This window comes from Juglans microcarpa x Juglans regia, chromosome 7S, assembly GCF_004785595.1.
Source record: "Juglans microcarpa x Juglans regia isolate MS1-56 chromosome 7S, Jm3101_v1.0, whole genome shotgun sequence".
Classification (NCBI taxonomy): Eukaryota; Viridiplantae; Streptophyta; class Magnoliopsida; order Fagales; family Juglandaceae; genus Juglans; species Juglans microcarpa x Juglans regia.
In genome coordinates this window covers 9165418-9309596 of record NC_054607.1, presented here as the reverse complement: position 1 = coordinate 9309596, position 144179 = coordinate 9165418, and the positions used below count along the sequence as shown (strand labels likewise).

General features: G+C 35.6%; 8 protein-coding genes and 1 long non-coding RNA gene across 58 annotated transcripts; 6 read left to right on the top strand and 3 right to left on the bottom strand.

Moving 5' to 3' along the window:
• Positions 1-2438: 2438 nt before the first annotated feature.
• Positions 2439-7320, top strand: LOC121241384 (phosphatidylinositol transfer protein 1-like). Of its 6 annotated transcripts, none has more exons than XR_005935713.1 (11): positions 2439-2652; positions 3007-3037; positions 3151-3299; positions 3521-3612; positions 3719-3726; positions 3829-3900; positions 4352-4519; positions 4805-4900; positions 5786-5908; positions 6712-6863; positions 6939-7320. XR_005935713.1 is itself a non-coding variant. In XM_041139130.1 (10 exons), exons 1-10 carry the CDS (start codon positions 2633-2635, stop codon positions 6808-6810), a joined length of 858 nt encoding a protein of 285 aa, XP_040995064.1. In that variant the 5' UTR covers positions 2442-2632; the 3' UTR covers positions 6811-7320. The 6 variants fall into 6 exon arrangements, 2 of the variants coding, with proteins under 2 accessions (XP_040995064.1, XP_040995065.1); XR_005935714.1 differs by having other exon boundaries at positions 2440-2652; positions 6982-7320; XR_005935712.1 differs by having other exon boundaries at positions 2442-2652; positions 6957-7320.
• A 1955-nt stretch (positions 7321-9275) lies between these two features.
• On the top strand, positions 9276-15323 carry LOC121241385 (phosphatidylinositol transfer protein 2-like). 4 transcript variants are annotated; one of them, XM_041139134.1, is made up of 10 exons: positions 9277-9466; positions 10077-10107; positions 10225-10373; positions 10882-10973; positions 11079-11086; positions 11206-11277; positions 12236-12403; positions 12908-13003; positions 14213-14335; positions 14924-15323. In XM_041139134.1, the coding sequence occupies exons 1-10, from the start codon at positions 9447-9449 to the stop codon at positions 14948-14950; spliced, it is 786 nt and encodes a 261-aa protein (XP_040995068.1). In that variant the 5' UTR covers positions 9277-9446; the 3' UTR covers positions 14951-15323. The 4 variants fall into 4 exon arrangements, with proteins under 4 accessions (XP_040995070.1, XP_040995068.1, XP_040995069.1 ...); XM_041139133.1 differs by having other exon boundaries at positions 9278-9466; positions 14929-15323; XM_041139136.1 differs by lacking the exons at positions 14213-14335; positions 14924-15323 and adding an exon at positions 13528-14203 and having other exon boundaries at positions 9276-9466; positions 12908-13088.
• Positions 15324-25139: 9816 nt separating this feature from the next.
• LOC121241004 (tRNA-splicing endonuclease subunit Sen2-1-like) lies at positions 25140-55981 on the top strand. Of its 37 annotated transcripts, XM_041138544.1 has the most exons (10): positions 25204-25429; positions 31667-32073; positions 32198-32336; positions 32501-32612; positions 32774-32792; positions 32919-32969; positions 33069-33122; positions 34571-34765; positions 35486-36233; positions 36351-36688. In XM_041138544.1, the coding sequence occupies exons 9-10, from the start codon at positions 35506-35508 to the stop codon at positions 36523-36525; spliced, it is 903 nt and encodes a 300-aa protein (XP_040994478.1). In that variant the 5' UTR covers positions 25204-25429; positions 31667-32073; positions 32198-32336; positions 32501-32612; positions 32774-32792; positions 32919-32969; positions 33069-33122; positions 34571-34765; positions 35486-35505; the 3' UTR covers positions 36526-36688. The 37 variants fall into 37 exon arrangements, 29 of the variants coding, with proteins under 29 accessions (XP_040994478.1, XP_040994489.1, XP_040994488.1 ...); XM_041138555.1 differs by lacking the exon at positions 31667-32073 and having other exon boundaries at positions 32930-32969; positions 34680-34765; XM_041138554.1 differs by lacking the exon at positions 31667-32073 and having other exon boundaries at positions 32529-32612; positions 32930-33122; positions 34680-34765.
• On the top strand, positions 30513-51565 carry LOC121241008. Its single transcript, XR_005935628.1, has 4 exons — positions 30513-30560; positions 30649-31522; positions 33469-33474; positions 51553-51565. It is a non-coding gene; the product is annotated as an uncharacterized LOC121241008 (long non-coding RNA).
• Positions 37819-40761, bottom strand: LOC121241007 (tetraspanin-3-like). The gene is made up of 2 exons (XM_041138574.1): positions 40106-40761; positions 37819-38334 (listed from the first exon to the last, which is right to left on the bottom strand). Exons 1-2 carry the CDS (start codon positions 40616-40618, stop codon positions 37990-37992), a joined length of 858 nt encoding a protein of 285 aa, XP_040994508.1. The 5' UTR covers positions 40619-40761; the 3' UTR covers positions 37819-37989.
• Positions 55982-67475: 11494 nt separating the features above from the next.
• LOC121241314 (interactor of constitutive active ROPs 3-like) lies at positions 67476-82384 on the top strand. Of its 4 annotated transcripts, none has more exons than XM_041139036.1 (6): positions 67476-67789; positions 69145-69248; positions 71641-71812; positions 72812-74545; positions 81444-81485; positions 81882-82384. In XM_041139036.1, exons 2-4 carry the CDS (start codon positions 69229-69231, stop codon positions 74489-74491), a joined length of 1872 nt encoding a protein of 623 aa, XP_040994970.1. In that variant the 5' UTR covers positions 67476-67789; positions 69145-69228; the 3' UTR covers positions 74492-74545; positions 81444-81485; positions 81882-82384. The 4 variants fall into 4 exon arrangements, with proteins under 4 accessions (XP_040994970.1, XP_040994969.1, XP_040994968.1 ...); XM_041139035.1 differs by lacking the exon at positions 81444-81485 and adding an exon at positions 68198-68248 and having other exon boundaries at positions 72812-74541; XM_041139034.1 differs by lacking the exon at positions 81444-81485 and having other exon boundaries at positions 72812-74541.
• Positions 82385-87690: 5306 nt separating this feature from the next.
• Positions 87691-89986, bottom strand: LOC121240718 (dof zinc finger protein DOF2.1-like). Its single transcript, XM_041138230.1, has 2 exons — positions 89637-89986; positions 87691-88803 (listed from the first exon to the last, which is right to left on the bottom strand). The coding sequence occupies exons 1-2, from the start codon at positions 89853-89855 to the stop codon at positions 87931-87933; spliced, it is 1092 nt and encodes a 363-aa protein (XP_040994164.1). The 5' UTR covers positions 89856-89986; the 3' UTR covers positions 87691-87930.
• Positions 89987-101186: 11200 nt separating this feature from the next.
• LOC121240717 (NEDD8-specific protease 1) lies at positions 101187-104365 on the bottom strand. Its single transcript, XM_041138229.1, has 3 exons — positions 104288-104365; positions 104026-104113; positions 101187-102208 (listed from the first exon to the last, which is right to left on the bottom strand). Exon 3 carries the CDS (start codon positions 102183-102185, stop codon positions 101481-101483), a length of 705 nt encoding a protein of 234 aa, XP_040994163.1. The 5' UTR covers positions 102186-102208; positions 104026-104113; positions 104288-104365; the 3' UTR covers positions 101187-101480.
• Positions 104366-118136: 13771 nt separating this feature from the next.
• On the top strand, positions 118137-135518 carry LOC121240716 (V-type proton ATPase subunit a1). Of its 3 annotated transcripts, XM_041138226.1 has the most exons (18): positions 118137-118486; positions 119149-119193; positions 120133-120255; positions 120449-120556; positions 121089-121199; positions 121292-121465; positions 121667-121804; positions 122162-122269; positions 122775-122882; positions 123030-123178; positions 123295-123448; positions 129087-129247; positions 131004-131210; positions 131288-131471; positions 131553-131636; positions 133057-133250; positions 133336-133395; positions 134817-135518. In XM_041138226.1, exons 1-18 carry the CDS (start codon positions 118343-118345, stop codon positions 135019-135021), a joined length of 2457 nt encoding a protein of 818 aa, XP_040994160.1. In that variant the 5' UTR covers positions 118137-118342; the 3' UTR covers positions 135022-135518. The 3 variants fall into 3 exon arrangements, with proteins under 3 accessions (XP_040994160.1, XP_040994161.1, XP_040994162.1); XM_041138227.1 differs by lacking the exon at positions 133336-133395; XM_041138228.1 differs by lacking the exons at positions 118137-118486; positions 119149-119193 and having other exon boundaries at positions 120348-120556.
• Positions 135519-144179: the final 8661 nt, after the last annotated feature.

Sequence of the window (144179 nt, the reverse complement as noted above, 5' to 3'; positions counted from 1 at the left end):
TCCTCATATGGGCTAATTGGGCAAGGTCCCTAAGAACATTTTCGCGTCGACATAGTCATTAATTGGGCCAAAAATAAAGAGGATGGCCTATAGATTGAGAAACTCTTGACTCCCACCAACATTGACAGATTCCTTGTTGTGCCTGACCGCTCCCATGTTAAGGGGCATAAATTAAAAGTTGTGACGCCTCTTTCAAAGAAGAGACCTGCTTACCCGCCTTCTGAGACTCCTAAAAAAGGTCTTTGTCGCACTAAGGATGAGGCTCCTGCTAATCGCCTTACTGAAAACGTCAAGGGTGTAGCTAATGATGTAGGGCCAGAATTGGCCGTTGATTCTAGTGCCAACCCGACTGCGGGGAGGAAACGCCCTCTGCTTCTCCTATACATGTGTGGCCGCCTACGTCTCCTGGGCTTGACAACCTTGATGGGCTCATGGAACAAGACCTTGTCGACTTGGCCACAACCTTTGACTTTGATCTGCCCCCAAGAGGTCAAACTCAATGGGTACACCCCCTTTCGAGTTCCCTTCTCTCCTCTCATCAGTTTTGACTCCCAGTGGCAGTGAGTTTTTGTTTGACATATATGACACCTTCTCTATGGGCGTTGTTGGGATTATGGCGTCTCAAGCTATGATACCTACTAATGGTGGCGCCCAGAGTTATGCCGTGGACTGGGGCCTTCTCACCTGCGTTCCCCTCCTCAGGATGGAGTAGTGGCGGAGATGTCTGAACCCTTAAAATTATTTTTGTCTTCGATATGACATTGTTGGCTTGTTTGTACTTTTCTTTACATGTATGGCCCATACCTTACTGTGTCCTTGTGCTTTGCGAGGTGTGGATGACTTGGCGGTTTGGATTGTAGATGATCGCGCCAACTTGTAGTTAGAGGTACGACCAGGCGAATGTTTGGGTTCCTTGCTAAAAGGAACTAAGTCGACTACTGGCCAATAAAACTGGGTGGAGTCTTACCTAGAGAAGTCTAATGGCCATAAAGCATCTGAGCTCCGTGGTGAGTTACTCCACACTAAATCCCTCAACACACGTAACAGCTTTGTCTTGCAATTGACGGAGTCTGAACGAGATTCTGCTCGTGCCCAACTATCCCGCTTGAATGGAGAGTTGGACTCCTCTCAACAGTTGTTGGCTACCACCAAACAACGATGCTTGGGTCTACCCATGCGTTGGCTTCTTCTAAGGAAGCCCGCAAGTAACTTGCCCTCAATCTTTCATAATTGAAGGCATCGCATTAGGAAGCTCATAGGCAATTTGGCCTTTAGCTATCAGGAATGGAGGGGTCCTGCGAGGATATACGTGGCAGGTTTACTGCTTACAAGGACACAGAAGAAGTAGATGCCAAGCAGGGCAAAATAAACCAAACCATGCTACACTTAGATACGAAAGTGAAAGAGCAAAAGCAGCGGTTGTTGGAAATGAAATTTGAATTGGCCGCTTCAAGAGGCGAGCTGGCCTGTTTGCTTCCACAACTGGCGACCGCCAAGGCTATTAGGGATTGGACCTTTGGAACTTTACGACCAGGATCTATTAACACAAATAGTGGCTTTTGGAATGAAAATCTTCCCTAGTTTAGACTGTCGACCTTATTTGTTAAAATGATATTTTTACTTTGCTGTCCAGTTATTAATATTGTTACGTAATCTGAATTTTTTAAACATTTAAAAAAATATATAAATTTACTAGCAGTAGTTTTTTTAAATATTTAAAAAAGTAAAAATACAGTAACGCTCAAATCCATGGGCCAAACTAACATTTTTCTTATTGAAAATGTTTGAACAGATGCGAAAAAGGTAATAATAGAGGATATATATTATATATATATATATATATATATATATATATATTCCTCATTCTGTCGATTAATTTGGTATGGAAGAAGAAATATTCCTCCAAGTTGTTCAATCTATACACAGATATTCATACTTTACCAATCATAAAATTTAAAGTAGATCTCTCATATTAGTTTATGATGAGGTGGATCTGTCTAATATCTAGTGTTTGTTTGGATGTTGAGAATTGAAGATAAAATTTCAGATTTTTTTTAATATAAAAATATAAGTAATTATGAGTTTTTATGTATGCTGTGGGTTTCAACTTCCATAATCAATCGAGTAAATAATTTTGATATTAAATAGATAAACATGTGAAAAATAGACGATCTTACAAAAAAATAAATAAATAAATAAACATGCTTAATTCTAGAATTTAAAAAAATAATAAAAAAAAAAGTATATTAACAAGCAGGCGGCAGCGACATCGTTTGATGGTAGCTGGGTTGTCTGGGAAGGAAAAGACCACGTGCAGGCCTAGTACGGTGTACCTACATCGTAGAATTCAAAAAGTCAAAAACAAAGACGTGAAGGAGGGGAATGCGACTCGAACGTCACGCCCACGCACCGTCGTCCGTCCCTCTCAGATTCACGTTCAACCAGCACCGCGCATTTTCTTCTAAAAGCATATTCTTTTCTTCTTTCAACTTCGCTTTTTCAACCATCTCCTCTCTCTCTCTCTCTCTGTGGTTTTGCTTGGCTCTGTCTGCATTTGAAGCTACACCCAACAGTTCCAGTCGAATCTTTCTGGAAACTAGTTAAACTTTTACACTTGAGGAATCTGCTCGACATGGTTCTGATCAAGGAATTGTATCCTTCTTCTTGTTTAATTAACTGTTTTTGCATTGGATGAATGAATCGATGGAAAATATAGAAAGAGAAAAAAAAAAAAAAAAAAAGCTCTTTTTCTTCGGGTGTTTGCTTGCTTCAAATTAATGCGTTGCTGTGTTTTTTTATGTCTCTATAAGGGTTTTTCTTTCTTACCATTTGTGGGTTACTCTGTATGTTCTAATTTCTATAAACCGGCCCTCGGATTACTAATTATTATGAATGATTAACGTTCGTTTATTTGGTGGGAACTAAAAAATATTGCTATAATGATTTCAAACAGTTTTTTATTACGTTTCCTTAGCTGAGAACCTTTCGATGGGTGATGTTCTGAAGTCGGATTGTCATGCCCATTTCGCTGGAAGAGGTAAGTTTCAGTCACAGTGATACCCATCTCATCTCTGACAGGATTGTGATTTCTTTCTGTTTAAAGTTTTAACATTTTTAAAAACAAATTCGTTTGACTTCTTCATATTGCAGTACGGGATAGCACAGATGTACATGGTCACGAAGATGCAGCAAAAGAACACGACTAGTACTGAAGGGATTGAAGTATTAGAGAGCAGACCCTTTGAAGATGATGTGTATGGAATGGGTCAATACACTTCTAAAGTTTATCGTCTGCAAAGGTAAATTTTGAGTGATGAAAAATGTTATATAATGTAGTAGAAAAGAAGTTGTTATCCCATAGGTTGCGTATTGAAGATGCAAATTGTTTTGTTCTATTATTTTATTGAGCCGATCATGTCTAGAAAATTGTTAATTTTATCCTCTGGTTTCTTGGAATAGAATGCCATAACTTATAGACTTACAGATATTATACTCTCTTAATCTCAACATCTTTCTGCAGCAAAGTTCCTTCTTGGCTTACGAAATTTGCACCAGCTCAAGCTCTCGTCATGAGAGAGGAAGCCTGGAACGCATACCCAAGCTGCAAATCAGGTTTGTCATGTCTCTAGACATTACTCATTGGATGTTTCTTTACATACTTTTATTAACATCTTTTTCTTTTGTTTTCTTATCTGCAACTGGATGCCACATTTCCCAGTACTCAAGGTAAAAATTCTCTCTTTCCAATCAAACTTCAATTTCATTAATCTTTCTGGAAATACTATAGTTCGCAGCTTTGATATATTCTTTGGTTTTTCTGTTTTGTAGTGCCCACAGTTTTCGAAGTTTCAGTTAACCATTGAAACTGTTCATAGAGCTGACAATGGGCACTCAGAAAATGTTTGTTTCTTTGAATCTCTCTGTTTCCGTTGTCTACATTTGTAAAACTCAAAGCTTTATCTTTATGTTAATTGTTAGCAATTGCATGTATTTAAGGAGTTCATCACATTCTATTCCTACCTTTCTTTTCTTTCCGGTATCTGTGCCCTCACTTTAGCTTCATTGGATGCTTTGTCTAAAGTAGAGGACAAATACTATTGAAAACTCTCAGTTATGGCGGTGGAATACCATAGTACTAGAATATAGTCTGGGGGTTACAAAAAAATCCCAAAACCAAAAGGCTTAACAGAAAATCAATTACTTACAAGAGTACCATACAAGTCTAAAGCTTCAGCTATATGTTAGCTATCACATGGATTTAAATTCTTCATCTGGTACGAAATCAAATTGTATTCTACCTTCTCTTTTGTGTTGGTTTTTGGCCCTCTCAACTGTGAAGTTGACAAACCAGGTGCATGGTTTGACCAAAGAACAACTAGCAGCCAGGCAAGTGGAATATATCGATATAGCTATTCCAGGAAAGGATTGCTGGAGTTACTTAGTTGGAAATTGCAGCATAGACTTTTCCAAGTTCAAATCAGAAAGAACAGGCCGTGGTCCTCTTACAAAAGGGTGGCAGGTTGGAATTTTCTGTACACATAGTTTAATATTGTTATTTGTATCTCATGGAACTTTGGCTTGCATTTTCCCCCTCTTTAAGCAATCACCAAATTGTTTACCTCATTTTACTAAAGGGCTCAAATTATTTTTCTGAAATGCTCTTAAGTAGTCATTCAAAGCCACATTGCATTTTGCTATTACTCTTTTATAGGTAATTTTCTTTTGTAAAACTGTAAGCTGCTGATTGCATGTTTTGTGAATGCAAGACTAGCTTGTGTTTTAACATTCTTGAATTCATTCACAGGATAGGTGTGATCCGGTTATGACAGCATACAAATTGGTGACAATTGATGCACCCTACTGGGGTTTTGGTCGTCGGCTTGAGCAGACCCTGCTAGCGGTACCATCTCCTTGACTTCAAAAATTTTAACATACTATGACTATAAAGTATAAACTATTTGGTGCGACAATCATTCTAATTTGTTTTCCTTCTTTTCTGTGTTTTGCGGCTTTACCTAATGAAATACATATTTCCATCAGTAGCTAAGACCAATAGGATCTTGACATCAATGATTTGGAGTTTCAATGAAAATATAGATTTTCAACTGGACCATAACTTAAGTCAACATCCTACCATTGATTCTGAATTTTCACTTTTTTCTGCACGATTCGTTCTTTTTTTCAGACATAATTAGTAAAGAAATGATAACTACCCAATGTAATGCTTATGGTACAGTTCATAGCTTTATCAGATTATAATTCTCAATGCTCAACCTGTTTCCATTCTACTTTTCCTCCAGTTATTTACTAGAACTCTCCTAGTTCAGGGAATGAGGTAGACCTGCAAGTATGGAAATATAATGCTCTGTAACTGAGCTTTACTCTCCCTTTTCTTATGTTCTTTTGGTAGTAACTTGGGATAGATATAGGAAAATTTCTTGCAAAATTTGGCTTATGACATGTTTTCAAGGACATACTAAGGTGGAAGAAAATTTGAAAAATCAAAAATCCTCAAGCAAAATGGGGAAAGAAAACAAAGGATTGAGATAGTTTAATGTTATAGACATCTAAAACAATCTAGATCTAAGGAAAAAAAAAAAAACAAAATGAAGTTAGAATACAAAGAATGGATACGGGAAACCTAGAACAATGATTTCATTACTCTAGTGTACTAGTGTCAGATCTTTCCTTAGCCTCCTCTCCCTCCCCCCCAAAAAAAAAGATAAAAAGATGGTTATTCATATGTTTTGTTTATTTCATTTATTTGTTTTTATTATTTGCATAGGGTGAGAGGGCTCTATTTTTGGAAAGTCATCGTCATTGCTTTAGTTGGATTGATGAATGGTATGGGATGAATCTGCAACAAATAGACCACCTTATGGAACAAAACAAGTCTATGTCAGATGAGGTAAGAAGATTCCAAACTTCCCCAAACCCACCGGTAGGGTTTTGCTACAATTGTGAATATATGCACTAGTTGCAGTTCTCCACTTAACCTGTCACATGGTTAGTTTATCACCCTTTTTGGCAAAAATGATTGTGATTCTCTGGCCGAAGAACATATGTACACGTTGCTTATATCACCAGGGGAACTTGAAGGGGGTATGCATCCACAATTGCATGAGCAAGGATGGAATTATACCAGGGAGAGACGGAGAGAGAGAGAGAGAGAGAGAGAGAGAGAGAGAGAGAGAGAGTTATTATTGAGCTATTATTGGTGTCACCTTTGACCAGTTCAATACAGGATGCAAGTATCTACCGCTTGTTACTATCATGCATCTATTGATATCTCATTGAGCTGGGTATGGTTTGGAAAGAGTCCACGTCGGGTTAACACTTTTCCAAACAAATTTCAAATAAAAGTTTCAACTTCAATCTAAACCTCCTTCAATCTTAAAAAAATTCTATTTCAACTTTTGTCCAATGTCTGTTTTAAGTACAGCAAAACACACAAATCAAAACAACTTTTACAAAAACCTAAGCAAAAACTACGCTAAAAAATTATATTCAAACAACTTTTCAACTTTATCCATTCACTTTTACAAACTCCATTATAAAACATATTGAAAAAAAATGTTTCTGCATAGTGTATGTATAAAACATATGTAAAAAAATGTTTGCTGCATAGTGTATGACTGGAGAAGCTGTTGTTGCTCCATTTCTTTTGAAATGCTAGATTATTAGATTTTCATTTGATTTCCTGTGCTAAAGCAGAGACCCCTCAAGCCAGCTCGGGTGACGAGCATCGTACATCTTAATGGGAAAACACCAGATGGTGAAGGCATTCATGTCAAGAAGTATCGACCTTGAATCTCAACAGCATGTGCATGCCATTATTACACAGCGCAAGCTCAATGTTGCCGGTAACAATATTACAAGTAATTGTAGCAAAAAGAGTAGACACACACAAGCAACATATATATCAATTCTCACAATAGATATCTTCTGACACTCAGAATACTATTTTCTGTGAACCTGAAGGGGTAGTGTGCAGCTGCCAGGGACGACTGGATCATTGGATCGACTCTCTGTTTGTGATCACTCTGTTTGTGATCACTCAAAAAGGCAAAGAGAGAGAATTTCATTTTCCTTCTGTCACTGAAGAATGTTGTACATAAAACATACAAAGAATCGTATATGAACCTGTGGCAGCAATTAGGATGCTCACAGTTGTGTCATATGTGCTATTACCATATTATTTTACTGATGTTTTTTTAAATTACTCATTTTTACAGTTTTCATCATTTTTATGCCTAATCATATGTTACCATGACAGTTGATAGGCAGTTATACCTTATAAGCAACTAACTGTTCAAAGTATTCTTTTTTTTTTGGGTGATTTCAGCATTAGTATTATTGTTATTATTATTATTTTGCAATATATTGAACAAGAAGAGTTGAAAACTTTAATCATGACTTCTGTGTACTAAAACAGTACTCGCTAAAAACAATTTAGTTGGTAATCTTTGTGTTGTATATAGTGTAAGATCTCTCACATTTTTTGCTTGAATTTTAAGATTTAGATGAATGGGATGGTATGTAGACCATCTGGCCTCATCTCCACTGCCACTTCCGCTCCCCTCCACCACCTCCCCCCTCTCTTTTGTTTTCCTCTTTTCTTTTTCCGGCCATATTTGTATACCACGTGCCACCAATATTCACTCCCCTCATCCCAATCTGCCACCCTTACCCTTTTAGCCGCCACTCCCAAGCAAGCTTATGCATTGTCCAAACCGTCAGCCTTCTCTATAGATTTGATATTTTCACTTTAAATAATATTGTAAGTCTGCTCATTCCATTTGAAAAAAAGTAGATAAATCGAGATTCACATGAAAATTTATTCTTTTAATAGTAGACCTTATTTTTTTTTTTTAAATGAAGTACGTAAGGTTTATACATTCTAGAATTGTATCTGTTGTGATGATGAGGGATTATCACAAGGTGATTCTAGAGCTACAATCTGAATTTAACAAAGAGTAGTTGAAAGTCATTCGAGACTCGCATAAGAGAAAAACCATTTGATAGGTAATTTAGAAAATTTCTTACATTACGCTAAGGAAAAATCTAATTATAAGTGATTCTGCGCACTAATACGCGCACTCATTCAATATGATTAGTCAGAAAGTAAATTTTATTGAAAACAGTGTTAATTTAAATTTAAAATATGAAGGTAACAATATTAATACGTAGATTAATACGCAAACTTGCTTGTACATCGTAAAACTCATGTTAGACTTTCAGTTATTTTTTCTACCCATCAGCTTAACTACCACACGTCACTTTATTCTTTTTCTTTAAAAAAAAAAAAGGGTAAATTGAGATTCTTAAAAAAAATAGAAAGCAAGTTTTTATTATAAACAATTTGGTTTTTTATTTAGAAACACTAATTTAAATATTAAATAAATAATTAAAAAAAAAAACCTAGAAGGGTCATCCGCGGTGACAGCCACCCGAAGGCCGAAAGGGCAATCATGTGTGGCCCCATTCTGGCCATCCCACGGTGGACACTGTGACCCAGATGCCTTCGAAGGATGGGGGTAGGTGGCATTGGCAATGATTTGGACAATGGGTGATTCGGTCGCGTCCTTTCAAATAAAAAAAAAAAATTGAAAAGGAAAATCTAATTTTGTAAAAAAATTATTTTCTATAGAAAATTAAAAATTGCAACATGTTAATCTGTGATTCGGTCACGTCTTTTCAATTAAGAAAAATTGAAGTCCGTGTATATACCATAAACCAATCGAGGGACAGATATTTCTCCTATCGGGCTAGGCCCGATCCACCTCGCAAGGACCCAAAAGATACCGCTAGGATATTCGAGTCCTATTAAAGATATGCTCGTTGAGGAAATCTCGAACCTACCTTCCTGGTAAGGATGCGTACATGAGATTAGAGTCCGTGGCTACGGACTATGTAATGAACACCATCTATTGAATCTTACGTCTCGTGTTGTAAGAGTAACGTGGGGAATGTATAAGTATGCAGTCATTTTAAAAAAAAAAAAAAAAAATTTATTATTAAAAAATTATTTTTTTAACATAAATTCTACATTTATTTATTTTTTAAATAATTATATAACGATTACACACAGCAACCCATTTCAAATGCGTCGTTTTCTTGAAATAGAAAAAAAACCATCTCCAAACTTTTTGGAAAAAAAAACAAACATACACAGGATCACCAAACTGTTAAACGGTTCGAGCGAGTCCGTCGTGAACGGGTCGACGACTTGACGTCCAGGCTTACACAATAATCGTTTATTAGGCGCGCTTTATAGTACAAAGCCGCCCGTTTCTTCTAAAAAGCATATTCCTCGATCGTATTTCTTCCGTGCTTGCTGGAACATACTTTTTATATTCCTCTCTATTACCTTTCCTCTACTTTGTCACTTTGAACTCTCTGCATTGGAAACCTGACCTCACTATCTCGCCTATTCTACGAGAAAAATGGTTCATATCAAGGAGTTGTATCCTTTTCCGTTTTCTCATTTAGTTCATATTTGACCAAGTTGTTCAGGTGAGAAAAGAACTGCTTTTTTGTGTGTATTATATGTTGAATTATATTGGCATGATGGTGTTTTTTATTTACTAGGTTCGATGTACAGGATTCTTAACTTTAAACGCCTTAGTAGTTCTTTTGCTGTTTTGCCTTACTGAACGTTGAAGATGATACTGTTTTCGATCCATGCAGATAAAATTCTAGACCTGTGGTTTCTGGGATTTCTTAGTATAATTTGTGACTTTCATCCAACTAGCGAGACCCAATACCTCAGAAAGTTTTTTTTTTGGGCTACCGTACAACTTGGGTTATTCCCTAATTATTAGCTCTCAAATCTTAATCTACTTTAACTCCGAGAAGTTCTACAGTGGAGCTTTTGACTATTATATGGATATATTTTCACTCAGTATCTGTTATATGCTAGTTTTAAGCAGTAGGATGTGTTTATGCTTTTTGGGGCTATGAAAAAGTGTTACTTTTAGTTTCTTCGTGCAATTCTTAGTAAAGAAACTAGTTATTCGTTCCATTTGGAGGTTTCCTTAACCTGCTACTTTTCAATTGGGGGAACTTCTATGAAGTCGGATTGTCATGCCCGTGTCGTTGGAAGAGGTATGCTTGATTTTTTCATGATTTACAAAGTGATTCTAATTATTAGGTACCCCATTTAAAATAACCCATTTAAGTCAGATTTTGAGTTTGTCTCTAAATTCCATGTTTGCAATGCAGTATCGTGTGGCACATATGTTCGTTGTGATGAAGATGTCACAACAGCACACGACTGGGGAGGAAGGGATAGAAGTCGTAGAGAACAGACCCTTTGAAGACAATGCCCTTGGGAAGGGTCGATACACAAATAAAATTTATCGCCTTCAAAGGTATTTGGATTGGCGACGGAAATTAAAGCTTGTTAGTATGAAATTATTGTTATTGAGTTGTGAATTGGCATGTGAAAGCTGTAAATCTGTTTGTGTCAGCCCTTTATTATTTAGTTAGTTACCTAATGTTTCCTTAACATTTGAACTGCTTTATTGCCTTGTCAACTGAGAAAGTTGGAATGTTTTGATTGCAATTCATTGGCTGAGAAGTTATGAATGACTTGAAATTTTAGTAGGGCGCTGATGATCTAATCTTTCATTAGGTGTTTGCACTATGTTTATGCGACTAATAAGCTTATGACTGCTGCATAATATATTGAAAACTAACGTGAGCCTGTTGTAAGGACATGCTATCCTTGTATATGTTTGATAACTTTTAATTTCCATCTCAACACTAAAGATCAGCTACATACGCAAATGTTTTGGTAGACTCCCTTTTTGTCTTTATTTTCAATATAATATATGGAAATAGTTTTTAAATTCTCTTCCTTTGCAATGCTTGTTGCAGCAAAATTCCATCTTGGCTTACTACTTTTGCACCAGCAGATGCTCTCATTATGCAAGAGGAAGCGTGGAATGCATTCCCAATATGCAAATCAGGTTTGTCATGTCTCATGAAAATTTTGTGTAACATGCTCCTCTTATAACTTACATTAATGTGTGTTTTTTTGGCTGTCACTTGCAAATGGATGCTACATTACCCAGTAATGAAGGTAAGAACTTCCCCCATTAATTTCTCATTCAGTAAATAATTTCTCATTCAGTAAATGCTTGTGGGCAAATACTTCTATTGATAATGAAGTGTATGCCTATTGGTTTTGCATTTCTGCAGTGCCCATATTTTCCCAGGTTTCAGTTAAGGATTGAAACTGTTCATAGGCCTGACAACGGGCAGTCAGAAAATGTAAGTCTTTGGAAGTCTCTCTTTTTCTTTGACCAAATTTACTCAGCCTTAGAGCTTTGTCCAGACCCCTGCATTTTCTTTTTGGGTCATAGACTCTAGCAGCTGCATCTCATTTATTCTATGATTTGCATTGGATTCTATGTTTTCTTTCTTGTTGGTTTCTTTGGCCACTCCATAACTATATCTTGATGTTATCAATTGTACGGCTCTCACTTTTAGAATTGAACTAATTGTATAATTTTTTTATTGGCACTGGGTGTCCGAGATCAAAGTGCCGACTAGTTCTATGGGTGCATAAGCCCTCGACAAGGAGTTTCCCACATGTGTATCTCAGGCAGTTCATGGGAATATTCCACCAGTCCGATCACCCCTAGAATTATTTGCACCCAAGCATTTGAACCTTAGACCTGGAGGAAGTATACCACCAAGACCAAGGCCCTAAACACTTGAGCCAACCCAAATAATTGTATATTGTAGGGTTAAATTCTATTTGATAGCTTTTATTTTATTTTATTTTATTTTAGTTTACTTGTTTTTGGAAAGCCTATTCTATTTGGAAAGGGTGGTGAAGAAAATAAACACCATTATTTCACATGTTGCCACTTTTCGGTGAGATCCATGTGAATGTGAACTGTAAATTATTTACTTTATGTTTTTACTAAGACTTATTCAATAATTTACTAAATTTTGGATATTGCAAATATATCTTTAACTTGATTTTTTAGATATGTTTCTTTTGTGTTACTCCCTAGGTAATGGTATAACACTAACTGATAATATTCCAAGTTTACAACAAACATTTCTTTGATACCTATTGTGTATGATTTTCCTTTAAGTCTTTTATCTGGTGTTCATGATAAGACAACTGTGGCTCTAACATTTTATCGAATATAATTCGCATGTTTCCCAGTCTCCCTTTGTTAGCTTTTTGTCGCATTTCTTAATTGTGTAGCTGTAGGTGCATGGCCTGAGTGAAGAACAACTGGCAGCTAGGGAGGTGGAATACATTGATATAGCTTCTTCTGAAGGGAACTATTGGAGTTATCTAGTTGGAAATAACAATATGGACTTCTCAATATTCAAATCAGCAAGAACAGGTCGTGGTCCACTTTTGGAGGGATGGCAGGTTGGAATTTCCCTACCATGTCATTTTCTCTGGTAATATGCATTTTATGGATGCCACTACTCAAGGAACTTCACAGGAATTCCTTCTATTGACTTGTCCTTTCCAAGTGTCATATAGGCCCATCATGCTGTTCAATTCTATCCCTTTTGACAACTTTTGGTGATATGAACCCATGGAAATGGAATCCCTTGAACCCACAATCAATTCAAAAACTCATCCAAGAAAGCCAAAATCAAGCTAATGGAAATGCCCATCATTCGGGGAGTTGTGCAGTTGTTTTCTTGTTGCTTTCTCCTTCAAAGAAACTTACCTCATTTTACACATGGCTCATATTAAAGTGATAAAAAACATAGGAAACATTTTTCGATTTTGTATTTCATTTCTAGATCTCTCAAGAAATTATCTATTCTCAAAATTCAAATATTTCTTAAATTTCACTTCACTAAACTAACATTTTGTTTTGAAAACAAAAACAACTTTGATTGAGTCATTAATCATTTGCAGGATAGATGTGATCCTGTTATGACAACGTACAAATTGGTAACAATTGATGCACCATACTGGGGCTTTGGATATCGACTCGAACAAGCTCTAATAGCGGTAACACCTAGTTGGTTACAATCATTCTTGATATATAAACTTTCAATAAAATTTATTTGGTGAAGACAGACGAGTTAAACATTCTGTTTGTTTGCCAAATTAAATGGCATATTTCATCATGAATAAAGCAGGTATCAGTAAAAGAATTAAATTTCAATCTGATCACAACTTTGATGGGAATCTTGTGTCCGTTAACCAATAACTATCTTTCAGTTAGATCCAGGCATGATATATTTTTGTATGGTCTATTTTTTTTTTTTTTTTTTTTTTTATATCTCAAGAGGAAACAAAAAGGAAAGAAATTTCGTTTAATTTTTTAAGTGCATATGTTACCAAATTTCTGGACATCATGAAAGTAAGCTTTTCTTTCTTTCTAAAAATGGGAAAAACTGATGCGTATGTGGCAGTTTCATGCTTCATTCAGTTTTGCCAATGCCCCAGCCCTAGTAGGATATATGCCTGATGTCTTCTATAGGTCTTAAGTTTGGGAGATACCACCAAGTAAAAAAAAAAAAAAAAAACAGTTTCCTATCATCTGAGAAGGAGGCCATACATCTCTAATTTTCACTTGTCCATGGCCTTCCAGTTCTTAAGGATCCTGCTGGGGCAGGGCTTGACGCAACTCTGCATGTATGGAAAACATAGTTCACATCTCCCTCTTCTCTGTTCTTCCAAGATGATCTATTTGCTTATTAAAAAGGAAGATTATAGATTTAAGGGACTTGATAGAGAGGTTATATAATTTTTCTTGGGAAATAGTTTGCAGGACTAAGATGCCGATTTGAAAAGGGCAGATTTTATTAAGTGAAATACTGCATGAAATTATAAAGAGAGAAATTATGGAAAGATTGAGAGTTTTCTGAATGGACAACGGGAGAAAAGAAGAGTTATACATTGAAAGAGATATGGAAAACCTTAGGCTTTTTACTGACTAGCAGCACGATGTTGGACGAACAACAATTAATTATACTGAAGTTAAGAAGCTGAAGATACCAACAGTTATAATTGCTAGAGTATCATTACCTTTATCTCTTCCTGTATATTCTATTCTTCTTAATTTCCTTATATTTTCAATATATTTATTTTGGTTGAGTATACATTATTATGCCCTAGATTTCTTGTTGCATACAAGATAAACAGGATTTGTTAAAGTTTTCCTTACCGCCAAGGAGTGAAAAACCTTACTGATGATTTTTATGTTTTTGGTAGGGTGAAAAGGCTCTCTTTTTGGAAAGTCATCGTAATTGTTTTAGTTGGATTGATGAATGGTATGGGATGACAGTGCAACAAATATGTGAACTTGAACAACAAAGCCATTCTGCATTAAATGAGGTAAGAAGGTCCTACACTTTGACACTCGGTAGAAATTTTGATAGGATCAATGATTATATGGTTGAATTTGCACATATCCATTTGAGGATTATGCGAGGATGCTTATAACCATTAAGGTTGAGGCCTTTTTCCAGTTGGATATTAAGTTATGATATTTCTTTTCTGCTTTAAGGTGAGGGATTGAAATTGCATGGGATGCTGTAGAATTGAGTTCCATTTATTCTTCCATACCAGTATTTCTTGCTCAATTACATCAAGTCATGCTAAGTTTGATATTATACACGCCCGCGCGCGCGTTTCTGTACATTTACCAAATTTCATTCAAATTATAACCAACGATTCTAAAGATCAAAAGAAAATGTAATCATTATCATTCCTTAATGTTTTAAAATGGCAACAAGAAAATTGAACTCATTTTACTTTCAAGTAATGTGAAATAAGAATCCTTGAGTACTGAATCTTAAATGGTATTCGATCTTGTTCAGAAAAGAGTCCATATAAGATATAAAATTTCGATTACATATTTTATAATTTTCTTTCTGTTGCTTATATAATTCAGTTCCTGCTAACTGGCATCTTGTACTCAAAAGCAGAAACTTGGCAAGCAGATGTTGACGACAAGTACGGGAGACTAGCCCCGGGTAACTTCACTTGATAGTGAACATATTTATGGCAGGAGCTGATCACATAGATGTTGGCAGCATGTGGTTGCAGTTGAGATGCAAAAGCATGATCTAAATCCTGGCAGTGATATATTTGCAGTGCAACTGCTACAACATGCATATCATCTGAAATATAAGTGAATGAATGCTACAAAAGAAGGTTGTATAGCAGCTGACATATTCAATCCCCATATTGTATCTTTTCTGGTGCTGTAGTAATGATTCTTACTTGCTTACACACACATTGAAAAAGTATTCTAATCTTTTACAATGTTTGGACCACTTGAGCCTACAAATTTATTGAAGTGACCTCAATATTATTTGCTGATTTTGGGTGGAAATTAGGTTTGTGCAATTTCTATCTATGTATGATCTCTAATTCTATATACCCAAACTGGATGGTATAATTTGCTGGATTGGTCACTGGTGAGATTAAACGATAGAGTTGAACAAAAAGTACAACTAAATAGAGATATCCCTCTCTTTCTCAATTATTTGATTTGATTTTCTAATTGGGATGAAATTAAAAAAAAAAAAAAAATTGTTTGACAATGTTTTGAGAAAGAATAATTCTACTCATCATCCTACACCACACACCACACTTGATTTTTAAATAAAACTAAAAATCAAGTGTGGTGTGTGGTGTAAGGATGATGAGTAAAAGAACTCAATTAATTTAGTAGGAATAAAACAAAAAAAATTAAAACATGTGTGGTGTGTGGTGTATATTGATGTGTAGCAAAGTCCTTTGAGAAAACTGAATTCACGGTTTAATATTTAATTAAGACATGCAAGTCCCAAATTTTGAACCCTAAACGGATTGAATTTAAAAAATAAATGTAATGCTTAATCAATATACGGTAGAGTATGTATCTGGTTTTACTTTTTTTTTTTTTTTTGGTTCCTTTTCCCCTGATGCAATCTTCTTCTTTTTTTTCAAACATTTTTTAAATTCTTTAAATATTTTTTTAAAAAAATACATAAATTTACTAGTAATTACTTTTTTAAATATTTAAAAAATTAAAATACACTAACAGTTAAGCATTAGCATTAGATTGGCTATCTTATTTTTCAAATTTTGACTAATATGTAACTTTTTCACTTTTAACTAATCATTCAAAACTTGAAGTCTACATTGGATTAGTCATTACACTCTCTATAATAATAAAATATTTTTATTTTTTATTTTTATATTTTTTTTAACTAATTTTTATTTTTTAATTACTTGTTTAATTTTTTTTCATAATCTTCAATAACCTCCAACAATCATATTCATTTTCATTTTCACAATCCAATAATATATAATATAATAATCTCATATGTATATAGATGGTAAAATCTCATATGTAAATAAAAATCTCATATTTATAATATAATAATCTCAAAAAATATTTTTAAACTTTCTATAGTTCTTTTCATATTTGAAAAGAATAATGAATTTACTGTAGCTTATATTTTGGATGAAAACAATTTAGCTAATTCAATGTGGAGTAAATATGAATCATATTTGCTAAATTTGAAAATGAAAAGACATTTGGCTAATCCAATGTCAATGTTGTAAGAATACTATTAGTTTAGCCAAATACCAATAAAGCCAAAAATATAACTTTTTTTTTTTAGCTTAGCCAAATACCAATAAAGCCAAAAATATAACTAATTTTTTTTGTTAAATTTGTTGTATTGGATTAACTAAAGCCACTCAAGTTATAGAGAAATCCTACACCCACCGAGTAAATCTCCCGAGGCTCCCATCCCGACTAACGTGGCTACAGCCACGTGGCTCCTTTAATTACGAAAAAATCGGGGGCAGCTGAAATTAAAAACAAAAATGAAATTAAATTTAAATCTCCCTCCCTCCCATCCATGGCTCCGCTCTCTCCCAAATCATAAACCCTAATAGTAATCTCAGATCATCTCCTCCCTCCCTCCTATTCCCTCTTGAAATGAACAAAATTGATAAGAACGGAAATGAAATATGAAGGAAATTATATTGATAAGTGGGTATAGTTCGAGGCACACCCAACCTCCCTAGATGAACAGTAAATTCCTATAACAATCTTCATGATCTTGTCATCTCACGTTCCACCCTATATTCTAGGGTTGAGCTCAGACTCTGACGAAGTTGGAGTTGAGGTTTCCGAACTCCGACTCTGACAGGAGTAGGAGGAAAGCTTTTACTCCGGCTCTGACTCCGAACGAAATCGGAGTCCAACTCCGATTGGAGTTCGGAGCTCCGAACCATCTATTGGGCTAAATGAATGCCCTTTCGACTTTTGGACTCATTAAAGCCCAAATCCAAACCTGTAAAAAAAATACTGAAATGATAAAAAAAAAACTTAAATGCAATAGTTTAAAAACTAAATAACATGTATAATGTAGCCATAAGTTATAATAGTTTCATTTATAACATAATAACAACATTGACTTAGCCTTGAAAGATAACTACATAAATATTAAATACGGATTTCAGTCAAATCTCAATAGTTCATTGGTCATGCCTGAAATGAAGATAGAAAATTACAATCAATAAACGAAAAAAACCGATAATAAAAAATTGAATACGGTAAAAGTAGAATTTAATTCTTACCAAAAAAGGGAGTTCTCCATAGTCCATAGTCTCTCAACTTCATCCCAACTCTCAAGAGGCATCTGTCTCAAACTCTTAGTCACCGGCAATTATGTTAGGGGTTCACACTTAGGTCTATAAAATCATAAAAATTAGAAGTTAGAAACATTAAAAATAATTAAATAATCATTTAAAAGCATATAAAGTTACCCGATTCAAGCGTATAGCTCTCGGCATCAACGCCAGTGGTATCTAGTCCAATGAACGTTTCACTTAGCTAATTTTGTGTGCAAACGAGGGCCTCCACGGTTGACAATGACAATGAACTCCGATAAGCATCCAACACGCGACCTCCAGTGCTAAACGTCGACTATGAGGCAACCGTAGTGATAGAAATGGCTAGCACATATCGTGCTATAGGGGAAATGACTGGATACTTGGCGGAATTAACCTTCCACCAAGTTAATAACTGAAATACACCACTAAGTGTCTCGATAGCTTCCATAAAATATCGTTCAACCTCAAATATACACTGCATAATATTCCTCGTTGCAATAAGTTGATGATATTGTTGCATAATACGATGGCCTGTAACTCCTACGGATGGGTTAGTATCATCTAAGGAAGCTATCGACCCCGTCAGCGTCGAATGTGAGGAGCTACCAGCTGTGGATCAAGGTTAACAACTATTGTTGTAGTGACTATATAGGTCATCAATATCAATTTTTAGCACTCTATTAAACTCTGCAACCTTCACTGCCCCAAGAATGGAATTTACCCAAAATTCTAGAACGGCCAACTTATATAGGGGTCAAGGATCACAACCACAAATAATAATCTATTTATATTCTCAATATTCCCCCAATATTTATCATATTTGTTCTTCATCCTCGTAGGCATAGCAGATAACAATCCCCTAGAGTTAGCACAACTATTTTGCAAGTGAAAGTGATGCTCCGAGAGCTCGTTGAAGTACAAGTTCTCAGTCGTATATTTGAATCCAGATATCCGCATGGTTATGTCATAAAAAATTTTAAAAATTAAACAAAGTACCTCACACTAGTCCAATCATGTGGGTCCAGTGCACTGAGCCTAGGGCTGAGCACCGACAGTTTCGGAGTCGGAGGGCCCAACCTCCGACTCCGACTCCGACTTTGTCGGAGGTCGAATCCGACCTCCGACTCCGACTCCGACATGTAGAGAATCCGACTCCGATCCGACTCCGACTTGTCGGATCGGAGTCGGATTTTTTGACTTTTTTTTTAAATTTTTTTGAACTTCATATTTGACCCACTTTAAAAAAAAATTGTGGTCTTTCAAATTTCAATTTTCTCAAAATTACAATCCAAACTTATTAAACTTTTGATTATAATAAAAAATACAACTAAATAAAACAAGTAACATACTAACATACATTCAAAAAATAAAAAGAAAGTCATATTTTTACATGTACTCCCATTGTCCATGATTCCATATCCACATCCAACTAATCACTACAATAAACAAAGGCACCGTATACGAAATGAAGATTAAAAAAAAAGCACCGTATAGTTACTATAGTATACTATTATAATTACTATGAATCTATTTTTAATTATATTATATATATGATATATATTATTATATATGAATATTAAAAAAAAAAGGCACCGTATATGAAATGAAGATTCAAAATATAGTATTACTATTTTATATATAATATAGTATTAATATATTATACTATTAGTCTATTACTATATCTTATAGTATAATTACTAATACTATAGTATCATACTATTAGTATGTTAGTGATTTAATATTATATATATTAAATCTCTAATCTCTTATACTTGATATATATATTAATATATATAAATATTAGTAATACACTAATAGTATTAGTATATTAATATTAGTATTAGTTATACTAGTAGTGACATTAGTTATACTAATAGTTATATTAGTATTAGTTATTATTAATACTATATATTATACTAATAGTGATATTAATACTATATATAGTTATAATGATTAGTATAACTACATTAGTTTTAGTTATAGTGATTTAACATAACTATATTAGTATAAGTTATAGTGAATCAGTGATTTAGTGTAGGTATAATACTATAAGTTATAACTATAGTCTATAATAGTATTAGTATAAATATTAGTATTAGTTAAAGTGGATTACTAATAGTATTAGTATTAGACCATAAATCTAATTAATATACTAATGTATATCAGTATTACTAATATATTTATCAAAAGGAATATGTTGAGAATTTATTAAGTCAAAAAATATAATTAATACAAGATATTGTTATATAAAATTTATATGAATAATACTTTAGTTATTATTCATTAGTATTATATGTTATTCTAAATTTATAGATTAGTGTTTATCCATTAGTATTACATGTTGATGTTATTATGCATCTTAGTGTTTATAGTATATTATATATACATTAGTATTACATGTTATTATATTTATACATTAGTAATTTAGTGTTACAACTTACATGTAACATGGTAGTAATATTATAAATTTGTAATAGTATGATATTTACATATAGTCATATACTAAACTATTATTATTTATTAGTCAATTTAGTCTATATATTATAGTATAAATATATTATTTAACTAGTATATTATTGAGTTTAACTAACTATATAAGATATAGTTGTATAAAATTTAAATGATTAATATATAGAAAAACACATATATTTTTTATAAAATATGTATAAAATCGGAGGCGGAGTCGGAGAACCAAGTCGGAGGCGGAGGCGGATTGTCGGAGGCGGATCGGAGCGGAGTCAGAGTCGGTTCTTCAATGACTCCGACTCCGACTTCGACTTCCAATAGGGAAAAAACTCCGACTCCGACTCCGACTTGTCGGAGTCGGAGCGGACTCGGAGCGGAGCCGGAGCGGAGTCGGATTCGGAGTCGGATTGTCGGATTTTTGCTCAGCCCTAACTGAGCCCCTGTCTTGCTGGCTCCAACAAAGTATACCTCAGGCCCCCATTCGCTCGAACGCTTTTTGGTGCTTCTGTGCCACATCCAATATCATGTATGTAGAGTTCCATCAAGTCAGAACGTTCAAGCACAACATACTAGAACATCCAATCTGAAGATTTTCTTCTATTGCCTTAAACTTGACAAGCCTTTGGGGGGAATCCCTCACATATCGCACAATGTTGCGAACTCGAGTAATGGAATCATCAACCTCTTTTAACCCCTCAACAACTATAATGTTGATGATATGAGCACATCATCGAACATGAATAAACTCGTGGACCCAAAAGACATCATCTTTCACTGTCGTGTTCCGCTTAAACCAATCAATTGTTTTTTCATAGCATTGGCATTGTCAACTGTAATACACAACACTTTTCAAATTCCTCAGTCCTTTATACAATTATTCATCTTCGCTCTAATGGATGCACCTTTATGATCTACAATTTCTTTGAAACCAATAATTTTTTTATGCAAAATTCACTCACTGTCAATGTAGTGTGCTATGATACACATGTAGTAGACGTTCTGTATAGACGTTCATGTGTCAGTCGTAAATGATACTCTCTGGCCAATGGTAATAAACATATTTCTCATCTCCACCTTGTCCTTCACATGCCTCTTCATACAATCTCGCATCACCATATATCATGATGGAGTGAGAAATCGTGGCTCAACAAAGTTTAGAAACTTTCGAAAACCTCTTTTGTCGACTATGGTAAAAGGCATCTCATCAGTAATTATCATCTCTGCAAGCATGCCCCTCAACATCTTTTCACTGTATTGAGGGATGACCAATTTCTTAGCCTGTGTACCATCAGTAGCCGTAGAAGTTGCATAACTAAGGTTGGTCTGAGCAGTGGCCGCCAATCCCTTCGTGATCTTATATCGTTGGCAACCATTTAGATGTGTCATTAATACACTAGTGCCATGCTTCTTTGAATGACATCCACAAAGTTGCCCACTATGATGGCATCTTGCTAGCGGGTTTGTAATATCACCAGGAATTTTGGTAAAATGCTCTCATGTTCACGACCTATTTTTAGGAAGCCGTGGTGGTTGATCGTGCTCAATAGGCATCTCCTCATCTTCATTGAATATATCATCATCCTCTATATCTACTGGAAGTGGGAGTCGACTACTAATACAAGATGTAGCTACTTTAGATGTGGCTGCCTTAAATGTAGCTCTAGGGATGGGAGTACCTACCGGTGTAGGAGCTGTAGCATTGGCATTTGCCACATATCCCTTTGTAAAAGATCATCTCTATTGGGTCTAGAATCTATATCACAATCAAAGAAGCTGAAAAAATAGATTAGAAGTAAAAAATTAGTTCAAAAAATAACTAGACTATATTAAAAGGCATCAACTTATTTAAGATAGAGAAAAATCCAAAATCCAATTAATATATACAAATAATTATGATGATCATGTACGTAATCAGATATTCCTTGGAAAAGATCACGCATTTGCATTAATATAATTCATGATACATGTCGTTCCAAGAGGCCACGGGTCATTGAATATGACTTATTTTACAGGTTTTAAAACTAAATGATCAATAGTATATATGCTACTACACACACTGACACACGCATAAACGAATATCCCAATATTTTATAATCTTGCTTTAGCTGAACGAATATCGACTGCAAAATATATATTAATTGCCTTGAAACACAAAAACAAATTAGCATAGAAGATTAATACCATTAAACGTATGACTAATTAATTTGGTTCGATTTCTTAAAATAGAATATGGGATTAAATTATTTTATGAATATTTTTCTGGTAGAGTGTGAACACTATTGTTAAGTGATATATTGCTGCAAGACTCTTGATCATGTCCTTATTGGTAAGAATTCAATGGTTCTCATTAGACATCGTACTAGTTCATCACTTCATCAATTCAATGGTTCACTCAGACCTTTTACAATTGTTGCAAGAAAAATTTTCACAACAAAAACAAAAGCATCACCATCAGCACCACCAGCAACATAGAAACAAAGCAATAAAACACAAATCATCCATAAAATTTCATACACATTTTATTAAACACATTGCATGCATACTGGTTTGCACAGTCCGTTGCCATCAACCATATTCAATTTTTGCTATATTTCCTTAGTACAACACAACTTCACAAGAATCACAACAATTAATCCCAAAATAACTAATTCTAGGCAATCCAACAACATGGAAAAAAAACATAAAATTAAATCAATTTTAGGGCTCAAAATCATAAACTTACCAGAATGGAGGCTGGCTTGAGAAGTGAAGGGGAACGGAGTGTTGCGCACTACGAAGGCTTAAAGTGGAACGATAACAACTGAGAGGGAACGAGATGGCGAGATTCGAGAGGTTCACTGGTTCAAAGAAAAGAAAAAGGAGAAGGAAGAAGGGAAGAGGGGTCCTGCATTTTGAACCCCCCGTGTGATGAAACGATGCCTATCCACATTAAGTGAAACGGTATTGTTTAATTTTTTTTTTTTAAATCCAGATGTAAAACGATATTGTTTTATATCTAAATTTTTTTAAAAAAAAATTAGAATTAAAATCGAAGTTCAGAGCTACTTGGAGCTTCTAATTCCAACTCTGGCTCTTTATTTGGAGGTACTGCAATTCCAGCTCAGTCGGGAGCGGAAGTCAGGCGGAGTAGGAATTTTCAGAAGTTTGCATATCACTACTATATTCGCTCAAAAGGTAACAAACCCCACCAATTAAGTCATTACACATGGAAAGCTATAACAGTATTAAAAAGGGTAAAATAGTAAAAGACAAAAGCTATCTTCTAGAACATTGAAATTAAACGCTATGTTTCTTCCTTCGAACTTGATGTCCCTTCAGTAAACTACTTCAAGGCCCATCCCCAGTACTTCATTCATGGCCCAACCAAGACCCTTTTCTGTTGTGGCCCAAATCGCTTGGTTTCATAACACCTCCATTCCTCCCTCCCGTCCACGATTAGTACTGATTAAAAATTTGATAATTCAATTCTGACTTCACTTCAACTTCAAATCCGACAATCCAAGTTAGAGTCAGAGTTAAAGGTTTTTTTTTCTGAGAAGTCAGAGTCGACTCCGCTCCGAACCAACTTTGACTCAACTCCGGTCTAACTACGACTTTGCCATCCGACTTTAATTCCAACTCCAACTCCAACACCGATAATATATATTTTATAATAATTTTTATAAAATAATTACATATTAGTCATAACAATTTTATATAATTATATTTTATATAATTAGTTAAACTCCATACTATAGTAGCATGAGCTCATTATTATTAAATAATATATTTATATTATAATATATATAAACTAAATTGATTAATAATAGATTTCTATATATAAACATCATACTATTATATAAATATAATAACATGTAATACTAATGTATAAGCACTAAAATGCGTAATAATATGTAATACTAATCAATTAAATTACTAATATATAATAACATGTAATACAAATAGATAAACACTAATGATTAATATATAACTTTATAATAACATGTAATACTAATGTATAATAACTAAAGTATAATAACATGTAACAGTAATATATAATAACTAAAGTATAAAAACATATAATAGTAATGTATAATAACCAATGTTCCAATATATACATCATCCCAATTTCCATCATCATTTCATCATCCTATGATGTGGCATTAGGTAATTGAAAATTATTTATTACATTTTACTTGTAATCCTATCATTTAATGTCATTTCATGAGATGAAGGGAGTTGGGATGATGAATAGATTTTTTCTATAATATATAATCACTAGTAACTAGTATAATAAATTAAATATAAAATATATGTCTAGTACATAATTAAGTTAAATACTAATATAATAATATGGAATACTTTAGTAAAACAATATGTAACTAACTAACTACTAATGTATAAACGTGTAATACTATTATGCTAATATATAATTATTATACTTTAGCTATTAATGAGAATAAGTTAGATACTGGTTATAGTAAAAGTATAATGAGTTAATAACATGTAATTAAATACTATTTATAAAAACTATAGTACAAGTCTATAGACTATAACATGTAATACTATAGTATAATAATATGTAATTTTCAATAATCAATCATATAGTACAAGTATAAATACTAACAATAATAACATTATAGATTTATAGTCTACATTTAATACCAATGTATAATAATACTAGTATAATAATTATATTTAAATTTTAGTCAATATAGTACAAATCAATTTAAATAATAATTTTCATTAATTAATACTAACAATTAAATTGAGTGATGGAAAAAATTTTAAAAATCATAAATAAAATGATAAGTCGATATCATATAATTAGATACTATAGTATAATAAGAAGTTAAAAGTATTATATGAATCTATGATAAATGATAACATAATAACATATAATTAATAATAATAATCAATACTAACAATTATAAAAACTATAAATAAAAAAACTTAGGGTTAAAGCCCTAAACAAAGATTAAAATTAAATTTAGTGTATCCATAAAAATCAAAGAAAACGGCGCCGTTTTCGAACGGCTCCAACACCCCCCGGCGGGGTGCGCCCGGCGCGACCTCAGGCCCTCTCCCAGTCACTCTCCTCTCTCTCTCTCTCTCTCTCTCTCTCTCTCCCTTAGTCCCTCCCTCATAATTTCCATTTTCCTTCGGCTTCCTCTCTCTCTCTCTCTCTCTCTCTCTCTCCCTGCGAGTCTCGATCTCAACCTGCGACAGTCCCCCCCGATCTCACCCTGACCCAGTCCCCCTGACCCTGATCCAGTCCCCCCCGACTCTCGTCTCTCTCTCGCCGAGTCACCGCGTGACCTCACCCTGACCCAGTAACCACCCCCGCAGGCAGCGGTCGACACGGTAAGCCTCACTCTCTTCTCCCTTCGTCTTCTCTCTCTGTGTAAAATGTGAATCTGTGTAATTTTGCGTTGTGATGATATGGTTGTGTAAAATCTGTGTAATGTTGTGATGATATAGTTGTGTAAAATCTGTGTAATTTTGTGTTGATGAGTGTGTAAAATCTGTGTAATTTTGTGATGATGAGTTTGTATAAAATATGTGTAACTAAAATAGGATGGATGTTGCAGACTTGCAGTTGATGAGTTTGAGTTAATATTGGGGCTGTTTTTGTTGGGATGTTTTGAAGGAATAAACTGTGATTATACTTGTTTGGATGGATGTTGCAGTTGATGAGCTTGTGTAAAATCTGTGTAACGAAAATAGAATGAGTTTGGGGCTGTTTTTTTGTTGTTGCACTGAATGATTGGATAAAACTGTGATTATACTGGGGCTGTTTTAATTTGAGTTAATATTGGGGCTGTTTTTGTTGGGATGTTTTGAATGAATAAACTATGATTATACTTGTTTTTGGAGCTGTTTTTGTTTGTGTTGTGGTTTATATTAATATGATGCTAAAGTTGGGACTGTTTTAGTGAACATGTTGGCTGTTTTATTTTCTTTCTGTAATTGATGGTGTGGTTGGGCAGTTAATCTGTGTTCCACAAAGTTGAACATTTTTATAAGTACAAAGTTGAAGTTTTATCACCTTTAGGAATTCAGACTTGACGAAATCACCTCTTTTTGATAAACTAATTTAGTGCATATACAACATAAGTTGTCATATTATTTCCTCAAAGTCCTGCTGATGTCTGTTTTGTGGCTGAAAATCTTGAAAATCATGAAAAGAAAAATTGGATAACTTATCTCACGTTCCTTGGTTGAATTGAAAGGACCATCAACAATGCTTGCATTTGATTTTTGGAGTTTGTAAGATCATTGAACTGTTAGTGGTTGGAGTTTGTTAGTCTTGAACTGTTATATAATTCTTGGAGTTCGGGAACTTCTAAATTTCATGGTATTAATGTTATTCTCTGTGAAATTCATGGAGGATAATGGATATTTAGTGCATGGCAAAATTCATAGTTAGCTCTGTTGTCATTATCATTTTCTGGTTGGCATAGCAAAATATTTTCAAACTAAAATCTTTTCATATTTTTTTAAGCTTAACTTAGAAGTTGGAATGGCAGTGTGGCACTTGGAACATTTAATTTGTTGTAATCTGTTTGTTTTTTGTAACATTTAATTTGGTTGGCACTTAGAAAATGTTGGGTTTCTCTTTTTTTCAAAATTAGAACTTAAAAAATGTTTGCTGTAATCGTTGTAAGAACATATTATTATGATTGATGTGGATGATGGGTGCTGATGATTTTGGATGTGGTTGATAGATGATGGGTGTGGATTTTTATTGTAGACTTGAAGTGATTAGTTGGATGTGGATGATTGATGATGCATTGATGGGAGTGGATGTTTATTGCAGTGATTAGTCATCTTTAATTTTTTTTTTTAAATTTTTTGAAGCATGTTAATAACTTAGTATGTTACTTGTTTTTATTTAGTTTTATTTTTTGCTATGTTTTTAGTAAAAAGTAAATTATTTACTTTAGATTGTGATTTTTGAAAAAAATTAAATTTAAAAGCTCACAGAAAAAAACAAAGTCCAAATCCGACTCCGCTCCGACAAGTCAGAGTCGGAGTGGAGGATGAACATGTCAGAGTCGGAGTCGGAGGATGGCCATACCGACTCTGACTTGGTCGGTGCTCAGCCCTATCCATGACTCCACCCTCTCCCAAATAAAAAACACGTCGACTCCCCAAGGCCTGGAGCGTCACCATTGAGCCACCGTCGCCACCTTCACAACCGTTGCCTCCATCCCTCGAATTCGTGGCTGTAACCTCATATTGAGCCACTGTCACTCCATCCCAAAGCTTGAAACCCAAGCCCCTCCGGCGTCCTCTCCCAAATTTGAAATCCTAAGAGCTCTGCCGCCTCCCATCTGTTGGACTCCCCAAAGCCTGAGGTCAGCCCCCTCACCACTGAGCCTACTATCGCCGCTGGTTGTTACCGTAGTGCATATCTCCATTTACGCCATGGTTTGGGTTCCCTCACGTAAAAACTGAGGTTGTTACTTTATATCTATCTATCATGTAATTTCTTCTTTGTTTTAATTTTTCTTGCATGAATTGTCCCTCGAATTACTCTATGGATTTATGTTTGCTAAGATATGTCTCCTGCTCAATGCGATAGCTAAATCGAGCCTAGAAAATCCAGCTGAAATGCAAAGTAGTTTATGAAATTGTCTGCTGAAATGGCCTTTGGATTATAGTAGTTTATAAAATTATAGAATGTATATAAAGAGGAAAAAAACAGTTTAGTTTTCGAAAATTGGATTAAAATTTAGGAAAGTATTCAACTTGTGCCATTGGAAATTTGGCATTTAGGAAATTGTAGAATGCATTTGAAGAGGAGAAAAACAGTTTAGTTTTATAAAATTGGATTAAAATCTAGGAAAGTATTTAACTTGAAATACATTGGCAATTTGGCATTTAGGAAATTATAGAATGTATTTCAAGTGGAGAAAAACAGTTTAATTTAGGAAAGCATGAATCATACTATTCTGTTTAATATATTTTAGATAACAATCTACAAAAATGATTGAGCTTGGTTCTTATAGTCATAGCACAATACAGACAGAGTGGAGGAAGGGCCATAACACGATTCTTTTTAGCACTTCATTTTTATGGGCCTCTGTCATTAATTTCAATAAAAAATTTTATGGGCCTCTGTCAGCAACCAGACCATATTGATCACGTGTGGCAGACTTTAGCTCAAAAATCATGCATGAAATGACTGAAAATAGCAAACAAATTTAGAATAATAGTGGAAGGGACAGAAACTTAGAAGTATATATGTGATTGATTATTGAATGAATACTCTATTAATCTTGAAAACCCACGTTAAATTTTTAGCTTACATATGTATATGGTTTGGGTTGAACGCATTATGAGTCTGGTCTTCACATAAACTAGTAATTTATAATCTTCTAATCACCTCTGAGGTTGTCAAGAAAACCTTACTCAAGTCAAATCGATGGAATGCTCAAAGCTAGCTAACTGTATAGGGTCTAATTTTTGATAGACATAATATGTAGATCCTATAAACAATATAAATAAAATGCTTAATAAATATTGATATAGGTTTTAGAATTCAGAAAAAAGCTTTAGGGAATCTTTACTGTCGCAAACAAAAAGTTGCAGGTTTAAGTGCCCATATATTGTCCAAACTTGACACCAAACTCTAATTTAGGGTACTTTACAATACGAATTGTGTAGTCAAACTGAAATAATCAATAAAGTATATATGGGGAATTGAATATGTTAGCTGCTATATAATCTTGTAAATGAGTGTTGTAGGAGACTAGAAGTTACACTGCAAACGTATAATGGGGATAATTTAGATAATACTTTGCAGATCAGCTGCAAACAAATGTCTATGTGAGCTCCTGCTATAAATGTCTTCAGAATCAAATGAAGGGTTAATCTTCTACACTTGTAATCAATGCCGGCTTGCCAAGTTTCTGCTCTTAAGCACAAGATGCCAGTCAGCAAGAACTGAATTGTATTAATAAACATAAAGCCGATTATGAAATAGCTAACATAAACTTTATATCTTGTATTCATGCCTTTTTTTTTTCTTTTGACAAAATATTGCTGGGGTGTAATTGCTGGGTTGATAGTTCTGAAAATATCATTGGGGGTGAAAGATTTTTGTAGTTCATATTGACACATTGTTTGAGGCACGTAGTAGCATTAGCAATATCTCATGCTCAAGAAACCAACGTGTGTGTAATCCAAGTTTACTTTAGACAGGGTATATCCATCTTCGCTATTCAGTGTAGCATTAATCTTAGCCATCACCATATCTTCTCTGTTTGTGTTGGCTTGAGAAAAGTGGCAGCCTTACTCTTTGATGTGCTTTGTCACGCATACACCAATGTAAACCATTTGACATTCCCATCGTCTCCCTATTTAGAATTCCTTTTACACACCACATACCCCTTCTGCTTACCAATATAGTAAGACAAAACTTCTTCTACCGATGAAATTGTCATTCCAACCTTAGGTTCTGCAATGGTTTCATCACACTCATTATCTGCATGTACCACCTCATCATACTTATCATCTGCATGTCCTACCTCATCACCCTCATTATTTGCTGGTCCTACCTCACCCTCATTTCTGCATGTCCCATGTCAGAATCCATTGCAAGTCCAACCTTTAAATTATCTAAGAAGATACAACCAGATTCAAATAAAGATTAAAAAAAAATTCTAGGTTTGATATTACAAATTCTGGTTGAGAAGCACTTCACAACGGTCGGGCTGCAAATCCCACAAAAACAGCCCTCCATTCATCTCAAGCCACGTAGGAAAAAACACTCTAAAAGAAATACACTCCACCACAGAGAATCAATTCGTATGTGCTAGCCCGTTTCTCATTTGCACCGTCCTCTAAACTTCTCTTCGTCGCTGCTCTCTGTGCATTGCCTCAGTCCGACGCCGACGCCGACGCCGACGCAAGCATCTCAGTCCGACGCCGACGCTGACTCAACCATCTCAGTCCGACACATCTCTGTTGTCGATCTCCCCCATCTCCATCGATCATCTCCATCTGCTCTCCATCAAAACCTAAACAAACCAAAATCAACCCACAATCAAACCATAATCCATTCAAAATCACAGTGAATACCATCTCAAACCCGCAATCTCAGATCATCAAGTACCGCAATCTTAGATCATGAGACCATCGCAAACCCACAATCTCGGGTTGAGCTTAGGCGAAGGGGTTGCAATTGATTTCCTTCGGGTTGAGCTTCGACCTAGGGGGTGCATTCAAGGTTGCGATTTGGTATGGTGTGAGGGACGAAGGCCTGTGCGAGGGACGAGGGATGAGGGGGGGTGCGGGGGACGAAGGGGGATCCGAGGATTTTTTGTTTGAAATCAATTTTCTGATGTTTGCTGGTTTAGGATAGATATGGTGAAAGGCATACGTGTAACTGTATAAGTGGCAGGTTGTTTTTGTGTGAAAACCAGCCGGACCGGCCCTATGGATTTCTCTGTAGTGTTATCCTATTGTCAACAATAAAACTCATAAGGTTTAGAATGTCAACAATAAAACTAGTAGTATATTATCAATTAAACTAGAACCAAATTATCAATAAAGACTCAAGGCAATCCCATAAGGTTTAGAATGTCAACAATAAAACTGAAACCAAATTAATACATCTGAGAGTAGTCAAAATATCTAATGTATAGAGGAGCATTATTAAACCATGCAATCCTACAAAAAATCAATTTAACTAAATCCCAAAGTAACTATAGCTAGTAGTATATATTAAAAATTACAAAGGAAAGTTGAGATTTGAAATAGCTAACATGGAGCAAAGGGCTTTTTGCAATGAATTTAGCCGAATTGGACCAGCTTTTTCAAGGTCTGACAATTGTGTGCATAGACAGAACCAAGCAATCATAACAACTCATTTAACTTTTTACATGGAAGAATTTTCAGTAATGTTAAAAAATATCATGTTTGCTATGAAATAAACATCATGTTGCAATATGTTTTATTGCAATCATAAAAGGTGTGAATCACTTAAGAAATTGTTAATAAGTCACGAAGTTCAAAGTTGTAAATGAGTTCAATCTTACTATCCTCATGACTCAACCATTTATCCGCATGTTTCCTTTTCAACTGCTCTTAGACTTCAGTTCTAATAGAGCTTAATGAAAGAGAAATCCTACCCACATGGAAGTCAAAAGTTCTCTCCACAGGACAATCCAAATTGATATTCTTAGTGGTCCCCCTTTCTTCCCCTCGAAAATTTTAAATGCAAAAGAAAATTGATTGTTGTCCTAAGAGGAACAGAACAATCCAAATTGATATTCTCAGTGGTCCCTATTTCCCAAACGAATTCCACCGGAAAAAAATCTGGCCCCTCAATGGATACCTATTTTCCTGAATCTTCAACCCAAAAACATAATAGAAGAAAACAAAAAACATGGACCAGATACCCCACTCTTTGGATGAACACAAAACAGAGTTGAAGATCCCATAAACGTAAAAGGTGTGGAACGAAAAGAGGAAAAAGAACAAAGAACATCAAGCATTGAAATATCCTTTGTGCAAAAACTAGTTGCACTGAAATACATTGGAGTTGTAAGCATTGAGATACTGACTGATATAAAAAACAAAACGAAGCAGGTGAAGTTTGAGGACAGTGGGGGAGTGAAAATTTACCGTTCGGATTCCTAGGGAAGCGAGGTCGGATGAAGGGGAGCCAAAAGACAGCGCCGGAAATTGAGGGCTCTGCACGGAGTGGAGGCCGGTGCCGAACGGAGGGAGAGGGAGAGGGATTTTGTCAATATGGGTTTCGGGTTAGGTCATCTGTATGGATGGGAGGGAATTTCTATTTCAGATCGATTTTCCTTTTTTTTTTTTAAATAATTACGTGGCATGCCATGTGGCATGACGCGTCAGTCGGGACTGAACGTCAGGACATAACCTCGGTGACTGTAGAAGAACTCCAAGTTATACTATGAGGTGCAGTAAATCAAAAGCAAAAAAGTCATACTCCCACCAAAGGCGTATTTTGCAAAATAATATCAACGGCAAGGAGCTCTTTTTCCCTCGGAATTTCTCTTTCTTGGCCTGAGCTTCCCTGTTTCTCCCCCCTCTTCTCTCTGTCACGCTAAGCTTCCCTCTTCACCATTTTGTCTCCATTCCTATGTCCAGAAATTTGTGCTTCCGTTTCCTTGCTGGTGGGAGTGTTCTGCTGGTTTCCTCTTCTCTCCATGTGCTTCTTGTTTTTCACACTCACCCCTCGAACACATACACAGCACTGACCATACTTTTTGAGGTTAGACTTCTCAAGGTAAGGGCCATTGCTCTCTCTCTCTCTCTCTCTCTCCAATTGGACCATCCTCTTTGGATGGTATACCAACAATCGCATCTCTCTGGATGTGATCCTTCCACCCTTTTCCTTCTTTTATTCACAATGCCCAACGAAATTCATTCTCTACCTTTTATCTATTTCAGGCTTAAAGTCTTGTACCTTGCTGTCCAGACACTCAGGGAGTCCGGCCATGAACACGTTTTCGACGCCGTCCAACACCCGCTTCAGCTCGCTCAAACCTCCGCCCTCTTGGAGGTATGAATATCTCCACCACTTTTTTTCCAGTCTTCTATGGGTAAATGTTTCCTGGGAAATTATTTCTTAAACCCCCAAATCAGATCGAAGTCTCAGATCTGTTTGATTCTAATTTTTTCTGTGTTTCTTTTTCTAATATTTTATTTTCCTTTGTCTAACAGATTATTCATGGTCTAGTAGGTGAGTAATCTTTTTTTGCTCCGTAATTTAGAAAAATAAAAGGTTTTGCTTTGAACCAGAATTCATAACTGTGTTCCTAATTAATACAAAGGCCTGGTGACATATCCGATATCAATACTGCCACAGATTGGTTCCAGGTTGTATTTGACGTGGGGTATCTTGTGGAGTATCCCTCAGGTCTCAACCAAAGCTATTCTTACGTAATACCCAACTATCAAATTATTGTTCACTTGATTTCTAAATCTTTCTGTGACGAATGGGGCTCATGATTGGCAGACTCAGAGTCACATACTTGTGACCTCCCTGGTGATCAGCTGGTCCATCACTGAGGCAAGTATTACATGATTTTCATTTTTACTTGCTATATACATCAACTGCATTTTCGCTTTGTATTTTGTTCTGTATTTATGTTAGATGAGTGGTTATATGGTAAACAGTGAACACTGCATGCACACCATGTGTACGAAAAAATTACTGAACCTAGCCCTGTGAGTGTGTATTTCTAAATTTGGTCATTTGGATTTCTTTATTAGAGTTTGAAGTAACATCTTGAATCCATGGAGAATCAGTTACAATGATTAAGTTTGAATAGAAGTTAAAAATGCAGTTCCTAGCTTAAGATTGAACATGTGAGATGTCAACTCTATTGTGCTTCAAGGTACTCTTTATATACCAGAATAGAGTAGAGAACTGGGAATTTTATTTTCGATCCTCAAAACGTACTGGAGCCTGATATCAGTTATAATCATGTTGATTTATTTTATCTTGCAGAACATAGGGTGGAAAAGAACTCGTCCAAGAAAAAAAATATAGTTTGGAAAAGAATACGAGAAGTCATTTTTGAGCCAATATTTTGTTACTAACGATTATTTGGTATTCTTTATTTGGGATGAAGGCGGCGCTTGGTTTTGCACCTTCATGGCTTTTGTTCTAATTTTTTTAAAAAGTATTATTATTAAAAAAATAATATTATATTATTATTTTGGCTAATATATGGATAATCCAATGTGGGGTTATAGCTTGAATGGCTTTGGCTTTAGGCAAAACATGTAGTTTTAGCCAAATTTTGACTTTTGCTTTTGCTAGACCATTGCCAATGCTCTAAACTCAAGGAACAGACCAGAGGATAAACTAGTATTTTCTTTATTTTTTGCCGAGCACTTGGCACTTAGGAAGTAATGACATGCCACATCAGTTTAAGTCAAGATATTTCTTTTTATCCCCCCCCCCCCCCCCCAAAAAAAAATCCCTCATTCGCGCAGCCCAGTGCCGCCGTTACTTCCCGTTGACACCAACTTCGCCGCCAGCCATCTTCCCCAGCGCCAGATATCTCTCTCTCCACTTTCAATCTTGTTGGTACACACATGAGTGGCATCAATGGATTGAGTTGGTACCCACTGATTTACTGAGTCGTTGATTGTTTCTAATATTTTGTGTCGGCCTCAGACTAAGGCTCCGTTTGGCTCAGAACGCTCTACTACTATTCATTATTTTATCATTATTTTTCACCTACTTTTTATTACTATTCACTATTATTCAATATTTTATCATTATTATTCATAGAATATCTTAGATCACCTCACCACCCAAAAGCAACCTAAGTATTGTATCTCTCCGATTTTGGATCATTGCATATGTCTCTGCAAATTTGAATATCTACCTCAAATAGAGCATGTTTAAGTGAGAAATTTTGTGCTCTTTCAATAGCTTTGCACCCTTGTTTCTGTTTTATTATGCTGATTTTTTCTGCTATTTATGGATTACTTTCTTGGTTGTAGACTCATCTGGTGTAAGATATCCTAATTCTACATTTTCAGAGCCTCAACCAAGAAAAATTGCTTTAGGTCTAATGGCTGCTAAAACTTGCTTTTAAATTCAAGATTGAAGGAATGGAGAAGTTGAAGTGCACATAGAGCAAAGGATTAATATTGATCAACAAAGATTCTCTGGCTGCTACAGTTCACAGCTATCCTGTGAGTTAAACGTAGCTGTTTTATTATGCTGGTTTTTTCTGCTATTTACGGATTAATTTCTTGGTTGTAGACCCTTCTGGTGGAAGATATCCTAATTCTACATCTTCAGAACCTTTTGAAGAAAAAATTGCTTTAGGTCTAATGGCTGCTAAAACTTGCTTCTAAATTCGTAGGAATGGAGAAATTGAAGTACACATAGAGCAAAAGGATTTTTTTTTTTTTTTGGTAAGTAATGTAATCTTATTAGAAAGTGCAAAGGGGCACAAACCTAGTACACGGGACATAAAATAGAACGATGGAATTATTTTTGTGGTTAAAGGTGGGGTAGGATTTAAACACTAAAGAAGGAATATGCTGGTTATATATGCATGATACCCTAAGCTCGTATATAACTCCTTATACAGTCCAATTCCACTTGGTACACACCGAGCCTGAGGTTTTTATCCATGCTACACATTTACCATTGACATTGTTGACTTATGAAACAAGTATTGTTTTTGGCTGGGATGGGACTGTTTAGAAGTACTGAAATTTGTTAGTTTAGCCTGCTAAATGTTTTAGTTTAGCATGTTCATCTATTCTGAAATGTGCCGAAAGATTTTCCTTACATGTAGGTAAAAAGCCTTCTTGTTATGTGGGTGTTGAATGAGTAAAGCTTCAGACTTTTTGCCATTACCTGTAATATAATTTTTGCAAGTTCCTATGAGTTAGTTCTTTTAGACCATCTTTTTGCAGGATAAATGGAGCCTAGATGGAAAGGAAAGGGCTTCAAGGCTAAAGCTCTTGCAGAGCCCATTTCAAAGATTGTATCCCAACTGCGGTCATCTCTAATTCAATCAGATGCTCACGGATTGCTAGTTGGGTGCAGTGTACTAATAGCAGCAGAAGCAGAACAAATTGATCTTCTCGATCGTGCATGCTTTGGTAACCACAATACTACAGCTGAAAAGGACAAGGAGTGGTTTCAGCTGGGTTTGGAAGAAGCTTTTTACCTATGCTATTCATTGAAATGCCTCACAATTGTGAGTGACGATCATTGTCCAAAGAATGATGTAGAGCTATGGCAGTGCATGATATCAAAAAAATCGGCTTTCCCTGATTTCTACAAGGCTTATGCGCATCTTCGAATGAAAAATTGGGTCGTTAAGTCCGGTTCCACTTACGGTGTGGACTTTGTCGCCTATCGGCACCATCCCTCTCTGGTCCATTCTGAATATGCTGTGCTTGTTTTGTCCGAAGGAGAGGATGAGGTAAATGGCCGATTGAGGTTGTGGTCTGATCTTCATTGCACAACTCGACTTAGCGGAAGCGTTGTGAAGACGCTTTTAGTTCTGAAGATCAATAAAAATGGCAATGGTGCTGCCTCTTCATCATCTTTGGAGAAATACACCGTCATAGAGCGCACAATCACAAGGTGGCGTCCTGAACAATGCCGTGAAAATCCTATGATAGACGAAAAGATTACCAAGTGAGTACAGACATAACACGCAACCTGACATAAAAATTTCATACTTTCAACTTATAAAATGGATCTACAGCCTACTTCTTTTACCAAGGGCTCTAATGACTAAATACGTTGATGCAGGCAACGAGAAGCTCTTGGAAAAGCAGCAACTTTGAAGACGAAATTTATCACAAAACAGGATGTAAAATTGAAGAAGGGCGTAGTTGGAATCGCAAGCAGTCTTATTGTAGTTAGTGTTAGTCTTACTTTAGTTCTTATTTCCATTATGGTAAGTCGTCGGTTTTGTTTAAATTAAGTATTCTTGAGTTAGTATTTATTGGATTTATGAGTTGGTGTTTACCATTTACAAGAAAGTGGAGCTATCATACCCCGTAGTCCGCAGCTGCCATTCTTCGTTGTAAGCTTTGGATTGAAAGAGATGGCCAAGCATTCCAGAAAGTGAATTACCTTTCTCTTGACTCGCCGGGTTGTTAAGAGGATGTATGCCATTGGTGTAAGGATAACACAATATGCCAAAAGGAAAAACACTTCCGACTATAAAAAATAAATAAATAAAAATAAAAAAAATGTTTTTTATATAACAAATCAATGCTTCAATTAACGTATTAATCATCTGTAACATGCTTTTTTATTCACCAATCTGATTGATTTTTCTTGTATTTTGATGTGGGAAATCGTGGGCTTGAGTTGTGGAGGCCTTAGAGGCAGAGTTGTATGTACGTATATGCAGCAAGCAGCATCTGAATTATGAGGAGATGTGAGTTTTGCTAGATGACAAAATATAGAGAAATACTCAGTTATAAGAAGATTATATAAAAATAATCTAACAAATTAATGTGATTTGATATGATTCGTCAGATTATAAAGTTATTTTTATTATAAAATAGATCTGATGGATTACATGAAATCACGTCAGTTTGTGAGATTATTTTTGTGTAATTTCTTTGTAGTAAAACCATAATCTAGGAACATGTTAATGGATTTTATAAAGGGTGGAGCACAAGACTACGAAAATCAATTTTCATGTGATCTTGTCCTTGTCCGTCCGTCGGGGAAATTTGTTCCCCCACCCGGACATCATTTACAAAAGCTTGCTATTGCTACTTACCAAACACGTTGTTGATGTGAAAACCTGTCATTATGATTTGCATAAAAAAAGATATTTATATTTTAAATCTTTGTGTAATTATTTTAGGTCACACAATAAGAAATACACAAAATCGGCTTTTGGAGTAATTATTCTAAATTAATTACACAGAATTAGGTGGTTTTGAGCATTATACTCCACTCTACATCCTATTTTAAAAGAGGAATAAATACCAATTGAGACAAACTAAGCTCATTTTCCATTATCAACCAGCTAGCACCACCCCAAAATCACTAGGAAAATAATAAGTGTGTTTAGTGATTTGATGTTGATATTTTGCACTGAAGAGCCAATTTGGAACTGTTTTTCTAGCTGACAAAATGTACACAAAAACATATATATACATTACAATGTCAATCAAATCCTACCCATCCCCAATAACACTAGTAACATCTTTTTTGTCCCTTTTAAAAGTGATAAGATTGATAAACTCATGAAAAAGACCTTAAAATCAAGCATATACAACCAAACTTTAAGTAATACAAATGATCAGTTCACCTGTCCAAGACAAACCAGCCCTTAAAAGTTAAATGAATACCCAAATCTCCATATTACATCATTCTTGAAATAGTAAGCTTCATAAGTATTAGTTGTTCCTCCCCCATCATATAGTTAAAGCTGGATCCTACTAGGTCGTGCCTTGGTCATCCTTGCCTCACCGAAGGGTTCGTCGTTGTCCATCCGGCGGTTGTTCCTAAATGCGGCGTAGCCAATCACATAAAAGATTACCAGGATGATTAACACAACAATGTTAATCACGGAAACCTTCCTCCAACTCTTCTTGAGGCTAGCAAGAACACCAGCTTTGCAGGAGTCACAGGAATAGCAAAGTTGGTCTTGTTCATTGCTCCACTTGGAGCAGTCAAGGTTGCTTCCCACCAGGCCTCCTCCAAGGTTCCAGAATGTCTCGTTTGCATAGACATAGCCACATTCTGTGGGGGGCTTGCAGCAACCAGACTGTAACAAAACCATGCAAACGGTACATTAAATGTAGAATCACCGCTTGTGACAGGCCGAGTCCATGTCATCGAGCACACTTATCAAGAGGGAGTATAGCCCCCACACATGATATAAAGCGAGTCTTACAGTATTATTTGATTATCTCTTTATCTTAAATCCGATAATTCGAATAAAAATTCCTAAAGATGTTGATCATATAGAAAAATAAAACATAAAAGAAAAACATATTCCCCTTAAAAAGTGTCTCTCTCGAATCCAGTTAAAGAGGATAAAACATGGTCCACTTAAAAAAAAAGTAAAGCCATACCAACCCCAACCCAAAACCTACAAAGAGTAGCTAAGGAGAACATTCTTTCTGAAAAATTTGGGGATGGAAAGAGGAATATATATTTTTTTTCTTTCCCTGCCTTTTGGCTAAAAGATAAAGAGTACTGAGGAAAGGGACAGCCTCTCTGGGTCATGCATGTCTATATCTTTGCTTATCTTAAACATGACAAATAATCCTACTTTTTTTACAATTTTTAAATCTTAAGGCCGATACTCAAAATCATTTTATCTTATCTCATCTCATCATTACAAGTTTTCTAAACTCCCACACAAAATATAATAAATAATTCATTTTTTTCAAATCTTAAAATAAAAATTATATTAAAAAAATTATATTCTAATAATATTTTATTAATTTTCAATAAAATATCTTATCTCATATTAACTAAACTGCGTAACTGCTAAGTTATAGACAGCAAGCAAAACCAAAAGATATCGAAAATCATGTCGTTTCAACACGTTCCCATAATGACATAATGGATCTCGTAGATGTTGGGTTCTCATTCATTTGAAAAACAGTATTATGAGGCCTCCTTGATTGAGGGCTGAGTTCAAGTCAAATCCCCCCCCCCCCCCCCCCCCCCCCCCCCGCACATGCCCTTTGCGTTTCTAACGGAGATCTACAACTCAAACCAGATCTAATCTTCTGTCTTCCTTTTTTTCCCTTTGACTTTAAACCTTAAAAAACCTAATATCTTTCTTCCAAGATATCATTACTGAAATGGCAGAAGAGGAACAAGAAAAGAAAAGAAAAAGGGAAACTCCCTTTACTCACAGCTCCAAAAACTAAACCCAAATAAAGACTGTATATAAATTAAGGTCCCTAATCAATGATATTTCTATATGATCTGCCAAAAGACCCATAACTTTAAAATTTTCTGTGCTAGACTTGAGATATATTAACTAAGAAAAAAAACTCTTTTCCGGGTATTACCAGAACGAAGATGAGAGAGAGAGAGAGAGAGAAAAAAAAAAAGAGCAAAAAACGAGAGAGATTTCTTGCTTACAGTTTACTCACAGCTCCAGAAATTGAACCCAAATAAGGCTACAAATTAAGCTCCCTAATCAATGATATTTCTATATCTGCTAAAGACCCATAACTTTGGAATTTTCTGTGTTAGACTTGAGATATATGAACTAGGAAAAGAAACTCTTTTCCGGGTATTACCAGAACGAAGATGAAAGAAGAAAAAATAACAGCAGAAAACGAGATAGACCTTTTACTTACAGTTTGCTCTCACAGCTCAGAAATTAAACCCAAATAAAGGCTGCATATTAAGCTCCCTAATCAATGATATTTCTATGCTGAAGACCCAAAACTTTGCAAGCCAACCACATAGAATTTTCTGAATCAGACGTTAGATATATGAACCAAGAAAAGAAACTCTTTCTGGGTGTTTCCAGATTAACGAATAAAGATGAGAAAAAAACAAAAGCTTACCTCTATGGGGTTGAGCTTTCTGAGATAAAACATATCGGCAGTTTCAGGCACACCTCCAAAAGTCCTCCCCATCTTGCCACAAGCCTTAGAGTCCCTAATGCAGGAGCTGATCTTAGACCAGTAGCTTTCATCCGCAACGCGATCCTTGAGCCAACCCGAGTAGTCCTGCAGATAATACTCGGAGTAAGCCCTGTACAGCACGTGACGGCCGGACCCTTTGTCCGTGACCGCGTAGGCGAAGATGATGAACCCTATCAACGCGGCGATGATGAAGAACATGACGAAGAGGTAGAGGCGCATGAGGAAAGTGTTGCGGTAACAGGCGCCAGCGAAACCTGCGAGGGAGATGGTCATTATGGAGACCCCAATGACTATGAGGGGCCATTGCAGGAACTTGAGGCAGTCAGTGTTGTTGGCCCTGGTGCTCAGCCATATTCCTCCTCCTAGGATTGGGATCGAGAGGAGGAAGGTCGAGAAGTTTAGCAACCCTATCAAATGGTTACTGTTTCTCATCTTTGATTCTCTCTCAATCTTCTGTTATCTCTCTTTCTTTTCTCTGATCTTGATCTTTCTCTTCTTCTACTTGCAGTCCTCGAAGACTAACATGTTAGAGCAATGACATTAAATATGCAGTGCAGCTGTCCATTTTTTACATGGTGTTTGAGTGTGGGGTAATGCCTAATTAGCTTTTGCCTAACAAAAATATAAAAAATAAAACTAACTTTTTTATATAATTTTTAATAAATGTAAAATAAATTAAGAGAAAAGATAATGATAATATTTTATGAATGAGAAAAGATATAGATATGGGTTATGTAAATATGATGCACTCTTTTTAAAAAATAAAGTCTATTATTAAAAAATTATTATTATTATTTTTATATGGGTTATATATTTATTTATTATTTAAAAGAAATGCAATACTTACCTACTATATGATTATAAATATTATTTTTTAATTTATTTTATTGAAGGGTTGTGTAAAATTGGAAAATAATTATGATGGTATATTTTTCTTTGCTTAAAATGAGGGGTATGGCTTACTGTTTGGGCCTCGGGGTTTGTTCTTTTTATTAGATGTAGGTGGGAATGATAATTGAATGAAAGGATGTTTAATAAAGAGGAGTGGGAGTACACTTTAATGGAGAATCTATTAGAGATGTCTGCCCATGTGAGCCCATAACGTTCGTGTATTAGACTAGATTGGAGTAGATTCCAAGATATTTATTTCCTTTGACTTCATTTGAGTATATCTATTAAAGCATGTTTTCAAGATCAGGTTACGTTTATACGTTAAGTTGAGTTGAATTGAATTGATAAAATATTATTATAATATTATTTTTTAATATTATTATTATTTTAAGATTTAAAAAAGTTAAATTATTTATAATATTTTATATTAAAATTTAAAAAAATTATAATGATAATTTGAGATGAGTTGAGGTGAGTTAAATAATCAAACGAAGTCAGTTATGATTCGGTAAAAAAAAATATAGATTGAGTTATGATGTTTACAAACATAAAAAAAAAAAGTACACATAAATAAATTTATAAATTGATATAGTTTTACGTGATTCGTTAAATCTATTCTAGAATAAAAGTAACTCTATAATCTGACGTGTTGCATCAAAACACATCAATTTGTAAATTTATTTTTGTATAATTTTTTTGTGATTAAAATATTTTTCTTACAAATTACAATGTGATGCATAAATATATGACTTTATTGTAGAAATAATGTTCTTCATTCTATTTTTTATCATTCTAAGTTACAAGTGCCGATATAACACAGCTCGAGTGGTTGTTATTTAAGTGGTAAATATACACACCTCTTAAATATGTTATATCAATAGATGTGATTGAAGATTACAAAAAGTAACATTTATTTTATCGATAGAATGGAAAATAACGTTATCCATAATAAATTATCGATTTGGAATTCTTAGCTACATCCTTATCCATTTATCCGTCGTGATCCGATGGTTATGCATGCTTTTCAACAGACTCGTTGGCCCTATTGTAATCACACATATTACTTGAGCCACAAGTCGGAACATGAATGATTAAAAATTTAAAGCAAAAAATGGAATCAGTGGCACAAGACGTACATAAAATTTAAGTGATTCAATAACATATATGTCTATATGCTATATCTATAGATTTTATCTCAAATGATAATCAAAGATATAGCATGATGCATGGCAGTACAAAAGATTAATACATTATTAAAATAAATTCTTATTGAATCGGATCACATCAACCGGAAGGTCACAAACAGAATATCCTACACAAAGAAACCCATGATCATGGTATTATTATCTTTCATTAACTTGAAATCCAATCTTGATTCAGTTGATGAATAAACGTACAAACAATGTTATGATTTAAAAAATAAAAATAAAAACTAGAATTCCAATCAGATTAGATGTAGAGTGGTAGAAAAATATTATCACATTTTGGGACTAATGAGTGTTTTTTCATATAAATTTTTTTTAATAAAAAAATAATATTTACAATTTTAGAATGTGTAAGTTGCTACTTCCTTTCTCATTGGAAAGCTAAACTAGCTAATAAAAGGGTTGTGGTTTGCTTCGGCCTAGTACACCAACCAAGCAATACGATTGAGAAGTGTTAAGAATATTTGTGAATAGTATGAGTAAAGATTGGAGTGGATTTGTGGGTCCCATTGAAAATATTTTGAGTTGTTTGAATGTATGAAATATGTTGAGTTGTTGACTTTTAGGGCTCGTTTGTTTTCAAGAAACATCTCATCTCATCTCACTTCATCATTACAACTTTCTCAAATCCCCACACAAAATAAAATAAACAATTCAACTTTTTCAAATCCCAAAACAAAAATAATATTAAAAAATATATTCTAACAATATTTTATTTAACTTTTTAATTTTAATCTCATCTCATCTCATCTCATCTCTGAAAACAAACGAGCCCTTGAAAAATGTGTAGGTCCCATTAATGATTGATTTTTTTTTTAATGATGATGAAATGATGATTTTATTTATATATAATAGTGATAAATATTTTAGTGATTTTATTTATTTTTTTATATATAATAGTGATAAATATTTTAGTGATTTTTTTTTCTTTCCTCACTTTCTCTCTCTCCTTTGGCCCAATTCTCCTTCAGCCCAACCCGGCCCCGTCGTGCACCGCCCAGCCTCACCGCCACCACCAGCGACTCCCCCTCAAGCCGGCAACCAAGCCAGCCACCACCGATCTCCCCCACGCGCAACTCTCTCTCCGTTGTCCACTTGTGCCGTCGTACGCGATCATCCAGGCCACCGCACCTCAACCACCTCTTGCAGATCCAGCCACTATGAACCTCCCTCTCCCTCTCCGTCGCACACTGGCATTCGCACGCAAGCAGTGAACTCTCAGCTCATAGTGCAACTGGCAAGAGACTTTGTTCAAACTACTTCAAATGTGTTTGGCATGTGAAGTCTTTTCATTCGTACGAAAATATTTAAAAAGTGTTGAGAAGTATTCGTTATCCAAACCAGAGACTCTAGAAAACTCAAGGAAGCATATGTTGTTGTAGAAGGTAAAGATAAGAGGTTGAGGGTAACTTCTCCATATTCGTTAATCATCGTTAGTCCTTAAATTCATAAGATCTCGTTTGGATATAAGAAATATTTCATCTTAATTTATCTAATTTTATCATTATTATTTTTTTAAATTATAAAATAATAATAATATTAAAAATTAATATTTAAATAATATTTTACTCAACCTTAAATTTCATTCGCAAATCTAATCGTTTAAATCGCATCTAAAAGTTCAAAAAGGTAGACTACATGTCGAGAAATTCGAGGAGAACTTTAGCTTTATTGAATTGTGACGCTGCAAACGTACGTGTCTCGAGAATCAGATTCCACTCCACTTCGAAATGCAGCATCCAACAAAATGGGGTCACCGCCAACTTTACTAGAAATTTCAGCTCTCCCACGTACTGACGTGCGCATGTAAATGAACAGAAGCTACTTCTAATTATTTTCACAAAATTCATTTCGACTCGATTTCATTATAAAATAATTAATTTATAAATATCAAATCATGATTAGTTATTATACGATAAAAGTTACAAGAAATCTGACTTGACTCATATAAATTTGTATAAATCCTAATAATTTCATATTTAATATAATTATAGTGTTATTTTTAACATTAATTACAATAAGAATATATTAAAATTTTAAAAAGGTAAGACAATCTAAAATGTAAATAATTTATTTTGATAAAACTAAATAGTTTATAAGAAAATTTGAATTTAATTAAAAAATATATGAGTTATTGGCAGATATAAAATAAAACTTATACTCCCCTACTCTGATATTTGCATATATTTGGTTAACAAAATAGACGAACATGATAAACAAAAGACTAAATATAAAATTGGTAATTGTGGTTTTGATGCTGTCCTTTTTAGCGAAACTTTCCATTCCCCTGGGATATAAGAACCAAGAAATGAAAAGAAAAATGAACATAAATTTAAAAAAAAAAAAATTACATTTATCCAAAAAATCATGACCTTCAAGAAATACCAAAACAATTTAGTTTTATTTCTCTTTTTCAAAATAAGGATAAGTTGGTGCGTGACCATCCTGCAATATTAGGGTTGCTACCCAACCTATACAGCCAAATAGTTGACCCTCTTGGCACCCTCTCCCAATTAGGTAGGGGCCACTTTTTCATCCCCGCTATATGCAGGCAGGTGGCCTCACCCAACCGGACAAGTTGAAGGATTGGCCCATGCTCATTCAACCACCCATGGGCAAACATCGATGACCGACCGTCCGGCCACCCGGATCAATTTGATTGTTTTTACAATTATATATAAGGAATAAAAGATTCCACCAAGAATATATTTCAACTATAAGTCATCGAACTTTGCTTCTCTCATTGATATTTCTCCCTTTATCCCGCCCTCTCTCTCCAATTCCCTTATCTCCTTATTCATTTTTTTTTCTCTTTTCTTTCCAACTTTCTCCCCAACATTTTATTTATTTTTCCTTTTTTGGTCATTAGCTAATAGATTAGCCATTGCAACCCTTGCCCCACCACATAACTCCTCTCGCCTGTTCTGCACACCCTTGCTTGTTCACATTAGAGTGTGAGGCTCACATGCCACCTTTTTATGGTATAGATCAAACCTTTTTCGACTTCTGACCACCTCCTCATCCACTGTATTAGTAAATTGTCCTATTTCTATGCTTTTCTATAGTTGTGATTGTTTTAATGTTCATTTTTTATGAAGTTTTTATAGCTCAGATCTATTGCCACCCACCACCGCCCGCCATAAACACACTATTCTGACAGCCTCATGTTGTCCAAATCCACCACTTTCACCAACCATATCCCATTTTGATTGGTGCTTTCGTTCCACACGTGCCGTAAAGTTCTTTTGTATTTCAAGTCTTGTTTTTCTAGGGTTTCATGCTTTTCCTTCTGACAATGTGAATTTGGTGATCAACTAGAGGTGCTACCTGCATGGATTGGGGTAAGGGGGGACAATTTGGGTCCCCATACCCCAACATCACCCCAGTGGGCAAGTGTCCTTGTCTAAACGTCGAGGGGCGGATTGGCCTCTCCGATTGTCCACCCCACCTCGTCCACAAGCCACCCATAGCAAAAAACAATCGGAAAACATCAATAAAATCCAAAACAATAAATTAAAAAAAAAAACAACAAATCCACATACATCCACAACAAATCGAAAAACAAAAAAAAAAAAATCTAAAACAACCTAAAGAACAACATATCTAAGAAAAGAACCAAGGCCACAAATGGTCGCGGGTCAAATAGACTCACAACCACTCATGGCCACAGTTCCCTTTTCAAACCCACGACCCTTCATGCTTCAAGAAGGAAGAAAAGTAAAACTAGAGGAGAAGCAAAGGATGTGGAGGAGAAAATGGGGAAGAGAAGGAGAAGAGGACGGGGGCGCCGGTGTGCCAGTGAGAGGGAAGGAGAGAAAGATAATGACCGGGGGGTTGGTTTAGGTTTTAAGTTAAACAATCCTGGAACGACATCGTTTACATTGTTTTATTTTTTTATAGAAAAATAAAACCTAAGATAAAACGACATTATTTTAAACGATGCCATTTTATTAAAGAATGTTTTTAATATATATGTGTGTGTAAATATATATATATACATATAAATATATAAGGGTTGGGTTAGGTGGATGAGTTAAACCCCAAGCGGGCTTGGGACTCCCAGCCAAGCCAGGCAGATGTCGAAAGGGATGGGGCGGGGTGGTAGGTGGCAGTGCCTTGCTGCCCAACCCTATGTTCAATTGCATCAATTTTAATTAGAATTTTAAAGAGTTCACCTCATGGCAATCCAATCGAGAAGACATTAAAAATCACCCAAGTGGTGACTTCTTCTTGACTTTGTGTCAAGAAAGATGAGATCGACTTTGTACAGCCATTTTCCGTTTGTTTTGTTTTGTTTTTTTTTTTTTAATTATTTCTAACTTTGTATCAAACTATTTGGAGGCATTTGTTTAGGTCTCGCACTCCTACGGTTTTGTACTATTTTTAAAATTAATGTTTATTCTGCTCATAAAAAAATAGGTAATAAAAAAGCTAATTTATCTTTAAGGTAAAAAAGAGAGATGGGCAAGTATGGCTATAAACGATCATGGAGGCCAATCTTTTGCTTGCATCATGGTGACAGTCATTCTGCCTTCGTCTAGAGGCCAATCTTCTGAACTCTGGTACTTGTTTCCTTGTTTAGCGCACACAAGCTTTACAAAAAAGTGGTTAGGATAAGGCAAACTAATCAAACCGACCATTATCCAGAGGCAACATTGCTTAGGAAACTTACCAAAAAAGGTTGTCGGTGGTACATGACAGTCTTCCATACATTATGGTCAAAAGTAATTGACATTTCGACGTTGACATCGGAGGATTTATTTGGATAATAAAATGAGATATGGTGAAATAATTTTAATAAATTAAATAAAATATTATTTTTTAATAATATTATTATTTTAAGATTTAAAAAAATTAAATTATTTATTATATTTAGTATAAAAATTTAAAAAAATTATAATAATGAAATGAAACTATATGTATATCCAATCTGAGCCTAAATGTCATTTTTTATTTAATCAAACGAATTTTCATCTTAAAAAATTACTTTAAGGAAAAAAAATATGTCTCCCAAAATCACCACCAAAGCAATCAATCTTGAAGTCCAATATTCAAACTACTAAAAAAATTACAATCTATCCCATGTAAAAAGAAAAGGCCATATAAATATCCTTCCTAAAAAAAAAATAATTCAAAAAAATAAAAAGATATTTTATATTTCTTGACAATCAGACCTTATGTGGATAATGAGTTAATTTCAACTCATCTCATCTTATTGAAGTGGTTGAATATTTTTATCTTTTTCTCATTCTCTACAACTAACTTAAGTATCGGAAGTACAACGGCCTCTAAGCTTCCTATTTTATGTCTCAACAGGAGGAACAGGTCTCGATCTCAACAACGTGGAATTGTCTAGACCGCGAAACACGACATCAACATATCTCGTCCTAATACACTAACTAGGCAATACCTTGACCTCAGACCTTACCAGAGACAAGCTGTCACAAACTTTAGAGAACTGGAGGAAGAAATGTTGTTGTAGAAGGTGAAGATAAGAAGGCTAGGGGTAACTTCTCCTTCTTCCTTAGGTTATTTGTCGTTGGTCTTTAATTTCGTAAGGCCTATTTGGATATAAAATATATTTCATCACATTTCACATTTCACATTTTATCTCATTTTATGATTACAATCTTTTTAAATTTTCACTTAAAATATAATAAGGAATTTAATATTTTCAAATTTTAAAATATTAATAATATTAAAAAATAATATTATAATAATATTTCTGATCACAAGTTCATTTTTATCTGAAATTGATCTGATCACAAGTTCATTTTTATCTGAAATTGATCTGATCACAAGTTCAAAAGGTGAAGGACTGTGTCCAGAAATTCGAGGAAAACTTTAGCTTTATTAAATTGCGACGCTGCAAACGTACGTGTCTCAAGAATCAGATTCCACTCCACGTCGAAATTTTTGCGCCATCCAACAAAATGGGGTCACCGACAACTTTACCAGAAATTTCGGTTCTCCCACGTGCACATCTAAATGAACAGAAGCCACTTCTTATTATTTTCACAAAATTCATTTCGACTCGATTTCGTTATAAAATAATTAATTTATAAATATCAAATCATGATTAGTTATTATACGATAAAACTTACAAGAAATCTGACTTGACTCATATAAATTCGTATAAATCCTATTAATTTCATATTTAATATAATTATAGTGTTATTTTTAACATTAATTACAATAAGAATATATTAAAATTTTAAAAAGATAAGAAAATCTAAAATGTAAATAATGTATTTTGTTAAAACTAAATATATAAGCAAATTTGAATTTGCTTAAAAAATAAATGAGTTATTGGTAGATATAAAATAAATCTAGGTACGTTTGGATCTCAAATTCATCTTAACTCATCTTATTTAATCATTACAACTTTTCTAAATTTTAATACAAAATATAATAAATAATTTAACTTTTTGAAATCTCAAAATAATAATAATAATAATAATAAATATTCTAATAATATTTTATTCAATTTTCTATTTTCATCTTAATTTAACTCAACTTAGTTCAACATTCAAACGCAACTATACTCCCTTACTTTGATATTTGCATAGATTTGGATAACAAAATAGACGAACATAATAAACAAAGGACTAAATATAAAATTAGTAATTGTGGTTTTGATGATGTCCTTTTTAGCGAAACTTTCCATTCCCCTCAGTTATAAGAACCAAGAAATGTAAAGAAAAATGAATAGAAATTAAAAAAATTACATTTATCCAAAAAATCTTGACCTTCAAGAAATACCAAAACAATTTAGTTTTATTTTTTTTTTCCAAAACAAGGATAAGTTGGTGCGTGACCACCCTGCAATATTAGGGTTGCTACCCACCCTATACAGGCATATAGCTGACCCTCCCGACCCCCTCTTCCAATTGGTTAGGGGTCACTTTTTCATCCCTACTATATGCAGATAGGTGGCCTCACCTAGCCGAACGAGCGAGAGGATTGGACCATGCCCATTCGACTAGCCATGGGCAAACATCAGTGATCAACCGTTCGGCCACTTGAACCAACCAACAAAGAATAACAACAAAAACTATACAAACTTTAGAGTTTCGAGTTACTTACAATGGAAATGACGATGGAATCTCATAAAGACAATGGTGGCGACTACGAGGGGATTACAACGATGGCGAAATGGGAGACAAAAGATAGAGTGAGATAGAGAGGAGAGACATAGACTAAAAGTGTCAAGTCAAGAGAGATGGAGAGGCGAGAGGGTTTTCAGGAAAAGAAGGGAGGCTGCCAAAAGTTGGGGTCTTTTACCTTAAACAAAATGTGGTTGTTTTAGGGAGTTAAAAAACTCTCCAAACGATGACATTTCGTTTAATTGCTTTTAAAATATATGTAATGTAATATATATTTATATATTATATATATAACACAGGCAGGCGTGCAGGGGTAGCGCCCCACCTAGCACCCACACCTGCTTTTTCTTTAAGGGATGGTGCCAACCTGTCCGCTCGCTCCATGCGGGGCCTAGTTGGGTGTGTTAGGCAAGCCAAGCACAGGTGCCTAGCCCTACCCTTATGTAATATAATGATCCTAAAAGTGAAGGGTCTAATATTTCCTATCAAGAGAGGAGATACCCATTTGCACACTTTTGAGCCATTAAGTGATATGTACTGAATTGTTGTTGATGCTTATGAGACATTTTTCATGCTTTACTATTAAAATTCTATTGGATGGATCAATTTGATTGTTTTTACAATTATAAGGAATAAAAGATTCCACCAAGAAGATATTTCAACGATAAGTCATCGATCTTTGCTTCTCTCGTTGATGCTTCTCCCTTTATCTCGCCCTCTCTCTCCAGACTCAAATTCCCTTGTCTCCTTATCTGCTTCTTCTCTCTTTTCTTTCCAACTTTCTTCCCAACATTTTATTTATTTTTCTTTTTTCGGTTATTGACTCATTAGCAACTAGATCAGCCATTGCAACCCTTGCCCCACTATAAAACTCCTCTTGCCCGTTCTACTCATCCTTGCTTGTTCACACTAGAGTGTGAGGCTCACATGCCACCTTTTTATGGTGTAGATCCAACTTTTTTTTTTTACTTCTGACCACCTCCTCATCCACTGTATTAGTAAATATGTTCTATTTATATGTTTTCCTTTGATTGTGACTTTTTTTAATGTTCGTTTTTTATGAAGTTTTTAGAGCTCAGATCTATTGCCACCCACCACCGCCCACCATAAACACCACTTTGACAGTCTCTTGTTGTCCAAATCCACCACCTCCACCAACCATATCCCATATATTTTTACTAATGGTGCTTCCGTTCCACACAAGCCGTAAAGTTCTTTTGCATTTTGGGTCCTGTTTTTCTAGGGCTTCATGCTTTTCCTTCTGACAATGTAGATTTGGTGTTCAACTAGGGGTGCCACACGCATGGATCGAGGGAGGGGGGGGGGGACAGTTTGGGTCCCCATACCACGACATCACCCTGTTGGATTGTCTTTCCCACACCATCTAGCCACCCACAGCAAAAAATAATTGAAAAATAACAAAAAATTCACATCCATCCACAACATATTGGAAAAAAAAAATAATCTAAAACAACCTAAAGAACTATAGATCTAAGAAAAGAACCAAGGCCACAAATGGTCGTGGGTCTCTTTGCAAACCCACGGCCACTCATGGTCACAATTCCATTTTTAAACTCATGACCATTCATGCTTCAAGAAATAAGAGAAGCAGAACTAGAGGAGGAGCCAAGGATGAGGAGGAGAAAATGGGGAGGAGTAGGAGAAAAGGACGGGGGTGCAGATGTGCTAGCGAGAGGGAAATAGAGATAGATAATGACCGGGGACTCGGTTTAGGTTTTTAGTTAAATCTAACTCTGAAATGACGTCGTTTACATTGTTTTATTAAAGACGTTTTTCTGGGCAAATCTCCTCAAAACGATTTCATTTTATTAAAAAATTATATTTTTAATATATATAGGGGCTGGGCTGGGCGGATGGGGTAAACCCCAAGCGGGATTGGGACTCCCGCCCTACAAGGCAGATGTCAGATGGGGTGGGGCGGGGTGGCAGTGCCTTGCTACCCAACCTTATGTTCAATTGCATCTATTTTAATTAGAATTTTAAAGAGCTCACCTCATGGCAATCCAATCTAGACGAGATTAAAAATACCTTAGTGCTGAGTTCTTCTTGACTTCATGTCAAGAAATATGAGATTGAGAGAAGAAGAGGATAGGGTGCCGCCGTGCCAGTGAGAGGGAGAGAGAGATAGCGACAGGGGGAAGAGAGACTGAGAGAGCCAGAGAGGAAAGAGAGGGGTGAAAGAAAGAGACGAAGAGGGTTAGGTTAAATCTCGTAACAAAGTCGTTTTATTAGAAAATTATTTTTTAATATATATATATATATATATGGGTTGGGTTGGGTGGACGGGATAAACTTTGGGAGGGCTTAGGTACAGCCCAAGTCCCGTTCTTGGCTCCCAGCTAGGCAGATGTTGGACGGGATGGGGCAAAGTGGTGGGTGGTGGGTGGTGGGTGGCGGTTCCCCACCTCCCAACCCTATGTTCAACTGTATCTATTTCAATCTGAATTTTATAGAGCGCACCTCATGACAATCCAAATCTAAATCACCCAAGTGGTGACTTCTTCTTGACTTCATGTCAAGAAATATGAGACTGACTTTGTATACCCATTTTCCGTTTGTTTGTTTGTTTTTTTTTTTTTTAATTATTTCTAACTTTGTATAAAACTATTTGGGGGCATTCGTTTGGGTCTCGCACTCCCACGGTTTTGTACTATTTTTAAATTTAATGTTTATTCTGCTCATAAAAAAATAGGTAATAAAAAATTGAATTAAAAAAAAAAAACTAATTTATCTTTAAGGTAAAAAAGAGAGATGGGCAAGTATGGCTATAAATGATCATGGAGGCCAATCTTCAACTCTGGTACGTGCAACCTTCAACCTTGTACTTGTTTCCTTGTTTAGCGCACACAAGGTTTACAAAAAGTCAATGATAGGGTTATTATTATTTATTTATTTTTTTTTATTTATAATGTATTTATTTTTTATTATTTTTAAGTATTTTTTAACAACTTTAATTATTAAAAAAAATAAAAATATATATAATTTTATTAATAGTTACTTTTTTAATCCCTAAGTAAAATAAAAAAATTAAAACAATAAATAATAAGAGGATAATAACTTATTATTTTACTTAAAAAAAAAAACACGGTGCAAGTGGTTAGGATAAGGCAAATTAATCAAACCGCCCATTGTAACGAAACTTACCAAAAAAGTTTGTGGGCGGTACATCACAGTCTTCCATACTTTACGGTCAAGAGTAATTGACATTTTCAATGTTGACATTTTAGGTTGGTTAAGAGCATTGATATTGAATTTATCAAATGGGTTTAATTTTTAAAGTTTGATGAATTTATGTTTAAAATTATTGTATTAGATTCATCAAATATTAAAATTTGAAATTTTAAAATACAATGTATTTCAATTTATCTTTAAATTTAAAGATTCACTATTCACACTCTATAGCTATTATTTTATTTACTTAAATTATTTCTCAATTTTGAGCCATAATATATTTAAGTTGAAAAATAATAATTTAAGTATCAAATTAAATTATTATTTAACATATAGTTAGTAGAATTGTAAAATATGAAAAAAATAAATTAAAAAATATTATTATTAAAAAAATATTATATTATTATTTTGATGAATCTAATAGTTAATCTAATGTTGGGTTATAGATAGAGAGGTTTTGAATTTATGGAAAACATATATTTTTTATCAAATTTTGAAGATGAAAATGATGAATCCAATGCTAATGCTTAGACAATGAAATGAAATGATTTTAAATGAGTTGAATAAAATTTTATTTTTTAATATTATTATTATTTTCAGATTTGAAAAAATTAAATTATTTATTATATTTTATGTAGAAATTTAAAATTTTTTTAATAATAAGATGAGATAAGATGAAACTATTTATGTATCCAAACAATGCTATTTTTTATTATATAAAACGAATTTTCATCTTAAAAAATTACTTTAAGGGAAAAAAAATATATAAGTCTGCCCCAAAATACCACCAAAACAATCAATCTTGAAGTCCAATATTCCAACTACTGAAAAATTATAATCTATTCCATCAATTAAAAAAAAAAAAACCATTTACGTTTGAATTGAGAAACTATCTCAACTTATCTCATCTCATTTAATCTCATCATTATAACTTTTTTAAATTTACATATAAAATATAATAAATAATTCAACTTTTTTAAATTCCAATTCAATTTTTTCAAATATCAAAACAGTAATAATATTAAAAAAATAATATTTTAACAATATTTAATTCAATTTTTAACTTTTATCTAAAACTATCTCATTTCATTTCACCATCCAAAATATCATTCCTAAAAACAAGAATTCAAAAAAATAAAAAAGCATAAAAAAAGATATTTTATATGTTTTGACAATCTTTAGACCTTATCTGGATAATGAGTTGATTTCATCTGATCTTATTTAATCATTACAATTTTTTCAAACTTTCAAACAAAATATAATAAATAATTCAACTTTTTAAATTTTAAAGTAAAAATAATATTAAAAAATTATATTCTAACAATATTTTATTCTACTTTCAACTCTCATCTTATCTTAACTCAACTCATTATCCAAACCTCTCCGGATAATCTTATATTTTTAAGTGGGCAATGAGGTATATTACAATTTATTGAAGTTTCGAGTAGTTCTAAATTATGTGATAGTTCGAGCCTTGAGGGCTTTGTGTATATTTTCCATTAATATAATCATTAACAAAATGACATGCATTTTTGAGAAAAGTTAAAACAAAATATATAAAAAAATTAAAAAACAATCCACCCTCTATATATTTTTAACATGTAACAACCTCATATATTTTCTTTGAGAAAATAATCTCTCCGCTTTTACAAATAATGCTAAAAAAACACTCACTAACCACTACTATTAAATACAACCGCATCATGATGTTGACTCAGTGATTATTGGAACACTCTCAAGTAGTTTGACATCAATAATTATTGAGTTATTCTACTTTTAAGGCGGTGTATAAAATATATTATTTGTATCATTTAAATAATAAAATTTAATTTGTAAGATTTAAAATTTATCTTTTAAATCAAATTATATTATGAAAATACTTTACTAAGTGCGATTTGCACACCAAAATGAAAATATAATTTTTTATAATTATTATATCTTTAACGCTTTGAATTATTACACTTGCAATATCCGTTCTTTAGAAGAACATTATCTTGTGGTTAATACGTAAATGAGGTAAATATTTTAACTTTTATAATTTTCAATTGAGAAAATCTTCAAATCGGTCGGTTTGTTCTCTCTCAAATAACATCTCTCTATTGGGTGTTTGCCATGTAGGTCTCCCATTTTACATCCCATATGATTGCACAATAGCTAATAACGTACGGAAAAAAAAAAAAAAAAAAAAAAAAAAGCTTCCCTCCCTCTCTGCCCCCTCTCCCGCAACCCTTCCTTATAAGAAAAGCTTCAGAACAAAGGAGGTTAAAAATAAACCTTTTTCTTTCTTGTATTTCATACCAAATACATACTGCTTAAATAGCCTAATGATTACACATGAATTCTAACGGAAATATACATGCAAACTATTGACAGTTGTACAAGATAATATGATAAGAACGTAGGATCATATCTTCCTCAATTTTAGGCTCCATATATGTTGCTGTGAACTGTCATGAAATTCTGTTGCTGCATTCTCGGAGGATCTCAATATCACGATTGCTTGTTATGATCTTTTGAGACTTTAGCTGCTGTATTCACGGGATCTTCATCATTGATTTTAGTAATCAGACCTTGATTCTCTACAGGCCCCCTCAATTTGGAAGGTAGCTCACGGACATTCAGATTGATTTGAACTTGTCTGAATTTGATTGGCAGCAATGGTTTGGTAAGTGCATCGGCCAGTTGATCTTTGCTAGAGATAAATTGAACGACGAGTTCTTTGTTGCAGACTTGATCTCTAACAAAGTGAAAGTCTATTTCGATGTGTTTAGTTCTTGCATTGAATATAGGACTGGACGTGAGGTAAGTAGCGCCAATATTATCACACCATAAAACCGGGCTATGCTTTGGTGGCAAACCAAGTTCATTTAGGATTGATTTGAACCAAGTGAGTTCCGCAGCTGCATTTGCGATTGCTTTATACTCGGCTTCTGTATTGCTTCTAGCGACTGTAGGTTATTGTTCGCAACTCCAAGAAATCAAGTTGGAACCCATGTAAATGCGGTAAGCACCTACTGATCTACGATCATCTTTATCAGCGGCCCAGTCAAAATCGGAGTATGCCTGCAGTTTGAAATCAATATTTTTGGTGATGAGCAATCCTATCGAAACTGAGTGTTTGAGGTAACGCAGTATACGCTTGACTGCAAGCCAATGAATGTCTAGAGGATTGTGCATAAATTTGCTGTTTGTGAACAGCAAATGCCAAATCAGGTCTCGTAAATGTCAGATACTGCATGCTGCCTTCTATACTTCTATAGAGACTGATATCTTCAAAGGGAGTGCCATCCGTAGAAGTAAGATGGCAATTTGAGGCCATTGGATTGGTGCAAGGCTTGGCGTTATCCATCTTGCTTCTCTTAAGCAAATCTACAATATATTTGCGTTGAGTCAAATAAATCCCTTCTGAGCACCGAAGTGCTTCGATGCCAAGAAAGTAACTCAGATTTCCCAAGTCTTTGACAGCAAAGGTGGCTTGTAAAGACTTAATGACGTTGGTGATGGCAGAAGTGCTTGTACCCGTTATCAATATATCATCAACATAGACGATAATGTATATAATAGATTTTACTGTCTTAAAAACAAAGAGAAATGTATCAGCCTTACTTTCATGAAACCCGAGAGTCTTGAGGTTTGCTGAAAGTTTTGAGAACCATGCTCTTGGAGCTTGGCGTAAGCCATAAAGAGATTTGTGTAATTTACACACATGGTTTGGATATTGTGGATGAACATATCCTTGTGGCTGAGTCATAAACACATTTTCCTGTAAATCACCGTACAAAAAAGCATTTTGCACATCCAATTGTTTGATAGGCCAATTATACGAAATTGCAATAGAGATTACTAACCGAATGGTCGCATGTTTGATGACCGGACTAAATGTTTCAGAAAAATCAATTCCTTCTTGCTGGTGAAACCCTTTTGCGACTAATCAAGCTTTGTAACGCTCAATAGTCCTATCGGCCTTTGTTGGAGGTGCGACCAATGACCAAGTTCCATTGTGTAGTAAGGCGGAAAATTCTTGATTCGTGGCTTCTCGCCAATGAAGAGATTTGGATGCCTTGCTGTATGAAGCGGGTTCTGCTTCTATGGGAATAAATTTCTGCAATTAATGCTCGTGGTAATGGATACCGAATAAAATCATCACTAGACTGGCGAGGTCGATGAATATTATTCTTTGATCTTGTGACCATCGAGTGAACATTAGTAGAGGCAGAATTTGTATTAGCCTGTTGTGGTGGATTGGCAGCAGCAGGAGTCGTTATAGATGGAGCCTGATCTGTTCCTGCAGAAAGAGATACAAAGGGTGCAGATTGTGTGCATTCCGAAATGTGGTCAGGTAGCAAAGTGGTAGAACCCGTGGTTGATGGAAGACTTATTTGAAGTGGAAGAGACACGGAAGCGGAAGACAGAGGTAGATGGACAGATGTAGAACCCGTGCTTCAAAAGCTTTAATACACAAAAAGAAAGCTTCATTCCACTCTTCACAAGCTTCAATTCATTCCTCAAAAGTTTCATAATCTACTGCATAATTCACTGTCACATTAAAAAATTTTCTATCACATATTAAATTTAAAAGATCTTGTCTATAATATAAGAAAAAACAAAAGAAAAACACACATACATAAGCAAATCTTCACTAAGAATCCAAGTTTTGATAATCGACCTCAGTTGTATGTCTAATATCCTTACATATACCACAACAAGACACAAGAAAAAAATTAAGTTCTTCATTTAAAAACCAATAAAACATAAAAAATTTATAAGCTACAATATCTCATTGAAGGACAGTTGTTCCTCACATGTTCCTCATTTTTACAAATGCTACAATGCCTATGGTTGAGTCTTTCTGTTGCCTGTGACCCATGTTTTGCAATGTCATAAAATTGCATCATCAACTTACTTTTTCTCATTGTAGGATCATCATGAAGCATTACATGCCCTTTAGGCACATGGTATGTCAAGAATAGCTTGACTCTTAGCATTGACTATTAGTCTTTTTTAGAACATAGTGCTTTGGCAACCATCTAATTTTGATTTCTTGCCAATGACACATGATATGCATACAAATAATTCTCATATACTCAAACATATGACATGCATATGTTGCATTATCTTCTCAACTCTCCAAGGTCACATAATAAAGAGAGATTTATTTTTCATGAGGTGCTACTCGATATGTCTTGCTTTCGGTCTCTTTGAAAATTTTGGTTAATTTGTACCGTTGACTATTGAAAAGTCCATCTTGAAATATCATGAAAGACTATCTTGTGTAAACTATGGTCGTCTCTTCTTCAATTTTGTGATATGTTTTCAATATCACCAGTGTAGATTTTGCTCGCACGCCTTTGTCTTTCTCTTTAAAATAACGTGCATATAAGATTTTTTCATATTGATGTAAAAAGTTACTAACCATAGTGCTTGAATGAACATAATCCTTGAAAAACTTATTCATGCTTTCACTTTTTTGAGTTGTTGACATACCGGCATAAAATGTAGAACGCCAGTAAGTTGGAACCCACTTCTTCTATCGGATTTAAAGATTTTGTAGTCAAATATTATCTCTTAGCCCATGCTTCACTCATATTGAACTACATTCTTGCTCAAACTTATTATTTGTAATTTTCTCATGGATTTAATGACTAAAAAACTTTTGAAAGTTAAAAAATTTATTATATACATGCGACAAATGTTTGGAAAATTTTTGTAAACTGTGCGACAAGCATGACTTATGAATCGTATTTGGGCACAGCTTTACAATGTCCTTCGCCATAGCCTTGTCGTCATCGGTAATTATAGTAGAGAAATGCCCAAGCATTGCTTCTTGCCATATTTTCAATAATCATGTATATGATTCAACTGTTTCATTAACTAACAAAGCACAATCAAACATTATGGTTTGGTGATCATTTTAACTCCAAAAAATGGCACAAATGACATCTTATAAATATTTGTTAGTTACATGACATCAAATGTGACAACCTCTCCAAAATATTGGTATGCATCAATTGATTTTTTATCTGCCTAAAAATAACTTTTCATACACTCATTTTCATCAACTTGTATGGAGTTACAAACCCAAGTATTTTACATTGCCAATCAAGAAAGTAGGCATATAACCTTTATGTATCTCCCTCTTCAAATAATTTTCTCATTTTGTTTCCCAAGTATTTTTTTTACATAATTGCCACTATAATTAATGTTAAAGTCACTGTCTGATTCTTTACTTAATATCGACATTATCTTTCTTGTCGATACACCATACTTATTCAAAGTTATAATAAGTTTTTTTTGGACACGTGTGACTCCCTATGTCCACAGAGCAAGATAATACTTGTCGGTGTAAGTAACACATGGTTGTGTTCAAGCACAAATTTGCATATTGTCCAATTTTCACCATATTTTTTTATTCTTATCATTGTTTTACATCCAATCATTGTTTCAGAAGGTTCATGAATTGTTCGTTCTTTTTGTCTGTAACTTTCCCATCGAAATCCTTCACTTGAGCAAACCATAGTATACTAAAATTAGTTTTCTCTCATCTTTTGACAATTAAATATGGTTGGAAAGAATGACAAAATCTTTTTTTCTTGCATACGTCTTGTAAAATGCCTGGGTTTCTTCTAGATTATCAAATACCAAATGACCACTATTTGAAGTGGAAATAACATTCACTCTATCATCCATGTTGACTCCATTATTCACACTGACTTTATCTTCCACATTCATTCCATTTTCCACATTCACTATATCTTTTCACAATCACATCACATTATTCTTCTACGCTTTCAGCTTGAAGCTCTACATCTTTACCTTCTGGACATGTGTGACTCATTATTATCTCAACTTCATCACTATTAGAATTTGGAATTTGATCATTCATTACAAAATAAGATCATTCAACAATTTGATTCGGCTGATTAAAAAAAACAATCTGAAGCTAGGCACACAATTTGAAATTCATGCAGTCGGCTATTTGCCAAACTAACTAGTAAATTCTAATTTGCCAAGAAAATCCATTCCATATTATGTAATTTATATCAAGAAATTTTCAGATTTATACAAAAGTACTCGAGGATAAAACATATGTGTGAATCAATCGGCTCTATGTGCAAATGATGCTCCAAAATATTATTTGCCCATCTACTAACTAGAAAAATCTAATTTGCCAAAAAAATCCATTCCATATTTTGTCATTTTAGTCAAATTGTTTTTCAGATTTGTACAAATGTACTTGAGCAGATGTGTGATTCAATTGGATCCATGTGCAGATGATGCTCTAAGAAATTATTTGCCCATTTACTAATTAGCAAATTCTAATTTGCCAATAAAATCTTATTTCCCAAAAAATTTCATTACATATTCTATCATTTTAGGCAGAAAATTTTTCAAGTTTGTAATGAGTGCCATTAAAATGTATACATTAGAAATACCCATAAATAATTTTCAAGTTTCTTCTTAAATGACTGACCATATAAGTGGAAAAATCATATATCAGTGCAAAATCAAACCATGAAGTCGCGAAGGAGATGGCAGCGACCTCTGTTGATGATAATAGCCCACTCGAATGCTGTGGTGGGCGAAGGTTGTGATGGGCGACAGAACTTGGTGTGGGTGACAAAGCTTGATAGGGGCGACAATGATGTCTGGTTGTGGTGGCAACGGGCTTGGTGTCATGCTGCGACGGTCTGGATTCTTTCCAAAGTTCATAGTGATTTAGAAGTTCCAAAGATGTGTCGAGGAGACTAAAGCTTTAGTTTTACTTCCGTTGGTTTTATTAGATGAGACCAGATTCATTATATGTAGTGTAGACTTGTACACGTGGCTGATTTTTATTGGGGCTTGTTAAATAACCAGGAACAGACGGACCGTTCCAAGAGGAATTGTTTTCAATTCCCTTCACTCATAAATAGTGCAGCCTGGCAAGGCACAGAGATGTGGCTACGCTTCTTAAATGCTTAGGTTTGCAAATTTCTGCTTGTGAACAATTTTGCAGGTTAGTATTCTAAACAATCCTTTTTTTTTTTTTAGGATTTTACATGCCAATTGGCTTTGGGGCTCATGTATACACCATTGTTAAGTTGAAAATAAGAATGCCCCCTTAAAGAGATTAGTATTGGTTTATGCAAAATTTTAGGCATCATTTGACTAATATATCACTATTTACATTTTGCCTAACTCAGTCAAAACTTAACCTCCCATTGGATCGATCATTTAAGTACTCTCTGTAATAATAATAATAATAAAAATTCTTAAATTTTTTATTTTACGTTTTTAGACATCATATTTTTGTAGATCTAATGATCATATTTTGTTATTTAGTCCAACGGCAGTCATGTTTTCTTATTTAATTATTGAACATCTTTTTTAAATGTTATTCACCATTTAGTTGAATAAGGAAAATCAAGCACGCATTTTGCATCCGCCTTCCATACTTTATGATCAAGTTTTGGTTTTTTCTTTGTACCTTTAAGCTCCATATACATATGAGTAATGGTAGTAGATATAGTTATAAATTATGTAAATACTGCACACTCTTTTTAAAAAAAAAGTGGAGTTCATTATTAAAAAATTAAAATTTTCATGTAAATTCCATATTTACTCATTTTTCTCAAAATGAGTGTGTTGTTTGCACACTTTATGACTATAAATATCATTTCTTTGCACATATATGATCTCGACGTTATTTTTGCAGTTGGCTTAGCAGATAAATTCGGGTAAGTTTACGAAATGAAACCATTTTTGTCTAGAATCATCAGGTGTGGCCATGAAAGGGAGGGAGGGAGGGAGGGAGAGAGAGAGAGAGAGAGAGAGAGAGAGAAGCCAGCTTGTTGCTTGCAAAATATCAGATCAAGGAAGACCTGAAAAAATCTCACTGGCTTGTTGCTTTTTCTTGCATCCACAAGTACAAATTCCATAGATTTAACAATCAAATTCCATCAACTAGTTAAATGAATCGAATACGAATAATAATTAAATCTCGTTAGAGTTTGAATGATGTGGTACTCATATTTCATCACAATATATCTTGTAATTAAAATTATTTATATAAGCTTTAATTTTAACTGGTATGGATTCTTATGATCCGATGACAATACCATGTGTCCGTGCTTTGAGGTTGTTTAATACTTTTTGTACATTGAAAAATGATTTGTACAAATCTTACGTAGACAAGTTCCACACAATCCTTTTGTCAAAAAGTGAATCTCACCTCAAAAAGTATTAAAAAATCTATTATCTTTGTGTCAAAAAGTGAATCTCATCTCAAAAAGTATTAAAAAATCTATTATCTTTCAGCGAGGTTCATTCTTTTACAAAAGATTTGTATATAACTTATTTATTTAAAAATTATCTCTAGGATTAATCTTTATCTTAAATTGACTTGGGAATTCAATTAAGCATTATAAACCTACTGCTAGTATGAAAAATACAAAATTAATACATAAGTTATTTTAGAAACCCACTTCCAAGGTATTGGCAAAGAAATCTACATTTCTTTAAAGGGCCGAGTTCAAGGTAAGCCCATAGGCAATGTTGTTGGTATAAGTTAACAAAGGTACACAGATTATCTCACCATATGAATTAATGTGTTAAAAGAAATGCTAAAATTATAAAAAGATATCATAAAAATAAAATTATAAACTAACATAATTTCATATGATACAATTGATTTATGTTACAATAAAATTAGATTTATAATTTAATATTTTACATCAAATCACGTCAGTTTATGAATTTACTTTTATATAATTTATTCGTAATTAAAATATTTCTCCTATGTTAATGACCCGATTCAATAATAAAATAGAAATAAAAACAGGATTTCAAACAGGCAAATTAATAGCAACAATTGGTTACAATATGAGGAACTTGTAGTCACTTATAATTCCTTCTTTGATGCCTTGGATTAATCATAAGTTATTATTATCGCTAGCAATATGATTTGCTTGCTCTGCTTTGTGAAAGCTTTAATATTTTTTGTGAATTCCTATATTCTTTTGTGGCAATGATATAGAAAAAATTAAAGTTGCGGTTGTCATCATGACAAGCTACATATTACAAATTTTCGATACAACTTTTCTAGTCGACTGTGCTAACGAACTCTTTGGACAACTTATCTAGATTTTGTAGTTCACCAAACATCCCAAAGAAGAGATTTTGCAAAATCAATTGATGAACTTTTTTAACTCGGGAAACATTAGAACTTGGAGTAATGATACATTGGCAATTATTTTACAAATTTTACTAGACATGGTGTGAATCCGAATCTGCATCAAAGTATCCGCACAATTTAACTCAATTATAACTCAAATAGATACTTAGATTGTATTCGGATATTTTTGTCAAAATAATTATTTTAAAGAGGGTTACAAACACAAAACGACGTCGTCTTAAAAATTAAAATGGCATCATTTCATCTATTAGGTAATTTTTTTTAAATGTAAAATTTGGTTATGGGTACTTGGTACCCACAACATATAACCGTACCCATATTTGGATAGGGCCGGATACGAAATTCGGACCCACCCAGATAAAATTCTGGTAGATTCTCACTCAAATGAACCTTATTTTTGGGATTTCAGACCGAAAAAGGGCACGAATGCACATCTTTAAATTTTACATAATTTGTTTAAATAAAATACAACTATTTTTCTAAATCACTGTAAAAATTCAAGTACCCAAGTTATAAGCAGATATTCGTATTTGTCAAAATCATTTTAAAGATGAGGGTCAAAAACAAAAAAACCATGTTGTCTTGAAAATCAAAATGACGTTATTTCATCTAATAGTGCTACCCGGACCCCCTGGAGTGAGGGTTCCCTCTTCCCCTTAGAATCTAGCCCCACATCTCGGGGCAAGGTGCCTCGTCCACATGCTAGGGGCGGATTGGCACCCTGACTTTGTCAGTTCCCCATCGCCCACCCACGACGAAAAACTCACGGGAAACACAAAAAAATCACAAAAAAAAAAACCAAAAAATCCAAAATATCTCCATCCAAACAAATCCACATATCAATACACTAAAATTGGGAAAAAAAAATCAAAACAATGATATGATGTGGAGAGAGAGAGAGAGAGAGAGAGATAGGGGATGAATCAACTGAGGGAAGGGGAACTCTAAACGACATTGTTTACGGCATTTATTTAAAAATAAATCAAACCTAAGCTAAAACGACATCGTTTTATTAATGAATGTGCGCGCGGGGGTATGGTGCGGGCGGGCAGGCATGGCCCAAGCTGCCCCCACTACCTTTCATAGAAGTGGGCAGGGCACCCCGCCCCGCATCTGACGGACGTGGTGGCCTACTTTGCCCAAGTGGGGTGGGGTAGTGGAGGGCGGGCGGGTGGGGTGGGGTGCCATGCCGCCCACTCCTAATTTCATCTATTAAGTAATTTGTTTTTAAATGTGAAATTCGGCTACGGGTATTTGATATCCGTACTATATAATCGTACCCACATCCTAATAAAGGCAGTTTCGAAATTCGGACTTGCCCTAGTAAAAACCTGACAGATACTCACTTAGACGAACTCCATTTTTCACATTTCAGTTTGAAAAAAAAAAGGGTCTGAATGCACACTTATAAATTTTACGTAATCTTTTTAATAAACTATTATTATTTTTCCAAATCACCATATAAATCAAATGAACTTAAAAGGTAGTAATATTTTATTTAGTTCGCTTTTGCTGATCTCTTCAAACTCCTTTTTGCTTATTACGGATGTTAATTGAGTTTGAAATTACTCTACCAAACATAAATTCAAGAGTTCTAATAATTTGGGGGAATTTTGTTTTGTAACATGATCATAATTATATTTGGACCACCGTTTTATCGAGATTTGATAAGTTAACTACCGAATCAATAAGGTGCGGGGCAATGACATATTTCCGTTTCCTAATCATTTAAAATAAAATACAATAAAATAAAAAGGAATAATATTTCAATGTTGGTGGGGAAGGAGGAAAAATTCTTGGAATTAATTTTGCCCAAATCAATTTTTGTTACTAATTATATTACAGAAACCGGACATAAATCCTACTTTAAAACAAATTTTTGAGCCTAACGACTAAGAACAATAGCATTGGATTAGCTATCTCAAAAGTTAAAATTTGGCTAATATGTCACTTTTTGGCTTTTAGCTAATTGTTCAAAACTTAAACTCCACATTTGATTAGCCATTGCATTCTTTATAATAATAAAATATTTTTATTTTTATTTTTAATACAATTTTTTTATTTTTTAAATATTTTTATATTTTCATTTTGATAATCTCCAACAATATCCAACAATCATTTTTATTTTTTTACATGAGCATATAGTTCCTGCCCAAAATGTCCAAACAAAAACAACTGCACGTATATCTCAAAGAAAACCAGAAGCCTAATTCAACTAGCTACACATATATCTCAAAGAAAACCTCCTCGATCATTTGCCGGATCCCTCCCCCAAGGAATAATTAGTTCAGGGTGGTTGAGAAAGTTCAAGAAGAATATGAAACTTCTAAAAGAAAAGAATGATATTCCACTCACAAAATGTCTACGAGGAGCATGCTTGGGTTGCTTTTTCTAGGATCATGATTAAGGTTATTTCCCTGTTCGAAAAGGAAAATGATTGAGGTTTATTTTCTCCAAAGTTAATAGCATGTCTTTAGATCATACATGGAGATTTGCATATGCTTCTTTTGAATTTAGTTGCATTTGAGAAGAATAATTGATAGATGATTTGTTTATGAATATATGATATGTTTGATTTACAAGGCATGTTATAAAGTAAAGCCTTCCTAATTAACTTCCTCTCGACGAAATTGAGAATTTTCTTGAACCAAACTAGCAAATCCCTCATGAAACAGATACATGTTGGCTGCCTATTTTCATGTTTTCTCATATCTAAAATAGAAACTGGGAGATGAATTCTATACTATCATTTCAACACTACTACTATTGTTTACAATCCAACAATCTATACTTTCAGCACTACCACTATTTTTGTCCAAAATTTACAAATCAAATAAAATCACAACTACAAATAGACTATTCAAGACAACTACAAATCAAATCACAAGCTTTTAAAGAGAGAAAAAGAACATGCAAGGATATAGTTGCTGCCCAAAATTTATACAAATTATCACAAAATGTTGCTATCCACATATAACAGCAGCTCATAGTTTTTCCTAGTCAAGTTTTGCTATGCACACCTGCAGCAGCATATAGTTGCTGCCCACAACAGCAGTACCCATAGTTTTTATCTCTGACTTATCGAGCTCGTGAAGCTTGTATTCAAGCTCTTGAGTTAATATTTCAAATTAAAGAGGCTTTTCTACAAAGGGATTTTAAAACAGAAAATGGGAGTTGGAGGAACTTTGGAGTACTTTTCTGATTTGATGGCCAGTATCCATAAACACAAGAAGAAGAAGAGCAGACTGTGGAGCTGAAGGTCAGGATGGACTGTGATGGCTACAAGCTTAAGGTCAAGAAACAATTGTAATATTCCAATGTAAGGGGGATTAACTACTTAATTTTGTTTTGGAATTTTCTTTTTATGTAAGAAGTGATGAGAAAATTTGTCATTGCTAATCCATGTTTTCATTTCTTTTTCTTCTTCGCCTTGAACCCAAGAACACGAGACATTTTTTAAAATACATACCCATCAATCTGTTTTAGCCATGAACCACGACCTAAGTGAATAATTCCCACCAACCCATTAACTTCAACATGAGATCAAACTCAAATATTGCCAATAGATTTCTATAGAGGAAGAACCAAATACTGCCATCAAACTCAACCAAATTTCACACAAAAAATTTCACCCAAGAAAATGAGTGCCAAGGGGCTTCGGTGTGAACCAAATACTACCATCAAACTCAACCAAATACTGCCAACAGATTTCAACAAAGGGAGAATCAAATACTGCTATCAAACTCAACCAAATTTCACACAAAGAGAGTAAGAGAAAACTCACCTGTGAGAAGGGGCTTCAGTGTGAGTAGTGCCAAGGAGGAGCTGGTGATGGGAATGAGCTGGTGATGGAATGATTTGTCGACGGGAACGAGCTGCCGAGAAGGACGAACTAGCGAGGGGGTTGTTTATGGCGACGGGCTGTTAAAAGTCTTGGATGGAGTTGTTTATGGCAACGAGGAGGAGCTGGAGAGAGGGAAAAAAAATACAGAGGGAGGGAGAACAATCACGAGCCGCGGGAAAGAAACGAAATAAAAAAAAAAAAAAAAAAAAAAAAACACAAATGACTTTGCTAGAGTTCACTTCATATATAACTTGGAAAATGAATTTACTATATATCATATGGTGAATAAAGTAATGCTACTTATAGTTATAGAATGTATAAATATCGTATAATCGTTTTAAAAAATAGTAAAATTTATTATTAAAAAATTACTTTTTTATTTTCATATGGGTCCTATATTTATTTATTTTTTTCAAAATGATTGTATGATGTTTATGTATTTATGACTGCAATTATCATTTTTCTTGTAAAAACCACATTCTCTAAAATTTTGTCTTAAATTTTACTCATTTTTCATAAACTTCCCTCATTCTATTTCCTATCATTTCTCTATTCTATTAAAATAATATTTCTCTATTCTTACTTTATTATTATTTTTTTCACTTTTATTTATAACTTCTTAACTACTCAATATTTTTTATTATGTTTTGAACTATTACTCTAATGTATATCTTAAACAAAAATTTAAATTATTATTTTTAGGTATGATAATATTTTTAAAATTAATCTTGTTATATTTTAGTAATTATTTAAATTATTATTTAAAATTATAATAAATGAGTATGAAAAAAAGTATGGACGAATAGAAGAAAAATTTATTTTATTTATTAAAATAAAATATTGATAAAAAGTAATTTAGGAGATGAATAACGTAAAATAAGCCTCAAATTAAAAGAGAAACAGTGTTATTGGCACCGGCTGCGACTGCTTTAACGACCGATCTTTACCTCATGTCGTCTCTGTCACTCTACTCTCCGACCCCACTGTTTCAGAAGGCAAAAGACGCTGAGAGAGAGAGAGAGAGAGAGAGAGAGAGCGCCTCGGAAGCTGCAATAGGGTAAAAAAGAAGAAGAAGAAGAAGCAGAATCAGCTACACTACATTTGTTTAGAACGACCAATCTGCGTTTCTGAAAGAACAATAGTTCAGAATCTCTCTCACAATGTCACCAGCTTCTCCAAAAGATTCGTAAGGTAAACGAAGACACAGAATGCTGATCTTTTTCCTTTTCTTTTTCTCTTTTCGGCTTCCTCTTACTCCACCCCTAATGTTCTCTCCGTTCACCACTCTAACAAGAACCTAGAAAACAAAATAAAAAACCTCGCTTTATTGTTGCATTACTTCTTGCTGTCTAGTTTCTCACGTTTTCACGGCATCCAAACGAGGTTATATGCTTTTTTATCTTTTATCTGTATTTTTCACTCTCAATTTCTGACTCATTGTGGTGCTTCATCCCTTTAATTACGTTTATATTTTCTTTCTCTGATTGTAATGATATTTCATTATTTATTTTGAAGTTCTTTTTGGACGAAATCTAATTTTTTGCGTATAGAAAAGAGTTGTTCTGCCGAGAACTGACAAGTTGCAGCTCTTTCTTCTAGCTCGAGACCTCGATATTGCAGGCATTGAAACCCAAACCGAGTCTCAAAAAGGTTGCTTGTAGTTTTCCGACTTTAATTTTCTTTTTCCTATGAAATAACCTTCTCAGAGGGCGCCTTAAGTTGTCGTTGATATTTTCTACACAATTGCTTGCTTTTGCTGAGTTTTTTCCCAGATTTCTTTTCCTCGTTTCCTTCCATATGCTTTAGATCTGTTTGCCTTTGTTTCCAGTTAAAATCGCCCCCCAAAATATCTACTTACGCATATTCTTTTCCTCATTTCCTTCAAAATTGTCCGGGAAAATATCTAGTTATCTTTTTGTTTTTAAAAAACGAGAAAAAGATTCCGTAATATTAGGTCTGTAGAAACGAATGGACTGATCGATGGTGTTTTCGGGCTTTTCACTGACATAATCATAGGCTTAGAGCGGTTTCATAGAGCTTTTTTGTATCCAAAAAATGTCATTTCTTCGCGGCGAAACTGGAGGGGATATATAAATTGTCACGCTATGGACAAAGTTTAGTAGTTTACCATTTTATGTTCTTGTCTGTCGTGTGAAGATAATAAGGGTCATGTCTGTGATTTTATGTACTTTTCCTGTAGTAGTGGTCCCTTTTGACGATATTGAGTAACGGGTTTTCAGCATGTTGGATACAAAACAACATCATGGGTAGGTGAAGTTGAAATTTACTTAGTACTGTTTTATTAACGTTTTCAACATACTCTGACCCCACTTTTATGGCTTCTTTTTGTGGATTTTTTCTTTATTTAATTTTTATTTTCAATCAAATTTATGGCTAGGAGTATGTCTTCTGCCTTTGTGGCTTACAATAGGATGATATGGAGCACATGTCCTCTATCATGAACCCATTAATTTCATCATGTTAATTTGCATTGGATTCCCTCGCCTCAGTGTTTTTTTTTTTTTTTTTCCCCTGAACTGTGACAGCCTTTGTGGGTCAGGCAGCATTAAAGTAGCGGAGCTTATACATCAGCCTCATTTGCGCTTTGTTCCTAGAGGGGCTGTTAAATCATGCAGACCGCGAAAGCAAGGTAAACTCAAATGCTTGTTTACTCTCTTCCTTTTGGAGCCTTCTTGTGATATTGTTGCTTCGTAAAATTGAAGGGTTACCTGAGGCTGGCCGGGTAATGCTGATTAAATTCAAATCATACCATTTATATTTTTTTGCCTTCTGGGCCATTTCTTGTGTTTAAATTCAAATAATACCATTTATATTTTTTGCCATCTAGGCCATTTCTTGTCTGTTAGAACAAACTGTACTGCATGAGTACTGCATTGGTGTATGACCGAAATCTAACATTAATACTGGTTATGGATGGCATTAGTTTAATTTTTTGACTGTAATGCCAGAGATTCTTTATCTTTTAGTGCTTCATCCATTCGTAAATTTTTCTTAGGTTTGTCTTCTCTTTCCTTGGAATATTCTTATGTGTACTGCACATCACTGTTACCAATGCGTTCATGCAACTTTCACATTGAGGATCCTTTTTTTTCTAATGTTGGCAAGCCATGGCTCATAAGTTGCAAAACAATGATTTAGCTATCTGTTTTTGTCTCCTGCATTGACATGGGTCTATGCTGGGGCCTCTATGCAGTTAGAGGAACATAGAGGGCCCCAGCAAGTCCTGGGCAGAATAAGGAACAATATCATTTCCATAACCATGATGGATTGCTGGCTTATTTGCTGCTTACCTTTGTTAATCTAATTATATACCATCTATCCCCGCTGTGGAATGGGGGACCTCTGTTGTTAAAGGTAAGGCTAACTAGATGCATAGTTGACTTCTTTTGATAACTTAGTATCATTCTGTTGATTTAGACCATCGTTTCTAAGCACTAAATACTCAAATATTTTAGATTTATATATGAAGAAAATTTTCACCAACCAAATTAGAAGTTCAGTGACGCAGTGGTAATCACTTTGCATTTCAATGTACATTTGTGGTTCTGGAATACATCTGACCTGGGGCATTCCTAGGGAAGATGCAAGTGGCATAGCTTCTTATATGGGCCATAAGCTTAAGAAGTCTTAATTACACATCACAAGTGTGTTTCATTTTTCAAAATTTTTTGGTTTAATTCTCATATATATAGTGAGTGTTATCTGTCAGCCGCTATGTGGAATCCCTATGCAGAAATAGTGAAGTGTGAGAAAGTGACTTGCATGAAAATAAAAGGCTTAAGCTTTGGATATTGTTAATGCTCCTATTTATTTTAATAAGCTTTTGAAGAGTGGTCTCCTATGCTAATCTAAAGCTCCTAACCCAAAAAGTTTAAGAACCATTTATTGAAGAAAAATGATATTCATCAATTTTTTTTTTTATTGGCACTGGGTGCACAAGCCCTAAGCAAGAATTTTTCATCAAATGCACATTGGGTAATTCAAGAGAATTTTGTGTCTGATGGTCCCTAGAAATTGTTTTCACTAGGGTTCAAATCTTAGGCCTAGAGGGAGCATCCTACAAAAACCAAAGCCCTTACCACTTGAGCCAACGGTTATGTTCATCATCTTTTTTTACCATTACTTTGCTTTATCTCTTGATGCTCCATCAAATGATTGACAGATAAATGAAAGAATTCTGCAACTTACAAGTCGGTGTTGTTTACCACTCATTGTGGGACCCACTATGATGATTTATAAAATATGTTAAAAATACCACTACTTTTTCATATTAGATGATGCGACAGACTTTGAAATCAATAGTGTCTAGTGTATCACTAAACAGGCTTGTAAATAGATTTTTTCTTAATGAAAAATAACTAATATTTTTCCAGCCTTTTGATTATGCAACAAGGGATGATGAGAAGACGGTGGTTAAAATGAAGATAAATCGCATCACTTTTGATTGACTGATGATTCTGAAAAACAAAGAAATTTTCCATGGACATTGCTTTACCTCCCAATGTTTGAAATTTCTCTCCACTCTCTCTCTCTCTCAAAAGAGAACACCGTTTTCCCAAGTGTAATATAAGTGCATGACATATATTCAAATTTGACGTGTTTAGCTTTTACTTGTCTATAAAAAATACATTCAAATTTGACATCTGCAATCAATAGAGTTGGAATATATGCCAAAACTGGTGTTTAGTTCTGATCGATCCAATATATCATTATCAGAATTTTCATAACTATGTGAAATAATCTCTTACATGTCCATGTACTTCCTGGTAAAGCATAATTGAATAAAAGTTTATCAGTGAGGATGTCACAGATGGCTTGTCCATCAATTAGCTGGCTGACTGACAGTATGATCTAAAATATATTGATGAAGTGGTTTCTGCCAACCTTATGAGATTGTCACTCATGTATGCCATGATTAAATTACTTTTGTTTTAAGTTATTTCTATCCCCATAGAAGCTTGTGATTTCTGATACCAATTATAACTCATAACGGATTGCCATATCACTTATCTTAATGTCAGAAGTAGCTCCTCAGAAGTGCCTCCGAAGATTTCTTCTCGAGCCGTACGCCAACTCAAGCCAGCTGCATTAGAGACTGACTCTACATCTGCTTCGACTCAAATTAGCAGAATACCCAAAGACAGAAGCCCAAAAGTTGTTGAGCGCAGATCACCAAGAAGCCCTGTGTCCGAGGTACTCTTAATAGCTGATTCCACTGACCCTGCTGTAACAGCCTAAGTGTTAAGCTTGTTGTGTTTGGATGTATGTGCAAGCACTGACTAGCAACTATTTATGAGAACCTTGGTCTCTCTCCCCTTTAATAAATGTGTGGTCAGAAATTAGGAATGCACAATCAATTAACTCAATCTCAAATTATTGTTGAGATTTTCTTGATGTTCCTGGCAACTAGTGTTATCTTAATGTAGGTTTTCTTCTCTTAGTTCCTTTGTGTGGACTTTCTATGCAAGGTTGGGTGAGTTGGTTTTGCCCTCTTCAACTGCTCTGTACATTGTTAATGCTCTATGTTTGCATATTTATGGAGAAATCTTGTGAGGTGAAAGACTTTCTATCTGGAAAAGTATGCCATAAAACTTGGCCTGCCTCCCCTTTACAGTGCTTAATATAAAATTGTATGGGTCATATATATAATAAATATATATATGTATGTCTGCTTATGTATATGTATATGTATATCTATTTATCTAACACTAAGTTTGTTGTTGATCTCTGTTAAGATAAATATAAATGATTAAATCTACCTCTTCTCATCAGTTTAACCTTTTGAGATAAGTGGTGTTTAGCAATCTCAAGGGGGCATGTACAAGAATTAAGTTACACATTTCATTTCTTAACTTAGAGAGGGGAAGACAGAGAGAAGCTTTCTAATTCATATTTAAAAGTGGTTTTTTTTTTTTCGACTGTTTGTGAATGTAGGCACATTGCTTAACTATGTAAAACTTTCTTTATTACTGCGTTGTTTCCTGATCTGTATGTGATTACTACATGGCATATTTCTCTCCATCTGTGATTATGTAATATGGTATCTCTCCATTGCATAACTGTTACTCCAGTGCTTCTCTTTTTCTATAGAAGTGGGTGTACATATGTTGCATGATAGTTTCTGTACGTTTTCTACGAAGGTTGAGTTGAAAGTTCTCGAGGATTTCTAAACTTGCATCTTTCTTGCTCCAGAAGAAGCGCCCAAGCAGAATATCTGAATTGGAATCCCAGGTTTCTCAACTTCGAGAGGAACTGAAGAAGACAGAGGATCAGCTGAGTTTATCTGAGTCATGGAAGCAGCAAGCCCAGCCAGATGCTGAGGAGTCCAAGAAGCAACTATTGGCCCTGTCTTCAAAGCTTGAAGAGTCCCAGCAGCAGTTTCTGCAGGTGTCTGATTCTGGGGAAGCTCGTATTTTTGAGCACCAAGAGATCTCTCAAGAACAGGATCCAGCTAGGCTGTCTGAGTTTGAGGCTGTCCTGAAGCAGAATTCAGTCGAGTCAGATGCCTTGACCTCTGCCATGAATGAGATTCAGCAGCTTAAAGTCCAGCTTGAAATGGTAGCTGAATCTGAGGCTACACAAACCAAGCAGGTAGAATTAGCAAATGCAGAGCTGCACAGTTTAAAAGGAAACCTTGCTGAAACTCTCTCTCTCGTGGAGAACATGAAAAGACAGCTACAAGATTGCAGAGAATCAGAAGCTCAGGCCGAAGCAATGGTTATGGAAACTCTGCTGCAACTGGAAACTGCTAAAAAAACCGTAGAGGTGCTCGGGTCAGAAAGGTTGAAAGCCATTGAAGCTTACAACTCAATTGCCTTGGAGTTAGACCAGTCAAGGGCACGTGTCAACTTACTAGAGGGACTTGTAAGAAAACTTGAGGCAGACCTAAAAAATGCTAGTGGCGACCTTTATCAGAATCCTTCAGTTGAACATAGCCTTGAGCTGGAACTTCTAAGAACTCAAGAGATGAGGGAATATATGAAAATTAATGCAGAACTTCATTCTTTGAAGCCTGAGGTGGCACGACTAAGATCTGCTCTAGAAAGTGCTGAGACCAAATACCACGAAGAACAAATTCGAAGCACAGTGCAGATAAGAAGTGCTTATGAACTCATGGAGCAGATAAAATCTGGGTCAAATCTGAGAGAGGCTGAACTGGAGGCAGAACTAAAAAACACAAAAGCTGATGTTGAAGAGTTGAAATCAAACCTGATGGATAAGGAAACTGAATTACAGGGTGTTTTGGAGGAGAATGAGGGGTTGAATTCAAAACTTGAGAAGAACCTCTCATACCAGAAAGAATATGAACTGGAAAAGGATCTGAAGAAATTAAATGAACATATTGCAGACTTGAGGGCCAATTTGATGGATAAGGAGACAGAATTACAGAGTATAATGGAGGAAAACGAAATGATGAAATTGGAGATCAACAAGAGGGAAATGAGCAGGGCAAACGTGAATGATGAGGTTATTGCAGAAGTAGAGGCAGCAAAGTCTGCAGAGCATGAGGCTCTTGTGAAGCTTGGAGTTGTGATGGGGGAGGCAGATAAGAGCAACAGAAGAGCGGCAATGGTTACTCAGCAGCTGGAGGCAGCACAGTCAGCAAATTCAGAAATGCAAGGGGAGTTGAGAAGGCTAAAGGTGCAGTCTGACCAGTGGAGGAAGGCTGCGGAAGCAGCAGCAGCCATGCTTTCGGCAGGAAATAATGGAAAGGTAATGGAGAGAACTGGATCCTTGGACAGCAATTATAATTTGGTTGCAGGGAAGTTTAGTTCACCTTACTCGGAAGAGACGGAGGATGATTTACTGAAGAAGAAAAACATTAACATGCTAAAGAAGATTGGAGTACTCTGGAAGAAGCCACAGAAATAGAAAGACCTTGTTTGTGTTGCTATTACACCGCCCCTATTATTATTTACACGGTACAAACTCCTTTTCTCATTTCTTAACTTCATGTTTTATATTTTGACAGCTAGAGTTTAGTTTGTCAGTACAGCCATGTTTAATTCCTGAAGTAAATGTTGGCACTCTCCCGAAGCTCTCAATTATAGTGTAATGGCACAGTGATTTTCTATGCTATCTGAGATCATTTTATCTAATCCACAAAGATATGTTGTAGGTGCAAATATCCTGTTTTATACAAACATTGAGCTGCCTGTTTTTGAGTTCAAAAGAGGAACTTTGTCAACAAGTTCTAGGACACTGACCGAATTAATGGGGGACATGGTTTCTCCTGATATGGGTCTCTCTTAAGGAACCTGTTTACTACACTTTTTGAGTCCTCATAGACAACTGATCATCTAAATAATACCACATAAACATATAAAATATTTTACAACGACAAGATTAACAAAAGATGGATATTATTTCTAAATGGTTTAGTTGATATATTATTCTTTCTAAAGTGGCTCATGCCACTAGGAGAGAGCATTTTAAAAATATACCTCAATTGGTGCAATGGATTCAGAACTAATGGGTCACTAAAAGTTCCTGCTGGTGGTTCCATGAATTTGCTTTTCATCAGAGTAAAAGTTCAATCTAAGAACTGCCTTTTTTTTGTTCTTAAAACACATATAGCATACATATAAGATACCAGTGAGTGTGTGTGTGTACGCGCGCATGTTGGCATCTATGTTTTCACACTCTATAGGGCATTTTATCGAGAATTAGCTTACTTGTTAGTGCCAAACAAGGTCGGAGTAGGATTAACTGTCAATTGCTTTTCTCAAGTTTTATTTACTGAAATTATCATCCTGGTTTGTCTTTAGGACATATTACTCTTTAGTTGTACATAACATGTCAACCAGGGTAAAGTCAGTGGGAGATATAACAGCTCTTTTTATCCTAATATGGTGTTTTATCTGTGTATTTTTATTGTAATAAAGGATTATGCTTGTTCGATGTTAGAACTTAGGATTTCCATTCAAAAAGTCTGCACATGCAAAATGTAGAGTCAAGGTTCGATTTCTCTTTTCTCTCCGTACACATGCGAAATATTCACACAGCTAGTGTTTCTTCGTCGTTAGCTTTTTGTTAATGGCGTAGGAATATTGTGGTTAAACTATTCTTTGACGTTGGTGGCTGTGGGTGTTGGTTAGTGTTCTGCTACACTGGATAGTGCCAGCCATGAAACGTGTTGTGATTGAGGCTAAGCTTTTTGAGGTGAGTAGAGATGGGTGTTATGTATTTTTGAGTGAGAAAGGACGGAAAGGGGTGAAAAATATGAGAGTAGGGTTGGGGACTGCTAGGTGGTTTTGTAGAGCTCTGGAGGGTGGTCTGAAGGCTACATATAGGGGTTTCTACTCTGCTCACAGGGATGGGGACAGAGGCTATATTGCTCAAAGCTGTTCCAATGCTAGAGGGACTTATATGGTTCTGGCGGAGTATGGAGGTGGTGGGAGAAGGAGTTTCATCTTTATCCCTGAAGGCAGAGGTGGTGTGGGCTGGAGGAACCTAATGGTGGTGTTGCAGGATGCTATTAAAGATGGTGTTGCACTTGCGAAACCTTTGCATGGAGTTCATCCGTTGTCATTCAGGGAGGCGCTTGTTGGTCGACATGAGGGGCCTTGGGTTGCGAAGGGATCAGAAACGTCAGGATTGCTCAAGCTTGGTGGTGCTCCATCTTTGGAGAGGGGTCAGTTCAGCGACGTTAATGGCAGGGAGGGTGTTGGTCCGAATAAGGAAACTTTGGTAGGCCTTAGCTGTTATCGAAATACGCTTGGGAGAACTAAATGATATAGTTGGTTGGCTGAAACGCAACGTTTTGGGGCAAGAGATGGAACCTCACGGGGGCTTAGGAAAGGGACAGGCTTTGGGCGCAGTAGATGGGCCTCAGCCCAAGGTTATTCTCGACCTAGCAGACTTCGTCGGGACTCCGAAGGCCGCTGTTGACCCATTGGTCCGTGGGCCCAATTCAACATCGTCGATGAGGCTTCAAGTGGGCTTGCCGCAGGCGACCGCGCCGATGGTCTCGATGCAGTCTGTCGCTCCATTGGCGACGGCACCAACGCCGACGGAGGGTCCTTTTCCAGTGCGTGAGGGTCTGGTTTGTAGCCAAATGGAGGGATCTCTTCCTCCTTTGGCTGCGGGACCCTCACAGACTTGTCCGACCGTGGTTGCCGACTCGGCCTCGACTCAGGTTACGCCGGCGAGGGTGGTAGATCAAATTCTACCGTCGCGCGAGGAGGAGAAATCGCAGATTCTGTCTACGTTCTGTAGTTTTCAAGAAGTTGACTCCCAGAAATCGCCGATCCATACCGTAGAACCCTCATTTCTTCAGTTGGGTCTTTGTTCTATCTACGATGAACATCTGGAGGTACTATCGGAAGAAGGAGAAATAAGGAGGGGGTTTTCTTGGAAGATAAAGCTGGGGGGTTATTGCAGGGACTCTTGGAGGTTCATGTGGACTTCTCGGATTCTCTTGTTGTGGACAAAGTGGGCACTGTTGTAGAATGGAAAGGAAACAATCTGTTTGGGGGGGAGGGAGACGCAGTAGTAAGGGAGCCTTTTCCATTATATTGTTCGTTACTGAATGACTTTGAATCCTCTGAGTGGGTATTCCAAAAGGTAAAGGAAATTCAACAAATTGTGGGTATGAAATATGTGGGATATGAAGAACAGTTTATGGCCCTCCTCACGTCCATTAAGGCGAGTCATACTCAGTCCACAAAAGCTGATTCTAAGAAGAAAAGGGAGCTTAATAGGCTTAATTGGTTGTTGAATGAGGGTAGCTCAAGCCGCGTTAGGTCCAAAGGGAAGGGGTCGACTGTGTCTTTATGAAGCCAAAAATTGTGTCTTGGAACGTTCGCGGGTTGAACGAGGCTAATAAACGGCTACTCATAAGAAATTTACTTCGGGATTGGAAGGCGGATATTGTATGTTTACAAGAAACCAAACTGAAATTGGTAAACAGAAAACTCGTGAGAAATGTGTGGGGTTGCCCGTATGCAAATTGGGCCTATCTAGCTTCTGAGGGGGCATCGGGTGGTATTTTGGTGATGTGGGATAAAAGGGTTGTGGAGAAGATGGAGGAGTTTGTAGGGGAATTTACAGTGGCTTGTTCTTTTAAGATGGTAGAGGATAATTTCTTGTGGGCTTTTGCAGGCGTTTATGGACCGAACGTTGACAATATTAGAAGTCATTTGTGGGATGAAATGGCTGCTATCTATAGTGGGTGGGGACTTCCTTGTTGCATTGGAGGAGATTTTAATGTAGTAAGGTTCCCTAGTGAAAGATCTGGAAGCACCTGATTACAGCCAGCCATGGCTGAATTTTCAGAGTGCATTTTTTATCTGAATTTGGTTGAACTCCCTCTAGTTGGTGGTCTCTTCACATGGTCTAACAGTCAAACTTGGTCTCGACTGGATAGATTTTTAATATTGCCGGATTGGGAAAGCCATTATCCGGAGGTATGTCAGAAGCAACTGCCCCGTCTATGCTCGGATCATTTTCCAATATTATTAGATGGAGGTGGTATTCAAGGAGGGCGACGTTATTTCAAGTTCGAAAACATGTGGCTTAAAAGCGATGGCTTCGTGGAGATGGTAAGGCTTTGGCGGTCTTCTTATCAGTTTTATGGTACCCCCTCTTATATTCTTGCAGGCAAAGTGAAAGCGTTAGAGGAAGATTTAAAGCTTTGGAATTTCCAATCGTTTGGAAATATAGGGGAGCAAAAGAAAACTCTAATGGAGGAGTTACAGAATCTTGAAAGGATTATTGAGGATAGGACTCTTACCCTAGAGGAAGCTTCAAGCAAGAAAGCGCTGGCATCAGAGCTGGAAAGGGTTTTAACTTTAGAAGAGATCTCTTGGCGACAGAAGTCGAGCTCTTTGGTTGAAGGAAGGGGATCGAAGCAAAATTTTTTTCCATAAAGTGGCTAACTCTCATCAGAGAACTAACTCTATTGAGATGCTGAAAATCAACGGTAGTGATTGCACAAAGGCCCCTGTGATCAGGGAACATGTGAATTTCTATGATCTTCTATTTACAGAAAATGAGGGCTGGAGGCCCAAACTAGATGGACTTGGTTTTGAGTCCTTAGAACCACAGACAGCATCCTGGTTGGAAAGATCTTTTGAGGAGGTGGAGGTATTGGATGTGGTTCGTAAGATGGTAAAGGATAAAGCACTAGGTCCCGATGGCTTTACGATGGGATTTTTCAAACATGTTGGGAAGTCGTGAAAGATGACATTATGAGTGTGTTTCAGGAGCTTTTCTCGGCAGGGAAATTCAAGAAAAGTCTGAATGCTACTTTTATTGCTTTGATTCCGAAGAAATCTGGAGCTGTGGAGTTGAAGGACTTTAGGCCCATTGGCCTCATTAATGGGATATACAAAATCATTTCAAAGGTGCTTGCTAACATGTTAGAGGTGGCAATTGATAAAGTAATCTCAAAGCCACAAAATGTTTTTGTAAGGGGTTGTCAGATTCTACTAGATATGGAAAAAGCATATGATCATGTTAACTGGGAATTCCTCTTGTACTTACTGAAGAGATGTGGCTTTGGGGAGAGGTGGTGTATGTGGATCAGATGGTGCATTTCAACGGCAAGATTTTCAGTCTTGATCAATGGTAACCCAGAGGGTTTTTTCAATAGCTCTCGAGGCTTAAGACAGGGTGATCCCTTGTTCCCTCTGCTTTTCGTTATCGTCATGGAGGCTTTGAGTAGGATGTTATCGGCTGTGGTTAGTTATGGTTTTATGGCTGGATTTTTTGTGGGTGATCCACAAAGGGGCCATATCTCGGTTTCCCACTTATTATTCACAGATGACACTTTAATTTTCTGTGATGCAGACCAAGATCAACTTAGGGCACTGAAGGCGCTTCTTTTTTGTTTCGAAGCAGCGTCAGGTTTAAAAGTTAACTTTGATAAATCAGAGTTAGTGCCTGTTGGAAATGTCAACATTTCTCAGCAGTTGGCTAACACTCTTGGGTGCAAGGTCGCTTCTCTTCCTATGACATATTTGGGGTTACCATTGGGGGCTGCTTCACGGGCTTTGTCTATTTGGAACACAGTTATTGAGAAAATAGAATGAAGATTGGCTGGGTGGAAGAGACTGTATTTGTCGAAAGGAGGCCGGGTGACTCTTATCAAGAGTACTCTCTCTAACCTACCAACTTACTTTCTATCATTATTTCCAATTCCAGCTAGTCTGGCGGCGCGAATCGAAAAACTTTATCGGGATTTCTTATGGAGTGGGATGGGAGATGAATTCAAGTTTCATCTAGTCAGTTGGGATAAGGTATGCAGACCAATTCCTTCAGGTGGATTGGGGATAAAGAATTTGAGAACTTTTAATTGGGAATTGCTTGGGAAATGGCTTTGGAGATACAATATAGAACCAGAAGCTCTATGGAAATTAGTGGTTGATTGCAAACATGGTAAGATGGAGGGGAGTGGTGTACTAGAGAGGGGAATGGGTCCTATGGGGTGGGGGTTTGGAAGCACATACAACGTGGTTGGGGGGTGTTTTCTCGTCATACTAAATTTTTGGTGGGGGAGGGTACTCGTATAAAATTTTGGAGAGACATTTGGTGTGGGGAGGAGGCTCTAGCGGACGCATTCCCTTCCGTTTTTCGTGTGGCATGTGATCAAGAGGCTTCTGTGGCGGATCTCATGGTTCGCTCAGGGGATCAACTCCATTGGAACGTCACCTTTAGTAGAGCAGTTCATGACTGGGAACTTAATAGTGTTGAGGCCTTTTTCAGTCGAGTGTACTCTACGAAGATGTCTGGTTTGAGAGAAGATAAGCTGTGGTGGAATCCGGTAGGTAAGGGTGTTTTTTCGGTTCGTTCCTTCTATAAGTCCCTTACTAAGCTTCCAAACACGCATTTTCCTTAGAGAGGTTTGTGGAGGAATAAGGCACCTCCAAAAGCACTATTTTTCACTTGGATAGAGGCTCTGGGTAAGATTTTGACCACTGATACTCTGCGGAAGCGCTGGGTTATTATTCTAGAATGGTGTTGTATGTGCAAGAAAGCTGGCGAGACAGTGGATCATCTATTGCTACATTGTGAGACAGCTAGAGCACTGTGGAGCGATGTGTTCATTCGAATAGGGTTGAATTGGGTCATGCCTGCTACAGTGGTAGAGTTATTGGCTTGCTGGGTAATGCCGGGTGGTGCTCCACAAATCAAAGCTATATGGAAGATGGTTCCTATTTGTATTATGTGGTGCATATGGCGGGAGCGTAATGAGCGGACTTTTGATGATTAGGAGCGGACAATAGATGATCTTAGAATTTTATTTTGCCGCACCTTACTTCTATGGGCTAGTGCTGTAGATTTTAATGGTCTAACTGTACATGATTTTCTTCTTTCTTTTTTAGTATCTAGATAGGTCCTATCTTTTGTATTCCACCTTGTATACCTGGGCTTTGCCTATTCTTATTTATACTACCGTTTCCTTATAAAAAAAATTACTGAAACAATCTCGTTGGTTTTCCTCTTGAACATATTACTCCCTCTGGTATAAATTTACACATTTCATTCTCTGAAGTTTAGAAATTGATCAAATTATCACTCTGTTAGTGTTAGTTAGTGTCCTATATAACAACACTTCAACTGAGTGAAACTCTTACCATGCTTGAACGTCCAATAGGCTTTGGACGTGTTTGTAATGCCTCGTCATCATTGCCGTCTGTAAAATAAAATCCACTATAGCATAAAATTTTCGAAGTTGCACTTTTACACCTAAGCGCCCTAAATGATGTTGCACTATTCAACAAAACCTCTTTCAATATTAATGGAAGGAGAAGAAAGATAAAGCCAAAGATTCTCCCAAATCGAAAACCCTAACAGCCGTGTCATCATTGACAGGTACAAAGAAGTGGGGAGGAACACCATCACCCTTTTTGGGATGCGCTAGGTATGATACTTGAAAGCACCCATGCTTTAATTTGAGATTCTGTTTCATATAGTCATAGAAAACCTCACCTCACCCTTGAAGGAGGTGAATAGTACCAACAGGAGTTGTGAGTTTCAAATGATCCTTGAGGCTTGTAACGGGACCAAAAAAAATCTGGTCCTCATTTTTATGATCTTTAAATTTGTAAAATGAAAAATCTGCATTTGAAACTGTATGGGATCAAAATTTGGTAAAATTTACCTTATTTGATGAGCACACTTGTTTTGGTGTACCAGCCTCATGAGTGTGTATGCACGTTGTTTACATTCAAACTGAATGCATATCACATGCCTACCTAATAATAGATGCACTCTAACAAGCTAATTGTGTGATGACTTTTGGATTTCAATGCAGTACTGGGATGTTTGATGCTGCCTTTTCTATTGGTATGATGAAGTAATTTTCGATCGTGGACTACAACTTTTACCAAAAATGGTGAGAATTAAAAATTTGGAGAACCATGTTTTTTTTATGGAAAAGGCAAAAGGAAAGAGGTTAATGTTCTTTTTGGTGTTGCCTTGACGGGTTTTGTTTTGTTTTTTCATCGAGAGGACGATGGGAAAATCAGTCAATATACCTCCCTTGATCTGTATTATATATGGTGTATAGGCAACAATCTGTGCAATGACTCGGAAATATGTATAAAGTTTAATGCTTGTATTATGTGTAGAAACTGTCATTGTTGTAGTATGTTTGGAAGTTGACTTCGTCATGTATTTTATGGGACCCTATAAATTACTTGTAATGAACTGAGTGTACTGTGTACATCATGTCTGCAAACTCTCTGTACATCATGTGAATATGTACTGGATTAGGTACTACTGTAATGTATGTAATACGGACACTTGGTTCTCAGTATATCACATGCCATGTCAATAAATAAAAAAATTAATGCTATAAATGCTTAAAAGTATCAATTCTAATTCACATGGAATATTGTGATAATACGGAAGTACCACATCATGATCTAGACTTCAGGATTACCTAATAATTTTCTGAATTATGACAATGCAAGTTTTTAGACTCGATTGTTTTGTATAATATAAGTGATTCTTTGACAGAGGAAAAATGATTACACGTAAAAAAGTGATGGCTCGTTGATTTTGTCCCAAACGCATAAACTGATAAGATGTAAATTTAATTATTTATATTATATTCTTAAAATGTATGGCCAAACCGGTTCTTGATTTTATAAGTTTTGATCAAAATGGTCCTCAAGTTAAGTTTTGTACTAATTGTCACCGTGTAGTTGATCAAAAAAAAAAAATCAGTGTAGTTTCTAACATGCATTCATGCATATAGGACAAGATTAATGGACAGAGTGGATGCTTCTGGCTCGGAGGGAAGCCGTCATTAGCTGCAAAGACTGCCTTGAGATAGATATATCTATCCCATATATAAGGAGTAGCGATAAACACAACACTTTACACAATACATGTTATAAAATAAAGGTATTTTTGTAAAATGATGTTAGTTTTATAAGATATTTTATAAAAATACCCCTCCTTTTAAAATACAGTTGTATAAAATATTGTGTATTTATCATTTTTCTATCGAAAAGCGTAAAAGCAGTTATGACCCTATGAACGCTGGATTTTGTTTGATGTAGACCATTTTTCCTTTGGTTGTTGCGTTGATGGCATTGTGCATGTACGTAAAGAGTGCACATCGTCGTGCACCTAGGGGGCTTAATGGGACCATTTTTCCTTTGGTTGTTGTGTTGATGGCATTGTGCATGTACATAAAGAGTGCACATCGTCGTGCACCTAGGGGGCTTAACGGGGACCATTTTTCCTTAGTTGTTGCGTTGATGGCATTGTGCATGTACGTAAGGAGTGCACATCGTCATGCACCTAGGGGGTTTAATGGGATAGGCATGTAAGCCCACCATCCCGTTGCATGTTGCGGGCCAAGACTGACCACCACACTGGATGGCCAGGTAGAAATGGCAAGACCTTTCCCTCTGCCCCTCACCTCTGCGTGCAACAAGAGCTGACAGGAGGACCCTGCCGGCAGTCCACTAGCCCACTGTGTGTGTACCGATGGTGGCATAGGGGCATCTTCAGTCGTGGGACCCATAAGGAGAGACCTCAAAAATCATTAAAAACGAATTATGTCTCCAGAATGGCACTCCTTGCCCAATGGTGTGCTCGGAGGCACCCCACGAATGTAGAGAGGATCTCCCGCGTTGGATAGATATTGGTTGGCAGGCAACTCGCTAGCCATGATGGCCTCGCAATGGCGGGCAATACCACCCAAAGGAGACTGTGGGCAAGTGCTTGGCTTGCCCACCAAAGCTTGCCACCCTCGTGGTGGGGAACGATCCCACCAATCGAGAGGGCCTCACCATGGAGGGCAACAAGCCCGCCACCAAAGGAAGGCAGTGGTGCCCACCGTAGCTTGCCGCTCTCGTGGTGGGAAACGAACCCGTCATGTATTGATCAATGCGTACAGATTGAGAAAGGCTGGCAAGAGTGTAACCCCCCAGCCACGAGGGATTTCCCTACAGACACCATGAGCTTCTTGGGGGCTTCTTCTATTTTCCTCTTGGGGGGTTCAAAGACATCATCTTGTTCCTCTAGGCAAAAGGGTCTTTATCCTCAATTGTACTAAGAGATAAGTGACGCCATGAGAGACTGTACAAATATCAAGCATAGTGGATTTGCCCCCAAACACCCTGTAAATTGTGTGTTTATGACAAACTATGTAAATTTGTGTGTCTCTCTCTAATTTATATTTCATTTATTATTTACTTTCATGGATAAACACAAGGGCACCATATCAATGCCTAAGTCACTATCGTGGAACGGTCAATCGCAACGTTGGGCTTCAACCATATTGAAAAATGCATCAACTGTGGTTTATGATGGACTATGTCATATGTTTACCATAAAGATAAAAGAATTAATGGTGTCATTAAAAATTCATTGCAACCAGATTTCTCCTTATATAGCACTTTGTATCACTTCCTCCAGAGGTTTCAGTGTAGCCTTTTTGTAGTACTTTGCTTATACTTAGATTTTCATCAGTTCTTATATTAAATTGTTTATGATTTCTAATGTGAATCTTATATTAAATGATTTTCATGTATCATGTCTAGGGCTAAGTAAAAATTCAAAAATTTGACTCCGACTTCGACTCTGACTTCAATAGTATATATATGTTATAAAAATATATATTATTTATATATTGATTATATATATTAGTATAGTTATATAACTAGAACTTATATAGTTAAATTCAATAATATACTTGTACGAGCTAATTTTATAAAATATATACTTATACTATAATATAAATAGACTAATAATTCAGTATAAGTAAACATCATAGTATTAATAGCATACATAATCAAATATAGAAATGAGTTAGACACTAGTATAGAAATAAATCTAATATAATAAGTTAAAAAAGCGTAATACTATAATATCATAACATGTAATTAGACATTAGAAATAAGTTTAGTATATAATTAAGTTAGAAATAGGTTAGACATTAGTATAATAACATGCAATACTAATGTATGATAATATGTAATTAGACACTATAGTGTAAGTACTCTGGTATAGAAATAAATTAGACACTAGTATAGAAATAAGTCTAGTATAGTTATAAGTTATAAATAAGTTAGACACGACTATAATATAACAACATGTAATATTATATTACAATAGCATGTAATTAGACACTAGTATAGAAATAAATATAATATAATAAGTTAATAACACATAATACTATAATATAATAACACGTAATTAGAAACTATAGTATAAATCTAGTATAAAAATAAGTAAGATTTTAGTATAGAAATAAGTCTAATGTAATAAGTTAATAACACGAAATATTATAGTATAATAACATGTAATTAGATACTAGTGAATTAATATTTATTAATAATACATACTAACAATTAAATTTAGCGTTGAGAAAAATTATAAAAACCTTAAATAAAAAACTTATGGCTAAAAAAAAGATTAAAATTCAATTTAGGGTTTTAAAAAATAGGGTTTGGTTTAGGGAAAAAAATTTAAAAGCTCAAAACCGTAGCAGCCAAGCCCAAAATAGGGTTCAGGGTTAAAACGACGTCGTTCATCAATGTAACCCCCAACCCAAACCTCATTCAAGCAAAATGACATCATTTTCAGAAGGAGAACATAGGTAGAAACCCTGACTATTCAAAACAACATCATTTCTAGAGGAAAAAAGGGTGTCATTTTGATTAGTTAGGGTTTCACAACATATTGCCTCTCTCTCTCTTCTCCTATCATGCTGTCGTCCCTCCATTGCCCCTCGTCGTCGAACCCCCCGCAACCTCACTCACTCTCAGGCACATCGCCTCTCTCTCTCTCTCTCTCTCTCTCTCTCTCTTCTCCCACCATGCAACGGTCCCTCTGCGCATTCCTAGCTCCTAGAATAGCCACTGCCCCTCGCCGTCGATTCCTTCTCCTCCAGGTTTCCCCCATCCCTAGCAATGGGGTGCACATATGTCTTGTTGTAATGGATATGAGATGATGTATGCACGGCACGTGAGGCCCTCGTGTGGATTGAAATGAACTCACTGTAATAGCGAATAGGGCAAGTTGATAGGCAGTGAAGATATTGGTTTCGTGCACACAACCGTGTGGAGACTTGAAAACAGTAGATGTTCCTCAACCATCATTAAAGTAGAAAAAAAAAACTAGGAAAGTGTTGGAGAAAATGGAAGATAGACCCAATGGCGGAGAAGGAGGGAGGAGAAGCGATCGAGGAGATCGAGATAGGCATAGGCCTGGTGGAGCTTGGAGGGGGTTGGTTTGTTGGAGGGAGAGATAAGAGATCAGAACTTCATTGTTAGAAAAGGAGAGACGGTTTTTGGATTGATGATTAAGTTATGGACTTGATTATGCAAAGAAGTTTTTTTTAAGAAAAAAAAAAAAAACCGTCACATTAGATTCCATTGAAACTTGCATGGTACTACTCAATTGACTGTATATATAGCCATTCTCGTGCTCCATTTTGGACGAGGTGCTGATTGCAGGATTTGACTGCAAGGGGAATGGCTATTGGAGTATTTAGGGGTGTCTCTTTTGGTCCGCTTTAAAAGGAATGGTGAAGATCTTTCGAATGCGGAGAGCAAAGAGACCAACATTCCAGTTGATATATCCTTCAAAAAATCATGCTATAGTTCCATGAGTGTTTGGTTCTTATCAGTCAAATGATTTAATGATTATAACCTAATTGACATATCTTTTTGAAAAAACAGAAAGTTCTAAGTACCCTTCAAGGTACTCCAATCATAATCTTCACTACTACTTCTTTTAGAGTATAATATATGGACTCTCGAGCGTGACTTTGGGCCTTTCTTAAGCCATTAATTAGATGAATCGCGTCACATAAAAATGTTAATTATATTCAATTATGGTCTTGTACAATTAGAGCGTCTTAACTTTTGTTTTTGGAATCACATCTCATGCTATAGATTATTCGAGTTTTGCACTTTTAATTTTCGACCTACGGAAAGAGATATATATAGTCTTCATCAGCAACAAAACCTTTCAAATTAGAGACAAAAAGGAAAGTCTCACTCACATCAACATGCATGATCTTCGCAGCAAGCCAACTTGGTTAGAATATTTTTAAGTGAACTCACAAACTGTGACTTAATACAATATTTTAGATTATAAATTTATTTTTGTGCACTGATATAACTCTTCTAAAAAAGTATTGATTTTCGGATTCCAATAACTATGAAACTGATTATTATTAAGTACTGACTACACACTCACGCGCAGATCCTAACTTAGATATTGTCCGCCGGAAACAAGAAAATCCATCCCGAATTTGGTGCCAAATGCTTCACTGAAATTCTTATATATATATATATATATATATATATATATATCAACTCCCGTTATCATATTATATAGTATTCTTTCACTTTAATATGCTGTTACTATATTCCTAGCTAGAATCTAGTACTTGGAAAATAAGATGCAATCATGGCAGAATATCTTGAATGAACCACTCATTTAAATCCAAGCTCCTGCAACATCTACCTTTTTTTAATGCTTCAGATTTCACAGAGTTCAGTGTTCAGACTGCAGAAACCATGAAACATCACTCTCTCTCTCTCTCTCTCTGGAACTGTTTTTTATAACTGTCAACCTTCACAAGATTCTTGGCTTGGTTAGCAAACAAATCTGAGATTTCATAAGTTTATCAACCAATAAAAGGAACCCGAAATGAAAAGGGAATATTGAAAGGAAAAATACAAACGAATTCAGATAGAGATGATCGATTCTGGTGAATCAGATCTCTCTTAACACAACCGAAAAGACTAAAAAAACTAATATTTGAATCTAATAAGAGAGGAAATTCTATGGCTTTCTTTGTCTCCTGCATACCTTTTTAAGAACTTCCAGGGTACCTACAATAGAGGGCTGTTAATGAGGCCATGCCAAGAAGATGGAGCAATTCCATTCCAGCTTTCTCTTCCCGAATCAAGAGCATCAATGCTCATTCCATTCGCATTTAGCTGCCAAGGGAATCCCCACCAGACTCGATTCTCATTTTCTCTACCACTGCTGCACAGTTCTTGCTTCATGGTTGTCACTGTCACAGCCGTTGCTGCTGCATAATTACCCAGTTCTTCGTATGGCTGCAGAGCGGCCATTTCTCGAATAATCCCAACGCCTTCACCACCATTAATGCCCGCCTCTCCCAAGCTCCCATTATTATCATACCCATTATAATACATATTCGGAAAAACACTCTGGTTGTCAAGAAAGCCATTCCTAAGAGAACCAAGAAAGCCAGCAGCATTTCCCATGGGAAAATCTTGCTCATCATCAAAAGCCAGCTGCCCACATGACTGTTTTTGTAGCCTAGCAAATGCAAGACTGAGGTCATTGGGAGAATCATAACTTAGGGATGGGAAGCCGGCTCCGAGACTAGGGTTGGTCATGTTTGGTGTCATGGCTGGCTGTTGATCTTGGGTTCTCTTTGATGATGAAGATGATGTTGCTGATGATGATGAAGATGAAGATCTCTTGTTCCTCCTGCAACCTCCACCAACTGGGACATTCCTCAATGTTCCTCCTTTGGTCCAGTATCTCCTACATGATTTGCAGAAGTAGCGTGGCTGAGAGAGGCTGTAGTTGTTGTAGTAACAAAATTTGGTGTTTGTGGAGTCACATCTCGGGCATTTTAGAGCTTGCTCTGGTTGTGGCCTTGGCTTCCTGCTGTCAGGCTGTCCTTTTAAACATACCATCATGTTTTCCAGCATATGGTCGGGCATTTCCTGAAGATCATACCAAAAAATTTTAAAAAATATCTATAACCACAAATCATTAACTTCAAGCCAGAAGATCCATCTTCTCATGTATATGCTTAGTGCTCTAGCTTTCATAATAATCATCCAGCAGTGATACATACTCTGATACGTACATAGATTAACATGAAGATGCAGTCTCATGAGAAGAAGCTTTAATTTCCAGAAGAAAGAAATCTGAGTGAAATTTCCATTTTGACTGCCTAGAAAGCTACTTAGCAAATTAAGTGAAATGAAAATTGGGTTAAGGAGGCACGATTCGAAAAGTTCGAGTTATCGTTTCATTTCTCCTTGAGAGGAAACGGATCACATACAAGGAGGTAGAGAACTTTCTAGCTCTTTAGTAGTAGGTGCAATTTCATGTAAAATCTAAACCTCAAAGCCACCGGTCCAAGTTCTTCTCAAGAAACCAAAAATTATAGAACAATATAGAACATATAGAGCGGTGCTATATATTTAAAGCCAAAAAGATCAAGTGTCGAGCAAATGGAATATTTGTTTGGAATTTAGAAGCTAGCGAGCCATTTTAGTGCCATAAATTAATTAACCCAGCAACACAAGTATCTTTTCGAAGAAAACACAACAGAAAGCACAGAAAACAAAGACGAAGATCAATTACAATATTTATTTATCTAATTAACCTCTTGTGACACCAAAGTAACTTATAACATATAACTGAAGGTGTCATCTTTCGGCATAAGACCCAGAACGCCAAATGATCACTAGCTTGTTAAATAAAAGAGAAAAGCCAATAATTAAACACCACTCTTCAAAGAAAAGAAGCTAGCTTCCCTAATTCCTACCTGGTGTTGTGCACTTGAAGGATCCATCCCATGCAAATCTTTGTATTTGTAACAAGTCTTTGTATTTGCTATGTTTTCTGAGGTTGTCTGTGAGAGAGAGTGAAAGAGAGGAAGAGAGAGGCTTGAGAAAGGAGTTTGAAGGAAGAAAAACAAGAGATGTATTAGGCAGTCATGCAGAAGTGAGGAAGTAGAGCCACCTCTCTGTGGATATATATACATAAAGCAATCCCCATGATAGAGAGAGAGAGAGAGAGTAATGATAGGGATTCCCCTACGGGATGATCGATGAGGTTGGTTGGCTTAGCCTTGCACGCAGAGAAAGCATTTTCAAGAAAATTCGAGTCATCCCTCTATTCTCTCTCTCAAATGAACTGTTCTGTTCTGCAACGGTTTCAGATGAGAGATCAGAAACTCCCACAGCCTTTGTCATTGCGTGGGTCCCTTACTCGCGTGGATGCAACTATTTTTATGGACCCCACACCCTATCCCCAACCCCAGCCGGATTAGGTCCCCAGGTAGACCAGTCCCATTCCTTTGCCAAAATCCCATGCACCTCCATCTCTCCTCCCTTAGCCCACGAAACACAAACTTCGTGTTCCAAAAAACACACAGAAAATTTACTTTGGATTTAGTTGTCCCCAAATGTTGATATTTATCTTAAATCTCATCATTTTCAATTATATATGTTTATATATTTAGAGTTGTTATCTACTAAAATAGTGCATACATATATATTATTATATATATATATGGAGTTAATTAAATGTGATTCGTCCCCATGATCTGTTCATATTTTCTTCTTTTTGTTTTTGTTCTTGAACTGTATGGTGTGAGTACAAGTAAAAGATGTTGATTGATCATTCATCACTACATGATACATACAGTACATATATAGGCCGTGTTGTCGTCCGCTGTTACTGTTTGATTAAGGTACTTCTGTCGATGCATGTGAACATTGTTTAATGATGCTAAGACAGAGAGGCCAGGGAAGTGGGGGCCTGGGGACAATACTGATGACAGTACTGACAGGAGGATCTTTGTTCTTCTTCTTCAATATTCATTCAAACATCCATCCAATATTTCATGTGTTACACACATAAACAGAATGTGCAACATGCATGGCCCACCAGCAGAATGTTGCTTTTGCTTTGCTTTGTGCTGCTTTGGTTTCACATGGGTACTGTCCCTATGGGGATGATCATGATGATCTCCATAATATATTATGGAACTTGGCTTGGATCTTTTTTCAAATTTGTTTTAGGAATAATATTGTGTAAATGCATAATCAAAATAGCAAAATCCAAAAACTTGAGTCGGGGGTTAGTATAAATATTACCATTAATATTCTGTTTGAATAATCGGATAGTTCGATATGTAAATTGTATATGCTTAAAACGAATTCATCTTCTTATTGAAAAAATCTATTCATCATCTTTTTTCTCATTATCCTTTCATCATCTCATAAACGTATCTGTTTGTCAATTGTTATGTCATTATGTGTTGCATTATGGTGCGTTTGGATGGTTGGATTTGGGGATAAGAAGGATTTAGATTTGGGTCTTTAAAATCCAAATATCCTATTAATTGGATCATATATTAAAATCTAGATTTGGATTTACACCAAATTAGCCAAATTAGATTTTAGAATTTTCTTAAAAAAATCTTGGATTTGGGGAATCATAGTTGCTTTGAAATCCAAATCCAAACCGATCTATATAAAAGAAAAAACTAAAGGTACAATCTCATATAATAGAATATATGGTTATGTTGGGTAAAGAGTGATTAACCAATAGTTTATAGGCGACACTTGGAATCTACGTAGATTTGATGGGCACCCGACAGAAAAAAACTTCGTTTGAATGATCATCTAAATTGGTCTACAATTTTAGGCATATTCAAATCAAAGGGTCTACATGAATATGAATATTGATTAAAAAGGATATAACACGCGTCCACACTTGATCTTGGAACTTATCATTCAAATCTAAAGTTTATATGCAACTTCATCACTACAAGAAAATAGACTATAATATTGATTAAAGCATCTGTGATGGATTTGATAATGACTATTTGCGATGAAAATAGACTACTTTTGATAGGAAATAATCATTTTCACAGGAAATAGTTGGCAACAAATATGCAGTTTTCTTGTAGTGCAATCAAATCAGGATTGAACATCGTATTGGAATTCAAATAAATGTAATTTTCAAGTATGAGACCTATTTTGTAAATATTCGATATTAATAAGATGGGTCTTAAAACATTACAAGTTTTAAGTCATAAAATAAATCAATGCAATTCTTGATCTCAAATTCTTTTTCTCATGATACATTAGCAAAGAAGCAATTTTTAGTTAATCTTTCATTTCCTTCTATGGGAATTAAACCACTTTCTCTTAATTCCGGCCACCTTTCATTTCCCAAAAGTATTCATGTACTAATGAAATGGGGTTGGTTCTTAGAGATATAAAGAAGTGTTTGCATGGTATCTTTAAACGCATGTCTATACCTTTATTAATATATAATTTACATCTTTAAGAAGATGAGCAATCGATCGAGAGATTAGCTTTTGAATTCTGACAAAATGTGTGGTTTTTATAATTAAAAGCAGCACAATCATGGAATGTTTGATTGAATACATGATCGATGTCAAACAGATCGATCAAGATCATGAAAGATCGATGAACTTTAGCTTTCTGTCTTTTCTATCTCCATTAATTTCTGGGCTAGCACGATTAATCATTCATAGTTCCTAAATCATGGTATATGTATATATATATATAATAGCAGTTGGAAGCCTCTTTTCCTCTTCCATATTCCATCATTTGAAGTGATCCAACTATAATTAGAACTAGAACTAGAACATGAGTACTAGAAGCTAACCTTAATATATCATAAAAAAATGAAACCATCATTGTTTGCAATCCTTTTAAGTTAATCACTGATCATCATGTGATGATCATCAGCCAATCAAGCAATTATTGAGATCAGATGGTTCATATATATCTATGCAGCTTTAATATTTCTGAGAATATTTCCATTTATAGGCCAAGATTCTTGGAATAGCTAGCCTGGGGGAAAGCCAAAGCCACCAACAAATTAAAATTCTAAATCCTGATCTCATCTGCATGTTTGTATGCATGTATGTATGACTGACAAGTGTGAGCATTATAATAAGCAAACAATGATTGATTCCACTATGATATATACTTTGGATCCCTTGAAATTTTGCTTTAGCCCCCATTTTCCTCCAAAAAAGTAAATAAAAAATATAATATTTTTCCAATGAAATAATTGATGATTCAAAGAAGTGATGAGGCAAAAAAAAAAAAAAGAAATTGACAACAACAGGCAAACATTAATGTGGTGGGACCATAGATCATGAATAGTATAGTGTGAACACGATACCATAGGCTAGGGATGAGTCAAGTGAGTTGACTGGTCAAACTTAGCAGTCAAGGAAAACACAGAAGGGAGAGAAAAGTTAAAGTAGAATGGGAAGGTGTGCAAAGACGTAGATAGATAGATAGATAGAGTGGGAGTAGGGTTGCATCGCCTGTGAAGAAAAGTATCTATGGATGCTCATAAATATTAAAAAAAAAAAAAAAAAAAAAAGAAACTGGCATTCACTGATCTGCAGAATCTCACATCAGAAACTGTGCAGATTGATCATCACTGAGCACTGATGAGTTGGATCACACATAACTCCAAGAATGTTTTTCTTTTCAATTATTTCTGTTGAATTTTTTTTTTAATAAAAATTCATTTCTTATGATATAATTTATTATCTCATACTCTATATTTTATAATAAAAAAATTATAAATATGAGATATAAAAATAAATAATAATTAATACATAATAAATCTTTTTTTTATTTACTTTTTAAATTTCATTTTTTTTTACTCTTTTCTCTTCAAATATAAACAGTCTCCTCCCAAAAGTACCTTCATATTGTAAAGAGATTTTATAAAGATAAATTGATATAATTTTATAAATTATATTAGATTTATTTTATAATAAAAATAATTTTATAATTTAATATATCACAATAAATCTTGTTAATTTATAAATTTATTTTTATAATATTTATTTATAATTAAAATATTTATTTTTCGATTCTCCCTCACTCCATGTTCTTTCTTTATTTGGTCTCGACCATCTTTATGTCCGCTCTCTCCATCTTGCTAGGTGTAATATCTGATCAACAGAAGCCTGTTCCTCTTCTATTCTCCAAATTCTTCAGGTATGGAAGTTAGGTAGATCATGTACGTATTACTGCCTATCGTTATGATCAACGGTATATAATTGTCAAACTACCGGCACAAGTGTCGCACGCTGTCGCCAATGGCTTGTGTGGGACGCACTCTCTGTCACATCCATGCTTTCTCTACCTTTAATTAATTCTACGTCAAGAAGAAAATTTGTCCTCAATTTCTTAAAGGATAGTGCTAGTGTGCTGTCAGTTTTGATTGTGAGATGTGCTTATTAGTATAAATTTTATTTTTTATTTTTATTTTTATTAACATATTTAAATATTTTTAAAAAATAAAAAAATATATCAATATATTAATAATCACTTACTTAATTAATAAATAAAAATAAATAAATAAATAAAATAATTAAACGGTCAAAATGAGAAAATAAAATGAAGCTGCATAGTATTATTATTCTTCTAATATGGAGCAAAGAGTATGTGTTTCATGCTTGCATTGGCTTTCACAAAATGGCAAATTACTCGGTGCAAGCTGGTGTCCTAATTGGCTGCGAGCCTGCGATATTTCAATTTTAGCATCTCAATCTACTAGCCTCGTTTGTTTTTCAAAATATATAATCTCATTTTATCTAATTATTATAAATTTATTAAATTTTTATATAAAATAAAATAAATAATTCAATTTTTTTAAAATTTTAAAAAAAATAATATTAAAAAAAATATTATAATAATATTTTATTCAATTTTTAACTTTTATCTCATTTCAATTCATCTTATTTATAAAAACAAACGAAGCCTGTTTAGACTGCGTAAAAATCGTCAATCACTCCAACTCTCCATTGATTTGACCGGTGGATTTGGGATGGATTAGGTTAATTTATTTATTAGACCCATAAGCCTTATTTTCTCATCTAACTTGTTTGATCGTGTAATTCCGTATTTGTTGTGGCAATCAGTAAAAACCCTATAAAAGCTGGCCCAAGTGATCTCAATGGTTGGAGAGAAAATATATTTAGGGCAGGTTTGGGGGGTGAGATGAGAATTTTATATTTTGTTTGAGAGTTTAAAATATTGTATTTTAATATTATTATTGTATTGGGATTTGAAAAAGGTGAATTGAGATTTGAAAAAGTTGAATTGTTTATTATATTTTGCATAGGGATTTGAAAAAGGTGTAATGATAAGATGAGATGAGATGAGAATTTTATGTCTCATCCCATCCCCCAAACCTGCCCTTAGAAACTTTATTTTTAACATGATATCCAACATACCGTTGATGCGGAACGCTATGCTAAAAAATTATTGATAATTTAATTTTTTTTTAAGTTTTAACAGTTCCCACTATAAGTGATGAGCTAAGACATCGTCTTATGTATAACAAAACTCGTAGTTGGAAATATGCCTAAGTTCCTTAAAAAAGAGTCCATGCCCTCGACCCGGCCTAATGTACATGATGCATGTAAAATTTTCAATACCTTAATTAAACATGATATATACATATATAGGGGTAGCCTATTATAAATTGAGGCTTAAGTCAAAATTTTTGCGAGTCATGTTTAGTTACAATACAATAGAATAAAAATTATTATCTTGAATATTTTTCAAAATTTTCTTAAAATTTTTAAATATATGTTTTTGAATTTATATTTAATACAAAAATTTAAAATGAGGCCACATTATAAATTTCGTGCCTCATTTTAGCAAGATCTTAAAAGATTTATTTAAAATATAGATTATTCATTGTATTAAAAATAAGATTTGATATCATGGGGCCTTCCACGTTAAAAAAATATAAAAATTGTATAAGTTTGTTTTATTAATGTACTTTTTTATATTTTTCTAAAAAAATAAAATAAAAACATCACCTTTTTTTTTTTTTTAAGGAGGCCTTATATAAGGTGGCCGGGAGGCGCTGGACTTAGGCAATGACCTAGGTAGCCTTAATACTATGTACCCTTGGGCCAACCAAGCGCGCACACATGACACATACATATATACATACGTATATACATATATATAATATGCAAAATCTGGCTCGGGTACCCTATATATGTACGCATAATATCCGAAATCATGATCATCATCTATATTAAGGCTTCGTAATTTGGATCATCAACGCATCTCAACTCATCATTACAACTTTTTCAAATTCTAACACAAAATATAATAAACAAATCAACTTTTTCAAATTTCAAAATAATAATAATATTAAAAAATAATATTCTAACAATATTTTATTATCTTAACTCAACTCAACTCAACTCAACTGACTTCAACATCCAAACGCAGCCTTAGAGCCACTATCATTATTAGTTTCAGATTATTTGGCAAGAGAAATGATAGACGTTGTAGTTGTGAGTATTCAAGTGCTGCACAATCACTTTATAAAAAATGAATAAATATGAGACTTACATAAAAAAAAAAAATTAATTTTTTAATAGTAAACTCTACTATTTTTTAAAACGACTACACACCGCTTGTGTACTTTAAAATTATAAGTAGCATTACTCATTTGGCAGGAGAGTGGTGGGAACTAGCTAGCTAGGTCACGAGGGGCATGCACAAGCTAGCTAGCGTATATATATAGTAAGGGATTCGGTAATTAAGGATTGGATTTGGGCATTTTGTTCGGTTTGAGCATTATTAATATATAGGGAAAAGGCCGAAGAAAACGAAGTACTACTGTAACTGCTGCATGTAAACAATCTAATCCGTTTTGAAATACAACACTCCAAATTGAGGTTGCATTTCTGTAACGGACTTAACCTAGTACATGCATGAGAGCTAGCTAGAAGGCATTTGAAATGTACGTTCATGCATGATGAATGCATGTAGAGAGAGAGAGAGAGAGAGAGAGAGAGAGTTGATAGATCGTGAGTTAATGTGCTAGCTGCCTACGTACATAAGTCTTTACATCACTCTTTCAAGCTTGAATTTTGGGAATAACATTGGATTATATAGCTAGTACTACTTAGGCATGTGCATAAAAGGCCCTGGCCGATCCGTCCGCAAGATCCGACATGGGTCCACCTGAGAAAAGTTGGGTTCATCGGATCAAGTCCAATAATGGGTTTGCTCCATCCTAATATCGGTCGAAACCAATCATCGAGTAATACGTTTTGAATCGAGCTCTTCTCCTCAAACCCTAGCCACCTCTCCGTTTGTGGTCGTCGTTCGTCATCACAATTCGTGGTCGAGTCAACAACGGAGTTTAGTAATATTCTAAACGTAAACCCTCCCGAGATGAGATTATGATATTTCTTTCTTTATTTATTTTTCGGAATCAGATGATTTGGTTTAGAACTTTGATTTTTTTGTCAAAACGGATCTAGCTAGAAGCTGGATCCATAAGATGACATTTTTTTTTTCATTTTTGAGATGGTGTAATTTCTGGAGAGAGAGTTCTTTTTCTTGAGAGCCAGAAAGAGAGAGCGGTGAGAGCTTCTTTACCAAGCCATTCTAATTGGGTTTTCACATTTCTAGTAATTACACGACGAGTAATTCTTGTTTCATTGTTTTCTGTTCTATTATCTCTCTCTCACATAGTGTAGTGGAAGTGTGAGAAATATCGATCGGCAATCGTCCCGCCGATTAGGCCCTAATAGGTTTTGTTCCCTTATCTTTCATCTTGTAGTACCATGTCTTCAGGCGGGCTTTAGAGCAACGTTTTGCTTGTTAGAGTAAGGGTGGTTGTTTGCGTTATTAGAAATAGTGGCTTGCGGTAGCAGTTGATCTGGCCAAAGTGATCAATCAACTGCATTTTTATAAAAAAATGGATGGTAGGCATTCATTCCAATGATTGAACTTACCTAGATAGTTATTGAATTATGAATAAATTAAAATGACTTGAAGATTTCAAATGGGCATGATTTTATCTCCACTGAGGTATTTGGGATTCAGAGGTTCAAAGGCAAATGCCATTATCACTTATTTCACTACTTTATACCCTTTGAATTCTTTGTCTTCTATAGATAGTACTTATATAGTACTTTGATGGGTTCTATGGCAGTATTTGAGTAACTTGAAAAATGGATGATCATCAATTTGGCCACATCAAGTATGCTGCAATATCTTAGTACTTGCAAGCAACATCTTCATAGAATTAGACTTATAAATCAACAAACTATGAGTCGTGAGGGCCGGGGCTCTTGAGGGAGTTGGAGATAGTGATGCCAGTAACTCCATAAATGCACATAAATTTGATTCGAAAAATATACGAATGATAATTGCTGAAATTATAATTTGTTATGAGCTTCCATTTAAGATAAATAGTGCAAGCTCAAGGATTTAGGAAGGTATGTAGATCGCTTGAACCAAGGTTTCAAGTATCATCTTGAATCATTGCAACGAGAGACTGTATTAAACTATTTAAAATGAAGAATGAGAAGTTAAAGAAAATATTTAAGACAGTTGGGCGAGTTAGTTTAACTACTGACCCATTTCGTAGTTCACTATCTCCAAGAACAGTTGAGACACTCGTTTGTGCATAATATTGGTCGAAGGATTCAATACCCATTGATCTTCGTGTCTCATTGGATAATGTTGAAAGTTTTGAGATAGAATTTAGTAATTAACTTATTTTTTATCAACATATTTATTAAACTTTTTCATAATGTTTATTTTTATATCATGTAATCAAGCTTTACTTATGTTTTTTTTTTTTTTTTTAATTTTTAAATCAAGCTTTACTTATGTTGATGAGGAGTAAGTCAAAGCTTATGGTCTACATGATGGTATGATTTTCTTTTGATCTTTGGATTAGAAGTTTCAGTAAAGTTGAATTATTTGATAATCAAAATGTCGTTGGTATCTTTTCATGCCTGCTTTATTGCCCTTGTTGGGATAACCGGAAGAAAGTAGCGTATCTCTTATATCCCCATCTTTGGTATGCTATGGAGTATGCACATCACTAACTACAGAATACATGGAAAATGATGGAAGTTATGACTAAAATCTAATTTGCTATAATTTTTGAAATATGGCGATGAAGCTGGTTTGGGGTACAAGACAAAATATAGAATTCTCATCTTATTTCATTATTACACATTTTTCAAATTCTCATACAAAATATAATAAATAATTCAACTTTTTCAAATCTCAAAACAATAATAATATTAAAACATAATATTTTAAACTTCAAATAAAATACAAAATTCTTATCTCACCCCTCAAATCTGTTTGCAATTTGCTAACATTAATTATTATTATTTTTTAATTTTAATTTTCTCTTCTCTAGTGGATGCCATTTGAGGACCATGCAGCTCAGCCTTTTGTCCGAGAACACGAGATGTTAAAATGGTAATAATCGGTATATACCAAGCATTTGAAATGGTGTTCATTGAAGGTTCTTAGTAAAAAAGTCAAGCCCAGACCCGATTCTTCCCATATTTGAGAAACTCTGATTGTTGTGGGATATTGATCACTTTCATGACTCGGGCTAGAGAGCCTTGGGTGAACCCTGTTGTCTATTTTCTTGTCTTAGATTGCATACTTTAATATTTAGACCACAATTTCAAATATTAATGACTTTTTTACTAATGTTGCTGACTTGAATTTGCTGAAACTGCATGGCATATTGCATCATACAAACTAAAAGATCTACAGCTGCAATAATCTATGGATTGAATATACTTGCTCAAAACATTCAGGTTGTATCAACCTAGCCTTTTGGGTGTTTTGATAATTTTATTGGAATTTGGCAGCTATTCATCACTAAATTGGATTGCTTGCCTTTTCCTCCCCATCTTTAAAAGGATATTGATTGTGACAATGTTACTCGATTTCTAATGCTTGCAAGAGAAACCATAATTCCAGACATAATAGATTGGCAATTCAAGGTCAACCCTTACAAGATGCGAATAATTTACAGGCACACTACAAAAAAACTGTTCATTTATAATCAGTTATTTCTAGCGAAAATTATTATTTCTTGTCAAAATGAGTCTGTATTTGTTATAAATAGTCATTATCGTCGCAAATAATCCGTCAGATAATTATTTTTCTTGTAGTGGCAGTAGAATTACCATTTCATTTTTGTTTGCTTTGGGAACTGCTCTTAGTTGGTCATCCATGCCAACTGATCTGTTTTCAAACTGAGTTTAATTACTGATTGTGGTATATATTTCTCAGACAAGTAGAGTCATCTCACTAGAGGAGGGTCCTGAAGTTCTTTTCAAGGCACTTGCTGTTTTTGCTCTGCATCAAATCAACCTTACAATGGTATTTCCTCTCAACCTCAGTCCTCTAATTCTATTCTTTTTCCTTATTTTTCACCAGATTGAAAGCCAGCTGTTGGGAGCATAAGGTGATAACAGCAATGACACTATTTTAATTCTTCTTCTTTTACTCTCTTGCAGAACATGTTCTGTTTGTACTTGCAAAATGCAATTCTTCCTATTCCACAACCACAGCTACTTGTTACGGTTTTCAGAAATCTACTCATTAAGAGTGTATCGATTGAAAACAATCACTATTTATTTGCAACTCACTGTATCTTAAAATCATATTGCAAGTGCATGGTACTATTAAAATTCAAAAGAACAGTTGAGCGTGTGAATTGGACCAAATCTCATCGTGCATAGAGTTTTTTGTGTAGTTTCTAAACTGGGGATATCACTTGTACGTATCAGATAAAGAAGGAATTAGAATTGATTTGAAGTATGGATAGATTTGTGAGAATTGAAGGCTGATGAAGTGAAACTAGGAGTAGAAACTGGCCACTGGCCGAGATTGATGGCTAGAAGGAGATCCTACTTCAAGTAAGAAAATTGACGGACATCTACTCCCCGATCAAACCGCACAATTATTCTATGAACTCGATCCAAATCTACTTTCTTAAAGTAATTCAGTGCTATTAATGTAGAATCTGATAGTTCATATCAATTTGGGTTTACATCACACTCTTTCCGTATAAACACTCTTAGTTCAGTTCGGTGGGCCTCCAAATCCAAAGCCCAATGTCGCAGGTTCAAATCCTACAGTATTCTTAGGTCGAAAATTACAATGAAATAATTGAACAGCAATCTAAATTTGACCATGGATGAGGGCTAGCTGACCTTTCAAATAGCAAGTCCATATGGCAATCTCCACAGCCACTACCAAAAGACCAGTCATAGCCCTAATCTACCAATAAGAAACCCTATGAAAGGAAGTTGCCCCAAAATCAAACATGAATTTTGTCAGAAGATGAGTTATTCCTCTTTAACTTGCAAACTAAGACCACGAATTTAGCAAAACATCATCATCTGTAATTTGAGCAACGTGCATCTTTAACATCATAGGCTTACTAAAGCACATGGAAGAAAAAGAACCCCAAGTTAAACATGACTATGTGGATAGTAGGGGGAATGGTGTTTATTCATGTGAGCAACAAGTTTAAAGGTCTATCATCTATGTATGTGTACTATCTGAAGTTTGCAGCGACAAATGGCCATACATGGGTCTCCTAAGCTTAACACCCCCTTTTAACTCTCTTCCTCCTCCCTTTTTACCAGGAAAAAAGGAAAAAAAAAACAAAAACATCTAATGCAATCAGATATTGTACATTTTGTAGATAGCTTAAGAGTATGAGAGTCATGGACAGCTGAATTATAGTTTGAGAAGATTTTCGCAAATGTCTACTTTTCAAACCCTCATTTTGTAACGGCCAGACTACTTTGTGGCATTAAACCTCTGATTTCGCTCAGGATCTCATCTCGCATCGTGGCAACACTTGATGGAGTGACTTGTTGCTTCACAGCAGAAAACCACAAGCCATCTCTGTCCTTGTCTTCCCCACTTTCATGCCAGCTGCATATAGCTCTTGCAATGGCTGTCACATATAAGCCACAGTCATAACTGTTTACTTGCTGTGGTGAATCATTGCATTCCAGATAAGTAGCACCTGGCGCTGAATCGGAGGCCCCCATATATCCAACAACAGCATTAAATAGTTGCTTGGCATGCCGTTTATTGATCCCCCTAAAGCTATCATGATGAACAAATACATTAGATTTCTTCTCAAATGCAAGTAAGCTCCAATGAGACCCACCTTCAGCTTTGCTTACATCATCATTGTCATTTACAGGAAAAATTGCCAGTTTCTTGTCAGGCAAATGAAGGGGCTCAAGAAAATCTTTGAGACTTTCAACAACCGGGCAATTCATAATCCAGAAAGCAATCGAAGGTGGAACAAGTAAGACGTCCTTAGTAGGATAGCGTGAAGAAAGATAGCTGAAATAGAACTCAATAATGCGATCATTGAGGAAATATGGGCCGCTAAGGATCTCCAAATCAGATTGTCTGAGTACAACATCGTTGTAGCTGAGTATCTTTTCGTCAACTCCCGATTTCCCCATTAAGTAGATATCAGCATGTACTCCTAGTCATGTATAGATTAGATCAACACTGAGTTTAGTGAGAAAAAGTCTAAACTAAAGGTTTGAAACATTTTACTTTTTTTTTTTTTTTTTGTGGGGGGAGGGGGGGTGGACGGTTATGTGTTCTGGAAGACTTTGCCAATGGATTTACTTTATTGGCTTAAGGACAAAGCCAGGATTTTGTGAGAGAAGGGGAAGCCAAGGTTAGATAAATCATATTCCCATTACTCTTCAATCTTCCATAAGTATTGTGGGCACATTGTAAGATAATAAGATAACCTTTTGGATAAATCAAACTCATACCATTTTCCACAAGTCAAGAAATTATATTTAAAAAAAACAGAGTCTTGGACAAGAGCACTTGATTCTCATCAGCAATCATTTTCTATCAATTGTATGATAAGGAGTTATAAAGCTCCTCTCACTCACTATACTTTGTGGAATATGAGCTTCATAGTTTGAAGTACATAAAATAAATGTAAATGTAAATGACGGCGAAAACCATAGTTCTTCAGCTCTTAACACAGATTGAACAAATCTGAACATATCTCTTTAACTTGATATGCATCAAAAGGAAAGAAAATAATAATAAGTGGAGGAAAGAATATGTAGGTCAACACCCAAAATACATGGCATTAAGTATTCAGCCCACTTCTACTCAAAGCTCAATTCCAATTGAACAATGAATTGCTTACAGAGAACACCTCATTACCAAGAGAAATACTTATTTTTCATCAATGAAGAAAACACTATGAAGAAGACACTACTTATTGCACCCCTCTATCCCCTTCCTCCATGAAGAAGACACTAGAAATAAAGCATCATGAAATAACACAGGAGTTGAGGGGTCTAAATTAGATGGCCCACTGCTGATATTGAATTTAAATGAAGTGTAATATTGTTTCTCCCACATAAGCACTTCTTAAAGGACTTCAACCTAACTCCCATCCAGTCCAGCCCATGAATGACTACCAATCAACTACGCTAGTCTAAGATTCAATCCTCCCCCAAGGCCATAGAAAGGCATCAGGGAAGTTTTTCAAGACCCAACTGACTCCCAGAGCTAGATGTTCCCCTCCCAGCATGAGTGTAGCTGGATTCAATTTCAAGCATCGAAGGAACAGAATGAGTGCATATTTTTTCTTGCGAATGAATGAATTTACCACCCATCCACTTGGTGCGATGCACAACCTAAATAGGATGTACAATGATACGATTAACCTCTCAAAACCTATGGACAGGGCTACAACGAACCAATCAACCGACCAACCATTTGCTAAGAGGCCTCTGTGTGTGTGTGTGTGTGTGAATGGGAAGTAAAATGATACCATTAACCTCTCAAAAACTATTGACAGAGCCACAACCAACCAATCAACCCACCATGAGCTAAGACTATCCACCATGGGTATGCGACTCCCGTGCCGCATCTGAAACATGGTTGATGCTGTACTCTTCTATTCAAGCAATTAAAATCAACCATCCATAGATTTTAGAACTCTTTCTTTTTTTGTATTATCTATATCATTTACTGCATAATGATAAATCCATCATTCAGGACATCACCAATAAAACCAAGAGCAAATAGCTTGCGCTTGATAGTTGATACTGCCTTATTTTCATAGATAACATGTATTTTGCCAAGTTTTCCCAGCAAACAACCAGATTAAAACCTAACCCACCTTAAAAAAAAAAAAAAAAGAAAAAAAAAAAAGAAGAAAGAGAGAGAGATGAAGAACAAGCCTAACCTACGCATCATTAATTGGAATGACTAAAATCTCAAAGAAACCATACAATAATTCAAGAAAAAAGAGAGACTTACAGAGCGATTAGAGTGATGTTAGAGAGAGATGAGTGCTAGAGACAGACTAAGCTATTACACTGTGCCGCGCCGTTGAGACAACAATTCATTCAGAGAGTAGTGCGTAACATTTTACACGACACTTTTTACAACATAGGTTATAAAATAAATGTATTTTTGTAAAATTACGTTAATTTTATAAAGCATTTTATAAAAATACTCCTTATTTTAAAATATTATTATATAAAATATTGTATAAAATGTTGTGTTTATCATTTTTGAAGGAAACCGCCGAGTATTGAGATTTGCCAGTCTTTTGCATTGAAGTCTAGGGAAATTTTTTTAAGCACTTCATTTTAATTTTTTTAATATAATACAATAATAAATTTGGATATTCAATCAATTTACTTCAAAATAACATTTTTATTAAAAAATGTATGTTTCAATACGAAGAATTTTGAGATTTTTACGAATTTTCTTGAGACTGGATTTTACGAAAAGGGAGGAAAAAAAAACGATGTATATTTGTCTGGGAGATTTGCAAAGGCTAGCTGCTAGTATTAGGAAATAAAAAAAAAAAAAAAAAAAAAAAACTTTTATTGCTTAAATGTGTTCACTCAAGAGACATGCTGCCTGAGTGCACTTAACACAGCACTTAACACAATTACATCCTTTTATACTTTAAATTCGTCGTGTTTTTTTTTTTTTTTTTTTTTTTTTAGTAAATTTGGTAAAGCATGTAAAGTCTTTTATTTCGTTTAGAGAAATACTTTAGTTATAAAAAAATTTAGAAAAATATACTTATAAACTAACGTGGTTTGATGTGATACCTCAGATAGTAAAATTACTTTTATTATAAAGTAGATCTGGCGTATCACTTGAAGCCGCGCTAGGTTGTGAATTTACTTTTATAAAATCTTTTTTGTGGTCTTAGTACTTCTCATTCATTAGTCTTGTTGTTTATGATGTCCTAGACTCAAGGTTTTGAATTCCATTCCAGTTGAGGTATTAGAACGAAATATTTTGATACAAATATGTTTCGATGTATCGTTTTAGGATAATCGTGTTAGCTACCCTATGCTTCACTTGGTGCTGGGACCTTACCAGACAGTAATGAATGAAAGAAAGAACAAGGCAAGAAGGAAGATGGAAGTAATATCACAATTTCATAAATGGAAATAGAGATTGTTCGAGGCAATCTGTCCTTCAAAAAGGGTCTATAATTACAAAAATTCTGATCAATCCTTCCTTAGTCCCTCGTTTCCTCCCTTTTATATTCCCCTTCTTTGACATGCTTCTCAATTCTCTAACAGACTCAGGACAAAGTTAAAGTAGCAATAAAATACGAGACTAGAATAACTGATGTAACACAACGTTTTAAACAAGTTCTAAGAAACAACCACTTTATTCAGACTCAACACGCCATTTCTACCCAGCACCAAATGCACCGTTTGGTAACTCAAAACACATTGTTTTCAGTTAAACTAAAACAAACTTTTTTCTTCTTTACTTCAGTTCGACTTCCGCACAAATCCATCTCTTCCAGCTAGGGTTCCATCTCAGCCTCCCTTCCTCGTTGCCTAGAGTCCTAACAAACCCCCTCCCCTAAAGCACCTTACCCACAAGGAATGAGTAAAGTTGTTGTGGCCTCCAAAAAGGTTCCCATTTGTTATCTTCATCGGTGGTTCCCATCCATTTGATCAGCACCTCAGTCAAGGCCTTGTCCCCACGGCATCTCATGCGTCTATCCACCACGACCGGAGGTTCTGGAAGAATCTCACCATGTGTATCAACCGGAGGCAGTGAAGCTATAGGTTGTGGGGTGGAGTTTGGCTATCGTGGGGGGATCTAGGTGGTAGGCAACATTACCTACCTTCTACAACACCTTGAAGGGCTCGTAAAAACGAGGAGACAACTTCAAGTTCCTACCTACAGCTCATTAAGGATTTTTGCCGGTACGACTGAAGTATGAGGTACACCCAGTCAGTCCCCTATCTGAAATTCTCTTTCTCTTCTTCTTTTATTAGCATATGTTTTCATTCGATTTTGCATAGTATGTAAATTTTCTTTGAGTAAAGTTAAGAACTATTGTCTGGTTCTGAGTAATTGGTCCACAACGTTATTGGTTGTGGTCCTTGGCACATAAGAGAGTAACTGTGGTGAAGATAGCCATAAACTATTTGGAAATGAGTTATCTTTGTGGTTGTGTGGTATAATGAATTGTACCACCATTTTGCTAGGGCTAGCCATTGCTACCACTTGCTGGGTTTGCTGCTTGCATAGCATCTAAGACAATTCTCTAGAAACTTGTTGAGGGCTTTAGTTTGGCCATCACTTTGTGGGTGATAGGCTGAACTGAATTGGAGGGTAAACCCTTGTAGTGTGAAAAGTATCTTCCAAAAGGAGCTCACGAAAATAGGATCCCTAATTGATACTATGGACTTAGGTAGAAACTGTATAAGGGTGTGTAAGTGGAATGAAATAACCATACTTGGTAAAGCAATTGACGTCTACCATAATAACATCAAATCCTTGAGATTTAGGCAATCCCTCTATGAAATCCATAGAGAGGTTAGCCCAAGCCTACTGAGGAATAGGTAATAGGTGCAACAGTCCTAGTGGGGGTATGGTTTCATATTTGACATGCTGGCAAATCTCACATTCCTTTACCATACTCTTGATATCCTTCTTTATGCCCTTCCAAATAAAATCTTTTTTAGCCCTCTGGTAAGTCTTCAGATACCCTGAATGACCTGCCACTGGATCCTCATGAATGAAATGCAGTATTTTAGACTTAAAAGCTTACTCTAGTACAATGAATATTCTCCCTCGTTTCAGAATCAAACCCTATTGAAGTTCGAACCCCTTAGGCTGATCTAAACTGCTAGATAGATTGGAAATGAGTTTTTGGGCCTCAACTGATTCACCATAACTGGCCTTTAACTCTTCCACCCAATCGGGAGTAGGGAAAGAGATCATAGCCAATACTGTTTCATGTGGTTCTTCCTCCTCTAATTTTCTAGATATGGCGTCTGTCACCTTATTTTCTTTGCCTCTTTTATAAGTAATAATGAAATCATACCCCATGAGTTTGCTCAACCACTTTTGTTGAGCCATGGTGCTCACTCGTTGTTCTAATAGAAATTCGAGGGCTTGCTGGTTAGTCTTAACAGTGAAAGATCAACCTAAAAGATACGGTTTCCACTTTTGAACTGTTGTTACTAAAGCAAATAATTTATTTTCACATGTCAATAATAAGAGGGCCATCCTCTTAAGTGCCTTGCTCATCTAAGCAATATGATGGTTGGACTGTATTAGGACTGCTCCTATTCTTTTTCCACTTGCATCACATTCCACAATAAAAGGTTGGGAAAAATCTGAGAGTCTAGTATAGGTGGTTGTGTCACAGCCTTTTAGAGGTCATTAAATGCCAATTCCACATCTTTAGTCCACTCAAAAGAATTTTTTCTCACTGTGTCAAGGGGCTGCAATGGTGCCATTAAGGCTTATAAACTTGTGATAAAACTCTGTTAACCCGAGAAAACTGTTTAAGGGCTTTGCATTCTTCTGTTTAGGCCATTCCAACATAGCAGCAACTTTAGAGGCATCTACCTTAACCCCCATCAATAGTAACCACATACCCCAATTAATCGATTTCATAAACACAAAACTTGCATTTTGAAAGTTTAGCGTACAACTTGTGCTCTTGTAAGACTGTCAATACCTTCTCCAAGTGAAGTGGTCTGCCCAACACTTGATGTAAACTAAAGTATCATTAAAAAACACTAAAACAAACTTCCTAAAAAAGGGTCGAAATACCTCATTCATCTACTCTTGAAATGTGGAATGGGCGTTGGTGAGCCCAAAGGGCATCACGAGGAACACATAGTACCCTTCGTGTGTCCTAAAAGCTGTTTTTGCGACATATTCGGGAACCACTCGAATTTGGTGATAATTGGATCTCAAGTCCAGTTTAGAAACACTATTGACCCATACAGCTCATCAAACAATTCATCAATCACTGGTATAGGAAACTTAGTCTTCACTATTTCCTTGTTTAGGGGCCAGTAACTGACACATAGACGCCAACTACCATTCACCTTCCTAACCAATAGAACTGGGGAGGAGAGTGGGCTGGAACTAGGATAAATTACCCCAGACTGAAGTAACTCATCAATTATCTTCTCAATTTCAGTTTTTTGATAGTAAGGGTAGCGGTATGGTCAAGTAGAAATTGGTTGTGTGCCCTCTTTTAAAACAATCTTATAATCATGAGATCGAGTGGGGGGGTAACCCATGAGGTATGTCAAAAACCTTATTAAAGGTCTTGAGTAGGGTTTGAATCTCAACATGTATACTTTGGAAATTTTTAGTAGTGTCTTTTTCCATTAATTGCCAAAATAGTCACTGACCACAACTCATAGATGTGACTATTGATTTATTGCACCCCTTAAACAGTGAGATCTCTATTAGTTAAACCCTTCAAAATAATTATTTTCCCACATTCACTAAATTCAATGGATAACTTTGAAAACCCCCACATAATAGGGCCTAAGGTTTGTAACCAACTCACCCCCAAAACTACGTCACAACCTCCCAACTTTAGTAAATAAAAAGAGGGATTAAAATGGTTACCTTGGAGAGTGATAGCCAGATTGTAGCACTGCCCTTCTCCACGTATCACCTCTTTATTGGCTATTTTCACTAAAATAGCCTTAGATTCTTCCACCTTTAGCCGAGTTTTCTGTGCAATCCATGGGTCCATGAAATTATGTGTACTGCTTAAGTCCAAAACTACAACTTGTTCACCATGTATCTTGCCAATGAGCTGCATCATATGGAAGCTTGGTGTTCCTGCTATTGCATTGAGTGAAATTTCTAGTTCAGGTTGCTCAATTACAGCTAGTTGTGGCTCATCTGTTTTTACTTCACCTCCACAGTCAAGATTTTCTACCACCTCCTTAGATTCTTCCTGTGACTGTAAGAGTTTTTGGGGTTTTGCAAATGTGTGCCGGGTTCTACTTCTCATCACAGTGATAACAAAGCCCTTGACGACGTTTGTCATCCATAGTAATGGATGATATTTTTCTATTTGGAGGTAAGTGCTTAGCCCCCTTCTTACTCCCCTCACTCCCTTGACTCCAAGTGCTAGGAATCTATCTAGGAGAGGAAAATCCTTTATCTGGCACAAATTTAAAGGAAGACTTCCTCGTTGTAGCCAAATACTCCTCTTGAACTTCGCTAATCCAAACACAGCTTCAAGATTTATTGGGGTTTAACATATGAACAAGTAAGCGAATTTCATCTTTCAACCCACTTAGAAAGCAACTTGATTTATGATGATCTGATAATCCCCTTAGGCAATTAGACAATGCCTCAAATTGAGCTTTATAAATTACCACTGAAGAGGTTTGTTTGAGTCGTGTGAGTGCTTCCATCAAGTCATCGTAGGCATAGGGTCAAATCGTAACAATAAGGCTCCTACAAAAGCTTATTTGCTCGTGAATTGGTCAGATTTCATGGCATCTTGGTACCAAACCAAAGATTCTCCCTCCATGTGGTAAGAAGTCATGAATAGCCTTTGTGCATAGGGTATTTGGTGAAAATCAAAATATTGTGTTGCTTTGAAAATCCAACTCGATGGATTATCCCCATCAAAGTGAGGGAAATCTAAACAAATCCCTCTTGTGAATCCACCTATGTGATGCATTTGTTACCCCTCTAACCCCACTTGGAATTCTTTATTAACAGTGTTATTTTGGTGTGCCATTAGTGTTCTAATCATATCCGTAAGTTGATCCTCTCATTGATGTTTTGCATGCCTTCTTCATGGGAATCAACTTGGTGTTGATGAGCATGTTGCTACTGCCTGGAGTCTGTGCCTTCTACAATCAAGATGTGGGCTCTGGATACCAAATTTTTAGCTACCCTCTGCTTCACTTGGTGCTAGAACCTTACGAGATAGTAATGAATGAAAGAACGAACAAGACAATACAGAAGATGCAAGTAATGCCACAATTTCATAAATGGAAATAGGGATTGTTCGAGGAAATCCATCATCCAAAAAGGGTCTGTAATTACAAGAATTTTGATCAATCCTTCCCTAGTCCCTCGTTTTCCCCTTCTATATTCCTCTTCTCTAACATGTTTCCCAATTCTCTAATAGACTAAGGACAAAGTTAAAGTAACTGTAAAATATGAAACTAGAATCACTGATGTAACGCAGCGTTTCATATAAATAAAACGCAACGTTTTAAGTACGTTACAAACAACAACCACTTTATTTAGACTCAATGCACCATTTCTAGCCAATACCGAACGCACCGTTTGGTAACTCAAAACACACCATTTTGAGTTAAACTAAAACAAATTTCATTCTTCTTCACTTCAGTTCGACTACCGCACAGATCCATCTCCTCCAGCTAGGGTTCCATCTCAACTTCGCTTCCCCGCTGCCTGGAGTCCTAACAAGAAAAATCTATTGAGTCCAAGATTCTAACTCAAACTTCTAAATATAGTAACTTCTATCAATCAACCATTAAGATAAGGAGTGCCTCAAAGCCAAACTAATCCTCAAGTGCATTGTCTATATTCAAAATGATAGAACTCTTATTCATGTCATCTTTTCCAAAAGAGCAAAAGGCAGCCAAACCAATCAGAGACATAATATAGCCCGTCAACGAGATAGAGCAGCACAATGAACTTAAAAAAAAAAAAAAAAAAGCAAAAACAAAAAGAACGGTTTCTAAAGGACTCACTTCTCTAATTGTCAGCATAATCGAATGAACCCATGAAATGAGAATTTCTAGCAGTTCTCAACCTCGAAAAAGAAAAGCAAGGATGAACATAAAAATATGTATTCCATTCTTTGTAATCTAATTTGGGATTCTTGATACAAGAATAGAACTTAAATTATAGAAGCATCTAAAGCTCCATCTAAGTAACACGGAAGAGCAATCAAAGAGAATAGAGGAAAACATATATTTATTTATTTGTCATATACAAGATTCAACAAGACACAAAGAGAAAGAAGAATACATACCCTTCTCCCTTTTTTCCCTCTCTTTCTTTCTCTTCCTTGATCCTTTATTCAGTATCCATAGGTAGAAATGAAGAATTTTTCAAAGATGGTTGAAATGAAGCAGATGAAAACGAAGAGGCGGTTTAGTCTAGCATCATATTTTTCAAACACCCATTCCGGGTTCGATATTCAGTGTTTGAGATTTTAGGTTCTACGCATGGAAGGTGAAAATGGTGATGAGAGAAAAATGACCGCGAAATTACAAGGCCTTGTTCAGATTTAGAAAACATCTCAATTCATCTCATCTCATCTAATCATTACAGCTTTTTTTAAGTTTCTAAATAAAATACAATAAATAATACAATTTTTTCAAATTCTAAAATAAAAATAATATTATAATAATACTTTATCCAATTTTCATTTCATCTTAACTCACTATCCAAACCTCCCCTAAGTGTGTCCTTATTATTTGAAATATTTATGAAAATATCACTAATGCCTATTTCATACCAAAACACCCATTCGAATATCGAAATCTGACTAGAATGAACAGAAACATGACAAAATAGTTGAAATTCTGACCGAAATGAAACTTCCCACATATTTTTGTGTCGGTTATTGTTCAAGCATGAAAATTTTCCACTATTCTAATTGAAATGGAACGAAAAACAAAATTTTACCAAGACTACCTATTCCTTGAGTCAACATAGATCAGAATTTAACATTGCATTTGACTGAAGCGAGCTCAAGCCAATTTACATTAATCAAACTCTTGTTTCACTTAATAAGATCTTGTTACAGTTTTAGATATACAAATCCATAATACCATCTACGTGACAAGTATGTTAGCGATGTCATTGGAGGTTTTAACTTAAGTTCATTTTTTCCAAAGGATACTGTTATTGGAATTGAGAATTTGTACCGAGGATGTGTATCGACAAGTGCAAATGCACTTTTTGGTTTTTTTTCTTTCAATCATTTTTAATACTTTTTTAACAAATAAAAAAAATGTCAATTCACTAATAATAACTTCATTAACTATTAAATGAAAAATAAATAAATAATTCAATCGATCACTTTTATTGTTCAACTATCATTTTCCTTTCCCAAATTTTCGAAAATCCAAGGCACTCCCTTGAAGTGGGGACCCCACACATATGATGTGATACATTTATTATAACGTTTAGACCTCGTTTATTTTTATAGCTCTTCTCAACTTATCTCGTCTCATCTCATCTCATCTAATTATTACAACTTTTTTAAATTTCTACACAAAATAAAATAAACAATTCAACTTTTTCAAATTCCAAAGTAAAAATAATATTTTAAAAATATTTTATTCAACTTTCAACTTTTATCTCAACTCATCTCATCTGTAAAAACAAACGAGGCTTTATCTCGTAGAAAAAAGTGACCATAACAAGTAAGATGATTGTGTAAATTTAATTAGTTTATGCAAGTGGCACAAGTTCTTGATGATGGTGCGAATGGTGCTACAAACTCTAAGATATCAGCGGTGGCTGTGGATCAGCACCACTGGGAGTCATGAAACATTGCAGTTGGAATGCCCGTGGGCTTGGGAACCCACGTGGCATTCGCACCCTCTGTGACTTAATTCAGAGGGAAGGATCCGAAGTAATGTTCTTGCAAGAGACTTGACTCTCCACTCGTGAATTTGAATCATGTAAGTACAAATTAGGTTTTCAAAACTATTTGGCTATTTGTTCTCATGGTAGAAAAGGGGGTATTGCGTTGCTATGGGCTGCTGATGTTGATTTGTCTGTCATTAATTACTCTGCTAATCATATTGATGTTGTTATTAAATATTCAAATTTGAGTATGGGGCACTGGTGCTTAACTACTATATATGGTTTTCCTGAGACTCACCTGAGGCATAATACTTGGAATTTGCTTATAAGTTTATGTAGAGCTAATGATGAACCTTGGTTAGTAATGGGGGATTTTAATGAATTGATGTATTCTCATGCGAAAAAGAGAGGATAAACCTAGGCTTGAAAGACAACTTTATGCTTTCAGAGAGGTTATTGAAGATTACAATTTGAGGGATTTGGATTTTTTAGGTCCAAAGTTAACATGGTCTAATAGGAGAGCTAGGGTCAATACATTAGTGAAAGGATTGATCGTTTTTTGGTTAATTCTGTTTGGTGGGATAGTTTTTCTAATGCTCGAGTAACTCATGGTGTGGTAGCTTATTCAGATCATTTACCTATTTGGGTAAATTTGGGGGGTGCAACTTCTTCCCATTATGTTAACAAGTCTTTTAAATTTGAGGCCATGTGGATTGGTGAGAAAGATTGTAAGGATATTACCAAAGGTGTTTGGGGGAGGTGTGCTGGCCCAGCTACTATGGATGTTGTTTCTGGTTTGATAAAAGATTGTGGAGCTCAATTACAAGGGTGGAATAAGCATTGTTTTGGGCATGTTCAAACTCAGCTCAATAAAGCATAGAGAGCTCTACATAGTCTACATGAGATGAGACTAGAAACAATTCCTATGGAAGATATGAATTTTACAATGGGTGAGGTGCAGCTTTGGTTGGGGAAAAAAGAAATTATGTGGAGACAATGTTCAAAGGCTTTGTGGCTCAAAAAGGGTGATAATAAAACTAAGTATTTTCATATAAAGGCATCTCAGTGAAAAAGGAAAAATCAAATCTTAAAGATCCAAGATGATAATGGCTATTGGCAAGAAGGTTTTCAGAGGGATAGGGTTATATTTGATTATTTTCAAACTCTTTTGACAAGCTTTTCTCCGTCTGTTGATGTTGATTCTTTGGTTTTTTTAGAATCGTTGTCTGGAAAAGTTTCTGACCGGATGAATCTGGATTTGATGAAGGAGTTCACAGCTGATGAAGTGAAGGAAGCTTTGAATCAAATGAATCCTATAAAGGCCCCTGGTCTAGATGGCATGTCTCCAATATTTTTCCAAAAATATTGGCATGTTGTTGGTGACAACATTACTTTAGCAGTGCTTTGAGCCCTCAACTTAGGCTTTTTTCCATCTACATTGAATCATACTCATATTTCTCTTATTCCTAAGAAGAAGATTGATGTTAAAATGGGAGACTATAGGCCCATTAATTTGGATAATGTGATCTATAAACTTATTGCAAAGGTCCTTTCTAATAGACTCAAATCTGTATTGCATAGAATTATAAGTGAGAGTCAAAGTGCTTTTGTCCCAAGGCATCTCATTTCTGATAATGTATTGATTGCTTATGAGTTGGTTAATTTCTTAAAGCACAAAAAGAAAGGTAAAAATGGCTTCATGTCTTTTGAAATTGGATATGAGTAAGGCTTACGATCAAGTTGAGTGGGGTTTTATAAAGTCTTTTATGGAAGTGATGGGGTTTCATCAAAGGCTTATTGAGCTAATTATGTACTGTATTGGAACTATTTCCTTTTTTGTGTTGATCAATGGAGAGCCAAGAGGTCCCATTATGCCATCTAAAGGATTAAGGCCAGGTGAGTCGTGACCCATTGTCCTCTTATTTATTTATCATTTGTACTGAAGGGCTGATTTCATTATTAAGAAATGTTGGGCTGAGGAAGGATATTTCTAGTTTAAAGATTTGTAGAGGGGCACCAAATAGAAATCATCTGGTTTTTGCAGATGATAGTGTTGTCTTTTGTCGTGCAGATGTGGAAGAAAACAAAAGGGTACAAATGTTGTTGGAGAGATATGAAGTTGTCTCAGGCCAAATAATTAATAAAGAGAAAACAACTATTGTGTTTAGTGGCAATGTGAGTGTGGATACTCAGAATGAGATTAAGAATCTTTGGAGTAATTGTGAAATACAGCAATATGAGAAATATTTGGAACTTCCACCCGTTATTAGGGGGTCCAAACATCGTGCTTTTTAGTCTATAAAATAAAAGGTATGGCAAAAGCTTCAAGTTTGGAAGGAGAAGTTGTTGTCACAAGGTGCAAGGAGATTCTTTTGAAAGTAGTTGCCCTATCCATCCCAACTTATACAATGAGTTGCTTCCTTTTACCTTCTAGTTTTTGTACTGAGTTGGAAGGTATGATGTCAAGGTTTTGGTGGGGTCAAAAAGGAAATGAGAGGAAAATTCATTAGTTGAGTTAGACCAAATTGTGTCAGAAAAAGAACTATGGAGGGTTGGGATTTAAAGATTTAAGAAGTTCTGACCTTGCTTTACTAGCAAAACAAGGATGAAGATTATCTCAAGATGAATGCTCTTTACTGCACAAATTACTAAAGGCTAAATACTTCCCTTACACTAGTTTTACGAAGGTAGGTTTGGGCAAATGTCCATCCTATACTTGGAGGGGCATTTGGGAGGCACGAAAATGACTAGAGGCAAGTTGTAGGTGGAGAATAGAGAATGAGAGATCTGTTAATATATGGCTAGACCAGTGGATTTTAGGGCATCTCTCTTTGATATCGGAAGGGTTAGTTGGAAGTGATGGTACCAACTTTTATTTTGTTGATTTTTTATTTGTTTGCAATGAAAGCATGTGGGATGTTCAAAAGCTAATAACTCTCTTCAATTCAAATATAGTCTCAGATATTCAAGTTCTCTTATGTTCTAATAATGGAGAAGGTTTGGGCTGATGAACGTAGTGGATTGTTCAGTGTACGAAGCTGCTATAGATTCATCTATGCTCAACTTGGTCATCAGTGTGCCCAATCATAAAAAATGTAAGCTCAATAAGTATTTTGGAAACATTTGTGGAAACTGAAAGTGCCGAATAAGATTAAAATTTTTGCATGGTGTGCATGCAAAGATGGACTACCTACTGCTGTAAACTTGGTGAAGAAACATGTCCCTACAGATGATACTTGTAGATTCTGTTTAATAAAAGGAAGATATCACTCATGCAGTGGTCAATTGTGGGGCTGTTCAAGGTATGTGGCGTTTTTATCTTCCTAAGTTAATACTTGATAAACAGTTGTCATTAGATGGCTTTTCAACTCTGTGAAAGGAATATGTATGAGAAATTTTCTTTTTTATTTGCTTTGGCCTGGGGTTTCTGGTATCGAAGAAACAAGTTTGTGCATGATCAAGAGCTGTTAAATCCTAAAACAGTTGTCGAGAATGCCTCTGTTCTGCTGAGAAGTCATGATCAAGTTAGACAGAAGACAATAATTCAAATTCTGAGACATTATAAATGGCAACTCCCTCAATCTGATTGGCTTAAACTGAATGTTGATGCCACAGGTTTTCCTAAATGGGATAAGGCATGTGTTGGACCAGTGTTGAGGGATGCTACTAGTAGAGTCCTTATGGCACTTAGTAAAGCAAAAATTCCGATGGAGGGTTCAGAGGGTATAGAGCCACTTGCCATCTTTAGAGGTTTGTAACAATGTGTCACTATGAGCGTCTCAAATATTCTTGTGGAGAGTGACAGTTTGTTAAGTATTGAAGCTCTCAATGATGATGGCATGAGACTTCCTGTTAGGTGTGCTATATTATGAGATAAAGAAGCTTGTTATGCTAAATGTTTTGCTGCTTGTATGTTTTCCCATGCATCTAGGGAAGGAAATATGGTAGCTCATAAGTTGGCTAGAAATGCTTTTTAAGGTTGAAAGTATGGATGTTTGGTGGGATTGTATTACAGACTGTATTTCTAAAGATATGGCTTGATAACTATTTGTAATCATTTTTTCCTGTAGATTAATGATATTATAATTTTCTATATATAAAAAAAAATGTAATTTAAGAACTAATGGTGGGTTTCAACCATCTAACCTCTATAATCAATGTAATTGCATTTCTCTATGAGAATATAATTGTCAAGTTACATATCTACTATAATCAATTATATTGGGTATATCTAGGATGAGTAGTGCTACTATACTTTCTAAATTATACTACTCATTTTGCTTCATTAATGTGACACCATAATATTTTATGTTGCTTATTTATTTTACTAATAAGCTCAAGTATATTCACAAGCTAATTATAATTTCAACAAACAAGTCTTGGTTTTTTGTATATATTTTTAGAGAAATGATTTGTACAAGTCCCAAATAGACAAGTCTCATACAAAAGTGTAAAAAAACTATTATTTATTAGTGGGACCCATTATTTTATAAAAGACTTGTATGAGGTTTGTCTATTTGAAATTTGTATCTAACATTACTCATATTTTTATATGACTTATATATAATACATGTGATTATATTATTCCAACAAGGCATTTAAATTAAGAGCGACGGACAATGTTTGTATTAAATTAAGAGCAACTCACAATGTTTTTATTTAAATTACATTGTTCTAGGTTTATTGCAAAGCTACTACTTGTTTTGTTTTTATTTATATTATTATTTTTGCTTTGAAATTTGAATAAACATGACATGCCACCAATCGCTAAAATTTAGATATTTAATTTTATATTAATTCAATGATCTAGGGGGAAGAAATACACACATGAATGCCTCGTATTAATAGATGAGTATTTTTCAAAATTTTTCAACATTTCCTAACTTTTCTCATAACTTCATCTTCAAATATATATAAAAATAAATGTCCGATTATGAAAAGTTTCCATAATGTTGAAAAATTTTTTTAGAATAATTTTTTATGAGTTAATATATTATCAAGTCGGTGTGTAGAGTATATCATTCATATCACTTTAACGGTAATATTTAATTTGTAAGATTTATATTTTGAAATTGATGTTTCAAATCAAATTATGTTATTTAAACACTTTATAAAATATGTTCTATACACTCACTTGAGAGTATAATTTTTTATTATTTATTGTATTTTAAGAATGAGTGAGGAATTTTTGAATTTTTTTTTAAAAATAAATTTTGTATTGAGATTTGTAAAAACGGATAGTAGAGTTTAAAATTTATTTAAATATAACTTTTTAAGTGTAATTTTTGTTTTGGAATCATATAAAAAATATCTTATACAATAAAAAAATATTTTTTACAATATAAAAAATTAATATATATATATATATATATGAGTCAGTTCGATTTAATATTAAAATAAAAATAAAAAATATATTTAATCTATTTAAAAAAATATTAAAATCAGTGTCGGACCAAACTAACCGATCGGATCCGATACGGTTTATCGGTTTTTTTTTTATTTTTTATTTTCCTCCATGGCAGTTAGCATTGCAGAGGGAAACTGAAACCCAACCCAATGGACTTCCCCAAATAAACGCGACCCAACGCGCGCACACTCCCCACTGAGACGAGAGAGGGAGAGGAAGAGGGATAGGGAGAGAGAGTTTCAGATCTGAAATCAGATCCTCAGGCCAACAAGCAGTTTCCTGTAGGTTCTTGGGAAAATAATTTGACAGAGGAATTGCATTATGGAGAGGTTCATGGACAACTTGCCGCCCATGGATCTGATGCGCTCCGAGAAGATGAGCTTTGTCCAGCTCATCATCCCCGTCGAGTCCGCTCACCGAGCCGTCTCTTACCTTGGAGAACTCGGTCTCCTCCAATTCCGAGACGTAAGTTTTGACTCCGATCCCGACTTCTGCTAGATTTCGCATTGGCATTTTTGTTGCTGTTTCTGAGAGATTTGAGGAAGCATGGAATGATGTTTAATTCGAGTGTTAGAGGTTTACGTTGGTTTTGCTTTTTGGGTTCAGTTCGGGTTTCGAGATTCAGCAGAACGGGACTTTTACTTGCTTCTCTTTCCTGATTTTCTTTTAATTTATTTCCTTTAAGAAATGGCCATTATTGAGTAAATGCTGACAAGCGTGATATGGGTATAGAGTCTGGCCTTGAGTTTTAAAGTTGCTGACGCTTGAATTCGAGTAAGTCCTGACTAGATTTAAGTTGCCTTTCTTACATGATAGTCTTAGGACATTGAATTGCAATTTTCCTCTTCTGGCATAAGACTATCAAATATTTCCATTTTTTTTCTTAGTTTCCATTTGTCGCTTAAACTCCAAGTTAGAAAAATATCCATTGATCAGAATCAATGTTCGTGGGATACTGATAAACGCAATTTTGAAAGCAAATTTTTAATATTTTGTTTCCTGCCCTATAAAGCTTGACAGTTTTGGGCCTTTAGGATCAAGGTCGTGGTCATATTGAAAGGAAATGATGCTCTAATCAGGTAATTAATAATCACGTACTCATTCTCGTATTTTTTTTTTCTTGGCAGTTAAATGCTGACAAAAGCCCTTTCCAACGAATGTTTGTTAATCAGGTATCTTCTCGTTATCAATTACAACTACTACTCATCGAAAAGTTGATTAGAACTACTACTGTAATCTACATGCTGACTATAAAGTTTTTCTGAAGTAATAGTTTCTTTATTTTTCTTGGCAATTAAAAGAATTGAACATGATTTTAGTTGCATATGTATTATTTTGTTTTTTTATCAGCAGTTTCATGATTATTATCTTCTAAAGACATCTGATGCTACCAGTTGTGAGTGTGTCGTACAGACATATTGGTAATTCAGTGAATAGAATCTGGAAGGCGTGCTAGTTATTTATTTTTTATTTTTTATTTTTATTGGTAAACTAAAATTTATTGATCATAAGAATAGGCAAAAGATCAGGTGGTGTGCTAGTTTTTACATGCTTGTTGTTCATGTTACACTAGTGAACTAGTAGATGTAAGCATCTCAATGCCGGACTTTGGTTTTATAGCCTTATTTTTGCTTGATGTTTCCATTATTGTTCAGTTGGATGAAAGTATATACGGAAAATTATTTGAATTTTATAATTTTAAATGGCTTGGGTAAAGTATGTAAAGTGCAGTTTTTTTGTGAAGTTTGTGGATTTGAAATGATTTGGTGTTAGGTGTTATTTCAAATTCATAACACATGTTTTTGTTGGACGAAAATCCTCAAAGCTCATTCCATCATCTAGTTATGCTAACAATTTTTCTTCATGTCCCTTGAATTAAATCCTCAAATATATATGCAACCTAAGCTAAAATCCTTCAATGTACCTTTGCAAAGAGATTTCATTGAATTTTTCTTCATGTCTCTTTTTCTGGGATATGTACCTCTTGAACTTATGTCTGCAACTAAGTAATTCTGGTGAATTTGCTGAAGTCATTAACCACCTTGATATTATTTCGTGTTGTTTTCGATATTTGAGAATGATCTTAACTCTACTTGACACCTTTTCCAAAGGTGAAGCGGTGTGCAGAGATGTCAAGAAAGCTACGATTCTTTAAGGATCAGATTAGTAAAGCCGGTCTACTATCTTCTGCACGTCCTGTTACGCAACCAGATGTTGAGCTGGAAGAATTAGAGGTTATTTTCTGATTACTGTTCCTGTTCTACTGTGATTTTTATTTATTTATATTTTTGCTAGTCTTCGCCTTCAGTTATTTTTTTTGGTTCAGTCTGAGCATGGAGCTCTAATTTGAAGGCACTGAATGGGTACTACCTAATGTAAGGAATGCTCCCCATGCATGTGTATTATATGTTCTTTCTCTGATTCCAGATACAACTCATGGAGCACGAGAATGAGTTAATTGAGATGAATGCTAATAGTGAGAAACTTCGGCAATCATATAATGAGCTCCTAGAGTTCAAGATAGTATTGCAAAAGGTAAATTTATTGGCTTACCATACACACACCCCACTTATATATCGATAGAGTAGTAGGTATATGCTAGGTGATCCTATCCATTGTGGCCTATGCCAGGCTATGTTCAACTTCATTTTTTACTATATTTCTACTTATTTTTTTATAAGTAAAACAAATAGATGTTTGAGTTTTAAAATTTTTGTTAATTATTTTAACAATAATGTTACCCAACTTCACTTATTCGAGAGAAAAGTAAAACAATTCCCAACTACTAAGGAAGTTTATATTTAACAACCACCAATTTTGGAATATTCTTCTTAATATAGGTTAGTTTTCATTCAATTTCATTGTTCTACTGGTTATGTCCTAGCACTATAATTTAAGATCTTTGTATACTCCATCTGGTTCTTTAATGTTTTTTTGTAACCTCTTCCATTCTGAAAAGCTGTTTTTGTTTTTGAGAAGTCATATATGAATTTTACATTTGAAATCTAATGTCAAATGTTTTTTCCCTATACCTTCTCATATATAGATTTTGTTTGGACAATTTCAGGCAGCCGGCTTTCTTGTATCAGGTGGTACTCATGCAGTTTCAGAAAGAGAATTAGATGAGAATGTATACTCAAATGATGACTATGTTGACACAGCATCCCTACTTGAGCAGGTACTTGTTCATTAGGCCTTAAAATGCTTGATATGTTGTGTAGAGTAGAAATTATTACTATGGTTGAATTTATCCTAGTATTCCTTTGACAGGAGATGAGACCTGGAATATCAGGCCAATCTGGTTTGAGGTTTATTAGTGGGATTATATCCAAATCCAAGGTTCTTATATTTGAAAGGATGTTGTTTCGTGCTATGAGGGGAAATATGCTTTTCAATCAGGCACCAGCTGATGAAGAGATCATGGATCCCGTATCAAGCGAAATGGTTTTCTTCCTTCTCATTACTGTTGATTACTTTGATGTTTGTTGTTCCCCTTGATTCTGTTAGCTGCAATTGAAATTCTTGGTATTTGGATCTTTCTATCCATGTCCCTTTTTACTATCCTGGTTTATTATGTTCTTTTTGGAAAGAAGTGATTGGATCTTCTTGTGCAGCCCTCTAATTCCTCTGAGTTGACCTTTGCAGGTTGAGAAAACAGTATTTGTAGTCTTTTTTTCAGGCAAGCAAGCAAAATCAAAGATTCTTAAAATTTGTGAAGCATTTGGGGCAAATTTCTACCCTGTTCCTGAGGACATAACCAAGCAGAGGCAAATAACTAGAGAAGTAAGTAGTCTGATGAAGATGTTCACTCTATAGATTGCCATATCTTGGGAAAAAGTTTGAAACCCGTAGTGGCGTTCTTGGTGTTTCTTTACCAAGGAAGTCTTCTTATTCAGTGTCAGTTTTAATTGAGTATACCCATTTTGTAAATGATTTGCTCTTTATTCTGTCAAAATATTCAGACCCTCAAGTTTTTATCAAATGATATTATTCAGGATTGTTTTTGGAGTTATCTATTTCAGTGGAACTCAACTTTCTTCTTGCCTTAATTATCATCTAATGTTGCTTATATTGGTAATTTTTTACTACTATTGTATCGGGTATATTAGTTTGGCTAAAAGTTCAAGTGTTTTGTTACAGGTTTCATTACGCCTTGATGAATTGGAGGCAACTTTGGATGCTGGGATCCGTCACCGAAATAAGGCCCTTGCTTCTATAGGTGTCACCCTGGTGAAATGGATAAGCATGGTAAGCTTCCAAGACTTTAGCTACATTTGGATTCAAAATCATCATTGAAGACTTTTAGAGTTTTTATTCTAATTTCCTTATTGTGTAATACTTTCAACCTAAACATATTTTAACACAAAAAGTCTCAAAATACTTTTCATCTAATAATCTCCCTCGTTTTTAACAGCTTTCAGACAAAGACAAAATTGTTCTTCTCAACCATATTTTCAATGGGCCCCACTTGCTTCAAACCCAATTCAAAACCTATTAAAAATATTTCTCAATCCTAACATATATTCGATGACCCATCACTTTCAAAATGCCCCACAAAGAGCCTATCTCAAACTTTTTCACAAAGATTTTAGAAACTTTCTGAAAAATATTTAATCCTGCAAACCATTTATGTCATGTTTGCTGTCAGTAGTGATCCTGTGAAATATGCGAACTGATTTGTGATGGCTGCATGAGTATGATTTAGCATTATTGAGGTACCAGTGATTATTTGACGCTTCCCATACTTTCCCAGGTGAGAAGGGAGAAAGCTGTATATGATACTCTGAGTATGCTAAATTTTGATGTTACAAAAAAATGTCTCGTTGGAGAGGGATGGTGCCCCATATTTGCAAAAGCTCAGGTAACTTGTTCTGATTTCTCATGATATTGATTTCTATTTTTGGTTAAATATATGCTTCCCAGCTACTTGAATCTTTTTTGACTTGTTGACAATCTTGCAAGCTTAATTATTGTTATTTTATTTTTTGGAAAAAAAATGATTCAACAGCTTCAGGCTGCACTCCAACGTGCAACATTTGATAGCAATTCACAAGTAGGCATAATATTTCATGTGATGGATGCTGCGGAATCACCTCCTACATATTTCAGAACCAACAAATTTACAAAGGCATTTCAGGAAATTGTGGATGCATATGGGTGAGTAAAAAATGATACTTATCAATGAGGGAAGGCCTGAATTTAGCTACTATCATTTATACTGGACAGTTCTTTTCCTTTTTGATTGAGACCTAACGAAACGATTTGTTTGACAGCATTGCAAGATATCAGGAATCAAATCCGTCGGTTTACACTGTCATTACATTTCCATTTCTTTTTGCTGTGATGTTTGGGGATTGGGGTCATGGAATATGCTTACTCTTGGGAGCTTTAGTTCTTATAGCTCGTGAAAGCAAGCTTGGTACACAGGTATGTTCTTTCATGAGTTTAAACAGCAGGTACTTTTTGAGAAGAAACTATATCTGGCTAGTATTATGAATTATGTCCTTCAGTGAAAGGAAAATGTTTTTTTGATAAGTAAACGATTGTATTATTAGAATAGGCATAGCTCAAGTACACAAGATGGTATACAAGAAGAAACACCTATCTAGGATGGAGAAAAGGAAATGAGAAAATCATGAAGGTCTAAACCCTTAAAATCTATAGCTATGGCCCATAGGAATAACGTTCTAACAAAAAAAGATCTAAGATCCTCTCCTTGTCTTCAAACGTCCTGTCATTTCGCTATTTCCATAAGCACCATAGAATACAAATAGGAACCATCTTCGACACGACTTTAATTTGTAGAATACCTCCTAGATTTGTCCAACAAGCCAAGAGTGCCTCCACTGTGGCGGGCATAACCCACGCTAACTCTAATCTGCTGAACACCTCAACCCATAACGCTCTAGCAACATCACAATGCAGTAGAAGACGATCCATAGTTTCACCGCTCTTATTGCACATGTAGTACAAGTCTATTATGATCACCTCACGTCTTCGCAAATTCTCCGTCGTCAAGATGTTGCCAAGTGAAGAAGTTGTCCATGAGAAGAAAGTCGCTTTGGGAGGCGCCTTATTACGCCAGATCCTCTTCCATGGAAATTGAGTGTTCTGCACTTGTGTGAGAGACTTATAGAACAATCGAATCGAGAATGTGCCTTTACCTGTAGGTACCCACCATATCTTATAATTTCCTTGGATGCTCAGTCTCACAGAATACAGAAATCAAAATGACTCCTCAAAACTACCAACTTTCCAGTCCTGGGCAGCCCTACTAAAGATGATGTTCCACTGTATTTGATCCCCAGCTATCACCATAAAATCAGCCATTGAATCTTCTTTCTCACATGCAATCCTGAATACTTAGGGGAACAAATCTTTTAGTGTATTATTTCCACACTATATATCGCTCCAAAATTTTATTCTAGAACCATCTCCCAACACAAGTCTAGTATGGAGATAGAACACCTCCCATCCCCGACTAATATGCTTCTAGATCCCCACTCTGTGAGTCCTATTTACCTCTCTACTACACCAACCCACCCCCCCCCCCCCCCCCCCCCCCCCCCCCCCCCCCCCCCCCCCCCCCGGCCACACACACCACACACACACTCATATTTACAATCAATCACCAACTTCCATAGAACTTTCGGTTCCATATTATATCGCCACAACCATTTTCCAAGTAATGCCCTATTGAAAATCGTTAGATTTCTAATACCCAACCTTCCCAAGGGAAGTTGAGCACATACCTTAGGCCATGCCACTCCAAAGGAAGCCCCTGTAAAGTTTCTCAATCTGGAGCGCCACACTTGCTGGAATTGGGAATAGAAGATAAAAAATACATTGGTAGATTAGAGAGTACTTTTGATTAAAGTGATCCTGCCCTTTTTCGACAAATACAGTCTCTTCCAACCATCCAATCTACATTCGATCTTCTCGATCACTGTATCCCATATTGTTACAGTCCTTGGGGCAGCTCCCTACGGTCCCCAGGTAATTCATAGGTAGGGCAGACACCTTGCATCCTAGAGCGTTAGCTAGTTGTTGGATATTACGAACATTACCAACTGGCACCAATTATTATTTTTCAAGTTTCACTTTCAAACCCGATGCCCCTTCAAAGCAAAGTAGGAGCTCCCTTAGTGCCCACAATCGGTTTTGTTCTGCCTCACAGAATATAAGCATATCATTTGCAAATAACAAATTAGAAATGTTAATAATACCCCTAGTGGGGTCACCAATCGAGAATCCAACCATGAAACCACTGCAAACCAACGCCGAAGTCATTCTGGTCAGTGCCTCCATAACAATGACAAAGAGGAGTGAGGACAGTGGATCCCCTTGTCTCAAACTACGAGAACTGTTGAAGAAGCTAATTGAAATCCCATTTACTAGCACAGAGAATCTCGTTGTTGATATGCACCATCTAATCCACGAGCCCCATCTCTCTCCAAAACCACACCTCCCAAGCAAGTAGAGTAGGAAATCCCAATTAATATGATTATATGCCTTCTCCATATCTAACTTACATAGAATCCCCAGGTTACCAGATTTTTGTCTGCTATCTAGGCACTCATTGGCTATGAGGACTGAATCTAGAATTTGCCTTCCTCATACAAATGTGTTTTGGGGTTTTGTTATAATCTTCCCCCAACATCTCCCCTAATCGGTTTGGAAGCAACTTAGGCCTCGTTTGTTTTCAGAAAACATCTCATCTCATCTAATCATTACAACTTTCCCAACTTCCAATACTAAATAAAATAAACAATTCAATTTTTTCAAATCCCAAAACAAAAATAATATTAAAAAATATATTCTAATAATATTTTATTCAACTTTTTAACTTTAATCTTAACTTATCTCATCTCATCTGCGAAAATAAATGAGGCCTTAGAGATGATCTTATACACCCCCACTCACAAGACTAATGGGCTGAAAATCTTTTACCTCCGATGCTCCAATCTTCTTAGGAATTAGTGCTATAAATGTGGCGTTAAGGCTCTTTTCAAATTTTCCAGCTATGAACAGCTCCTGAAACACCTTCTTTAAATCCCCCTTCACCACTTCCTAACAAGTTTGGAAGAATCCCATATAAAATCCATCCGGCCCAGGTGCTTTGTCTCTGGTCATTTTCCTCACCACATCATGAATCTCCATCTCTTCAAAGGGCCTCTCCAACCTCGAGACATCCTGTGGATCAATAGAATCAAAAGCTAAACCATCGAGTTTTGGCTGCCACCCCATTTTTTCTATAAGCAAGTGTTCAAAGAAACCAACAACATGGTCTCTAATTACAGGGGCCTCAATACATGCTACACCCTCTATATTCAGCATCTCTATAGTGTTGGTTCTCCTGTGAGAATTGGCCATTCTATGAAAGAATCTTGTGCTTAGATCCCCTTCTTTCAACCACAAGGATCTAGATTTTTGGCGCCACGAAATCTCTTCCAGCAAAATAACCCTCTCTAATGCAGTAACCACCTCTGACTTTTGAGCTATTTCTTCTGAGGAAAGAGCCCGGCCCTCCTGTGTCCTCTCTAGCTCCTGAAGCTTGTCCAATATAGACTTCTTTTTGTTTCCCTGTATTGCCAAAAGATTGTGTGTTCCAAATCTTCAAGTCATTTTTTAAAACTTTTAGTTTACCTGCAAGAATGAAACTAGGGGTTCCATCAAATTGATATGAGGACCACCATTGCCAAACCTTGTCCACAAAATCTTCAGTCGTCAGCCATATATTTTCGAATTTAAAATACCTACGTCCTCATTGGATACCACCACAATCAAGCAAAATAGAAAAATGATCCGAGCACAGACGAGACAGCCCTTTGACATACTTCCTGATACTAGAAATCCGAGGATACTATAAATCTGTTCAATCTAGACCACGCATGATTATTAGACAACGTGAATGCCCCTCCCATGAGAGGGATGTCCACTAGATAGATTCAAGTCGAAAATAAATTCTGAAAATTCTGTCATTGCTGGTCGCATTCTACTATCTCCTGAGCGTTAACTTGGAAATCTTATAACATTAAAGTCACCACCTATACACCTGGTAGTTCCCATTAGCTATGTACTCCAACTAATTCTTCCCATAACATACTTCTATTGCTGTCCAAGTTTGGCCCGTAAATACCAACAAAGGCCTACATAAAGTTATTTTCCACACTTTTAAAAGAACATGCCACTGTGTACTCCCCTATAAAGTCCTCCATTCTTCTATCCCACATCACTAATACACCTCCTAAAGCCTCATCAGCTGCAAGATAAGCCTAATCCACATATGTACAACTCCAAATACTTAGAACAATTATTCTTGTAACATATTTCAATTTGGTTTCTTGTAAGCATATGATGTCCGCCCTCTACTCACGAAGCAAATTTTTTATATGAATACATTTATTCGCCTTGTTAAGCCCTCGGACATTCCAAGAAACAATTTAGGCTTCATAAAACAGGAACTATTCCCTTTCCTTTAGATCTTTCTCGACTTGCACTGCCCTCATAATTAAGAGACCACGTTAGCCTCTTTAGCTCCCTCTGTTTTTTAGAAACTGATTTTTTAAGATCAACATGACCAGCTTCAATGGCTGTAAGCAATGCCATAAATTGCTCCTCAAAACCTTCACACCCCATTCCTACACAATATTGAATTTCCTTTACCTTCTACAGAACTCAATATGAAACATTAGACTGATATGGAAGCATACAGTTAAGAGGTATGGGTTCCCCCACCCTGTTAGCCCATTGCGAAACCAGTGGGATCCTCAGCTCACCCTCCTCAGAAAAGTTCCCATACTCCCATTCTAAAGGACCCAGTAACTGTATAAGGCTCGTAGGAGACCCTTCATTTGCACCCACGTCCCTTGTTTCCTCTAAAAATAGGTCTCAGGTATCATCCACTTTTGCTGCGTAGCCTTCGCCGGAGTGGATAACGTCGGAGGAGCGGTGGCAGCCTCCTCCTTGTCACTCATTAGTGTTATCTGGCTCATATGCACCGGAGATCCAGCATGCAGGTACTCGTCGGCGTTATCTGGCTCAGATGAGCTGTCAGGTACCGTTACAAAGGCCTCTGTCGTCACCTCTCCCGCCGTCGCCTTCACCCTCTACGGCTCTATTGAAGACTCCTTAGCCCGTCTCACGGTTGACAGAGCTTTTACCGGCGACGATACCAAACTCCCGCCTGTTGAAGGCCCATGGTCATCCCTTGGCCTAATTCGCCACAAGGTTCCTTCATTTTTTTAATCTCTCTAGAGTTTTAGGAATATTATAGGCTGATTAAAATACAGCAGGTCATATTATGATTCAGTAGTCATGTTAAAAGTATGCTACAAGCTCAACTGTGTTAGTCATAGCTACCACAAGACCATCATCAGCACTGATCTACACATCTATGGTGCTGCCACTGGTATTGTTCTGCTCCATTTGGTTAGAGTTTATTTAATAAAAGGAACATGTTTCCCATGTGGGTATTAATAACTTAGAAGCTAGGGGTTGGGTCAAGTAGCAAGGGCCTTGGTCTTGGGGTGCGCTCCTCCCAAGTCTAAGGTTCGAACCCTTGGGTGCAAACAATTTCTAAGGGCCATGTCCCATCGGTGTAAAGGTCAATGATTTACCTGATCCATGTGATGTGGGTGTATTACACAGGTCTGGGGTTTGACTGGGTAAAAGACATGTTGCATTTGCATGGTCTCCATGATTCCTCATCCTCAAAAATAACTTAAGAACCACAGCTACAGTAGCAGGAAGGGGAATGCTGTTCTGGAGATTTGTATTACTGGAAAACTATTAATCCTCTCCCACTTTGATGAATGATATCTGTTTTTTGAGAGAGACACTAGAAAATTAATGATATTAAAAAAATTTAATGCTGCTAAACCTTTTCCTCAATGAATGATGTTGATGGTGATTTTTCATACTCAAATACGTGAAATATCCATCTGGTCTTATTATTTTAAGGAAGTGCAAATTTACTATAAGAAAACTGAGTGTATTTGAACTAGGAAATTTATGTGTTAACCATGTGAATATCATTTCCTAATTTCATGCATGCTTCCTGCAGAAACTTGGTAGCTTTATGGAGATGCTATATGGTGGGCGCTATGTACTTCTTTTGATGTCACTATTTTCCATTTACTGTGGGTTGATTTACAACGAATTCTTCTCTGTACCTTATCACATTTTTGGTCCGTCTGCTTATAAATGCCGAGATACCACATGCAGGTATGTGTATCTATCTCTCTCAAATATCTGAATAAATCAACATTCTGGGTGTTGGTTGTTAATATTCTTGTTGTTCAACCTATATTTTCTAATGCTATTATCTTTGGCATCCTGCCTAAGCGTTTGACTTCTCAAATGGAATCAATGTTGAAATTTTTGAATTTGGATCAATCTTGGGCAAAATCTATCATTGTTAGTTTTGGTTAGCTCTCTCTCTCTCTCTCTCTCATGTTCAAAGAGTGGCCAATGCTGCCATCCCATGTAAGACCCCACCCTATCACTGTCGCACGTTCCCACTGGGATGCCATTTTCTGGCTACTCAGGGATGAAATGTTCCTACTTGTATTTTAATCATTTAGGATTCTCCAAGTTCCGTTGTTAGCATGGGTTCTCTGTTTGATTTTCTGTGGGTTCTAAGCTCTTTAAGCTGTTGACAAAGGAGGACCTCTAGGTCCTTAGACTCACTCTGAGTAGGAAGGTAGCTAGAAGAATTGTTTTTTTGGCAGAGTTAGTATGAGTGTGCTGTTGGCCACCATGAAACCTGTTATTCAGGCTGAAACAATGTCAAAGTTTGTGAAAACTTCTTATGTCGGGAACATGGCATTCCTGCTGCAAGGCTGTGCCAATTGCTATGGTAGTAATTTGCCACTGCAGACTATGGGATAGCGGTTGAGTGGGATTCTTAGTGTTCCAGATGGGAAAGGTGGGAAGGGGTGGATATGTAATAATAAAATTTCTTTTACTTATTAAAAAAGTCTCTCTAGAGAGCTCAACAGAGCATTTTTTTTTCTTATTATTTCTTAGTCATTAGTATTATTTATTTTACTTATAAAAATAAAGAAGAAAAGAATTTTCCATTGTTTTTTAATTGTTGCTGTGCATCTTATTTTTGTGAGAAACACGGCTTGTAGATTTTTTTTTTTGGTTTCTGTGCTGGAGTTTAATGTTCTGGAAATACTTTAGTCTTCTCTCTTCCCCCGTTCTCCTACGCCCCCAACCAACCCTGAAAGGAGCCAACTTTGGTAAGTGATATATGTTCTTAATGAGCTGGAACTGGCCAATGTATGCGGATAAATCTTTTAAGGCTGGCAATTTTTGGGAAAAGAAGTGGTGTTAATGGTGGTGGTTAATTTTTTAAGCTTAGTACAGGTTTTGTTAACCGTCATACTGTTGGATCTATTGATGTTGACTTCAATGCCAAATAACCAGATGGTGCTCTGTCAGTTTCATTAACATGCTGTCTCTAATTTTATAGCCATCTTTCCTCTATTTCTGAGAGATTTTTGTTGAGAGCAAGTCTGAATTTTCATTAGATATTTTGTTGGTTCTCTTACATGGGGATCTGAATTTTTTCTGATATGTCTCTTGGTTCAATGCTATGAATTGTCAACTGCAGTGTAGTTTAATCTTCTACAGGGATTTTTATGTACCATTAAGTTCAGTACTGGGAAATGACCGTAATTTAAGTTTGATAGCTTCTCAGAGACCATTAATTTAATAAAAAAGCAAGATTTAATGCTTTTCATATTTGTTTATCATTCAATTTCCTCATATTTATGGTCTATTTTGAAAAGTTATTCTCAATTATTAGGCATCTCATGCATTCTTTTGCATTATCTTTATTTTTTGGTACCCGCCTCTCAAATTTATGCAAGTCAGCACTTTTATGCAATGAGTGTAGATGTTCAGAATGTCTTCCAAGTAGAAGTTTGGTTATGCAGCTCTCTGATTTTGTTTTCATTTCTTTTTTTACCAGTGAAGCAAAAACCACTGGCTTAGTTAAATACCAAGATCCATATCCATTTGGTGTGGATCCCAGTTGGCGTGGAAGTCGTTCAGAGCTGCCTTTTTTGAATTCTCTGAAAATGAAGATGTCTATTTTGTTGGGTGTGGCCCAGATGAACATGGGAATCATATTAAGTTACTTCAACGCACGCTTTTTTGGCAGTTCGCTGGATATAAGGTCTGCATCCTCTCTCTCTCTCTCTCTCTATCTCTCTCTCTCTCTCTCATCAAACTTATTTTTCGTCTTGTTGATAGGTACCAGTTTGTGCCACAGATCATATTTCTTAACAGCCTTTTTGGGTATCTTTCACTTCTTATCATCATAAAGTGGTGCACTGGTTCTCAGGCAGACCTCTATCATGTAATGATTTACATGTTTCTGAGTCCCACTGAGGATCTTGGTGAGAATCAGTTATTTTGGGGCCAAAGACCCCTACAGGCATGATCTCCACTATCTCATAACTCTATACTTAATGATTTTTCTATTTTTCTATATGGTAATTAATCTAAAATTTTGCAGATAATATTGTTGCTTTTGGCTATGATCGCAGTTCCATGGATGCTTTTTCCAAAACCTTTTATTTTGAAGAGGCTTCATACAGAGGTGCTATAATTTTCTACTTGCCTTAAATCTATTTTCTGCTCAAAAAATTAGCCTTCACCCTTCACTTGAAGTAATTTGAGTGTTGCTTTTGGCGTCTAGAACTACATAGTATAGAAATGATTGATTCATTATTCTGCTTTCCTAAAAGATTTCTCTTGTTTCCTTTTAATGGTGGATATTTTCAACCTGTTTTTTCTTATTGTAACACCAGATCATTCCAATGGTAAACTGAATGCATTTTTTATATGTAAACTGAATACATTACCATAAAATTTCTATTATGTGTGGTAGGCTGGCTCTTGTCAAAATTGCTCTTTTGAGCATCTTAGTAGTTCAGAAATATGTGTGTATGAATGGTTATGAAATTCCTTCCTTCCTTTTTATTTTTTTATTTTTTTATTTTTTTTATAAGTGAATGGTAATGAAATTCCTTTGATGTAAAAGAAGCTGTTTTCACATCCCTCTAACTATTGGGCCTATCTCTACACCCACTTTTGGACTAGATAATCATATCATGCTCCTCATGTGCGCCCAGAATCAAATGAATATGCTATTATCAAGCAACCAGGAACTCTTTGTCATAAACTTTACATCGGAGTCCTGATGATTGAGCTAATTTCTTTGATGTAAAAGTTGTTCTTACATCTTTCAACTTCTGGCTAGGTGCTTTCTCTTGTATACGTTCTGTGTAGGCTAGGCCTAATCATCCTTCATCAATAAAGTTTTTGTTTACTTATTAAAAAAAAATCTTTTAATGGGCCCATTTCTTCTCCCACTTTTTGATTAGATACCCACCATTAATTAATATGCCATAGAAGTTAGAACTCTCTATTAAGGTTTGGAATTCCTCTTTGCTTGATTCAATGTAGTACATGAAAGTATGAAAGTGGTTCTTTTATATAATGGCAATATGTGAATCCGTAAACTTTTGAGGAGCCGTAGGAATGACTTGTTTTACACTAGATTTAAGCATAACTTTAAAAGGGTGTGGGAATCTCAGGAGCAGTTCCAGATAGACAAATAAGATTAGTGGTGAATGGGGGTTTCCAATAGCCTGCCTTATATTCATCTACCTGTGAATCCTCGTGTATGTGTAGTCATCATCTATGTGGAAAATATGAACTTAAAGGAACTATAAGTAAAAAAGAAGGAAAAATTTTCTTCTATGTCATATTAATTTCACCTATTAAGCATCCTTGAGTACTAGAAAAGCTATGAATTCATTTGTGAAATATGCTTGACATGTCTCCACTATTTATAAGTTGTCAAATTCAATCTTTATGATCCTTTCCTGATTTGTGGACCTAAAATCTATTTGAATCTAGTATTTTACTCATTTGTGTCTGTACAATAGCTGTAATTGAGGGGGGAATTACATTAGGAAGAGTTGAAACTTGATCTTTCTTCATGATATTGCCAGAGATTTCAAGGTCGGACCTATGGAATACTTGGTACCTCTGAGACGGATCTTGAGGTGGAACCCGATTCTGCAAGGCAACATCATGAGGACTTTAATTTTAGTGAGGTCTTTGTGCACCAAATGATACACTCCATAGAGTTCGTTCTGGGTGCAGTGTCAAATACAGCATCCTATCTTCGACTTTGGGCTTTAAGGTTCAGCCACAATATTCCTCACAATTATTTTCTTTCTTCCATATGAACTGAATTGCCTAATTGATATCTATTGCTGCTATTACAGCTTAGCACACTCAGAATTGTCAACCGTTTTCTATGAGAAAGTCCTCCTGCTTTCCTGGGGGTGAGTTTTAATTTTTATAAATGTTGCATGACGCACTACCCTCTTGCCTTGTGGGAATCTTGGGGTTGGAGGGGAGGGCCGGAATGTGAGGCTGAAAATCCACCTGAGATTTGGGAGCATGGGGCATTCAAATTAATTTGAAAAAAAAATGATCTTATATATGCCAATACTTGGAGCATGTGCACTCCTGAGATTAGTCAGAGCTTTGTTATCGGACATCCGGTGTCAATAAAAAAATATGCCAATACTTGGCTAAGGAATCTTCAGGTCTACATTAAGGGCATGTTTGGACACTTGGTCTCAAAATTGTGTGAATAATAATAAATGGTTTGAGTGAAGATGTTTTATTGGGTTTTGGGAAAGGAGGGAGAAAAAGTTGAATAAAAATATTATAAAGTTGAATAAAACATTTTCACTTAAACCATTTCACTATTATTTACAGAATTTTGAGACAAAATATTATAAAGTTAAAAATTTGTTTAAAAATAATTTTTTAATATTATTTTTTTTTGAAGTTTTTAAAAGTTATATTGATTTTTGTGTTTGAGTAATGACTAGGTAATGATTAGATGAAAAATTAAAGTTTTGAAATTGAAAAGTGTTTTGTGTTTGAGAATGAAATTACGAGAAGTTTTGAGAATTTTGCGAATTCTCACTGTCCAAACATGCCCTTAAAACTTTCTAATCCTAAATGCCTTGGTATTGGGAGTATGCTCTCTTAGGTCTAAGGATCAAGCCCTTGGGGGCAAAGGATTTCTAGGGGCCATGTCCCATCAATAAAAAGCTGATGTTACCTGATTAGTGTGATGTGGGAGCGTTACATGGGTCTGGTTAAGCTGGTGCAAAGGATTTCTTGGGGCCATGTCCCATCAATAAAAAGCTGATGTTACCTGATTAGTGTGATGTGGGAGCGTTACATGGGTCTGGAGTTTAACTGAGTAAAAGACATGTTGTGTTTGCATGGTCTCTAGGGTTCCTTCTCATCAAATAAAGATCTACATTGCCTCTCCACATTTACTTTGCAGCTATGCCCTAATTGTGCTCCTGAATTCCCTTAGAAACCATTAAGCTATAACATGATTTTGTTGTTTATTCATTCTCCCAGTTGTTGACAGACCTGACCATACATGAAATATGAAATATCTTTTAGACAGGAGTGGTTTCCATAATAGAGGTTTCCTTTCCTTGTTGGATGATCAATCTCTTATAACAGTTTCGAAGTAATTTACTGTGTTTTCTTATGGATTTCGACTTGTAAATATATCCGTCTTTTGTCAAATTAACAGTTTCAAAACTCAGTTGAAAACTGTTATAACCTATTGTACTCACTGCTGGCTAGTGTTCTTTTCTTATGAGTGTACTTGCTGCTGGTGTTGCTGTTCTTTTATGAGTGAGGTTACCATTGAGGATGGTTATGACAGGTATGACAACCTCGTCATCCGGTTAGTGGGACTAGCAGTGTTTGCCTTTGCTACTGCCTTTATACTACTAATGATGGAAACTCTCAGTGCTTTTCTTCATGCCCTGCGTCTTCATTGGGTGGAATTTCAAAACAAGTTTTATCACGGTGATGGGTACAAGTTCAGACCTTTCTCTTTTGCCACCTTAACCGAGGATGAGGACTAGTTCATCCATCTATATATCATTTTGCTTTAAGGTTCTGAAAAAGAGGCTGGACCATCTTCAAAGAAAGAAGCTGTGCCCAGGTTGGACATTGATCTTATTTTTGGCTGGCAAAAATTGGTGCTGCTTTTCTCAAACACTACCTGATTTTGACATACAACTACAATTCCTGGCCCGTATGCCTTGAATATGTTGGCATAAAAGGGTTCTGCTTGCAGTGATTACCTTCCTTCAAGAGATATGTGTTCTCTGTTCTTTTTCACTTGAGATAGATTTTTTTTTTTTTTTTCAATTTTTCGGGGCGGGGGTGTAGATGCCATGTTGTAAAGCGCAGCTCGGATTAGATGTAGCATTTCTTGATTTTGGTTTATTCGAGTAGGTAGATTTACAAAATTTTATACACACAAAAGCAATTGTGGATTTTGCTGGGAATTGAGCCTTTTTCCTTTTTGTATTTGTAAATTTTTTTCAATGTAAAGGCTAACCACAATTTTACAGTCTCATTTTTGTAAGATGTATCATTTAGAGAAGGGTTTTGCTATACATTAGCTATTATTCACCTTCACATCCCACACCTGACAGTTTTTTTTTTTTCATAGGGTGCGGGGTAGTGAATAGTAGCTGATGAAAATAATTATTCTTTAGAGAAATCTGGGATAATTTCATCTGCAGCTCCAACAAGGTTGATATTGAAGAATATAAATCATACAAGTTACCATATATTTAAGGTAATGATTCGTGTGTTTTACTGTTGTCTTATTGAAGCTCTCCACACTGTCACGTTGCTTTCCATCATATCCAAACTTTGATTCATGGTTTAGAATTTTTTAGACGATTATGAATGTTCATTTTGCAGGCCCAACTCTAATATGTGGCTATGCGAAAATTTGAAAATCCAACTCCGAATTCGAACTCCGCATCGGCGGAGTTAGAGCTCTGATAAAAAGGAATTAGAGTTGGATTTTTTTTGGAGTCGGAGCTGTGTTTTGACCGACTCTGCTTTGACTCCGACTTTATCCTTCAATTCCAATTTGTACATATGTTATAAAAATATGTATTAGTTATATATTGATCATATATACTTATATAAAAAGTATAGAACTTGTATGAATAATACTATATACAGTCATGGAGTGCGTAAGCGTCGAAATGATTTTGAAAAACAGTGAGATCTACTATTAAAAAATTAATTTTTTTTTTCATATGGGTCCCGTATTTACTCACTTTTTTCAAAGGAATTGCTCGATGCTTGTGCACTCCACTACTGTAAATATCATTTCTTAACTTATATAGATAAATTTAATATTATACTAGTATGTGTTAATTATTTTAAAATAATATACTTATACTATAATATAAGTAGACTAATAGTTTAATATATGTAAACATTATAGTATTACTACAATATACCATACATGAGCAAGTATAGAAATAAGCTAAACAATAGTATAATAACATGTTATAGCAGAAGTCTAATACATAATTAAGTTAGACACTAGTATAAAAATAAGTCTAGTATAATAAGTTAATAACACATAATACTATAGTATAATAATATGTAATTAAACACTAGAACTAGTCTAGTAAAGAGATAAATTAGAAATAAGTTAGACACTAATATAGAAATAAGTCTAGTATAATAACTTAATAACATGTAATAATACTATAGTATAATTGTAATGCCTCGAACCTGGAGGGTCAGGAAGTTAGATATCGTCATCTAGAAATCACATCCCAACAATATAGATACAACTCTAAATAACACAAGAAGTAACTCTATAACATGTAAAACTTCTTTAATCAAAGTATAAGTTCCTCAACAAAGACAACCAATAATTCCTTCAACATATATAATAAAGAATATCCCCAATGTCTCAATAAAAGTCATCAATATTTCAAAATGCTACACAAAAAATAATTTGTTTTTGAATAAGTCTCTCCACTAATCACTTGTACTATTTGGCACTTATTCGTTTATGCTCAACTAATTTCACCCGTGCTTTTTATTCCTAGTTCTCAGCTGAAATCTCAAAGTCATCTGAAAATAATGAATATAATTGGGTGAGTTATCAACTTCTTAGTAAATAGCGAACTTATACCAGTATATAAACATGAGCCAGTTACAAAATGTAGAAATATACAGTTCTCAAGAAACACGACAGTGGTATTATCAAAAGCATTTCATTATAATAATAGTATATGCAAAAGACCTTAGGTACAAGCTTACTCAGCAACATAAAAACGAGAATAGAGGCCATGTTTACCTTGTGGTAGGGTTGTGCACGTCTACGGTTAGCCAAGCAGGACATAACTCACTGTTTTGTCACCAAGGTGATGCATTCAAAACAAAGGTCATGTTTATACCCGTGGTAGGGTTGTGCATTATGCAGATAGCCAAATAGAACATAAATCATCATGCACCAAAGTGCTTGCATTTAGAATAGAGGCCACTACTATAATTCATGGAAGGGTCGGAGGCCAATACTATTACTCGTGGTAGGGTTGGAGGCCACTACTATAACCCGTGGCAAGGTCGTAACCAGAGCATAACTAAATCTTATGCCTTGGAGTTTTTCAGATGAAAAATATCATATCATAACAGTGTATTGAGCAGATAAATATTTTAGACTTCATATTCACATTTTATGCAGTAGAGAAACGTAATACAAAAATTGATCATGTCTACACCAGTCATGATAAAATATTAGATTTCAAAGTTTAGAACAAAGACTAGTGTAGAAAATAACCAAGGTTGTTTTCATAACAAAATATGCAGGTTGTCACAAAATCAACCTTAGTCAGATTTATGCAAAGTCTAGCATGGGAGCACCGCTTACCTAACTTTTGCAGAATACTATCTAAGACTGGAACCCAAACCGTAGCACAATCACAACTTAATCCATAAAGGTATCGCTAACATATTAATAACTTGTATCCGTACAAAACCAACCAATGAACAAAATTGTATAACCCGAAACTGCTCAAAGTGAGCCCATAAACTAGTAGTCCATCCTGGTGATATGGGTTTATAACGGCCCGAGTACAACATTCACACCTTACTCCACCAATAGATTAACCCAACCTCTTTGCATTTGCTTAAAATTCACACGCATGTCACGATCTACAACCATTCCCGACACATTAGAACACCAACTCAATTTTTTTTTACATTAATTCCCTTCTTCGACCACGACATTATAAGTAAGGGACCCTCCAAATGTCAACCAATCATGAAATCACTTAACTACAAATCTCAACATACAACATACAAAACAAGGACAATCCAAACTTCCAATAGGCACAATTACAAGAGCCACGAATTTAAATATAGTTACAAGGCTAAAGCTCGAGAGTACCTTACCAAATCTCGGAGTGGCAATCGGTCAGATTCAAGGGTGTGGCAATGTTGTTTATTGAATTTGTGATACTCTTGGTGGTGGTGTGAGGCGGCACTCTGGCTCCAGTTACTCTTATCGGTTGCTACGGTCAACCGGCGTGGCTTCGTATTGCAAATTGGTGATGGGAAAGGCAGAGGTGGCAGGGGTCGGCTTGGCAACACAGAGGGAGGGAGAGTCGGTATGTGTGGGGGCTGCGCAGAAGGTATCTGAGGGAGCATTGGAAAAGAAGAAGAAGAAGAAAAGAATATGATTTCATAGGGCTTGGGCCTAGGCTTAAAATTTGGGCTTAGGTCTTAACATGAGCTGGGTTTTTACATTCCTCCGCCTTTATAAAAACTTCATCCTCGAAATTTGCTAGGGGTTATAAGGATCTCTACATTGGCTTGCACAGGTTCGTCCTACGTGCTCATGATCAATTCTTCAAATAGCACTTGCATCTGTCATTTTAATCAAAGTATACGTTTCTCCACAAAGATATCCAAGAATTCCTCCAACATAGATAATAAAGAATATCCCCAAAGTCTCCATAGAAGTCATTAATATTTCAAAATACTACTAAAAAAAAAAATTAATTTTCAGAATAAGTCTCGCCCGTGATTTTTATTCCTAGTCCCTATCTAAAATTTAAAATTCATCTGAAAAAATAATGAAGATAATTGGATGAGCTATCATTAACTTAAAAAGCAACAAATCTATACGAGTGTATAAACATGAGCCATTTACAAAATGTAGAAACAAATATTTCTCAAGAAAAATAACAGCGGTATTATCAAAAGCATTTTTTTTTTTTAAAGAATTAGGGTCACATGTACAATAGTGACCCCTCTCCAGTTTTATTCATAAAAATCATCACTTATGGCGAAGGAATACCATATAAATTTATTGCTTCTCCAAAGCAACTAACAATGCTAAAAAGAATTTACAAAATCGACCCAAGCCTCCGACTATGTACTTCAACTACTGGTATCTGGCACCTTTGTGAAATATCAATCTGACCCACAAGTGAGTCTTTTCTTCCTCTTCATTTTAGTAGATATCTTTCTGAACCAAAAGGTAATCTGCTCCCAACAAGCTTGAATCGATGTGTCTTTACCCTCCATTCGCAGCCTACATCGACGCATCCATAGTGACCATACAATGAAGATAGGCATGATCCCCCATGTGTTCCAGTTGGGATGAGCGTTTTCCTTTAGAAACCCAACTCCACAATCGATCCCTCCAATTTTGTTGCTGATCGTACTCAACCTCTAGCATCTCCGAAGCCTTCCTCCAAAGTTTTTGCGCAAAATCCCCTTCTCCCAGCAAATTATCTATTGTTTCAATCTTAGGCTGCTTGCAGCAGACACACGAAGAGCATAGAAATATTCCCATACGCTGAACATTTGTGTCCACACTCAAAGCCCTTTGTAACAACCCTTTCCAGCAAATAAAGGACACTCTAAGTGGAATAACAGGATCCCAAACAAACTTTGCTCACTTGACTTCCTCATTCTTTGATCAGCACACCTCCCATGCAGATTTCACAGTTACCTTAGCTCCCTTCAATGGCTTCCAATACACCCTGTCATCTATCTCCAACCCACCCAAATTCACATTTAAGCTAATATACCGAGCCTTATCTCTTCCTATCAATGCCGAGATTACATCTTCCTTCCACTCTGCACCATTAATCACATCCCGCAGCAACAAATTAGGGTGATTAAAATTACTTATCTGCTTGCCTAGAATGCCAAGACCAGACCAGTTTTCCCACCAGAAAGGGATTTGCGCTTTATTAATCTGCCAACTTGATTGCTCAATAATGACCAAAAAACAAGTTGATATTGACTTGCATACAGGGGAGGCATTCCACTTATCCCTTCCTTGAAAAGGGTGATGCTTTTTATAATATTTTTCTCTCATAACTTTCGCCCATAAAGAATTTTCATATAAAACACTTCAAGCTAGCTTCACTCAAACTGCCTTCTGAACCTCCCCTAAATCATGGATGCCTAACCCTCCCTCATAAATTGGTTTAGCAACCTTTTGCCAAGACACCCAATGCTTTTTATGATGCTCTTTCGTTCCTCCCCATAAGAACCAAGCAAAAATGGAATTAAGCTTCCCGATAACCATTTTCGGAACATCCATCACTGACATAAGATGAACAGGTAAGCTGGATAACACATGTTGAAGCATAATAATGCGTCCCCCAGCCGATAATAGCATACATTTCCATCCATCTAGCTTTGCCCGTACTTTCTTTAACAAATCCTCAAAACAACGTACTTCAATCACTGAAGGAGCTATAGGAATACCCAAATATTTACAAGGAAATTTTCCAAGTCCATAACCAGTTATCCTTTGTAGTTTTTTTTCCTTGAATGAGAAATATAATTAGAAAAATAAATAGCCGAATTATACGTATTTACCTTTTGTCCCGACCACTTGGAATAACGTTCAATTATTTCCATGAGCCCTTTCACCGATTTTTTATCCCCATTCAGAAAGAAAACGACATCATCAACATAGATTAAATGAGATACCTGCGTACTCACTCTAGGAACTGCAAGAGGTTTAATTCTCCAAAGATCCACTGCCTGCTTAACCATCCTTGTAAAAACTTTCTCTGCTAGAATAAAAAAATATAGTGAGAGAGGATCCCCTTGCCAAACTCCTTTAAAAGACTGGAAATACTCTCGATATGTTCCATTAAGTATCACGGAAAAACTACAGTTCTGAACATAATTTTTTAGAAGGCCAATAAACTTATCAGAAAAACCATAAGCATATAAAGCCTCCCATAGAAAGCTTCACTCCAACCTATTATATGCCTTCATCATATCCAGTTTTAACATAATATTTCCACCCCTAGTCTTTCTGTTAAGGCTACGCAATAATTCCTAAGCCAACAAAGCATTCTCAAAAATGCTACGGCCTTTAACAAACGCACCTTGTTCTTTTGAAATAATGCTAGGTAATAAAGGCCGAATTCTTCCAACTAAAATTTTTGAGAAACACTTATAAATAACCAAACATAAACTTATTGGACGGAAATTAGCGAAACTATCTGGACGGTTTGTTTTAGGGATAAGCACAAAAAAAGTGGAAGTATAATACGGACCCAAAGGCACTCTTGAAAAAAATTTCGTGGCTGCTATAAGCACATCCAATCCCACAATGTCCCAACAAGAAATAAAAAAACTGGCCCCAAATCTGTCAGGCCCCGGACTACTATCCTCTGGGATTGATCTCATTGCTGCTAAAGTTTCCTCCATAGAAGGTAACTTAACAAGATCAACGTTCTCCTCCTTTGATAAAGTCGGTTTAACCAACTTGCATATGTCTTCTTGTGCACTGATATGCACCTCAGACTGCAAAAGCTTGTGGAAAAATTCCATTGCACCATCATGCACAGCAATTGGAGTCTGAAGCACTTGGCCACCCTGCAGCTCCATATGTTTGACCCACGCCTTCCGTCTATGTTCTCTGAAAACACCATGAAAAAATTTAGTATTTGCATCACCTTATTTAATCCATTTCGCTTTAGCCTTTTGAGCCATGAAGATTTCTTCTCTATGAAGCCACTCATGCAACCCCTTCCGAGCTTCCTGTAAAAGTATCTCATCCTCTGCTTTTCCCATCTCAATAACCTTCCATTCCAGTTGAATAATCCGGTCTTCCCATCATGAAATATTAGCAAATTCCGAAAGGACATGCGATTCCACTCCTTTAACGATTGCTTCAGACGTTTCAGCTTATCAGCCAAATTCAGAAGTCCATCAAAATTTGTTGGCACCTCCCAGCTCTTGACCACTACATCTCGGAACTGAACATGTGTAGTCCACATATATTGAAAAAAGAAAGGCCTTGGACCATAAAACGGACAAGTAGATGAATTCTTTAGATGCTGCGGACAATGATCCGAGGTGCTTCTGGCCAATGTAAGCACATTCGCAGACAGAAAACTCTGTAAAAATTCCTGATTAACAAGGATCCGATCTAACTTTGCCCATATACGACCACGCCCTTCTTGCCCATTACATCACGAATATTTTGATCCTTCTTCTTGTGGTTCCATGAGACCACAATTTATTATACAGTGATTGAAATCATCTTTAACACCCTGTGATTTTAAAAGTCCTCCAATTGTTTCATGATCATCTCAGATGACATTAAAATCCCCTCCAACCACCCAAGGAATATCCTATCTTTGAAGCAACTCCAATTCTCGCCAAAGATGAACCCTCCCAGCTTGAAAACAACTTGCATATATAAACGATAATAGCATCTCCTTCTCACCTTTCTTATATATACCGGAAATCTACTGCTTTGTACTGGAAACCAATTGCATAGATACATCCTTCTGCCAAAACACCCATGTTTTTCCTTCCTGCTGTTGATTGGTCACAAAACTTGCAAACTTCAACTTCCTTGCCTATTTCTGTATACGACACTCCGCAACAAACGGTTCCAAAATGGCCAACACATCAGGATGTGTCTCACAGATATGCTTCTGTAATTGAAGAAACGAACTACCTACCCCCCAAATATTCCACACCAAAATATTTTCTAACATATTAAACATGATTGGATGACCGAGTAATCATACTCGGAGGAGCAATAGTACCTCAATTTCTTGGTCCAACTCCACTACTATTTCCTCTCTACTTTATACTCCTGCAAAGCCATTTACTTCCTGGTTCACACCTTGTACCTCCGCTTTTACGTTAAAAATAACATATGGTTCCTCCTCAATTATCACATCCTCTAACTTAATGTTCTCAACGCCCAGCTGCTTTGTCATTCCCTCCTTAACTCGGCAAGACTCTAATCCTTCTTCAACTAAGTCCTCCCCTACACACTGAATACTTCCATGTTGATCTTGCATTTTTTTTTATAGGAATAGAACCCACCTCTGTTACGCACCCATGCTCCCCTGTTTGCTCATTGATACCCATGACACTCTTCGAACCAGAACCACCATCTATCACCAGATCAGCTATTATTTCTAATTCAGCGTTAACTATTTCTTCTAGCATTAACAATGCTTCTTCTTGGATTTTATCAACCCCATGTGTTTCCTTTAGAGAATCAGCTATGTTTATCAAACAACTCCTTCTTGTATCCCCTTCCGCATTCAATTCCTTATCACTCAACTCCTTTCCTCCTCCTTCAATACATATACAGGTTTCACCATCCTGTTGTATTACATGCTGATCATCCACTATTAAAGACGATACCATCACCCCATCCTGTCTCACATACAAAATTGGTTGTTCAATTCCATTTTCCTCCTTTTGCTGAGATTGAACTAGATTTGTCTTATGCACTGACTTCCACACCTGTTTATTTCTCTCAGATCTCTTCAAATCCGCTTTAGACTGAGGGACAATTTTTTTCTACTTTCCTGCATGCAACTTTTCCCTTCTACATGTATTCTTTGAATGACCTTGAATACGGCACGTTGAACAATATGCTGGTAAAGTTTCGAATACCACTTCCTGAAAATGACTTCCTGTTTTATTAGGAGGACCAATCCAAAAGTAGCTCCTATGATCTTTCGAGACGTCCATCTCCACACACATTCTTGCACCCTCTGGCCTTGAAACACAAGCTGTTGCATTATCTCTTCTCAGATATCTCCCATAAGACCCTGCAAAAATCTTTAATGTTGATTCATGGAAAAAATGTGGTTGTAACCCTGGTAAGAATATCCACACTGGAGCCAACGTTGATTCCTCATATTCATTGAATGCAGGAGTCCAATGAAAGATTTTATAT

What these genes read in the sequence shown, in the direction of transcription:
- LOC121241384 (XM_041139130.1), top strand. Translation starts at nt 2,633, where the DNA reads ATGGTTCTGATCAAGGAATT. An exon ending in TGCCCATTTCGCTGGAAGAG is followed by an intron (nt 3,038 to 3,150) that starts GTAAGTTTCAGT and finishes TTCATATTGCAG; the next exon opens with TACGGGATAGCACAGATGTA. An exon ending in ACAAGTCTATGTCAGATGAG is followed by an intron (nt 5,909 to 6,711) that starts GTAAGAAGATTC and finishes CCTGTGCTAAAG; the next exon opens with CAGAGACCCCTCAAGCCAGC.
- LOC121241385 (XM_041139133.1), top strand. Translation starts at nt 9,447, where the DNA reads ATGGTTCATATCAAGGAGTT. An exon ending in TCGAACAAGCTCTAATAGCG is followed by an intron (nt 13,004 to 14,212) that starts GTAACACCTAGT and finishes TGTTTTTGGTAG; the next exon opens with GGTGAAAAGGCTCTCTTTTT. An exon ending in GCCATTCTGCATTAAATGAG is followed by an intron (nt 14,336 to 14,928) that starts GTAAGAAGGTCC and finishes ACTCAAAAGCAG; the next exon opens with AAACTTGGCAAGCAGATGTT.
- LOC121241004 (XM_041138546.1), top strand. Translation starts at nt 35,506, where the DNA reads ATGGAGCCTAGATGGAAAGGAAAGGGCTTCAAGGCTAAAGCTCTTGCA. An exon ending in ATAGACGAAAAGATTACCAA is followed by an intron (nt 36,234 to 36,350) that starts GTGAGTACAGAC and finishes ACGTTGATGCAG; the next exon opens with GCAACGAGAAGCTCTTGGAA.
- LOC121241007 (XM_041138574.1), bottom strand. Translation starts at nt 40,618, where the DNA reads ATGAGAAACAGTAACCATTTGATAGGGTTGCTAAACTTCTCGACCTTC. An exon ending in GAAAGCTCAACCCCATAGAG is followed by an intron (nt 38,335 to 40,105) that starts GTAAGCTTTTGT and finishes GTTTTGTTACAG; the next exon opens with TCTGGTTGCTGCAAGCCCCC.
- LOC121241314 (XM_041139034.1), top strand. Translation starts at nt 69,229, where the DNA reads ATGCAGACCGCGAAAGCAAG. An exon ending in ATGCAGACCGCGAAAGCAAG is followed by an intron (nt 69,249 to 71,640) that starts GTAAACTCAAAT and finishes TCTTAATGTCAG; the next exon opens with AAGTAGCTCCTCAGAAGTGC. An exon ending in CAAGAAGCCCTGTGTCCGAG is followed by an intron (nt 71,813 to 72,811) that starts GTACTCTTAATA and finishes TTCTTGCTCCAG; the next exon opens with AAGAAGCGCCCAAGCAGAAT.
- LOC121240718 (XM_041138230.1), bottom strand. Translation starts at nt 89,855, where the DNA reads ATGTATATATATCCACAGAGAGGTGGCTCTACTTCCTCACTTCTGCAT. An exon ending in CTTCAAGTGCACAACACCAG is followed by an intron (nt 88,804 to 89,636) that starts GTAGGAATTAGG and finishes TATGATCTTCAG; the next exon opens with GAAATGCCCGACCATATGCT.
- LOC121240717 (XM_041138229.1), bottom strand. Translation starts at nt 102,185, where the DNA reads ATGGGGAAATCGGGAGTTGACGAAAAGATACTCAGCTACAACGATGTT.
- LOC121240716 (XM_041138226.1), top strand. Translation starts at nt 118,343, where the DNA reads ATGGAGAGGTTCATGGACAACTTGCCGCCCATGGATCTGATGCGCTCC. An exon ending in GTCTCCTCCAATTCCGAGAC is followed by an intron (nt 118,487 to 119,148) that starts GTAAGTTTTGAC and finishes TTTTCTTGGCAG; the next exon opens with TTAAATGCTGACAAAAGCCC. An exon ending in TCAAGATAGTATTGCAAAAG is followed by an intron (nt 120,557 to 121,088) that starts GTAAATTTATTG and finishes GGACAATTTCAG; the next exon opens with GCAGCCGGCTTTCTTGTATC.